The 144179-nt window shown below is 42.0% G+C and overlaps 1 protein-coding gene and 1 long non-coding RNA gene across 3 annotated transcripts; one reads left to right on the plus strand and one right to left on the minus strand.

The window, feature by feature from the left end:
• Positions 1-263: 263 nt before the first annotated feature.
• Positions 264-72546, plus strand: satb2 (SATB homeobox 2). 2 transcript variants are annotated; one of them, XM_036138823.1, is made up of 14 exons: positions 264-877; positions 18117-18332; positions 24644-24829; positions 36240-36366; positions 39242-39365; positions 39881-39983; positions 40751-40801; positions 40879-41462; positions 45348-45560; positions 45695-45781; positions 46482-46634; positions 48697-48891; positions 61113-61319; positions 70332-72546. In XM_036138823.1, exons 2-14 carry the CDS (start codon positions 18161-18163, stop codon positions 70818-70820), a joined length of 2691 nt encoding a protein of 896 aa, XP_035994716.1. In that variant the 5' UTR covers positions 264-877; positions 18117-18160; the 3' UTR covers positions 70821-72546. The 2 variants fall into 2 exon arrangements, with proteins under 2 accessions (XP_035994716.1, XP_035994717.1); XM_036138824.1 differs by having other exon boundaries at positions 265-877; positions 61134-61319.
• On the minus strand, positions 63891-65568 carry LOC118563670. The gene is made up of 3 exons (XR_004931345.1): positions 64446-65568; positions 64068-64355; positions 63891-63987 (listed from the first exon to the last, which is right to left on the minus strand). It is a non-coding gene; the product is annotated as an uncharacterized LOC118563670 (long non-coding RNA).
• Positions 72547-144179: the final 71633 nt, after the last annotated feature.

A 144179-nucleotide genomic window follows, 5' to 3' on the forward strand; every position in this document is an offset into this window, starting at 1 on the left:
CAATTTCAAGCTGATCTGACTGTGACGCCAAGTGCTCTTGAGCACCCCCTGCCGGCCTGAGGGTAAGCGGCAGCCTAGTTCGCTTGTACCTTGGGCCGAGTCTGCCCCACAGAGTGTTCCCCGGGTCACGACCCTGTCCTGATCCGGATCAGCAGAGTTCCTCTGGTCACTTCCAGCAGAGATCCGGGCCGGCCCACTGAACCCTGTCGAGGCTCCCACTGGCTCCATCCCTCCCTCTGCCCTTCTCTCCTCCCCTCTCTCCTCCCTCTATCAGTCGGTGCAGCCGTCAGCGTAGGGACGATTGAAAGTGACAGTGTGATTAGAAAGCGCTCCTCTGCGCCGCTGCACGACTGGAACTCAGACGCTGCTGTTTTTACTTTTCGCTCAGGTTTGGGTTTTGTTTTTCATCTCGGACTGCTGACCGCGTCCCGTCCCCCCTCTTTTTTTTGTGCCTCCTGTCTCCATCTCTCTTTCTTTTTTTCGAGGATGAAGACGTGAAGCCAGTCAGCAGCACCCCGCATACGCACAGAGGAACGGCAGGAGGAAAGAAAAAGTCAAGGGAAACATCCAGGACGCGGTGCGCAAAGTCCGGTCCGCAGACCACCCCAGCAGCCGCTTTTGAACGCTCATCATCCGGCCACCTCTCCACTCTGACCGCGCTTGCTTTGCGCACAATCGGCAACACGCACACACTCACGAGCTGAGAAGGCAACTCTTTTTTTTTAATTTACCCCCGGATCTGCTGCTCCGAGTTTAGATCTGGTCCGACACCAGCAGGACCCGGACCCAAACCAAGGTCCAGCCCTGGATTCACTACTGCTGATCAATGGACAGAGCCTCTTCGGCGGGCAACAGCGCTACAGACACGCCGTGAACAGTGAGTGCCCCCCCCCCCCCCCCCACACACACACACACACACACACACACACACACACACACACACACACACACACACACACACACACACACACTCAGGACCCATGGTAGTAAAAGTGACAGTAAAAAAAAAAAAAAACAGAAACGGATCAGACCTAATTCTCTATTATCTTCACCACCTTCTTCCCATTATTAACAGCTACTCTTTTTATGGCTGATAACTGTCCCACAGTAGAGACAGTTTAATTAGACCCAATGCTATTATTGTAAACCTGAGTTCTTAGTAAAACCTGCAGCTCAACCTCCTGTTATTTAGGGAAGGATTTTTGCACAATTTCAGCTCGAAACTTAAACCGACTTCATTTCTATGCAACCATATTTCTAATTTAGATAAACTTGCTGATCTAAAATAGCTAATAGCAGTTTAAGACAATTAAATGTATTATATATATATATATATATATATATATATATATATATATATATATATATATATATATATATATATATATATATATATATATATATATATATATAGTCAGTTTATGTTAAGTATTAATTATAATATTTTAACTGTGGTGACGGATTAAATCACAATCTGTCTTAAAGTGCGTCACTTTGTCACTTTTTAACTCCCGCAAGACAAACAATTAATGACCAATTAATCGCGAGAGGAGTCAATCATTACGGTGCGCAGGTTTTTGTATCATTTTGTCCCCTTTTCATTGGGTCGGCACCGGTAAAGTCAGCTGAAGAAATGAAACAATTTGCAGGTACCATATCCCATTCAGACGCAGGCCCTGTAACTCGGGCTGCTCCGAGCGCGGCGGAGCATTCAGAAAGAGAAAAAAACCCAGAAGCAGGAGGAAGGTGGGAAGAGGCGACGGAGTGTGAGGCTGGAAGGCCACAAATGAGAAGCAGCCCTGCTGCGGACCGTCCTGTCAGGAGCAATACTCTGGCCTGCTGCTCAACGCAAAACTTTATTTAAAAAAATGTACCTCTGCTCCTTTCATTTCAGAGTTTGCGTAAAGCCCAGCTGTTATTTGCGCCTGGCCAGTTTTATGCTATGATGTGGCATTTATGCTGTTTTTTATCTTTTTATTTTGTGTTTTTTAATGTTTTTTTTCTATTGTGCAGCACTTTGTGGTTTTCATTCCGCGAAAGGTGCAATATAAATAAAGTTTACTTTTTTACTTACAAAGGAAAATTTTACATGCGTGTTTCAGCTGCAGCTTTCTGTTATTATGGCTTTTGAATCCATGATATTTTCAAGCGGCGCGTCTTCGCACCTGAGCAGGTGAAGCGCGCCCGAAGCTTCACACCAAGTAGCGAATTATTGCGCGATATTTAACAGCGTGTGAGAAGCGCATTAGATTCTTCTAAAAATATCACGTCCCTTCCACGAGACAGAATTCCTCTGAACGTTTTCTTTTTCTCTTGCGTTTTATGTCTGCTGTGGTGTTAAAAGCTGAATTCCGCCGCAACCGCGTGGAGAAGCAGATTGGTCTCGGTCGGTGTGATGGGAGGCGTCGGTCCAACTTTCCTGGCCTGTGGTGGCGCATGAGAAGCGTCCAAGGGAACAGTGGCAGGCTTTGGCTTCTCCTTGGCTCCGAGTGGACTGTGCAGGCCTCCTGTGTGTGTGAGGGGTCAGATTAGTGCTGCTCACATGGAGCGCACTTTTAAAAGCCCGATCCGTCTCTTCCTGCTGTGCGATCGGGTCGTTAGGAGCCCAGATTTCTGCAGCCACGGCCAATCCCGATGATTTCATGTTATTCCTCCAAGTGACGCCAGCTGTTAATGTCGCAGCAGAACAGCGGCACCGCGTTCATTCAGGCTCCAAGTGTTTGTCCCTGGAAGTGGTGTGTGCGCGATATATCCCCCCCAAACGTGGATCAAACCGATCCACAATGAGAAAGTCCCGGTAACATCTGTTCCAGACCCGACCAGCGGTTATTCCGTGGCTGGTTGGCCCACTTTTTATTCTCACATAATGTTCATCCTTCAGCAGCTGCCTCTAAACGGGCAAGTTTGACTGCTTTACATTTCCAATTAATTTTAACATTTTGTGACCAGCAACCCACCCCTCCGTCGCTAATTACAACCACCAGAATTGCGTATTAACCGCTAAAATTTACATGGATAAATAAGTTTATTTTCATCCAAAGTCATTAATAATAATAATAATAATAATAATAATAATAATAATAATAATAATAATAATAATAATAATAATAATAATAATAATAATAATAATAAACACAACAGCCCCGTGCTCTCTGCTGGACATCAGAATAATAATCATCTTTAGTTTGATTCACATGTGAATGTTTTATTTTTTTTCCCCATCAGAATCAAATGTTCTTTATTAGCCGTTATTTAACTTGAATGTTCCCAACTAATAATCCGGATTAAAATTTAAATAATTTAAATTAGTATCAGCAATTACATTTTTACAAACATTGTCAATGGGGTTTAGTTAAAAATTAGCTTTTCTTTTTCAAAAAAAAAAAAAAAAAAAATGTTCAGACTGACACCAGTATGCTTAGTAATGATCTCAAACTAATGCAGTTTGTATCTCAAACATGATTTTAAACCTGGGACATGTTTGTGTGAATTATCTGAAGTATTTCTTTGGCGGAGCAGTGAGATGATGTGGATTCAAGGACTCTGCAGCGCTTTAATCATGCAGCTTTTATTAAGGCCACAAAACCAGTGGGGAACAAACCCCACGTTCCACGGCGGTTCTGTTCAGTTCCTTTGTAGACAAGTGACAAGCAATCCTGACTGAGCTCTTTCCAAACATTTGGAGGCATCTCTCTCATGGCTTAGGCTATTAGCTTCTAAATTTTGAAAATTTCAAATTAGAGCCGTTATGTTTTAGTGTCCGAAAAGGCTAAGATTCATGTAGCTTTTAATGCACGGACAAAAGTGTTATAAAAATGCCTTGATCGCTCTAAAAATATCTCCTCAGCTGAAGGTTTTGCATGTTTCCCAGAAAACGAGCTCGGTAAAGGAGTCGGACTCTCAGGTGGCAGAAGCAGGATTTCACAGCAAAAGGGACAGGCGACCTTCTGTGGCTCCAGTATCAGCGACAGGCCACAGATCACACAATGTTGTGATCATCATTTAAATCCTGACCCGTCCGTGTGAGACTCCCTGCTCTCAGATTATTTTTTCTGCTCCTTTCATATGAAACAGTCCATCATTAAGACCTCTGCTACCTAAATACTGAAGCTGGAAGAACTGGAAAAAAGATCATAAACCAAAGATTAGGCTTTTGACGCGTACAAAGTTATTTTTTTTTTTATCATGGTACCAAATATATTGCATAAAAGTTAACTTCTTACCTTTCCTATAGTTGAAGAGAGAGTTGAATTAAACAGCAAAGAGTACCCCCCCCCCCCCCTGACTATAATTAATCATGCGTTTATAGCTGGTAGATGAAACTGTTGGGCCATGCCTTTATTGCTAGTGAAGACCAGAGCTGCTGTAAATGCTGTTTGGTAACACATGGAGCTGCATGATGTTAGGGAAACATGGAAGTGTGATATTATCCTTGATCATATTCAATACTGAGCATCACTGATTGAAAAGGACCCACACCATCACGGCTTTAGCGATGGCGTTGCCGACCAAACATCGCATGCAGGCAGTCCTTTCTGATTGCCATGTTGTTCCTGTTGATACCGTCATTTGACATGTGGGGCCGCTCTCAGAGTATCTCGCTCTCTGTCAGCTTGCCGGGGGTCAGATCTGCTGCTGCTGTGTGTTCCCTGGCGCAGAACGGTTTGTGGAGGATGAATTATTATTTTTTTTTTATTGTTATTACTATCATACATTTCCTATAGGTGGTAAAAGAGCATGGAAATGGAACTGACTGTACAAACCACATGACGGCGATCATAAAACCTCCAAGTTGTGATCGCCGCTCTGCTTAACACAGACGTTGGGATCGGTTTTAGGTGTCACTTGGATTTTACAGCTAAGTAAGGAAGGTGCAGGGTGTGCTGCTCTCTGTCTGCACACAGATTTTCACAATGACATTATCTTATTGGGCACTTGTGGAATTTGCTAACATATAATATACTACTTCAACTGCTGCTACTAATAACAATAATCACAGAGATCTTGCTGCAGATTTAGCTGTAATAACGCATTTCAACAAAACTGTGATAATATTGATAACCGTGATGCACTTGCTCCTGGATGAGGATACAAATCCTTACAATTCAGTTGGACTTCATAGATTATTTTGTGGTTTATGCATTTTGAACTGTGGAGGAAAAAGCAACAGGAAAGACTAAGAATTTATTTTCCTGGAGCTGGGTTCACTGCCTTAAAAAAGCCGATCCCTTTGTTGTTCATATAATTTGCACCCTGTGTGTGTGTGTGTGTGTGTTTGTGTGTGTGTGTGTTTGTGGGACGCATCTGTGACCATGTGCTGATCAGCCTGTGCCTAATCACTTTTCTTTCCGCCTTATCGTATAAAATGTTTTATGAGACTTCGTCCCAGCTCTTCTCACATTCACAGTTTCACATCAGAGAGGCGAAAACAGCTGATTTCACAACAGTGCAGATCCCAATTTCACCACGCGAAACAACATCCTTCCTCAAGTCGATCCGCGTGCTCCTTCGAGTCTTTAAAGAACACCCAGACTTGTTGTAGTCCCGTCCCTTGGTGCACGTGCAGATGTCACCCAGGACCCGGAAACAAACCAGCTCTCATCTAAATTCGCTGGTCAACCAGATCTGAAGACAAGCAGCAATCTGATATCATCGCTGATGTTCAGGATTCTTCTCCTGGTGTTCAAATGAGAGGCAATAGCTCCTCATGTTGGCGCAATCCCGTCTGTTCTGTTCAACTCGTGCCTTATACAACAGCAGAAAACATCTTCCGCCCTCATCTTCTTTGAGAGCTTGGCTCCTGCCTGAATGTGTAAACTAGAGCTCTGGAGGTAAAAGGCACACTTTTCTTTCTCCTTCAGAGAAGTCAATTAACAGGAATACTTCTGTTACGGTAAAACAGCCAAAGTCTAATCAGGTAGAGTCCCACTGCATGCTGGAAGTGTGTGTGTATGTGTGTGTGTGTGTGTTCAGTTGCTTGTGCTCCTTGAATCTTTTGTCATCTCCCTGTGTACACATGCTCATTAGACAGCAAGATTCTTATTATTGCTGCCATTCTTTTATCTGTGCTGCAAAGCCACGCATTAACCAATAGCTTGATAGCCCCGCTATAAAAGCCGATGTGGAACAGGGAAGAGCCGCCGTATCTCTGGACATTTCCCTAGATCTGACGCCTCCCCCTTCCCTGCTATCAGCGCTAATAATGCACTGGCAGGTCGCTCCGTCTCTGCCTGGTTTGCATCCGGACCCAGGAGTGTCCGTTAGCGAGACGAGGAAGCGACAGGCAGCTGGAGAGGCGAGGAGGCGTTGAGCTCTACAGAGCGGGGGTCAGAGGTCAGTTCTTCCTCAAACTTTCATTAGTTTTATACCTGTAAAAGGGCTTAACTTCTCCTTAGTGTGTGTGTGTGTGTGTGCTGAATTGCGAACTGGCCTTTGCTTCCTGTATGCTCCAGAGTGGGACTGCAGTGAGGCTATCTGTGGTAGGACGTCCTCTGAATGGTCTGTTTTTAGCCGTATTTTGACGTTCTGCTCCCATCGGAGCGAGCAGAACCTAATGGACTGTTAGAGTTTAGCTGCCTCGGATTACACGCCAGCCTCCCAATGTGTGTGTGTGTGTGTGTGTGTGTGTGTGCCTCTTAGCACATACACGCTCACGCAGAACATATTGTTTAGAGGTGTATTTGTCGATGTGTCCTTTTGGGTGTGTCCACATTTTTTATTTATTTTTTTATTTTTTTGTCCTGTGATCTCGCATGGTGTATCGGTGCTTATCATGGAGGCGCGGGAGCTGAGCTGCATGGGGGTCAGCGAGGCAGATGGGCTCTAACAGCGCACGCAGTCTCCTCCTGCTGGGACGCTTCAACGAAACAAAGTCCCGGCAGCTCTACTCGGCTTTAAGCAGACTTTCATTCAGGGGTCCCACTTCCAGCTCAGTCAAGTCAAGAGCGATTATTACACAGCAGGCAAAGAGGAGGATGGGTGCAGTTGGATATTTTGTTCACTGGGAACGAGGCATGGGACAGTTACTAATATCAAACTGTACCAGGGTTTGAATACAGCTCCAAAATGGCTAAAATGAGCTGTCATAGCTGGCTCCTACCAGAAGTGCCAGTTCATTTAAAGAGATGTGAGAAAAAGTGTTGACCGGAGGAGTGCAGCGATGCCCATAACCCACATGTAGCTGTGCACTGCCAGCCAGGGTCCTAAAAATGCTTCTGCACTATTCTTGGCTTACCAGAAAGGATCGTTTATATCTTGTGAAGTGAGGTTCATGTCATGGGAGACAGGGGGACTGGAGCATTTGTAAACTTTGATTATTGCTCAGGCCAGCTTTGCCTGACAGACAGCGCCTTCAGGGACCATAAACTGGGATATGTGTTGTGACCCCTTCCCTTATCAAACCCATATTACGCTCAGTCCTGCGTCTCCATAACAGACGTGCAACAGCTCCTCTTATCGCCTGTTTATTAACTGCCCTCACTATCACACACCTTTTGAATATTATGGACCTGATAGCCATCTCAGTATCTGAGCCCTGTTGCTAAATGCACCATTTTAATGGCAGTGTGGTGCGTTTACATGTGATGCACCACATCCCCTCGGCCTGTCTTTAAAGACGGTCTCCGGAACAAAGACTCATTATTACTCAACACTCCAATAATAGATAAAAACGACGGGCATTTATCAGCCTTTAGTAGATGTTCATGTCATATTTCCTCACACCCAGTTATTAGTCAGCTGCCCTAGTTGAGTTTTCATTCTGAGCACCATGAAAATATCTCATACTTGTGAAGGAATATAAGGAACACATTCCAAACCCATGATAGACTACCTTTACTCACAGTGAAATGTTATTAGTCACTGTACATAATGTTTTAAAAGAGTTATAGTAGTTAGAAGTGTACACCTCTTCATTCTGGGCACAAATGGCATTTCAATTTGCGGTTGTTGGTATTTATTTCAATTGCTCTTGTTTCAGACCGGACTGATTAAACAGCAAACAGCTTTGTAGAATTTAAAAAACAAGATTTGGGTAAATCAGTTTGAATTCACCGATAAATTTCTCTAAACGTCACACGATCAAAGTGCTACATACAGGCTCAAACATATCAGCACACTCCCAATGATATTTGGATAGATGGCCCTTAGTAGGTTGCAGAAAAACACTCACTTCTTTGGCCATTCACAAGCCTAGTTTGTCATTCATGCTGAAAAATGTTCCACTTGTATGTGCAGAATTGTTTAAAATTCATTGAAATAGTTTATTTTCTCGGGAAAAAGCTAGCTTTTAAGTGCAGTCCGTGAATTTCAATGCAGTTCAGGTTCCACACGTTCCAGAAGGTTATTTTTTAAATGCTTAATCTATTAAAAATAACTATTAAAATGTTAGAATTTTCAGTGTTCAAGTTTCAACCTGCTAGTTATTGATTGGAGATGAAGCTGAAGAAGGAAGTCCTATTTTTAAATTATTCTATCCACTTTGTGCAATACCAGTGCTATGAAAACAACCCCATAGCATTATCCCACCACCACCATTACTTTACTGCTGAACAAGTGCTTTTTAAGTTTGAACATCTGTTAGGAAGGGAAAGCTGGCTGCCACCTTTTTGACAAAAAGTTAGTAAAACATTATAAAACCTTTATTATTCAGTCTGTGAAGAGTGTTTTTGTTTTCCAAAATAAGAGTGGAAAGGTTTCTAACTAAAAAAAAAAAAAAAAAAAAAAGGAAAATCTTAATTATTAAGATTGCAGACCATTTGACCTACTAACTTATCATTTGTAACTGGATCATTTCCAAATACAATGAAAATTGAAAAAATTCCTTTTCATAAATCTGGTGATAAGCATATATTTAATAATTATAGACCTGTATGCCTACTTTTTCAGTTTTCTAAAATACCAGAAAAAGTGTTCAATAAAAGGTTGGAAAATATGGTTTGATGCAGATGACAGAAGAAATCAGAGACGGTATGGATAAAAGGAAATTTGCAATTGGTGTATTTCTTGACCCCAAGACAGCATTTGATACCAACAATCACGACATCTTACTGAAAAACTGGAAAGGTATGGAATTAGGGGAGTTGCATTGAACTAGCTTAGCAGTTACATTGGAAATAGGAAACAATTTGTAGAAATAGGTAATCACAAATCAGAATTATTAAACATGATTTGTGGGCCCCAGATTATTTAATTTGTATATAAATTACATATTGAAAGTATCAAACCTGCTAAAATACATTATATTTGCAGATGACACTATAGCATCATCTGTATTGGATAAAACATCCAGCAACTCACAAAGGTGGTCCATACAGAAATGAAAAAAATAAATAAAACATTGGTTTAACATCTCTGATAAATTCTCATAAAATTTAGATAAAACTAAATTCATGATGTTTGGAAACCGCAATAAATTAGAAAACAATGGAACCAAAATAACTATCAACAGCGTGGATTTAGTCCATGAGACTAAAAGTCCATGAGATAAAATTTCTGGGTGTCACATTAAATGACACATTTAGCTAGAAACCTCAGATCTGCCAAGTAAAATCAAGACTAGCCAAAAGTGTTGCTGTTTTGAAGAAAATATGATTTGTTCTGGACCACAAATCTCTGCTTATTTTATATAATACTCTCATTGTATCATATTTGACCTATTATGTGGAAGTTTGGGGCAATACATACAAAACAAATTTACAACCACTGTGCGCAATACAAAAAAGAATCAACTACTACATATAGTGGGATATTGGGAACATGCAAATCCTATAAAAAAATAATAATCAAAACTGTACAATTTATGTTCAAACAAAGAAACCGGCAACATCCACACAATATTCAAAAAACTGTTTTGTGACAGAGAAGGAAGGTATTATTTAAGAGGAGAAGGACATTTAAAAAAACATTTTCTCAGGACATTCATCCAACCATCCATTTTCTTACTCGCTTTATCCCTCATGGGGTTGCGAGGGGTGCTGGTCTGCAGGGGTTCAATGGGCGAGAAGCAGGGTACACCCTGGACAGGTATTCAGTCTGTTTCTTAGGACAACCAAAAGGTTTTTTTGCATCAGAGTGTGGGCTAGATCTATGGAATGGATTAAATGATGAGCTCAAACAAAGTGTAAATATAAACCAGCTTAAAAAACTGTACAAAAAGGAGCTTATTGGAAAATATGTTAAAAAGGATCAGTATTTCAAAGTCCAACAATGCTATTGTTGATATTAGTTATATATATATATATATATATATATATATATATATATATATATATATATATATATATATATATATATATATATATATATATATAAAGTGTAAATAATTGTACATTCAATGACGAAAATGTGACGTTAATGTAATGTAACGTTTAATGTAAGGGTACTTTGGTGTGGAGAAATATAAATTTTTGTATGTTGTATATAAGAGAAGCAGGAAATCATCATCATCACGATCTTGTATCTTATACCTGTTCCTTTTCGAACTAATTGTGTAAACTTGCTCATGCAAGTTTACACAACATGACTATTTGTCCTATTATTTTCTTTTCTGTTTTTAACTTTTTATTGTCAGTCTGTCTAAATAAATTATTAAACAAAGGTGTTAGTTACAACTAGTGATGTGCTGGAGTGTTGGATTTCCCAGATAAGTAAAACTAATTAATGAACATATGACGATAAAAAAGGTTTAACCATCCAAACGCTGGATCTCCGAAGACATGTTTTTATAAACTGTATTCACGCAGCCAGTCCGTGTCACAATTTATCCCAGAAAAATACCCTCTGTTCTCATTTAGCTCAAACTAAGCCAGGCTTAGTTTGATACCATGATACCTTTCGCATGTTCCTGCTGTTCAGATGTGTTTTTCTAGTGAAGTTCTGAGCAGCTCCTTAATGAGTAAAACAAGAAGGGATCTCTTAGTCACCGCTAGTTAGTAGAAGCTAGTTATAACTGAGTCTTGACAAGCAGCATTCACTCCTCATGAGAGAGCGTAGAGCCACAGGGGACGGTCGTCGGCATTGTCTATGGCTTTGCAGCAATCCCTCGTACTGAGTATGCATGGAGCGACAGTGGAGAGTAAAACTCCCCTTTAACAGGGAGCAAAACCTCCAGCAGAACCAGAACCAGGCTCAGTGTGAACGGTCATCTGCCTTGACCGACTGGGGGTTAGAGAAGACAGAGCAGAGACTCAAAAAAGAGACAAAAAAAGCACAGAAGCACACATTGATCCAGGAATCCTTTCTATATTATAAGTTAAAAGCAGGTGATCTGTCTTCCCTGGATGATGTCACAGCTAACAGAACGCCAGACCAGGTGTACCTACTATGAAGACAGTGCAAAAAGTTAGGTTGAAATAACAACTAACAATGCAAATTGGAGAACAGAAGGAGAACTCAGCAGAGTGAGAAAATTACATCTTGATGTCCCAAGCCTTAGCAGCATAAACTACAGAGATAGCTCAGCAATTACCTAAACCGCGCTAACTATAATTTTTTATCAAAAAGCAAAGTTTTAAGCCTAGTCTTTAATTTATGAAGAACTTAGCCAAATCACTGAATATTTTCCAATTAAAAACTGCCCAGGCTTTTTTCCCCATACATGCTCGCCAACGGTTTCAATTTGCCTTTAAATATGAGTTAAAAACATTTCTGGGTAATTAATTTAAATTGACATCATATTAGCAGCAAGACAAAAAGGTCTCTCAGGTCTCAGAAATGTATTTTTGAACAAAGCTGCTATGTTGCATCATGTAGATCGATGCTGAAGTGGAAACAGAAACCCTCAGCACTAATCAGATCTGTGGTCAGTTCTGGACCTTTTTCCCTGAAACTGGTGACACTCCCAGAGAGACTGTAGTGGACTGTAACAAGCAGCCAGATGGATACACTATGCATAGGAAAACCGTAAAGACAGAAATGAATCTGTCCTCTTTAAAAATGAACTGAATCTTTACAAAGCAACGGGGACCCCTTGCCTATTCCTTCTGTGGGTTATACTGCCCCCTGCTGGAATCAATAAACGTCCTAATGTCAACAGAGAAAGACACGATGCACAACAGCCTTTGTTTTCTGTTTGCTCAGAACTACAGACTGAGACATCGTCTCTATACTGGAAGGACCGAGATGGAACAGAACATATGATTCAGTAGGCAGTTTATCGATATGTAAAAAGTGAAAATCTGCATGGATTAATCTCTCAAAAACTTCATCTCTAACTCAGGACAAAAGACTCAATGACAGGTTCAAGGTACACCTCGTAAATTCCTAAATCAGCAACACTATTAATCCTTGATACTCCTGAATTTAAACAGCTTAAAACTATGAAAAGTTTGGGTTAGAGTTTGTCTTTTTACATAAATACATCTTGATTTTTCTAGTTTAACAATAATAATACTAATAGTATTAGAACACATTGGCCTATTTTTATTATACCTAATATTATGTATATTTAGGTATAATATTTTTATTATACCTAAATATACATAGCTCGTTTCTAGGCCTTATAGAAACATAATTATGCACATTAATGTTACATGTAATGAGGCAGTGAAGGATCTTTTAATCTGCTGTGAAAAATTGACAAAGAGTAGAACATTTGTTGCCAGTGGAGAATATCAGTCAACATCATTTCAAAGTCTCTGGACATTTCCTCTGTCATTTCTCATCAACCCTTCAAGACTGTCTGAAAACATTTAATTTCTCTATTGATAAAAATCCTCAATCAGGAGCTGATGGGGCCCTGTAGTCTGGCTGGTAATTGCTTCTCTAGAAATGATCTATGCATTTGTGTGTGCAAATGGTTCGGTAAGATTTAAAGTGCAAAAGATCTTTGAGTGTTGAAATAGAATAGAACCAGCACAATTAAATTATAGCACATTCATACTTTTATTCCCCTTTGGTGGAGTCGTGGACTTGAGTGTCCCTTACGGTTCAAAAGCAAACGCTTCAGGCTTTGTTTAGAGTTGTGTTGTAAAGGCTCAAACCTTCACTTAAATCTGTGGTCCAAGACTCATGTCTTCAATGTGTTCTTTAAATCATGTAATCAGAAGGGACAGTGAGCCTCAGACAGCTGATACACTTCATATTTTGCACTTAAAGGATACGCTTCATGTTTTAGCCACTGGGGTTCTTAGACAGTGAGTTGTTAAATTCTTGACTTGGACCTATGAAAAAGGACTTGAGAACCTCTCTGCCTTGAACAAACCATCCCCAGCAAGAGGCATGGTGGTGGCAGCCTCATGCTGAAGGGAGAGGACAGCAAAGCTGCTCAGAGTGGATGGCAGAATGAAAAGAAACCAAATCCAATTATCAGTCTGTGACAAGAGTTAAAAGCTGATGTTCACAGAAGATTTCCGTCCAATTTCAATGAGCTTGAGATCTTTTGCAAAGTAAGAAAACACACGTTTATACATTTCAATAAAGGTAAAGTGTGTAATATTTCCTTCTACTTCACAATGAGGCTCTACTGTATGTCGGTCTGCCACATCAAAATCACAACAAACATCACTGACGTTTGTGGCTTACACCTGATAAGAAGTGGGAGAGTTCAAGGAATGTGGATGCCTGTAGAGCAGATGATGGCCAGATGACCGCCTGGCCTCATGCAAACATAAAATGTGACCCTTTATGAAACTCAGTCAACTGCTGGTAATGCTGCTTAATGTGACAACGAGGCGGTATCTGTGAAGGATGGAGCGCAGGAGACCAAAAAAAAAAAAAAAACACACCAAGGAGTCGAAGGCAAATGAAAGAAGTCGAAGAAAGTCAACGTTTCTGTGTTGCCAGTGATCATTGCAGTGTTCTCAGCAGGCCTGGAGTACAGCTGGGATAGTCTGTAGATTCCCTAACGCCGTATGTAAATCTAAAGCAACGACGTCTTTCTGAATTCGTTATTATGATGTTCTCTTCTCGATCTTCATAAGGTTGAAGGAAAACCCCACCAGTGTCCTCTGACCTCTCCTGACCTTGTGTCTTCGTAACATTTGCTAACATTCAGGCGGGGACATCTTATCTCTCAGATCCCCCCCCCCCCAAAAAAAAAACAACATCAACAAAAATGCAGCTTGATTCTTTATCTCTTGGATCAAATACCAGATGAAGTGTAATAGAAGCAGGACGTGCGTAGAGATGAAGCTGATGCTGGGGATCTGTGTGTGTGTGTGTGTGTGTGTGTGTGTGTGTGTGTGTGTGTGTGTGTGTGTGTGTGTGTGTGTGTGTGTGTATTCCAGGCGAGATGAGAAGATGTCAACAAAGCCTAGGTCTGATGGCTATCAACAGCAGCTCAAGCAGGACTGGACCTGCTGCTGATATTGTCGGATTCTTTGGAGGATTATTTGAAAATAAGAGACTGAATCAGGACATTAAATCAGTTTGGATGTGAGCGGGAGACTCTGGGGGCAGTAACGGTTTCCCCTAACGGGCTATCGTAGTAAGATTATCTGTTTTTTTGCCGCTACAACATTTTAAGTGGTCGGATTTATTTGCGGAGCCTCCTCTTTTTCTCAGCGAGCCTCACGCTGTGAATTAGAGCCACGTCTGTAATGACATTTAAACCCTCAGCTCTTTGAACTTCTTTTCTCTTTTATTAAACTCTGCCGCCCACATTTTTCACCCTCTTTGGCCTCCCAAACGTTTTAATCACGCCAGGGCTAATGTCTTTAATTTATTGTTCATTTTGACATTTTCCCCAGGCTCCAAGGGCCTCTATGATCCTGTGTGTTTACTTTTTGGTGGTGTTTTTCTGCTCTGTTGTTGTGGAAGAATGTGTGTGTGGAAGGTAGGGAGACAAAAGAGAAGGATAGGGACGAGAGGACAAGAGGAAAATCTAAGAGATGCACAGAGAAAGATAACTCTGTGTGTGGTGTGTGTGTGTGTGTGGTGTGTGTGTGTGTGTGTGTGTGTGTGTGTGTGGCTAACGTCTCTGTTAGTTATACAGAGAGATTCTTAGCTTAGTTATGAAAAATAATTTTACATAAAGTTGTCATTCGCTGTTAGAAAGAAAGTACACATTTCACCAAATGCCATAAATTACTCTGTCTGAAACCGACGAGTAGAAATATAAATGTCTGTTTTTGTACAAAATGTATTTTAAAACAAAAATCATCTGGGCCCTGTTTTAAGATGTTGCCGTTGTTGTCTTAGTGCTGATATTAAAATCCAGTTATTAAAACTAGCAAAGACTGAGATGCAGTGCCAGCACTGAGTTTTTTAAGTTTATTTCTGCTTGCTGCTTGATTTGTTAAAATACGTTCATGTGAATCATTTCTGGAAACCTTTTGAAAAATTTCATATTTGGTCAATTTGTATTCAATATTCAAAATGGAAGACTTGGCCCTTGAGTTGGGACTTTCACATCTTGACTCAATCTTTCAACTTATGTCTTTATATGAGGATTGACTCGACCCTTGATTGGAAAGAACTGATACTTTCTTGGGAATTGCAAATCAACGGCTTTCTCCTCCTTCTCAGATTTTTCCGAGGGGCTTTTGTTTGAACAACAGCTGCCCGTTTGGCCTGAGTGTGCTGCCATACTAGCCTGGCAGGGCTGCTAATGGCATTACACATATTAGCCATTTGGCTGACACGTCCTGATCAGGAAACACTGAGCCTGGGGAACAGTTGTGCAGGTTTCCTGGGTCTGTTTCTGATGCTAGATAAAACGCCCTGCTGTCAAACATCGTCAGAATTCTGAAAGTCCAATTCACAGCTGTGGACTACACGTGTTGGTGTATCACATACAATCCCAATGAAACACATTGGTTACAGAGTTAGTGGTTTTAACAAAATGATTTGTCCCATTTTGACAAAATGGGACAAAGTTAGAGCAGAATAAATTGTTTTGGAAGACACTATTGCTGCTACAAAAAGGCAACGTGAAAAGAAGATATATTATTTAATGGAAATAACAAAACTCTCTGCCAGTTAATCATTTTTGGGATTCATATAATATGTTCTTAGTTTTTATGAAATATTCCACATCAGTTTGCACAGTTGCTTAAGTGACTCTACCAAGGTTAGAAATGAACAAATATGAGGCTTTAGGTTCTCGTCACAAGTAAAGACTTTTAAAAGCACATTTATGTTATATAACTTAAAAGACATAAAAAACTGTGCTGATTTTATTCTGGTTGCTTTAATATTTGATATACTATTGACTATCATTATGATTTTAATGTTATTATTTATAAGTGCATTTGAACATATTTGAGTTTTTATATTTTTCATTATTGTTTAGTGGACCTAACTGGAACAATTGCACACTGAACCGATAAATGTCCCCTGCTAGTTCGGGCTCAGAACCAGGAAGGACTGGGAGCTGCTGTTCTGCGTTATTTTCTGGGTTTAGTAGATAACCGATGGTAACAGTTTCCAGTACTGAACCATGAGTGCAGAAATGTCGAAATTCTGTTAGTGGACTGTTTATTCATTTTGTTAAAGGCATGATTTTTTGGGGAGGAGGGGTACTGTAATAATGCATAAGGATGGGTCACCATGATCAGCTGCGTTTATACTAGGCGATAGGCTTGGTTTGTCTTAAATGAGCTGAATAAGCCCCGCCTCCATGTAAAAACCTCACAAATCAGCCAGTTACCTCCAAATTAAAGATGTCACTTTAATGAAATAAATATTTTGAATCCAAGATTCAACGGCCACTGTCATTACCCTTTTTTTAAAGTTCATTTTGAAAAGAGTTTTGTTAACTTGGTTAAGATTTATCAGCTTTTGTAAATTTTTTTAATAAAAAGCTGATTTACAGCATGTAACATTTTAATTAATTAAGTAATTTATTCATTCATTCATTTTACATAAACCCTTAAAAAAATGTGCAGGGTGGTGTGGGGCTGGTACTTATCTGCAGTGGCCAGTGGTTGAACGGCGGGGTACATCCTCTTAATGAATGCATGAAAACAGTCAGATGGTTTTTGTTTTGATGACTGAAGAGAAAACCTGTCATGTTTTGGGTTTTGGTTTGCTTTGTTTGGACTTTTTTGGACTTATTAGTTTCCACTCTCCTTAGCCTACAGCCATCTGTCACTATCCAATCAGCTCAGTCCACTCCTCAGTCACCAGTCACTCAGCTCCTGATCAGCTCCACCAGCAGAAATCAATTAGCATCAATGAGCATCTGCTCACCTGTTCTCCTGCCTACCTATTCCTGCCTCAATCATCCAATCACTGCCAGAATGTCTCATTTTGCATCCTTGTTCCCCGTGAAATCCTTTGCTCTGCCCGTCCTGGTGGTTCCTCAGCACGTATCGTCTGTTCTGGTCTGCTCCTGCTTTCATCTCTGGTTTTGGTCTGCCACCGCCTGCTACACCTGATCAAGTCGGGTATTGCATGCCTGCCTGTCCCGTCAGCTACTACTTATCAGTCAAGTCTGTCTCTGTCTGCCCCCATCATCAGCCACGATTCATCTATTTCAATAAACCTTTTGAAACGTTACTTTGTGTCCGGCTGAATTGCGGGTTCACCAGTACTATTCATTACAATGACTGAGGTTAAATTAAATTCTTCCTTATGAATAGAAGGAACTTTACAGTGCAACGGGGCTGCAATTAGGTTATATTGCAATAAAAATAATTTGATGGAATTTTTTGGACCGGACAGGATTACCTGAAATTGGATTGGACTCTGGCATGAAGTGTTATGAAGTGGCTCCATCTATACAAAATGAACTGAATTAATAGCCTCTCTATCAGCCTTACAAATACAAAGAGGACAAAGCATTTCTTAAAACTTTGTGAGACGTTTTTTTTGTTTGTTTTTGCCGATGTGAGTGATCCTTGATTGGTGCAGATGGATCATCTGCATAGTGTAGCATGAGAAAAAGTACTGTTATTTTTGGGTCACTGTTCTGTAGCAGTGAAGCATATGATGCATATGGTGTCTCAGAGTTGCAATGCTCCTAACACAGAACTTTTAAAGGTGTCTGAGGGTGGGCGTGATTATCTCAACATCGATTTGCATATTTTCCCATGTCATAAAAAATTATATGAAACTGTCAGATGGGAATTCCCTTTAGCCTAAGTTATATTTTTAGATTAAAGCAAGACTTCAAAAAGTCCAGAACATTCCCAATTATTGGACTGCTCACTGCTTTTTTGTTTGGACCCCTTCAGACTCTTTCTCTCTGACTGGAGCTCCATTGGGAGTGTGGAGGAGGATGGAGCGAGGAGCGGAGAGTCCTGTCGCCCAGGGGAGTCCAGAGCGGAGGGGAGGCAGCCCGGACCTAAGCGGTCTCCCACCACCAGGAAAGAAGAGCCGGCTGGAGCTCAACGGGAGCCCCACAGGACCACGGACACGCCACAATGGAGCCCCGACACGGCCCCTTGGAGGTAACAATAAAACTAACAGAGACAAGCAATCGAGGGTCTTTATTATATGTAGAGATTAAAGTAACAGTCAAAACATGCTCTTCAGTTTATCGTTTAAAATATTTGATGTTTAGCTACCAGCTAGAAATTAAATCTTAAACATGAAGAACTGTCATAAAATAACGAAAACTCTGTTTGATGAGTTTTAGATGCTTTCTTTCTGCCAGAAGGTTTTAGCAGTGTTGTACTCCAAACCCACAGACAGCCGTTGGCTGTGCTGTGAGCCACATGGGTTGAGTTTGGCTTCGCGCTCCACGCTGTAGCGCTATGAGAGCCTTGAGCTGTTAATCTATAAGTCAGGAGGGAACTGTATAACACAGGCTTACCAAATAAAGGAGATTGCTCCATATAAACAAGATTTATACAAGTCACTCTGGGTTATCGATCCCTGCATTAACTGGGAAACTTGTTTCCTCCTCATGTGTTCATGTGTGTGCCTGCGTGTCTGTGTTGCCATGTCTTTGCAGAAATGTCTTGATGTCCTCCTGTCCTTTCCGTTTATAGACAACGTTGTATTAAGAATACCATTTATTTTTATGCTTTACTAGGTATGTGGTAAATGGTCTGGCTACAGCCCAGATGAAAGCATGACTTCTTTGTGTTTTCAGTGGCCTTAAAGTTGTTAATGTCCGTGTTTAAGGAAACGTAGAACCTTGAAAAAATGTAATTTGCCTGAGGCACAGAACTATACAACAGTTCACCAGTATGTACATAGGACATAGTACATGCTAAGGTCCAGAAGCAAGGACCTTATCATGTTGCTTGGCTTTAGTCCTGTTCATAAACAAAAGACCCGCAAAGATATCTTGTTGGAGGCTTTGACAATCAGCATGTTGTGATTTGCAAAAACTTTATAATTTTCATAAGTTTTCAGAGGCATTAAAACATGGATCACAGATCCAGTCCCATGAGTTTATTGGGTCATCTTTGGATTGAAATAAGTCTAATTGTGGTCACAAGTGAGGCTCAGTGACCCTCTATTGACTTTAGGAAATCCACATACCAGGGCTATAATGGCACACACAAATATCAGTCAGGTACATAACCTGTATCTGGGGGCATGATTCAATATGGATTCTGTAAAACAATAAAAGGGAGTAAATGCTAGACGATAGCTTTATTTCCACTCTTTTTGACTGAAAAATAACCCTTAATGAGACAGTGAAGGAAAAACTAAACACCCAACATAAGTTGGTTTTTACCAGATCTCAGTATTAACATGAAAAATTGGACCAAAAATTCTAATGGTTTTATAAAAAAACAGAAAAGTAAAACACCTACAAAATACCTTTTTGCAGTTCAGTTCTTTACAGGGCAAGTCAACCTTTACAAGTTGGTGTTTTGTAAAAGCATCTTTTTAAAACCTTGTTGTAAGAAGTGATGCCACCAACCAAACAGGGTATAAAGACAGGATTCCAAATAAACTGCACCAGCTGGTGTTATACCTGTCACTTATTTAACACCATGTGATGCTTAGTGAATATCTAATGATTTAATGATTTATTTAAGATTGCGTATTAGACTCCACAAGCTATTGCAGTTAATGCACGTGTTGGCCTTCCGTATATGAAGCACTTGCTCCCCACTGCCACTTCATCGAAAACCAGTAACAATTTCCACCCTTCTGAATAAAAACAAACACATCTTCACCATTACCAGCCATTTCTGCATTTATTTGGTGTGGAATGCTTTAGATGATATCATCCATGCGTCTTCATTTATCACAAAGCTCCACTCTCATCTAGGAAATGAGAGTGCTGACTACCTGCCACTAATGTATTCTTTGCCTACTTGCTTGTACTCTGATGCTACACATGCCGTCACCCCCCCCAAGCCTACACAAATGATGTAGAGCTTAGTGCCTGTGTAAAATAATGTGCATCTATGATGGTTTTCATTTAAGGCTTTTTTTTCAGTTCTTTAACATTTTGTTGCAGAAGTTCTATGAGCACATACAAATGCTTTGGAGGTCTAATAGGAATAGAAAAATTATCAAGGGTCTATGACAGTATTCCAACCTAAGTCTGTCCATTATGATGACTTTAAAACACAGAAATATCTAATAATATCCTGGAGTATGCCCCAGTTCAAGGAAAGATTTAATATTTTAGTGTCTCTGTTGGCAGTTTTGTTACTCAGCGCTGGAAAAAAGGAGACAGAAGGGTTTCTTTTATAGCTGTGTTATTAATCCGACAGAATGGAAATTCTGACTAAAGCTTTAGTCAGAATTAGGGCAGCGCCATAATGAGAGTCGATCAGTTTATTTGACGTTATGTGGTTTCATTTTATGTAAACATATTTTCAGATTTACATTGGAATATTCCTACAACGTCAAATCTTTTTTTTTCTTGCTTGAGCAAAGCAAAATAATTTCTCTGGGTTTGAACTGTTTGTGAAGATAATCCATCTGTGGTTCAGAAGAGTTCCCAAATCAGCAGGAGGGTCAGATCATTTTTCCCACAGGCGTTATCATTCACTCGAGTGAATGATAACGCGTTAAAAAGAAGACGAAAACGTGTGGATGGAGGACGGCTTGTGAGGGAGAGGGACGGGGTTTCCTGAGCTCAGAGGAAGCCGGGCTTGTAATAATGACGGGTTGACTTTGAACACAGGAAACTCCATGTGTCGCCCCCAAACCACACGGCTGCTGCGGGGATGGGGGCCAAACGCACACATGTAGGCTGCATGACAAAGCTGCATGCAAATACCCCCGCAGACAGATTTACAAGCTCACACACCAGCTATAATACGCTAGAACACTCAGAACCTGCCCAACACACACATATCTTATTTTAATATCTCCATTCACTCATCCCCCAACATATTAGAGGGATTAGAGGTTTGAGGCAACATCACATCATCCAAACCAGATCATCCAGTCACAAGATGCTGGAGAAGACAGCCGGAGCTGGAGACAGAGAGAGACGGAGGGAGAGGAGCGCTGGTCGGAGGGAGCTACTCCGTGTTGACAGTTATATTTCCCTGTTGGGGGAAATTCACTTACTTCAATTGGCACGGTCCTCCAGTGTGTAATTCACTCCATGAGAGCCTAGAGGATTGGGAGTAGAGTGATTAATGAGGACCAAATAGAAATATCGGAATTGACTGATTAAAACAATGGAGGAGATGGATCGGGGTCTGTGGAGGAGGTGTGTGTGTGTGTGTGTGTGTGTGTGTGTGTGTGTGTGTGTGTGTGTGTGTGTGTGTGTGTGTGTGTGTGCACAGCCATGTCAGACCACGAATGTGTGCGAGTCTGTTCGGCCATACGGTAAAACACAAACCCTGTGTTATTAGAGCTGGGACGCTGCCTAATGCTCCCAGTCCATCATTTCTTCAGGGGACTTTAAATAATTGTCGGTTGACAGGTGGCCCAAAACCAAAAGCCTTTCAGGAAAAAGGTCCAGATTGGAGTAGAGGAATCAACATTAGAGCAGGGAGCCAAAAAGAGGAGCGTTTGGAGTTGCATTCTTACCAAGAGCAAACCCCGAGATGAGAACTAAGCAGGTGTCTCCATTGTTATTTCCGGTACCCCTCAAACTATTTCACCTTGAGTCCAGCTGCACCGACAACCTTAAATCTGAGGATTTTACGTGATAGACCAACACAAAATATTGCATGATTATAAAGTTGAAAGAAAATATGTGGCTTTCTAAATATTTAATAAATAAAAATGTCAAAGTACCGTATTTTTCGGACCATAAGGCACACTGGATTATAAGGCGCACTAAATATTCTTCCCAAGTGTGTAATATCACTCGGCCCCTTCACGTACACAGCTCTCTCCTGAGAGGGAGAGCTATCCGTCTCTATCAGGAGGACAGAGTAGTTGGACTTCCCTGCCCTGTTTCTAATATAAGGCCAAAAGAAACTCATCTTTCATATTTAATTCATTTACTAGGTTTATTGTTGCTAGCGCGTACTCCAGGCCTAAAGGCTCCCACATACTCGGAGCTTGTGCACTCCGCGCTGACTCTCCGCGGACGTTTTACCCTTCATAGTCGAGCGTACTATTGCCTTCATTTCTTTTGGCAAATTCCTACAATTCTCACACTTTCTGCCAGTGGGACGAAGTGGCGGAACGGATGATAAAATGTGTGATTAGTTAGCTGAGCACCTAGAGCCGTTTGTTTAGCAGCAGTCTCCCACCTGTCAGTGAGAACAGAGAGGGACTGTGATGCCACGCGTCCTTGGACCGCCTGCTCGGAGCAGCTCAGTGTATCAAGCTTGGTGTCACATACAAAACCGTTTGATGTAAAGGCTTCTTGCTGCCAAGAAGTTTATTGTGTGACCTTTATGCGTACCTTTATGCGCAGAGTCCACCTTGAGTACACATGGACCTCTACACCGAGTATGTTGGAGCCTTTATATGAATGCACTTCTAGTTTCAACATTACAGTCAGGCAGTCTTGTAGACAGTTCAGAAGTCTAATCAGGTAGTCACATAGTGTACCGTAATGCTCCAAACGTCCATTGAGCAGAGCGGCTTAGTTGCTAACCAAAGTCATACTTACACATTTTTTTGAGACCATTGTACCACATAAAATCAGTCAGTAAGCATAACTTTTATCATATATAAATTGTACCAGATTTTAAGGCGCACCATCAATTTTTGAAAAGATTTAAGGATTTTAAGTGTGCCTTATAGTCTGAAGTATGATTTCTGCCCCTTTACTCTGACAATTCAAAAATAAAATCAAGTGCAACCTTTTGTTTTCAGATAATCAGCAAATAGAGTTCCTCTGTGTGCAATTTAATGTCTGTGTAAATCCAGCTGTTCTGTTAAGGCCTCAGAGGTTTGTTAGAAAGCATTAGAGATGAAGGAGACCAGGGACCCTATCGGAGAAGTCAGCTGTGGAGAAGTTTGAAACAGGTTTGGATTTTAAAACAATATCTCAGTCCAAGCAGCCAGCAGACCTATGATAACTCTGGGGCATTGCAATGATCAAAAGCTCAGGGAAAGCTATCCACAGGCTAACTATAAGCACTTAACAAAACTGGCCTTTACAGGGCAGTGGAAAGAAGGATGCCATTGTGACAGAAAGCCAGAAGTACTGTTTGCAGGGTGAGAAAAACCATACAGCAAACGCTCGGCAGAAGAGACAACACAAAAATCCAACCTTTTAGCCATCACTCAAAATATTATATGAGGTGGTGTGGGCCAATCTAAGGACAACTAGTAACTGTGCAATTGGGGCGTCATAGAGAGAGGCAAGAAGAAAGGCTCTGTTGAAAGAACAGCATTAGACATTCTTTTTAAAGCTTTCCACAGCAAACGTGGAAGAAGGGGCTCTGGTCAAGGGAGACCATCATTGAACTCAGACATATAAAAGGTTATGTGTGAAAAAAATCACACTGCACATCACCGTTAACTGACCATTCACATGGTGACAAATGGTGGTGGTAGCATTATGCTGAGAGGGAGGCTTTCCTTCAGCAGGGAAAGAGAAACTGCTCAGAGTAGATGCGAAGAAGATCTTTCACAGGTCTTTCCATCCAGTCTGACTGAGCTTGAGGTCAATTCCAAACAGACGAAATGTAGAGAAAGTTGTGGGTGGATGGGGAGTCTGAGGTGACTGTAGCTCTGTGGCTCAGTGGGGAAGAGCAGTCATAGGACAATCGAAAGGTTCTAGGCTTAATTTAAACTTTCTTCACCGCACGTTGACCAAAACACACTGAACCCTACGGTGCCTACTGAGAAGTGACTCATAGTACAAAAGGGCATCAAGTGGTCAGTATAACATTCAGTCCATTAACACTGAACTTTTGCAAGGCACCATGTGTCTCTGGATGGTCTGATCTGGGCTTTATTTGTTACACCTTGAGACCAGTGATGGTGTGCAAGATATCTGACTTGCAGGCAGGGCATTAGAGGACATTTAGTGTTCAGTGTTGTAACTGGTATTAATGTCCTAATGAGGGCAGCTGCCGTTCTCACAGTGGCTGTTTTGTATATTGGATTTGCATATCTCTGAGAGGAGTCACTTCTATGAATCCATATCTAGCAGGCCGTTAAGCAGCTGTGCTTTATTAAATGTGCTGTAGAAAGAAGTGTGCATTGGCTGTTTGACTAAAAAGCATTTAAGGTGCTGCATTACCTAAAAAACAAAACAAAACCAAAAAGTCTTTAAGTGATCATAGGCTTCGCTGACAACCAATGTGGTCCACATGTTTCCTGTCTGAGAGGACCAATTTGTGCTGGGATGAAACACAATTAAAGCCAGGCTTTTAAAGAAAAGTCCTTGTTGTTCTCTTTGGCTTGTCTTCCTTAACAGGTCTGATGATTCCAGTCTTCTGTGTGGTGGAGCAGTCGGACGGAGGGCTCCAAGGCGACGGATGTGAGGGAAGAGAGGAGCATGCGGAGTTTGTGCTGGTCAGGAAAGATATTCTCTTCTCCCAGCTGGTGGAGACCGCGCTGCTGGCCCTCGGCTACTCTCACAGCTCAGCCGCGCAAGCCCAAGGTCAGTCAGAAAGTCTACACAATGTTCTTCACAGTCTTTCAAATACAGTCTTTTAGGTTTTTTTTTTTAAAATCAAACATATGTTTTATGATCTTCATTTGAATTTCAATTATTATTAAAAGAATTTAGCCAAGATATCAGGAAGAGAACTGTGATGCCCCCACAAGTCTGCTTCATCCTGAGGTTCAATTTCCAGATGTTTAATTGTGCCGCATTCATCTGTGGGGACAATTAGATGTTAGTACAGAAACCATGGCAACGTCCCGCCATGGTAAAGGTGTAATCCAGCCCCACAACAAAAGCAGAAGATCTGGTGAAGATGCATGTTGAAGCTGGTGAGAGTGTAGATCTCCATGGGGAATAAGTAGTGCACCATTATGGGTACAAAGGTCACTTGTGAAGAAAGAAGCCAGTAATACAAAAGCAGCGTAAAAGGATGCAAAGACAAATGCACCCAGGGAAAACCATCTCAACTGCGAAGTATGGGGGTGGCATCATCATGGTGTGTGGGTGTTTTACTGCAGGATGGATTAGTGTACTTCACAGAATATATGGCATCAGGCAGATTGGAAATCATGTGTAGATATTAAAGCAACATCTCAAAAGATCAGCCAACCAGTTAAAACCTGGGCACAAAGGGTTCTTCCAAATGAACAATGACACTGAGCATGCTGCCGAATCTGTTACTGAGGGATTTATAGAGAGAATGGGCAATGTGTTGGGATAACTATCACAAAACTTTAAACTTAGTACAAAAGAACATTTTTGGCCAGATATGAACAGTTGTGTGCGGCGAGCAAGGCAGACTACAAGACAAAAAAAGAATAATCAAAAAATATGTTTCTCCTTCCACTGGTCATTCATTATTCTGACATTTATCAAAGACAAACAGTTTTGGTAATCCTAGCTGACCTAAACCAGGTTAGGTGTCTTTTTATTAAATGTCTGGTTTCAGCTGCAGCTCAGAAAATTGATCAAACACAAAGTACTGTACCTGTGTTCACCAACAGGTTGCTCCAGTGTGTGAATGCACTAAATGCAGAGAACTGAATAGTTGCTGGCTTGCATTTCTGTTCACAGTTAGTCTGGTTAAGGAGCACAACAATAAATAAATCCTGGTTTTCCACTCCACAACTGGAGTCCCAGGTCCAGACTTCCAGGGTCAGCAGGATGCTACAATACCTCTGCCTCTAACTCATTAACATGCTTGGTGGAAGATTTCCCATATCTTGAAAATCAAAGGTGGATTTCTATGTCTGATGAAACATTTCTTTGTGGTTCGATCATACATTTTATACTTTTAGTACCTTGAAAGATCTGATGATCACCCATAATCAGTTTTCTGGCAGATTACCATTAACTGGTCTCCTGGTAATTCCAAGTGCTCATGATGCCATGGACCTCAAAGCTGTTAGGAGACTTTGGAAGAGAAACGGGACATCATAGATCCTCCACTCTATATAATAGTAGTGGCAGTCATTGCATTATTTGGTCATCTAAATTCTGGGATGGGGTCAAATGCAGTCCAGTCTCACACAAAGCAAGTCAAATATGCCCCCCCCCCCCCATCTCAGCAGCAAACAGGCAGCACAGATAGGTTCTATTTTGCTAATATGCTGCCCTGGCAAACTGCCTGTATGAAAAACAATCACTGCTTGCCAGTTAGCCTGAGGTGTTTTTTGCCGATTGACCATTGCTGGATGGCTTAGGCTTACTTAGAAGGAGTGTCGTTTGTTGTGGTTCCCGCTTCACATCAGTTTCGAAGTGAGTCCATATAAAGTATAGATGGAGAGGCTTTCTTTCGATCAGTAAAACTGGCAGTAAAATACTCAAACTAAGCTTCTTTTTTTCAGAATGTAAAGCTCTATATAAACTCTATTGTGTTTATCCTCTCAGTAGCTAGTACAGCTCAGCGTTCAAAAATGAGAATTGTCTATGACAGGACAGCGTCCCTGTCACCAACGATCTGAGGAGAGTATGTGATGTGAAGTTGTGTATACGGAGCAGACACTGTTACAGTGGCAACAAGCACAAGAATGCTTGAAAAACACGCTGGAGACACATACAGAGACTGTAAAAGTCATTAAAGACCCAACAAAGAGCTGGACAGGAATGTCCCCGCAAGACAAAAATACACTATATGTGCGGGGTGCGTGTGAGAATGTTTATGAAGCTGAGAAAAAGAAAAACTCTGTAATTTATTGTCACACACATGGTAGTCATTGCAGCAGGACAGTGTCATTTACTGCTGTCTTCTCTCAAGTATGCAGAATATTCCATCTGGAGAAGTTGCCTCACAGTGTTATAAAACGGGACAAGAATGATGGGGGGCAGTGGAGCTTTTGGAGCAGGCTGACAACGCTGGGAGATCCCCATCTGTTTGAAATCTCTCTGTAGTCTGTGTGTGTCTGTGTGTGTTAAACTTATCCCAGTTGTGTCCGGGTGCAGACTGACATGTATGCAGATATGACATGCACAGTTGTTCAGTGCGGATCTTTTGCATGTGAGCATCACTGTTTAAATCTCCCAGAGGCAACCTGTTTGTACAAAGCTTCCTTTACAAAACACACTACAGAGTTCAAAAGTTCAGGTTTATCCTTTAATTCATCACCGTTCTTTGCTGTTTCTGTTACCGCAGGTAATCCCTTTACTACCTCAAGGTCTTTAACTCTTATCATTACTCCATCCATCCTAAAACTGGCGGAGCACACACAGCCTCCACCTCTGATTTCTCTCAGAAGTCCTCAAACACCAGAGCATAACTTTAGACATCATATCGTTTGGCATCTCAATCGTTAAAGAAACCTGTTTAGTGCAATTGTGACCACGTACATCAAGGGATCATAAAAACACCATGAATGGCAGTGGTGGATGGGATGCTGTGTTATCTGTCTCAGCTAGTAGGAAGGTTACTGGCCTAAGCTTCAAACGTTAAGTCAGTGGTTCCCCAACCTTTCTTGGTGGGCCCCCCTGTCATTTAAAAGTACGTTTTTGCGCCCCCCTCTGACCAATCTTTTCGACAGTTTAACAAAGAAAAGCCAACTGCAGAAAAACATATAACAATAAACAACTGCAATCTTCTATAAATCACAAAACTACCGCTTTTAAAGTGTAATTGTTTTAGATTTAACTGTCTATTTCACTGTGTAATTGAATTCAACATTGCCATCTATATATGTATTTTAAATAATCTATCAAAATTGGTCATTTTTTCAGTCCATCCCTTCTCCCATCCTACCCCACTCCACGACGATACTGAAAAAAACTGCTCTTTAGTCTTGTTCGCTTAGTACCAACAGCAGGTTTTGCTGACAACAGCACAATGGGTATCACTTCGATAAGAAACGTGTACAGATCAGAACTTTGAGTTTCCAGTCAATGGTCATGGCCGATCCAGCAAAAAAAGAAAAAAAAAATCATCTAATTTTATGGAGCATCTCTAGCTTCAGCTGTTTGATGTGGTGATGTTTTACAATTACACATGCTAGGCAAATGCTAAACTGTTGTGTTTTTTCTCCCTAACCTGATAAAAAAAAAAAAAAAAACATTCTGGTTCTGAACGGGTTGTGCTGCAGGCTGTAAACTTCAGAGCTGCAATAAACAGCCACAAAAACAAACAGTCAGACATACTTTATCCTCCAACAGCGGCCTGGGCTGCCTGCTCAACAGTTTGGAGAAGGTCTGCTATGGTTTGCAGATGAATGCTGTTAGTCACACTTGTAACCTCTGAGTTTTTGCCAGATATCGGTGGGGGTCTCTGTCTGTCGCATCGGCAGCCCGTGTGTTGAAAACTGAGAGCCACATCCGTGCTCAACTCCCGGCCCATCAAAGACAAGACGGACGGAGACATCGGCTCTTTACATGAGCTCAAATCACAGGACTGACTCCAGAGGTGTTCCCCCTCATGTGAGCACACTTAAAAACGATTCAAACTGATACGAGGATGCAAATGGCAGCGTCTCCGAAAACACACTGTCTCAAAATTCTCCCAAGCTTCTTTCGAATGAATACATTTTGTTGTTTTTGTTTTTTCAAACAAGCGTTTATGTTAAATAAATAATTTTTGGCTTAAATTATACATTTTTTCCCCTGCGGTCTACGACCAAAATTATACAGAGTCCTAGCTATTTTCTGCCTGTTTGAATTGTGTCCTGCATTCTTGCGTCCCAGCGGTGTATTTAAAGGACCGCGGCCTTTCTTTAATTAGCTCAGCCCAGTAATTAACTGGAAGATATTGTTTATTTCAATTATAAGGGTTTGAAAGCTTTTTTAGAACGAATGAGAGCAGACCTGTACTTTACAGCTTCAATCAGCGCACAGCTAGCGGTGCCACGTCTTACAGGTCAGAAGGGGTCAAAACTGAAGCGTGGAGTAGATCAGAGAAAACTGTTTGTGAACTGCCTTTATTTGCTATCTAAAGTAGACAGAATTTCTCTGGACAAATACAAATGCTACTATGAGACACCTTAGAAGGATACATGCGGCTACAGATTCTGACAGCCATAGGCCCCCTTTGGTTGGGGACAGGTCCACCTTACTTCAGCAGGTGGCTTGTCCTGAAGCCACATTGACTTCTTCTCTTTAGTGAGCTTTGCTGGCAGCCTCCTGCACAGCACTGGAAACTCAGTCAATGTTTGCATCCCTGTGATGAAAACAAATGTGACCGAGAAAAGAAAAACCTTGATGTCATGGAAGGCAGAGAAACGCTGTCTTTATTTTTTAATGAGGGCTCAGATCAGCAGCAGCTGGAGGCTGGATGTGTTGGACACTCCGGAAAAGTTGTCTGAATGCACGGGTTGCTGAAAACCTGGACATTTTCTTTGATCTAATGAAATGAATATGTGTTTTATGTTGGATTTTGATGTAGAAAATCCTGATTTTAAGTGTACAGAAGGCTCGGGTTTGAGTGAAATTTGCGCTTTTTGACAAAACTTATCAAGGTTCAGCAGTTTCTATACAAGTTGGGTGGAAAAACTCAACTTGGAATCTTCCCCCAAGTGAAAAGATTCCAAGGTAGCAGTCTTACAGCAAGGTAGGATTTGTCTTCTGACAACTCCATCTGTGCATGTTATCATTTCTGTACCATTTCTTTACCACCTTCTATGCCATCGCCTGGGTGGAGTTGGGACCTAGGGGTTAGAGCAGAGTGCTTGCTTTCTGAGAAGACTGTAAGAACCCGAATGGATCCCTGCAGACTGCCACAATTAGTCCCCGCTTAAGACCCTCTGCCCGGGATGGCTCCCCCACCACCAATGTGGCAGCCCACTGCTCCCTAAGGGATGGGTTAAATGCAGAAATTTGGTCTTTGTGGGACTATAAAGGGAAATATAATTATTATTATTTCTGTACCATTAACTCCTAGTGACAAAAAAGTGTCTTCAGTTAGTTAAATAATACGAAATAAAACCAACACAAAACAGGCTTTTTTGGGGTAAAAAGTGTTTCCGATAAGTGGTCTGTTTTAAGCGCATTCTAAGGGTATTTTTTTAAAATAAAAAAGGATTGTGGCAGTGTGGGTGACAGGCATGAGTCAGTCACACAGGATTTCCCTCAGACAGTGCCAGGGACCTGGATCCAGTTTAAAAGCGAGCCTCTCATGCTGCTTCAACCCTGAAGTCTTACCGTGGCTTGGGACAATGAGATTACTGTTGCGTACACACGGCTCCGTGAGAGCGTGTGCATGCAGGCGTGCGTGCGTGCGTGTGGGCCCGTGTGAGCGTTGATGAGAGGAGTCAGAGACGTGAGTGTGCGTTTGTACAGATGGGCACACTCAGACATGAGCCAAGCCACCAGTCGGCCACATGAAAGCTTGTCTCTTGGAGATGGAATTTTAATGTGGAAATGAGAACAATAATTCCTACTTTTAAATGTGCACAAGAAGCACAGCCCATTGATGGGGGCAGACCAAGAATGATGGATCAATTATTAATGCATCACACAGCGAGCAGGGGTGTGTGTGTGTGTGTGTGTGTGTGTGTGTGTGTGTTTGCATGCGAGCCGGTATGTGTCCAGTGCTCTGTGCGCTGTCATGTGTCCTCTGTGAGGTTCTGTTTGTCTGTTTATTCACCCGTTTGCTTCCACCTAACTTGGCATTAGTTTCATGTTCAGATGTGCAGACACTGCGTGTTGGCAGGCAGCAGAAGCTGTCTGTGTGTGTGAAGTGGAAAGAAGATGCAAAACAATGTTCCAACGTTTTCCATTTTGCATTTAAAATTAGGTAAAGCTAGACTGAGATCCCACTAAAATATGATTTTATTTTTAAAACCCATAAATCTAACTGTGCATACTGTACTGAACAAGTTTTCTGTCTTCACCAGACCACAAGAACTGCTTTTACTCTAACAGAGTTTGTTCTGATACTTTGAGTTTGAGTTCCCGCCACGGTGGTCTGAGGTTCTTCTTGGGTTCCTCTGGGCCCTGAGGGAGAGCGCTCCATTCTGTATATGGTGTTTTAACGATGCTCCCTCTGCATGGCCAAATAATGAAGAACACAGCTTGGCTGAGTGGAAACACAGATATGACTGGGCAGTAAACACACCGAAATGAGATCAGAGGATGGAGAACAGAGAAAACGGGAGGAAGAAAAAAACCGAGGGCAACCCGGGGATGGGAGGTGGGGCTGCTAGTCTGGGGGAGCAATGGAGCGAGATGAGGGGAGACTTCTCAGGACCCGTCTGGATCTCATTTAGAGGGACAGTAATGCGATTAGCTTTGTTTAGTTTTCACAGCTCCAGCCAGTCCCATGTAGAAGCCTGTGTATATGAATCTGTTTTCTAGAGGGAAAAGGTGAAATGTCCCGGTACTTTATAGTCTTGCTTTGCTCTGACCTGCATTTAAAAAAATATAGTCTAGCAAAACTTTGCATGCCGCTTCAACTTCTTCACATTTTGTGACTTTAAAATGTATTTTACTGGGACTTGATCTGATGGATTGACACAAAGTGGAAAATACCTTTAAAATATAAGTTTTTTTCTTTATAACAAACAGCACCACGGAGAGCAACAAACAGTAGACAGGTCAGGTGGAAAGTTGTGGAGAAGTAGGGTAAGGTTATAACGCAATGTCCTGACCTTTGAATGTTGATCCATCATCTGAGAATGGAAAGAATACAGTGCAAGTGAAAACCCACCGTCACATGGATAGATACCTAAGATAACTGTACAGGAGAGCAGCAATCACAGAAGCAGACGCTCATGGTAACTCTGGAGGAACTGTAGTGGAGGAATCTTTTGGGAGGACAACTATTGTGCACTTTACACTTCATGTAAAAGTGACAGGAAGGAGTCATTGGTCAAAGAAATAAAAAAAAAATCCCATTTGCTGTTTGACTTAATGAACACAGCAAACCTGAAAGGTTTCTTGGCCTACATACAGAACAGTGCGCACACATCACCTTAAACACATGGTCAAACATGATGGCAGTATCATAATGTGGGGATGTTTTTCTTCAGCAGGGACAGGGAAGCTGGTCCAAGTTAATTGGGAAGATGGATGGGGTAAAACGCAGAACCATCCTGGAAGAATACCTGTTAGGGGCTGCAGACATGAGACTGGGGAGGTTCATCTTCCAACAGGTCAACAACCCCAAACATACAGCCAGAGCATGTTTTTTTTTTATTTTAGAATGGCCTGGTTAGGATCCAGACCTAAATCCAACTGAGAATCTATGCCAAGCACCTAAAAATAGATGTTCACAGAATGCTTTCCATCCAGTGTGACTAAACATGATCGATAGAAGGAAAATTCAGTTTTTAGATGTGTGAAGCTGGTCGAGACATATCTCAAGCAACTTGAAGCTGGAATTGCAGCTTTTGGTTTGACAAAGCATGGACTCAGAGAAGCTGAAACAAAGGCACGCAACACTTTTCAGAAATGTATTTGAGGAAAACGATTACAATGATGTGTTATTTATGTTGGTCTATCACATACAATGCCAATGATATATATGGAAGTTTGTGGCTGTGAGAAAGGGTTATGGATAGTTTTACAAAACACTGTAAGTTTTTATCGGATTAACATTAACATTTGACTTGTAGTCCAACTTTCGCCAGCCATCATTCGTTTTCTATACTTTGTAAGACCTTAAATCTGATAGTATGGAACAAAATCTGTATTCTGTTTATGGGTAGTAAATAGATATACTTTTTTATCAGATTGACTAAGAACCATGTTTTGAATGTGTCTTATTGTTGTGATAATCTCTAGGAGCAGACATCTGGAACATGTACTTCATGCTGCAGAGGTGCTCAGGCATAATGGCTCTGATGTACTTTGTGTTGGTACTTCTGACATACAAAATGTGCTCCATGGGCATTATTTAATCATACAATGGCACCAGTAATAATTTTTTTGAGGCCAAAGAAATAAAGAACAGATATGATGGTCGCCCATCAACCACAAATATTGTTCTGCTGCCTTTAAGCCTTCCATTAGCTGTTATAAATACATTTTCCCAGTGTGTAATTTCAGACAGCCTACTATAAATGTTAGGTTCTTACTACAGTTACTTCAGATCTCAGTCTGTGTAGTTTTGTGCTCTCTGAAACAAACTGTGTTCAAAAAGCAGCTCTTGCTGCTTGTCTTCTAGCAGCTTTGCAGTGCTGGAGTGCTCCAGTGTTGTACATTCTTGCAGTTTAACTACAATATAATCATAAGCACATCATAATTGGCAGATTTCAAACTGATTGCTTAAAAAGCCAACTTCTGCTTGCCTCAGTTGGAATGTCTAAGGTTCATTCAATTATTCTCTGAGAAACATGTTTTACTTGCATTTTGTCTCATCTTATTCTCTTCCTTTTTTTCTTTTCTACCTTCCCATTTTTGAGTCCTTTGAATGTTAAATAGTCCCAGAATAAAATCTAATAAAGCTTTTTGCATATAGAAATCAAGGGGAGCACTATGGCGAAAGCCGTAATGCTCCTATTGTGAAAGTAGAACCATGTTGGTCTCCCTTTAGCATTAAGACATCAATTATGTATGCTACACTGCCAGACAAGACACGGTAAAGGTATTTAGCCATGTTATATGCTTGAAAAAAGGGACTAAAAATCGTGTGATCATGATAAAATAAGGTTATATACACAAAGCCTCCATCTTGATAGTGTTTTGATGGCCCTTTTTGAGGCTAAATAGAACCCCTGACCGGGCACGATGAGCAGATATAAACAAACGTGGCAACATCTACCGACAGTATCACAGAACTATAATAAGGCCGGTTTGCTTAATTAATAAATCACTTGTAAATAATGCCGAACCGAGGCTGACCCAATGCAATGCCTCGCAGTAAAGCAGCAACTTAATTAACCAACCGTTAATTAAATACACCGCTCTACAGCAACCTTATCAGAACATTTACTCACGTCAAGCAACTCTGTGGTCACATCTGAAAGATTGGCAGGTTTAGTGTCCGCTTCAGTGAACACCACCATTCATACTGTATTCCCAGCGCTATTCCAGTCTTTTCTCTCTTGGAATCATAATTTCTTTTGTTGCATTTTTTTTTTACACTGAATCTTGGAACTCTGTTCATTGTTTCCATACTACGCTGGGAGATGCTAATAGCCATTAGCCGCTTCATTGTTTATCCCCTGCTGTTCATGTGCAGTGACGTACTTCTATTTTTATGATAAATAAACACAAAAGGCTTTATTTACTAATAAACTGAGTAAAAACAAAGTATAACATACAAATATGCAACTAATATGCAAGCAGAACGTGATAATCTTTCATAAAAACCAGAGTGAGCTGATGACGTATAAATTAAAAAAAAAGTAAAATAATGTAGCTGTGCACCTTTAAAAAGAAAAAAAAAACTGTTTCACTGATAAGGAAGCACACACAGTGTTCTGCGGGTTTTATCTGGATTAAATGTAACAGATCAACATAAAGTAGAGAGATTAAAGTAAAAAGAATATGAAAGAAAATTATGTATTGTTTCATAGATTTTTTTTACACAAAATGTGAAAAGTGTCCTTGACGTAAACTGACATGTACAACAGTCGTTGGGCAAGAGGTGGGGTCCACCCTGGGAAGATCGCATGTCCAATACAGTAAACAGACACAGACAAGCATCTATGTATTCACAGACTCTGACTTAAGGACATTCTACAGTGGCCAAAAAAAACTGACAATTTTAGGACTGTGGGAGCATCCTGGAATGTCTTGATAGAAATTACACACGGGAGAATTATGATATGGGTTGATAAGAGAGGAGAAAGGGACTCAAGAGTTTTCTCCCTACATCAGTGTCTGACCTCACAACTGCTCTCCCAGAAGAATGGTCAAAAAGCCCTAAAAACACACTCCTCATAGAGCTTCAGGAAAGCTTCTCCTAAACAGTTCAAGCTGGAATAGCTTTAAAGGGTTGGCCAACATCACATTAAACCCTGTGGATCAGGAATGGGATGGTATGTGTTTGTGAACATGGATGTTTCCTCCAGCATGTTACAATAGATCTTAGAATCATTTGCTGACTATGGTTATTATCCTTTTTATATATCCTATTTTTTAGAAGTGAAAAGCACAAATAAATACTGTTCATCTTAAAAAAGGTTCAGGTACTCCACTAAAAGATGTCATGTTCAGCAACCTGTGGTTGTCTTTGCTTGGACACCTGTTTATTGGAGATTTTTTTACACGCTGACAGTGGGAGCAGCTGTTTTTCATGAACAGTTCAGAAATGTTTTTCATTTGTTTTTCTGCTGTTTCCTCTCACAACATATTAGGCATGACTGACAATTTTTGTGGTTGTGTTCAGACTCTTGCTTCATATTGGGGAAACATCAGGGTGTTGGTCAAATATTTCAAAAATACTTACTGACTTAAGCCTGCGGGACTTATAGACCACTTAGTTGTAAAACATTTTTTTTTTACAATAATCTTTGTGTGATACAAGCTTTATTCCTAATTACTCATGAAAGACCTGTAAAAAAAACTGGGTGGTAATATTTGAGTGAGAAACGTTTTACAGACAGAAGGGTTTAATTAGCCAGACTGTCAAAGTTCTTGTTTCTAATTATTCTTTATTGTTTTGTTTTCCTCTACTTTAGGCTATTAAATTTCAGTTATTCCTGAAATTTCAAAAGAATCAAGTCATCTGCTGTGGGACATAAATTAACAACTCAGAAAACAAATCTGAGTACTCTTGTTTTTGAGTAAAAGCCTGAAAACATTAATGTCACCAAATGTTCCACAACAGAAATAATAAAAATAAATGGTCCTGTAATCCCAGAATGATTCCATCACATTCAAAGCAAGGCAAGTTTATCTATAAAGCACTTTTCAGTAACAAGACCATTCAAAGTGCTGTTGCAAGTGAATGTGTTTCAAGTATTTGTTGTTTTCTTTTTTTTGTCATATAGTTAAGGATCACATTTTAAAACGCGCCTCGATCTTTTCTGACTGTAACCAGGAATCATCAAGGTGGGAAGGTGGAACCCTCTGCCCATCCATTTTCTTACCGACGCACCTGAAGCCACCGTTGCAGACATGCTGATGGAGGTCTATCACATGGTCACGCTGCACATCCAACTACAAAGGTTAGAGTTCCCTTTAGAATCAACATCTCCTTCTAACCGTCATTAGTTTTAAAAAAGCACGTCATCCATCCTGTCTGGGCGGAGCAAAGACTAGATGTAGGAATGAAGGTGGAGCTCAGGTATTTGGTCCAGAGGGGAGCTGATATGATTGCAGTGCTTTTGAAACTCACAGCATCCGATGAACAGATAAAAAACTGATAAACTCCACACGAGACGGTTTATTTTTTTCTATTGTTGTGGCACATTCCAGCTAGGCTTGTTTATGTGTGTATCCAAAGCAAGGGCAGGGGGTTGGCATGCTATTTTTCAGAGTCTGACTCATTTATTTAAAGGTGAAATAAAAAGAAAAAAAACAACAACAACTGAAAGTCTGTGGAAAGACGGAAACCTCAATCTCCAGAAAGTTCATACTTTCAAGGGATCATAATACTGTGCAGTAAATCAATGATTTCCAATCCTTATACTTTGTTTTCATTGTCTGTATCTTTGCAGTATTTTAACAATGCTTAAGGAAACAGCTAAGCGAGGCGGCGACAGGTTCTTTTTGGACATGTTGAAAAGTTCAGCTTAGAGAAGCCATGTGCACTGCACATAGGCACCCCTGCTACAGAATCGACACATTCTTTTGCAACTCAGATGTAACGGCATTCCCCCAATGATAAAAATATCTAATCTAACGTAAATACCCTGTCTGCACTGATAGAAATTTACTCTCTTCTGGCTCCAACAGACGACAGACCGACCAACGTTTTGATTAATTTTAAATATTTTCTCTGTTTAAACCATGATATTTCTATCCCCAGAGTTGATCATTTTCCTTTATTGGCGCTAAAAGGAAAACACGTGTCAGATGTTTCACCCAGCACACAGGAGGAGACACACATTCTCCATAGACAGTAGAGGACTTCACAAAATGTAACAAAAAGTTAAACCTGGTTTAGTGATGTGATCTAATTATTTAGTGACAGTGTTATTAATTAATCTCTGTGAGTGAGTGAGTCCTTCTGGCTGCTCACTTATTCACCCGTCGCCACACCTAGCCATTAAAACAGACTGTGTTGTTATGCTGGATGCTGTTTATATTTGATAAACGGCATTCGCTTACATTTAATATTGTAGGCTTTCAATGTTGGGATGCTAAGAACACTTTTTGTCAAACACACAACTTAGTCTCACTGAAAAACAGGTGATGTCCACACTGGTCCACAAGGGGAAACGTAGTATTGCCACAATTTGACTCCTTAATATGTTTCAGTCCTGCGTTTCATTCGGTCTATTCATTTACATTGGCTTGCAACCAGGTCAAGTGGCTGTCAAGTTCCCCTAGCGGAAAAAAAATCTTTCCCTTATTTGTTTAGCACGAGATTTCAGTGCGATCTTTAATGACTTGAGGCAGTGAGGTTGATATGGTGGTTACCATGGACGCAGCCATTACTTCATCGATGTGCGCCAACTTCCGAGTTCATAAAAAACAAAGGCTGTTTCTCAATTCACAAGAATGCGAGTATGGACCATTCTTGGCAAGAACAGAGGAAGTACAGACTTGGGAAGAGCGGGAGCACGCAGAACGTATCTCTGTGTTTTGGAAAGAATGCATAATATATTTCAAATTTTCGTTCAGGGAAGGTCGACAACTTTTCCTCTATTAGTTTCGCCGAGGGGTTCAGTGTCTTCATATGTTCTACCGTGTGTAGGCTGTAACCAAAGCAGGGGTGTGTTCCATTTACTCTGTACGCATGCCCCGTATTTATTAAGGGAAATAAATATGGGACAGGCCAAATAAAACGGAAAGATATTGAAAAGCCTAATTGTGACAATACTACGTTTTCTGCCATGGACCAATGTGGATATTACAAGTTCTTTCAGTGAGACTGGGTTGTTACACAGCCATGCTCTTATTCAAGATGCTGAAAAAACAAAACAAAAAAACCTTTCTGGCCAATAAGCCAAACAATATCATGTTGTCCCCCATCACAGTTGTTCCAATGCCTCCTATGCATCTTCTTCATGGCCTGCAAACAAACGTTAAATGCACTACTGCCACCTACAGGACTGGAGTGTTCGTCAGTGTCAAGGCATAACTAAACACATGATTTGTCTTAATATATTATTTTTAATGTAATTAAATCATTGAATTTAAAGTCTTGGACTCCCTAAGTGGTAAAGGCACAGGTGTTTTTATTTTGTAATGCAACAAACTAAAGCTGCATGCTGGCCGTTTAAAACTAAGCTTATGTATTGTTATGTTTTGTGATTTTAAGCTCGGTGTGGGGGTCTCTAAAGCTACTTCACTCCTAAATGTCATTGTCTTTCAAGAAAATATTTTCACTGTGCTATTAAAATCTAAGCTAACTCGTGGTGGATCTGTGCTGGCGTCCATGCTGTTTGTTTTACACCTGGCTTATTCTGGTTTTGTTTTTTGTTTAATATTGCAAAACCAACTCTGTATTGTGACAAGTAACAGAAGGAGAGCAGAATGGACCAAAGTATTCTCCAGTTTCTGGTTCTGACTAGTCAACAGTTCTTCATATACGTTACAGACCTCTCTCACTGTTACACATGGAGCTAATTTATCTATTACAGTATCTTCTATATTCCAAAATACTAAATTAAACAAAGTTGTAGTGTCATATGCTAACCATTTCACAGCATAAGAGGATTATAAACATAATATGTTGTTTTAAGGAGCAGCGATACATTTGCTTTCCTAGAAATACTTTTAATAATCATGATGAAGCGGTTATCCTAACACACCCTGTGTAATGATGTAAAACACATCCCAAATGATTAGTGTGACTGATGTGTTTCTGTCTCAGCTCAGTGAATCTACAGAAAGCTGTGAATGATGTGTATGTGCGGTTTTGATTTCCTGTAGCTTTGCAAAGCTGGAAGATCTGCCCTGTGAGCAGTGGAACCACGCGACTGTCAGGAATGCTCTCAAGGAGCTGCTGAAGGAAATGAACCAAAGCACTCTGGCCAAAGAGTGTCCTCTGTCACAGGTAAGAACACCTCCTGATCCCTGCATCGTTTGAGGAGCTGCTTTCGTTATGAGCCTTTACACCAGCATGTCAAATGTAGAAGCTATCCAGCGTACATGATTCTGGTTGCTGCAGCATTTTTATGAAATTGTGTCCTCCATGCCAAGTGCTGTCTCCTCAGCCGGCTGGGAGTGCGGCACTTGGTCCTGCTCCCATAATGTGTGCAATGTGTTTGCATGTTGTGTTTATCGCCATCTCTGGTGGGGGTGTCGATCACTGCATTAATTGTTAGCATATGTGTGTGTGGCTTATGTGTGTGTGGCTTAAGATTCCCTCTCTGCACTTCGCTGGCTCGGCTTTCCATGGGTGGTTTCTAGTCATGATTAATGTTTGTCTATTTCTATTGCTTATGTGTGTGTGTGTGTGTGTGTGTGTGGGTATGTGTGTGTGTACATGGCATGTGGGCGTTGCGAGAGGCAGAGCATTTCATGTGTTGTTAGTTATTATTTATCTTTTTCCTCTCTCGTTCCCCTCAGAGCATGATTTCCTCCATAGTGAATAGCTCTTACTACGCCAATGTCTCCACTGCCAAATGTCAAGAGTTTGGGCGTTGGTATAAGAAGTACAAGAAAATCAAAGGTAAGGCCAGTACTCATGTAGTCTTAAAACCAATTTTCTAAACATACCATGCTGTTATGTTTCATGACAATCTTGTTTTTCTCATGAAACACTATACAGCTTAATTGATTGGCAGCATGTTCCATAATAAATGGGCAGGAATTATTTCAGGAATAAAAATAAGATATATTGAAAATATCAAATATAGTATTTGATGAAATGAATAAAATATATTTTTAAGAAAGATTTCTGATCTTCATGGTTTGCAAAATTTGTCATTAAGAAGTCTAAGAAAAAATTAAAACAGCGTGACGCTGTATGTGGTTGCTGCAAGACATGGTCTTACGATTTTAAAAATAAGGGCAAACTTTTTTATGAAGCTTACATTTGTTTTTTCCTTTTTTAATACTTGTTTCAGATTCAGGTGTAATCTATGTGAAGCGTGAACTCCCACAATGCTCCCTGTTAGAGAGGATTTGTTATGTTTATTTATCATAATCCCCATGGTTTGTTGTTTAATAATCTCTACGTAGGCAGGGGTTGTGGTTTTTTGCCACTGGTATATTTTTGTACCGATGCCGAGTTATAACGTCGTTTCCATTGTTCCAGAGTTGTACAATGGTACAAAGAAAACGATTAACTGCAGCTGTTTTCAAACTGGTTTGATATTTTATCCTGAGTGAGCTTGTTTGAAGAAAAACTGTCTTGTGTTAAATAAATTGGGTGTATAGGTGAGTCTATGAGCACTAGCAGCGTCTCACCAATTCAGTGCTTGTGTTATTGAGCAGGGGATTACCTGGAGAAGATGTGGGCTGGCCGAGACGCTGCAGACATTAAAAGTAAGACTTTCAATCACATTCGCTGATACTGGTTTTCAGTAAAGATGCTTGTTTAACATTGCTTCTCCCGTCTCCAGTTGAGAGGGACAACATGTCAGACTTCTGCGTGCTGGGACAGAGACCTCCTCCCCACCTCGCTCAGCTCAGTCACCTTAGTGCTGGCGGACCCCTACTCAAAGCTGGATCTGGCGACCCACAGGCCCCTTCACAGCCACTTCAGCAGCCTCCTCCTCCCCAGCAACAGCCCTCGCCTCATGGCCCACTCCACCACAGCCCTCCCCTCCGCACGGGGCAGGTGCCTCCCCCTCCCCCGCCACCTCCGCCTGGCGCCATGCAGCCCCTGCTGGGGCCAGGTGGGCTCCTCTCGCCACAGCTCTCCCCACAGCTGGTCCGCCAACAGCTCGCCATGGCCCACCTCATCAACCAGCAGCTGGCAGTGAGCCGCCTGCTTGCTCACCAGCACCCTCAGACCCTTAACCAACAGTTCCTCAACCACCCGCCCATCCCTCGGGGTTCATCCAAAGTTGGAGGCGACCATCCTGGGAGCAACCCATCGGCTGCCGAGGTGTCCTCTGAAATCTACCAGCAGGTCAGAGATGAGCTGAAGAGAGCCAGCGTCTCGCAGGCAGTGTTCGCCCGCGTGGCCTTCAACCGCACACAGGTAGGAGCTCTGTGGGGAACGTGGAGTAATGTGATCTCAGGACAGAAGGGGTTGATAGTATTACGACATGAAACTGTTGCATTCTCACTCACCAAAGACATCACTTTTTCCCAAGCATCCTAACTGCTATATTGGAAATTAATAAATAGACACCAACGTGAATGAAGGGCTCCTCTCCCTGCTCGATCTTATGCCTTACGCTCCCTGTGATTAGCAGAAGCGTGGAGGAGCGGCTTGCTGGGTCATTGGGTCTCCTCCCCCGCGTTCCCAGCAGCACTAACACCTGATGCTTTCAGGCTGTGCTAAACTGGTTACAGCACGCCCCATTAGAGCAGCGTAATGGGAGGAGGCTCACGGACCTACCGGTGCAGAGGCCAGGTGTGATGTCGGCAGCTTTGTATCTCTGTTTATAGAGGTGCATTTATTTGGGAAATCATCCAGTCAAGTACAGTAAACAACAGGTTTACCTTTCAGCTTTTGAAATTCAAATAAAAGCAGTGTGCTGATACCCGTCCTGAATTCAGGAAAAAAAAATTGGATCTCATTAGAAAATCTGTCTGGATTCAAGTTGTTATAAATATAAATGTTTTAAACCTACAAGCTGATTTCGGGCATCACTGGCAGCACCTAAAGGGAACCGTTGGTTCTCCTGGACTGGGAGACAAAAGTGAAGCAAAGAATCTGGGGAGCATTAATCTGCTGTGAAGCTAAAAGACCCCTTGGCACTAACAATTAAGGACCCAATTTTAAGCAAAAGCAAAATTCTACTGATAGGAATTAAAAATATGGCTCATTTTTATATAATTAAAAATAGTTAAAAGGGTGTGGAGGGTTGAGAGTCTAACTCATTTGAAGGAAGAAGAACATCTCAAATAATAATAATAATAATAATAATAAATTTTATTTAAAAGTACCTTTCAAAACAATCAAGGTCACTTTACAAATGAAGATGAAAACAACAACAATAAAACAAAGATCATCAATAAAAGTTAAAATCACAGAGAATAATCAGTCTTGAAGAGGTGTGTTTCGAGTCTGGATTTAAACAGGTGTATAGATTTAAACAGGTGTATAGAGTCAATATTACGGATGTCTGATGGTAGGGAATTCCAGAGTTTGGGAGCAGAGCGAGAGAAAGCTCTGGTCCCAAAGGTACTGAGGCGAAAAAAGGGAACAGAGAGATGGAATGAAGAGGAAATTCTGAGGGAATGGGAGGGGCATGAAGGAGATCAAATAGGTAAGGAGGGGCGAGGTTGTGGATGACCTTGAATGTAAAGAGAAGAATTTTGAATTGAATTCTGAATTTGACCGGTAGCCAGTGAAGTTGACGTAAAACATGGGTGAGGTGATGAAATGAAGATGTACCTGTAATGATTCGAGCAGCTGAGTTCTGGACCAGTTGGACCTTATGGAGAAATTTTTGCAGGAGACTGCAATTGACAATACGGGAAATGACAAGTCTGTGAACAAGTATGAAGGCAGAGTGAGGGGAAAGGGAAGGATGTAAGCCTTTAATATTTCGCAGATAGAAATATGCAGGCCGAGTGATATTATTGATTCGAGACGTGAAGGGTAGAGAGCTATCAAGGATGACACCCAGACTCTTAACCTGAGGTCAGGGGGAGAACTGTGGAGCTGTTGATGGAAAGAGAAAAACTGTGGATTTTGGATAATATCGATTTAGTTCCTACAAAGAGGAGCTCTGTTTTATCACTGTTTAATTTTAGGAAGTTGGTATTAAACCAAGATTTTATTTCAGACAAACACATATTCTTACTTCAGTGCATCAACTGGTAAAAACGCTCAACACACAACACATCTTTTTATACATCTCAAAGGGCCCGTTTGGATTAATGACCCCTGGGTGGATGCCTACTTTGTCCTTCTGGTAGATCCAGCAAAGAAATCATGCTGGAAGCCTTTTTCCCTCCACCAGACTATTCAAATAACTGATTTTATTAGTTTCTAATACACACTATACCCCCCAAACTAACTAACTAACTAGCTAGCTAGCTAGCTAGCTAGCTAGTTTTTAGGGCACTCTGCCTTCTTTCTGAAACATTTCTGAGCTCCGGCTGGTAATGGCCAACTGGCAGTGTGCAGAAGTGCAATGCGATACTCGCGAATAAATGTGCATTACTGTAAATTGTTGTATAAATAAGTATTGTTGTGTTTACACTCCTTTGGAACGACATGGGTCACATTGCAGTTATAAGATAACTTTGGCTCCGAAATGAGGTTTCCAAATTGTTTGGCATCTCGGGACGTTTTTCCTTCTTATTTGGAAAGGGGGAGTGCAGTACAAGATGTATGCTGCGAGATGACTGTTGCTTGAATTCTATTACAACCTACAATTCAAATCAGTCAGATTTTTTTTTAATTCAGAATGAATACTTAGGATAAAATGTGTAACTAGATACAGAAATAGCTCAAAAGGAAGAAAAATCATCAGTAAATGTGTTCATAACTAAAACTAATCTGACCTACTTACACCTTTAACAAGCCTATAATCCTAGCAGGAGTTAAAACTAGATCAATACCGTGTCAGATGAACAACATGCAATATTACACTATGAAAATAACCAAAAACACAGAAACAACGGGTAAAAAGCATCTGTATAAAATAAGAGGGGTTCTGTTTGCCTTAATCTAACAGCTACAGATTGAAATACGGCAATTTTGCCCTGGATTTCGTCTTAGTTTTTGTCCACTGCTTATCAATCGTAACCTAAGTTTAAAACGCCCACTTTTCCAGTCTGTGAACACTGCAAAAAAAGAACTAAAATAAGCTAAAATTGCCTTGAAATGAGTGTATTTGTACTTTATTTGAGCAGGTAAATAAGATAATCTGCCAACGGAATAAGATTTTTGCACTTAAAATAGGAACAACTCATCTCCATCAACTTATTTCAATTGCATTACATCTAATTATCTTATTTTAGGGTTAAAATTACTCTTTCCATTGGCAGATAATCTTATTTACCTGCTCAAATCAAGGACAAATACACTAATTTCAAGAAAATTTTACTTATTTTTAGTTCTGTTTTTGCAGTGAATTCATTAAAAAGGGACATATTATTTTATATCCCTATTCAAAAAACAAACAAAGAGTTGTTTTATACCCCAACTGATCAGACAGCGAGGGGAAAAAATGAAAGCAATGAGGCAAATGTTTTATAAAATATTAAAGGAATAGTTCAGGATCTTTCAGTGCAGTTTTGTTAGACGTTTTTGAGCAGTTAATATCTGTAGATAACGTGTTTACTTCATTTGGTATAAATTTGTGGCTTGGTCCTGGAGGCTGAAGCGAATAGCTAGCCTCAGAGGGGCCAAGACAAAAGTTTCAACACCAACCCCAAACTCCCAGCTGTTTGTGTTACCTTGAACATCGGGGCGTTATTTAAAGGGAATCTAATGAGAACTTGTTATTGGAGGTAGGAGGCAGTGCTCCATCAACAGCCTTCCTGTGTCAAACATGTACTGAGTGAGGAACTTGAAAAAGGTCATACATCATATAACTAAAAAATCCCAAATAATGCACCTGTTCAAGTGACGGTTATTTTACTGACTTTTACACCATGTTAACTTTTTTATCAGTGTCTCAAATTTTCTCCCAGGAAAAGTTTTTTTTGTTTGGTGCTTTTTCCAGTCTCAGTACATTTTGAACAGGAAGATCATCAGTTTCTGTGCAAACATCACCACAGTGTAAAGGGTCATAAAATACGTTTGCGTAAACCTTTGTGACGTTTCTGAGGTCGAAGTTGTTTTAAGACAAGTGCTTTTGGTCTTAGGCCCTCACTGCAGACATCCTGAACTGTTGCTTTAAATATTGCGGAGCTGGGCACTGGGTGTCAGTCGTGATGTGTTTGGGGTTGTGCCGATCAGGGCTTGCTGTCTGAGATCCTGAGGAAGGAGGAGGACCCTCGCACGGCGTCGCAGTCGCTACTGGTCAACCTGAAGGCCATGCAAAACTTCCTGAACCTGCCAGAGAGCGAGAGAGACCGCATCTACCAGGAGGAGAGAGAGCGCACCATGAACCCCTCGGTGGGACTGCCCACCTCCAACGCCACCAACCCTGGAGCCCAGCGCCTCTCCCAGGTTAGAACTCTTCTCCAACCACAATCAACAAAAAACAGACAAAAAAAAAAAATGCGAGATTCCTTAGAAAGAGTAAATGGGAAATGAGAGTGAAGCAAACATTTAATTGCGTGTGTGTGTGTTTTTGTGCATAGAAAGTGTGGGAGAGGAGCCTGGACGACCCAATAGCCCCTGATACATGGGCCTCCATCTGGAAGAACAAGACCAAGATCTCAAACTCTGTGAGTTATCTGCCATCTTTAAGCCGACTGCTGCATGCTATGATCCAAGAACTCCAACTTAAAGCAGCTTTAAAAGCCTTCATACAAGCTCACTGTAAACATTACACACATTAAAACAGCATTCAGAAATGTCCTCCCATGTGCACCTAACAGTTTGGCAGTGGCCGTGATAAGGCGCTCCCTCTGATGTCAGGGCGGATGCCCATTCATGGCTGCAGCTGAATAAGTGCCCTGTTCTTATTATGGCTATGTAAAATTATCTTAGCATCGTTTATGCTGAGGGAATGTAAGCGAGCTGGCCCATGCACGTCTCGTGGATGACTTCAAACACTGTGTATACAAGCTCTCGGAGAGCCAGCGCAAGTCCGCTCAAACAGAAACAGCCAAAAGAGACAAAAGAGGGGTTCCTAATGACTTCGATCTGTAAACAAGAGTCATGTGGAGACGTGCACTGCAGATGTGCAAAGAACACAGCATGTCTGTTCCGCGAGCAGCTCGTCTCGATCATTAGCTGATAGCCTTTTCCTCACATGTTCCCACTCAACGGAGCAATGTCAGAGTAGTTTTAGGGAGAAAATGATCATCAGTAGATCAAGAGAAATATTTCCCATTGGCTGCATAAAGTCTTCTTTTTGGTTCTCCTCAAGTCACTTTTTAAAGTTCCTCTTATAGTGATCTTGCATTATTCTTGTCACCCAAGCCAAAGCCGTCCGGCCCAGGGCCAGACCTCCCTCTGAAGCTGGAGTCACTGGTCAACATCACGTCAGGCATCTACGAGGAGATCCAGCAGGAGATGAAGAGAGCCAAGGTGTCGCAGGCTTTGTTTGCCAAGGTGGCTGCCAACAAGAGCCAGGTGAGCTGGGAGAGGAGGCTGCAAAGACGTACTGCCGTGCTCACTGGGTCAGTGGTTCTCTCTGGCCCAGAGTCCTATAAGTATAAAAATTATATTAAAAAAAATCTGCTTTGAAAAGCTCTTAAAATAACAGATGGAGAAGATCCAGAGCTGTGATAAGATGGAAGAGGAATTGTATTAGCCCGAATGTGGCTGCAGCTGTTTCCTCTCTGCCTATGGTGCTGTTGTAGCCGTTCAGAGCGTTTACCAGCCATCAGATGTAGAGACGTCCGCATTTCATTGCTTTAAAAATCTAACTGGAATACAGAGTTTGTGTTGCTCAGATGCTTCCATCCAGGGATTGTCCAGCTGTAGTATGCAGGAAGTTGACTTCTCCCTGACGACATCAAAACAAAAATGGCAAAGAGGAAGGCAATCTTGCATGGAAAAACTATTTATGAAGTATTCATAAATTCCTCCCTGACCCGTCTGCTGTAAATTCTGCTATTTCTCCGATTTTTTTTTTTTTATTGACAGCCAGAACGAATACAAGCTTAAATGTAATAAAAATAATGAGACTATCTTCAAAACGTGAGGAGTAGAAGTAAAATGTAGGCCAACTCCACTAAAGTACAAATAACCAAATTTCTACTTAACCAAGGTAATGAAATATTTTTACTTAGTTACTTGATACCTCTAAATACACTTGGGTGGACATGGAGGTAACTTTTTTTATTATATTCAGGTTTAACAGAATAAAGGTGGCTGGAAAAACTAAAGTTTACCACACATTTAGGAATATTTTTTTATTTGTAAAACCTCTTAAAAAGTCATGTCTCACTTTCCCTCCACTTCACAACTACACGCTGTCTTGTGTTGGCCTGTCACATAACCTCCTGATAAAATACACTGTAGGTGTTAAGGGGACAACATGTGATAAAGTTCAAGTCGTTCTAAATCTATGGCAAGGTGCTGCAGGGTATCTGAGCAGCGGTAGACGCAGCATCTGGTTCAAAGAGCCCTGTCCAGATGTAGATGACCAGGAAAGAAGTGTCCTTTACCGTCCCACTGTGGAGAAATTCAGGCGTACCAACAGTACAAGTGAAAGCATGCAGATACGCACACAGGTAAAAATATAAAAACAAAAAAATTACAATGAGAGACAACGTGTGCTGTCTGTATGTGTGTGTGTGTGTGTGTGTGTGTGTGTGTGTGTGTGTGTGTGTGTGTGTGTGTGTGTGTGTGTGTTGGAGTAAATCGTCCCCCTGGTTTGGGTCTGTGGGGGTGGCGGAGGGTCACGGCTCGGTGCACCCATCTGCTGCAGCTGGCCACAAGGATGGAGGGCGAGGAGGAGCGAGATGATCCGGCTATTAGCGGCACATGCTGCCCGAGGAGGCTGGCTGAACACAACAGCTGGTGTCACAAACTGAAGCAGTCTAGCAGACATAACCGAATCCTCTCTATCGCCCTTGCTCTTCATCATCCTCAATAAACACCTTGTAGATCCGCAGCTTTTCCGCTCAATTTAAAGGGTTAGTTCTGACTTTTTGAAGTGAGGTTAGCGTTAACAGTTTCCTTACCTGCAGCAGAAAGTTGCCGTGTCACCGTAAGATTGTTGGAAAAAAGAAATCCATTCTCAGTGGTGAACGCACACAGCTGGCCAGATGGAGGAGAAAAGCAGAGCGACTTTCTGTCATCTGCGTAGAGTCTCACTCTCCAAGTTTGTCAGAACTGTAGCCTCATCTCAGCCGTCATAGAACTACTGTTTCTTTTTAATTAGCTCCTGTATATCTCTGCTTCCTCTGACTGTAATTTAAAAGCCTCACTAAGGCTGAAGGTAGTTGTTGTTACCAGGATGTGGTAGTGCTTCGGTACGGTGTGTTCATGGACTGAAAAAAGCAACAGTATTTTTAAGACCTGCCACCAGTCAGAAAATTGCTGGATTTTTGGCCACCAGCTGATTTCTCTGTGCATCTCTATCGGCAGGTGAAATGCTTTGTTCCACGGCTCTGGGGATTCATCGCAGAAAGCCAGAAAAAACTGAATGCTGGTGGTCTGAGCCGACGTTTCTTATCCTCCACAGGGCTGGCTGTGTGAGCTGCTTCGATGGAAGGAGAACCCCAGCCCGGAGAACCGTACCCTGTGGGACAACCTGTGCACCATCCGGAGGTTCCTGGCGCTGCCGCAGGCCGACAGGGACCTGGCCTACGAGGAGGAGTCCCGCCACCACCACAGCGAGCGGCTGCACACTGTCCTCCACCTGCCGCAGGATGCTCAGGTGAGCAACCCTTACTGGCTGGCTTTTATTCTCTGAAAGCGGGCACCAAATTGCAAATCTATTTGGGTTTATAATTTTTAATTCTGTTTGGATTTTGAAGCGTTGAGTAAAAACGACCGTGGAATAGAAAGCTGATTCACACGCTGCTTCCACGTTGCTTGGTTTCTTTTCAACACCTCCCGGTTTTCCTAAAATATGAATCTTTTTCTTCTGGATATGCCCTCTGGATATGTCCACCGTCACCCAGCTCGTTCATCATTATTACATGCTCATATTTCTCCGCTCAGAAGTAAGCATGTGGCGGTTTGATCTTGTGGCGCTTGCACATGTGTTTGTGTGTCCCTGCGTGCCCTTCTGGAGCGAAGGATAAACAGTGTTGCTGGGTGGTGTGGCATCAGAGGAAATGCCCCATTAGTGGATGAGGAGGGCGGGTGGGTAGGGACTGGGCCGGAGGAGATCGATGCAGGAAATGTGGTGACGTGTCAGCCTCTCTCATTACTGCGACCCTCTCACTCACACGTAACATCGGGAATACTCTCTTTCTCACGTTGAAGACCCTCGCCGTCTTCAGCAAGCAGACGGGCTAAGCACTTAGAGCAGTAACCTGCGTGCATAGATTTTGAAGATAACTTTAAATGAAGTAATTCTTAAAGTTCAGTAGCGTTTCACAGAATTTCACCTGATAATCTGTTGTCAAGCGACTAATTTAAGTTCCATGAAATAATGGATCACATCGGAATCAGAGGGGAAAGTAACATCCAGGCGTTGTGCTGTACATCCTCTGGAATAACTGAGCATCGGTAAGCGTGAGCAGCTCTGGACAAGGAGGTGTTTTGTTATTTTGCTGCTCTGGAGCATGCACGTGTTGGTTAACACACGGCCAAGAGGGAACGGCATCAGGAACGACGGTAGAGAAGCAACTGCTGCCGCTGCAAACTATTTAAAGTCCATCATTTGACCGTGGGAAATATTAATCACAAGTGGAGGACATTCAAGACAGCTGCCTGTCTTCCTGAACATGATCCCGAATGTCACTTCACAGCCCTAAGCACTTCACACCTGACAAGCCTGGTGGTGTAAGGCTGATGATCTGGGCTTGTTTCGTCCCACAGGCCCTGGGCCCATTGAGTCAGGCAGCAACTTTGCTTTATTCCTGGGATCTTCAACTCCAGGCATTGAGGTCCGGCGTCCTGCAACTTTTTTATTTGTCTCTGCTTCAACACACCTCAGTTGCACAGCGTCACATTCTCTAATGACCTCAGGTCATTAGCAGGACTCTGGAAAACCTGACTGCATACTGAGGTGGTAATTCAGCCATTTGATTCTCGTGTTGAACCAGGGACACATCTAAAAGTTCCAGGACACTGAATTGAAGACCCCTGCTTTATACCAAAGTGTTCTAGAGTAAAATGTGAGGTCATTTGTCTTAACAGCTGAAGCTTGGTCCAAACAGGGTGATGGACAAGACAGTGATCCCAAACACAGCTGCAGATCCACGACATAACTGGCAAATAGCGTAGTCAGAGTGCTGCAGTAGCCTTACACATGATTGACATGCTGAAATTGGGGGGGGGGGGGGGGGGATGCATTAGCAAAGGTGCTGCAAGGAGGAGGGGTCCAGAATTCTACACGGTTGAACAGAAGAACTTCACTTCAAGTTGCTGCTGATAAAGATGGTTTTACCAGGTTAGAGTCACAGCCAAGCTACTGGATCAAATACCTTTCCAACCAGACAAAACATCGACATTTTACAGTTTAAAGAGCCCAAATCACACGGCTCACCATGCAGAACACAGTACGTTTTGTTCCGTCCAGCTACTTCATACGTTGAAAGGAAAGGTTATGCAAGAAATCTGTATTCAGCCGCTGTGATTGAGATCAGTCATCATGTTGTCAGGACGAGAAAGAACAGGCCTGCTTGGTAGCTGTATTCTGAGCAAAAAAAATAAATAAAAAGTTAGGTCTTAATCAGATTTCCTCTTATTTTCAAGTAAACTTTCCAAAATGCTACACCACTATAGATTGATAACAACAGACAAAATGGGTCTCTATATAATTTCATGGTTCTCAGTGAGGATTAAAGGTAGTAAAGGTAGTCACTGGCTGGCCCGAGCCCGGTTATAGACGTGTTTAACTGCAAGCCCTGGTGGTTCCGTCTGGACAGAAGTGTTTTTTCAGTAGTGTGAGACGCTCCTGTGCGTTAGGGGCTTTGAGAAATCACTGACTGCCAGAGAGGCGTTGTTATATCTGCACGTACCTGCTGTGTCAGTGCAAGATTCTCCAGAACTGTCTCCACAACATTCACAGTAGCTCTGTGTGCTCCACAGCTAATTCGGCAGAGGCTGCACAATTGGTTTTATTTTATTTTTACTCCAGTTCTTCAGCTGTTTATATTTGTGTGACCACTTCCCGTGGACCAGAATTCAGGAGTAGCGGACTAGACAAAGAAAAGGCAATGGCTCTCTTGTGTGACACTTCAGTGCGTAGGTGTGCTCCGACAGTGTCAGACGCGAAGGAGTTAATTCTCAAATAATTTCCATATTTATTCAGAATTCAGTACCACTAAAATGCAGATGTTTCGGACAAGAGAATACCGAGGCATTAAACCAATGGGAATAAGGACATCCATGTTGAAATTTTTTTAAGTCATGAAGCAGATGTCGTGTATTACAGCCCGATCAGTTGAGGGTTACTGTTTAGCTGTGCTGAACTATGACCACAATACGCACTCGTTATTTCTCTCTGATACTTTTACATGACAGATGATTAACAAAGCTATTAAAATGTCTGCTTTACGAGTCAGCTCTTTACAGTTTATTGTGGCAACAGCATTTGTGATGGACTTTAGCTGGGTGGAGGCTGTGAATTAAATATATTTCCTATATGTAGATAAGATGTGATAAAAAGGCTTCTAATATTGTGCTATTTCATGAAGTTATGTTCTATTCTGCAAACTGCCTCCTTGTGCTGTCCGAACATGCTAGCACACCTGCCGACATGTTTCTGGAAAAGTGGAGCTCATCGCTTCTGTTGAAAAATTACCTTTGCATCCCGTAAATAAAATCTAACTCGAGGGGCCATTTTGAAACAGAACTGATGGGTAAACTGTTTACTGTTTGATTTGTATTTGTTGAGAATCGTACATCATTGATAGAGTTCAAGACATCAACGTTGACATCATCCATAAGCGGGAGGCAAGAAAATAAACCATGATTGATGTAAAAATGCTGAATAAAAAACAATGTTAAACATTAGCTACTGACTTATCATTACAGGGTTTAAATTCCAACTAAAGCTTATTAAACGGCAGGTGGCACGTTTGACAACATTTACAAATCACCATCAAGTGTTGTAAAGTAATCAGATTACGACTCTTTTGACTTTCCATATATAATCCTCTCATTCTCAGTTGCTGTCGTAAATCACCAAACAACACAAAATCTAGTTTTAAAAACAAACAAGTGGATTTTCAAGCTTCTGTGTGTGTAACAATAAGGCTTCCTGTACTTCCGAGGTTGCATTGCTTTGGTGTGGGGTGCTTTGGGTACGCCTTTATCTACTATTATCTATTAACATCTTTATCAAACTAAAAACTCTGTTTTGGTGATTAAGCACAAAATTTGGGTCTGACACTCTTAGAGGACAGAAAAACATGTTTGATACTTGGCAATTTTTTTTTTTACAAGATCTTCTTCTTGTAAAACCTTGGTGCAATGTCTGCACACCCATTTACAGCTCCAATTTAGCATGTGATGAACTATAAATTACGTGTTTAAAAAAAATGTAAGTTCGATCTTTGAATGCTGGGCCTATCATTCATGTTTTTCATTGGAGCAAAGAGTCTTAAAGCTGCATATCTTATGTCCGTGTTTGCCTCAGTGTGTTTGCTTCAGCGCTGTTACCCTGGTGGCCTCTCGCTCATTGCTGCAGGGTGGAGTCTGGGCTTTTTGGTGAACCACAATTAAGTTAATTCTTTAATTGCAGATAAATGGAATGAATACCACACACAGCGAGAACATAAAAAGGACAATGCAGTAATGCAAGCATGCACATTGGAGTGCATATACATATACTGCAAAAAGACCCGCACAGTGAGACACACAACATAAGCATGTTGTGTGTCTCTTTGTTTTAATTAGAGAAACTCTGTCTGATCTAAATTTCAAAAAAGAACGGAATGTAATCTAGACATTGTGACTGATAGACAGACAAAAAGATAAAGACTGAAACTGTCCTAGACAGAGAGATACACAGCGATATGGAGACAGACACAGAAAAAACAAGAAAGAGACAGAGAGGCTCAGCAGGGATAGACAGACAGACAGTCAGGCTGGATCTGGGGAAAATGAAGCAAAAATTAACAGCAAAGGTGAAGTCATGCGAAAAACTAAGAGAAAAGTGATTTTTTTCCCCTCATTAAATATTTATCTCTGTGTTAATGGTGTCTCTGGTGGTCTAACACACACACACATACACACACACGGGCAGAAACACAGGGAGTGTTAGCTGCCCTGGAGGACCTGAGCTCATTAAGGAAGGGATAAATGTTTCATGTTCTATAATTCTTTCATAGTTCTGCGTCTTAATTTGCCTTGATTTACGTTTAAAAGAAAACTTTCTCATTTTACTGCAGAGCACTCAGAATCCTGTCAGGGGGAGGAGGGGGTGGAAAAAAAGGGGGTTTTGAGAATATTAAATCACACCACAAGAAAGATGGCCTCATCACAAAGTTCCAGATCTTTTTTTCTGCATCTTATAAGCAACACTTTGAAACTGCTGTCTAGTCTGGTTAGTCTGGAAGTTGATGGGTGTTATCTGTTCTGAATCTACTCTGATTGTTCCTGAGAGAAAAGTAATGTTACAAAGCAAAGCTGCAAATTAGACCACAGGAAGTAAAGCTTAATAACAACATAAACGACTCAAGTTTCTTGAAATGAATCAAGTGACCCACAGCAGGTCTCAGAAGTGATGAGCCATCTATGTGTTGGCCGTATAAAATAGCAGGCTCATGGAAATCAGTTGTCTCTAATGGAATAACGATATATTTAGTTTTTTGTGTTAACAAACTGTCTGTTAAAGAACCTGAAGGCAGGTTTGAATATTCCACATATTGCATTTTTTTTAATGCTTGACTAATTCTAAACTGGTTTTAGTATCAAAAGCCATTGAAAATTGCCCTTTTTTGTACTTACACATTTAAAGAATATGTTTCATAATTTGCAAACTTTATTTTAAAGAATCTCTGTTGAGTGCAGAATTATTCAGTTATGATGTGCTCAGTCCACTCTTTGAAGGGAGCCAGTTTCTTTGGTACCAATTCTTTGAAATGTCCCTTCAAAAGACTGGCTCATTTAAAAAAAAAAAACATTTACTTTAAAGAACACCAGCTGGTTTAACAAATTTTATCGGAATAATAACCGGAAGACAAAAATTGGATCCGCTTCAGCCTTTTTCAGATGTGTTACCAGTTATTTGTAGACCAAAACAAAATTTTGTTTTTGTTTGTTTTGTGAAATATTACACTTTGTTGTATTGTTCTGGATACAAAGAGCTTCCAGATGCTGCTACGGTAGCTTTGGTTCAGACTATTCATTTTGACTGTACAATTTGCCAGCCACTCACTTTAAATTAAGCCTGTCCCACTTTCTCTTTTAGATCACTGGTACTAGGCACCCATGCTCAGACAGAATCAGAATCAGACATACTTTAATAATCCCAGTATGTCTGATTCTGATTCTATCTGAACATGAGTGCCTAGTACCAGTGATCTAAAAGACAGAGTGGGACAGGCTTAATTTTGTTAAGGCAGTGTTGACAACTCTGAAGACAAAATGTGATATTTGCATCGCAAATAAGCATTGCTGTGCTCCTCTTCTTGTGCATGTTCTCAGTCTCACTCAATACATCAGCTAATTATCACCTTGTGTCTGCATCAGTGTGAAACAGCAAACAAAAAAAGAAAAAAAAAGAATGTTTTACAACTCTGGCTTGGTTTCTATGGTTCTTGTCAAGTAGCTTATCAGAAGATTTGGTTAATTCATAAATGTTACAAATCGAAAAAATACTTCTCTTCAGGCTGGGCAGTAATATCTCATAAAAAAATAGGTTGTGGGTCTCAACAAGGCTAGCCTGTATAATTAGAGGTAAAATGAAAACCCACCATGTTACACATCTCAGGGGCATCATTCTGGAAATTTGGTCAAAGAAAGAAAGAGGAAAACATGGTTAATTTCCTATAAAAAGTGACAAACAAGGTTAAATGCTTGTAAGCACTGTGCAAATACTACAACTAACGAACCAATTAGTTGCTAACATTTTTAAAATTAGCATCTGCTCCATGATAAACTCAATGATTACTTTAATGGGTTATTCCATAAGTCTAACTGCATTGATTGCATTGATCATCTCTGGTTTAAATTCAAACAGTGCTACTCAAGAACTATGTTCCTTTTTAGAACATTGTCATGTAAATGTGTACACAGAAGGGGGGGGGGGGTCTTGTTTTCAATGGATCTTTGATGTATAAATAGAGCATAAGGGCCTAAAAATATATCCAAAGGTTGTTTAAAGCACACACCTTCACATCTGGGACTCATAATAAAGGTTTATTATACTTCACCAAATTCATTCGTACACATTCAGCAAGTAGCTAGCACTCTGTGAGCCTGACTTGATATTGATGTGGGTGATTTTAACATCAAATTACCCCTCTAATTTACTCAATGTATAAACTGTACACTTAGCTTCACAATAATTATGCACACATTTATAAACCTTGCACTAAAGTTAACTTTAGTAAGCTTACAACTCATTTTCACAGTTTAAGAAAAACCCTCTGTGGGTCATGGATAAGGAGAGGACTATTTACTAACGCATGTTCACACATCTATAAAGGATAAAGTTTTATAAATGTGGAGAACTGATTTCCACTGAGGTATTTTTTAATAGTTTATTAACATAATTATTTTAAGCAAAGTCAGAAATGTACACACATTATTATCATACCTATAAAACAATTTGCAAAAGCCCAGATGATGGTGTCTTTGTTACCTAATTAAAGTTGATATGAGTTTATTGAAGGCACACTTCTAGAAATATTTTAAGACAACACCTCAAGACACACTGCTTCCTAATGTAACATCAAGGAAAAATCTTAAGAAATCAGCCAAAATATCAAGAAAAGTATTGTGGTTCTTCGCTAGTCTGACTAATCCTTGGGTACAATTTCCAGAGGCCTGGAGATGCCACATTACTGTTCAAAAATTATACTCAACTATAAACGGCATGCCATCATACTGTTAAAGAACAAAAAACGCTTTTTTCCCCCTAGAATTTAATGTTTTTAGTGTGAGATGTGCGTTTCAACCCCAGAACAAAAGCAAAAGACCTTGCTATGATGCTGGCTGAAGCTGATAAGAAGCTGCCATTATCCTCAGTGAAACAAGTCCTGTACTAGCATAGGTTGACAGGCCTCTCAGAGGTATTTGCTCTGTAAATATCTGGTTTTAAATGTATGCGTTGATAATTGCACACATGAGCTGACATTGCTGTAAAAGAGTTTTAGTGGGCCAAAGTTAGAGACATTTTTTTTCTAACTTAAGACCTGCATAAACAGAGAGTTATTAAATTTGACATTTTTTAAAAGAGGAAAGTTTGAGTGCTAAGGTCAAGTATCAGAAAATGAGTAGGAAAACGTCAACGGGTAGTGTCACAGGCCAGTGTGGGTTTTCCTCAACAAAATGAGCATGATACATTCTTTTAAGCTTTGACCGTGAAGCTTTTCTGACCTTTTTCCTGAAGTGATTATAGTGGACCTCTTTTAGATGTGATCTTTTTCGGCCTTCCCTGCAGAGGTTTGTAAACCAAAACCATGATCTTTACATAACAATAGTTTTCATTCCTAAACTTAGACAGAGTTTAGCCATGCGGGTGACAGGTCAGTAAACAGTCATCATATGAGTCAGTTTTCCAACTAACAAATACTGTTTTTAAAGTCTGAAACATATTTTTCTGATTTTTACGGGAAAATATTCTACAAATTAACCAGATTTGGAGTGTTCCCCAGCCAGGCTGTTCTCCTTGGCTTGGCTACACATTTAGCTAGCTGCTCCAGCAGCTCAATGACATAATAAGGGCCTCACTTTTTTCAGTTTCTAATTAAATCTACCAGAGAGAGCAGATCAGCTTAATTGTTTTCACCTGGATTTTATGTCGCCACACACCCAGAAGTTGCAGCACGGTCTCACACTGATCACCAGCAGTTGACACGCTGTGCCGGGCTCTCGGAAAAAGCATCCAGTATAAGATAGAGAGAGAAAGAAATATATCAGAGGTAATTGTATACTGCAGACTAATTTGTGATTGGATACTTTAAACCCTAAACCCTGCAGATTTTCTCTGACTCCCAACACACATATTGTGTTCTTGCCTTAAAAGGAGCTATAAGTAAGATATTTACTGTAAGATTAACCAAAATCATTCTCATTTGTCACCTGGGATGGAAGTAACATTCCATATAAACAATCCGTCCTCTCCATGAACAATGTCTTGGTAACATTTTTTTTCCTTTCAAACCTAGTGGTACGGTCCGGAACCACTTTGGTTCAGAGTGTAGCCCGTGTTTACTTCCTGGTTCCTGAGCCAATCATATGAGTGTTTCCAGGGTTCCCAAAACAAGCAGACCAGAAATAAAGCAGAATACAACATCATAGATCTATCCTGTAGAAGCACAAATTCTGTGCAACAACAGAGTAAATAGCAAGTGTCCCTGAAGAAAGGGACACTTGCGAACAACACACTTGTGTTCGTTCTGCTGTTTTTGTCATTAAGGTACGTTTGTCATGACAATTTATTTCTCTGTCAACAAATTAATCGATGAGTGCTTACACAACACAAATTGCCATATTGAGTCAGATCTGTTGATTTGACAGAAATGAGGGAGAACTGATCATGCTTCTAGAATGAAGAATGGATATTCTTAGAGGAATATCTTATGCTAAAGATGACGGGATGGGGAAGGGGTATGAGCTAATAACAGGGCTAACCCTTGGAAATGGGATTCAGAACAAACAAGTCTGGGCAAGGAGAGCATTGCACTCCAAAAATCTGGCCTTTATGAAGAGTGGCAAGAAGAAAGCTGTTCCTGTAAGAAAACTCATAAAACTTTGTTTTCTCAGTTCGCCACCAGCCATGTATGGGGCTCAGCAAACATGTAGACGAAGGTGCTCTGGTTGGATAAGACCAAAGTTTGACTTATTAGGCTAAATACAAGGCTCTATATTTGGCACAAAGCAAACATTTCCCTTCCCCTCACCTTAAATACTCCAAGTCTCAGTGTATACCCTGGTGGTGGTGGCAGTATTATGCTGTGTGGACGCTTTTCTTTGGCATGGACAGTACAACTAGGGAGGATTTATTTCAAGATAGATGGAGCTGAATAACATGAAAGTCCTGTTAGAAAAAAATGAGATGCAAAGGAGATTCACATTCAAGTAAAGGACTGACCTTAAACATCCAGTCTGAGCTACAGCGTAAAGGTTTACATCAAATGGCCTAGTCAAAGACCAGACCTAATCTGTAGTAAGACATAAATGACTGTTTACAGAAGCTCTGCATTCTGACTCAGCTTGGCCTGTTTTGCTGATTATAATGGGGAACAACATTATGAATTAAGCTTTTAGAGACAGAGCACTAGAAGACCTGACATAATTGTAGGCAATGGTTTTCTGCATAGTATTGGTTCAGAGTGTCTGAATAATTCACAATTATGCACTACTTTGTGTTGGCCTATAGCATACAGCAAATTCTCAAAAAAACACACAAATGTTTGTGATTGTAATGAGAAAATGTGAAGAAAAGGTTGGGGTTTAATCAATAAATTGCTAACATGGTATCTATGCTTTTTACACAAACTTCTCGCAGAAAAGAAACGTGGAGCAAGAACTGAGATGCAAAAAGTGCTACAAGATAAGAACAGCTTTATCTTGTAGCAGGAGGGTTTCAGGAGGTAGTGGGTAATTCTTGGTATCTTCTACAACTTCAATTATATAGTACTTTCAGGTTAGCTTAGCTCTCCGTCTATTCCAGTCTTGAAAGTCGGGGTGACAGATGAACGATGTAGTCAGGCAGGGAAGGAGCAGGAATCCCTCCAACTATAAGAAAACAAAGCTTATTGAGAAGAGGACTAAAGGAAGAGTTCTGCTTGCTCCACTCAACTCTCTAACATCATCATTAGCACATGAGGGAGACCAGACCTCACCGCAGATAGATGTTTGTGTGTGTGTGTGGCCATTGATCCAAGAATCCCTGCTGTCAGCATGAATGAGCAGAGAACTGATGAAGGACAATGGATAGGTGGGGGGGGGGGGGGGGGGGGGGGGGGGTTGTGGAGTTCTCTATCCTCTCTATGATTTACCCTCAATTTGGCTAATAAGTGTTTTGGTTAGTTTGTGTGTGTGTGTGTGTGTGTGTGTGTGTGTGTGTAGGGATGAGGGGTGGGGTGGTTGTGTGGTCTTTGCGAAAGACATCTTTCCTTGACTCGTGCCTTTAACTCTCTGTTCTACGCTTGGCTCCGTTTTTCGAGCCTTTCCCAGTTGAGTGAGTGAAAGAAAAAAATCTGGACTATGGAAGGAGAACAGGGGGAAAAAAAGAGAGTGAATTCCTGTAAACTGGTGATTCCCCGGAATATAAAGCCCCTGTGAATAAAATCAGAACAATTTCATGGTCTGGCCTTCCCACAGTATTATTTAAGTAATACCCTGTTATTATTGAGGAGAGAGGGAGAAATGTGAAGGACTATTATCTTTATGTGGGTCCTTTAATTTTAATGTGCCACAGATTTATAGCTGGGCATTCCAGTGGGGACGCTCCTCCCTGCTCTTTAAGACAGCGGGCGGGACGTGACCACAAGGCTCTCACAACAGCCACTACCTTCTGACAAACAACCAAAATCCCCACGATCCCTCCCAACACTTTGTCCTGGCCTCCTCACAGCTGTCAAACAGCCCTCAGCTGCTCCTGACAGCCAGACGATCCCCGACAGCACACCTACCCACCTCTGCGCATGGAAGCTAATGAGCTTAAAACTGCTAAATATTGAGCTGCTTGTGTCCCAACTCAGATTACTGACTAATCTAAGTTGATAAAAACCCAGAGACACCTTTGTCCAACAGGAGAAATTAGAAACCAGGTTCTGAAATCATTTTCTAAGGTTCAACAAGAATCATTTTTTTCTTTCCTTCTCTGGCAGATTAATGAAATTGATTAACTTTAAAGCCAGCACTCAGGGAGAAGACTCAACAGCTGATTTAGGGGTCTGACTTCATTGAGATAAGAAATGTGCCATTTGTGTCTTTACAATCCTTTCAACTGTAACATTTCACTTTTCAACCACTAACCCAAGATGGAAGGCTTTTCTGTTAATTCAACCAAAGATTGGTCCGAAGTTAAAATCGGCCTTTCTGTCTAGAGGTTTCAGGTTCTCCCTGCATATGGGTTTTTGTGCTGGTACTGTGGTTACCAAAAATACCCATTGTAGCTTATTTTGACTTAATTTTGACCCATGCATTCTGACCACACCTCCCTTTGGGCTCCTGGGATATGCTCAGAAAAGTATTACATGTTTAATGAAATCTTACATTTTGTTTTGAAAGGTGTACAGAGACACAAACTTGCAATATTTCATTCTGTCTGTGTTTAATGTATTTGTAGCTCAGACATCTGTGACTCTTATGTACACTGCATTATTTCACAATGTTTTCATATCATTGTCCTTGAACCACCCCCACCCTCCACCCCCCCCCCCCCCCCCCATCTCCTCCCCTAGTCCTTCCCCATAGTTTCTGAATGAGCTGGTTAAAAAGTGATGGGGCCGTAAGACACTTCCTGGCAGACAGCTGGTTGGTGTTTCACTACAGCTAATCTTACACACATTAGGTCAAAGGTTTACTGGACAGAAAGCCATTTAAATGCAGCCTTGGAGCAGGTTAATGATGTGTGACACTCTGGAGCTGTGAAACACTTGTTCTCACCCTTTTTTCACCCTGCAAATGTGACTACTGTGTACCAGCAGAGAGGCAGTTAATGGGTGTTTTGTAAGAAGAGTTGCATCATGTTGTGCTGAACATTTCTTGAAGTCATGTTTAAAACCACCTTTATTCAAGTATTTAAAAAAATATATATTTCTGGTTTTTGATCAGGGGTCACTGTGCCCCATTAATCAGCTCTACTTTCTTTCTCGCCAGGCACTTCACCGGCCACCACCGCTCCCAGTAAAAGACCACCACCTGTCTCCAATGCGTGAAGACCCTTTACCTGTCCAAGCAAATGAGGAGAGGTCACAGAATGCAGGAGTAGGAGCAGCAGGCGGATGTCCTCCCGCTGCGGCCGGCAGTACTGGCAGCAACAAGAAGCCACGGTCCCGCACTAAGGTACAATCACTAAAATTCCTCTTAAACTTTTTCCCTTGGTTCAGCTAACATCTTGTGGCTGGGGTCACACTATAAAATGAGTCATTCAATAGGCCAGGGAGTCATTCAATAGGCCAGGGAAGCAGAGCATTAATCAGAAAAGCAGCCAAGATGTCAGATGTGCTCTGGCCAGAGGAGATCAAAATTAAACTTGTTGGTCTCCATGTGGCGGTAAGATCAATCCTGGTAGAAAACCGGTTGGAGACTGAAACGCTCTTGAAACAGGAGTGGAGGTTCACCTTCCAGCTCGACAACAATCCCAAACATACAGCCAGACTACTGGTTTAGATCAAAGCTTATTCATCCGTTAGAATGGCCCATCCAAACTCAAAACCTCTGGACCTATTCAGTTGAGAGTTGGTGGCAAAGCTGAATATTAATGCTTATAAATATCTACCCAATCTGAGATTGAGGTATTTCACAAATAAAAATGGAAAAATCCTTTAGGCCCTGTTTACATAACAACAGCACAATTCAAAGGAACATTTTTATTTCTTGCACAGAGAATCCCTGGCTCATGCGCCGTGTGACAGACCGCACATGAGCACGGCATAATGGCTGCCCACAATAAAAAAAAAAAAAAAAGACAGAAAAAGAACATAGCAATAATGGTAGATATCACAATACTGTTTTTGCTGCTGACTCTTGTGAATTTAACTATGGCTCTTCAACATGGTGCTCATAAGCACAGTTGAACCATGCTATGTATCCATAGGAAAACCTTATTCCCTGCCATTCTGAATGTTTATCAGTTGTGGCAATTTTTAGATTTGGCATATATATAAAATAAAATGAGCCAGGGATTCTGTGTATAAACAATTACATTTTCCCTGTTTAAACGATAACAGAGACCAAGACATTTTCCAACCATTCCACTCTGGAACCCATTTTCAATTTGTGCCGTTGTCAGAGAAAACATTTGCCGCTGTTGTGTAAACAGCGCCTAAGAGTTTTTGCACACGTCTGCAAGGTGAGTTTTTGCAACAACTAGTGGTGTGGATGTGTCATGAAAATGGAGTTTGTACTAAGAACATTGTCATGTAAATGTATTGACAGAAACAAACAAAAAAAAAATCCCATTTTTGATGGATCATTGTCATGTGATCAGTATAGAGGACGGACTCTGACATAATTAAAAATACATACATAGATAAATAAATGCTCAATAAATAAATGAGCATACAATTAAATGCTTAAAAAACACACCAAATAAATAAATAAATGTTGGCAGTAAATAATTCGTACAATGAGACATAAATGTACATATCTATTTTAATTAGCTTCTTTATTTATTCACCTTTGTATTAATTTATTTATCCATTGTTTCTACTTTATTTATTAATTAAGTATTGTTAAATGTATTTATTGATGCATATTCTTTGATATTTTTATATGTTTTATTTTTCCTTTGTATTTTTTACCCCATTTTTTCTTCAACGCTATTTATTTCTGTCTGTCCTTTTCACATTTCTGCATGGATTTCTGCCTCATTATGCAAATAAGTAGGTGGTGGGTCTTAAGGGGACAACTTCTACCTATTGGGTGGTTAGACTGCATAGATGAATCTACATGCTGCTGCCATCATTGCTGATGCAAACGGCCACAGTCACAATGGCTACCCAGGTTATCAGTGAGCTCAGGCTTTTAGCAACTTCATTTGAAAACAACGCTGTAATTCCTGCCTTTATTATTCGTGGTATGGATGCTCTGACAGAACATGTGTTTCAGTTACCTATTACAAAGATATATATATATATATATATATATATATATATATATATATATATATATATATATATATATATATATATATATATATATACTTTAACCCCTACTTTATATATATATACTTTAACCCCTACTTTAACCCCTGCTGCTATATATATATAAGTATATATATATATATATATATATATATATATATATATATATATATATATATACACTTAATTGAATTGAATTAATGCTTACATTTATTTTTTAGGAAATTTTTCCTCAATTTTTTAGGACATATTTTTAAATATGTCAAAGTTAGTCCTCCATAAAGGTGTATATCCATGTTATTTGACATTTTTTTCCTGTAGCTCACTCTGATTGCATACAAGGTTTTTATGGAACATCATCATGTCCTGCTAGCATATTAGTTGTTATTTTGGTGTTTTATTCTTTGTTTTTACAAATTTTATTTAGTAAATATAGCCCTTCATGTATATTTATAATAACAATGGAAGTACGACTCTGCGCATGCGCAGCAGGGGTTAAAGTAAGGAAGCGGCTAATGGCCATTAGCATCTCCCAGCGAAACAATGAAGAATGGTCCAAGATTCAGTGGAATAAAAAAAAACCAAAAAGATATATAATTCCAAGAGGGAAAACACTAAAATAGCCCTGGGAATACAATATGAATGTTGGTGTTTACTGAAGCGGATGCTAAAGCTGCCGATTACTCAGGTGTGACCGTAGAGTTGTCATGATGGGTTCAGTTTTCTTTTAACAGGCCCACATGCAGAACACAAAACAGGAGAGGTAGGATCAGTGTTAAATGATTTAATAATGATCACACAATTATCGGCGAGAATCAGGATGGTCTGGTCCAGGGGGAAACGACAGTGGCAGCAACAATGATTCACTATGAGGAAAGAGCAGAGTGGTGAGTTCAGGGGTCGTGGGAAGAACGGAAATCTCACTGAGAAAACAGGCTGATCTTACTTTGAAGTAGATGAACGGAGTCTTGGAGGGGAAACAATGTTTGTCCGGTGTCTCAGTCCTTGGTGGGTCCAGAAACAACAGAGGAGTGCGGCGGGGAGCGGACAGGCAGGCTCGGGTGCAGTGGAGAAACGGAGGAGTGGTGCGGCCGCCAGCCGTGGAGTCCAGGAGATGATTGCAAACAACGGAGAGGTGAGTCTGGAAACTCGGGCAACCTGTGGGTTCTTTCCACGGCGTCACGAGGGTGGTTCAAAAACCAGGAAATCAACTAGGATCTCCTCAAGGGATCGCCTAAAGGCAACGGAAGAAACAAAGATAATTACTTGAAAGTTCAAAGACAACTAGAAAACACAGAGGCAGGCTCAGAGGGCTCAGAAATACCATGACTGGCTAACACTCAGGCGACGCTGGGCTGGCAGCCAACTCCTTAAATCTGAGCCGCTGATGAAGATGATCGCGAACAGCTGTGGATGATGATGCACCGCACTCCCACCGGAACCTGTCGCCCTCTGGTGGTAAATGGTGGTAAGGGCGCACAGGAATTCCCACCAAGCAGCCAGAATCCCGGAACATAACAGTACCCCCCCTTCAACGGTCGCCACCTGGCGGCCTAGATGAACTGGAAGGCAACGAGGAACGATAGTCAGAGATAAGGGAAGGGTCTAAGATGGAAGAACCCGAGATCCAGGATCGTTCCTCCGGACCGTAACCCTCCCAATCGACGAGGTACTGCCAGCCGCGACCTCGCCGACGGGAGTCCACGATCCGGCGGACGGTGTATGCAGGATGACCATCAATGTCACGGGGGGGTGGAGGGGGTTCGGCTGGAGGGCAGAGCATGCTGGTCTGGACAGGTTTAATCTGGGACACGTGGAAGGTGGGGTGGACGCGGAGGGAGGCGGGCAGACGGAGACGGACAGCAGACGGGTTGATTATGGATTCAATGGGGAACGGACCAATGTATCGGGGAGAGAGTTTCTTGGAAATGGATTTGAGCGGAATGTCACGTGAAGAAAGCCAAACCTGTTGACCTGGGCTGTATATGGGTGCTGGTCTCCTCTTACGGTCAGCCAGGCGCTTATTTCTGTCTGCAGTTTGGTTGAGGTTACGGATAATGGTGTTCCAAACTTTCTGACAACGGCGGATGTGATGACGGACGGAGGTGACTGAAATATCCTTTTCCTCTGATGAAAGAAGAGGGGGTTGATAACCAATGGAAGCCTCGAACGGGGACATACCGGTAGCTGCTGAGATGTGGCTGTTGTGAGCGTACTCCACCCAAGGAAGGAATTGGGCCCAATCGGAGGGGTTGGTGGAGGTAAAGCAGCGGAGGGTGGTTTCCAAGTCCTGGTTGAGCCGTTCGGTCTGACCGTTGGTCTGGGGGTGAAAGCCGGAAGAAAGTGAGACAGATGCATTGAGAGCCGAACAGAAACTTTTCCAAACCTGGGAGATGAACTGAGGACCTCGGTCAGAGAGGATGTCCTGTGGGATGCCATGGAGTCGGAAAACGTGTTTTATTCAGAAGTTGAGCGGTTTTGAAAAGCTGTAGGCAACTTACGGAGAGGAACGAAGTGGCAGGCCTTGGAGAAACGATCGACGATGGAGAGGATGGTGGTCATCCCCTTGGAAGGAGGTAGGCCGGTAACAAAATCTATAGATACATGAGACCATGGCCGTTTGGGAACGGGGAGAGGTTGCAGAAGGCCAGATGGTGGTTGGTGAGAAGCTTTATTTCTGGAACAGGTGGTGCAGGCTTGGACATACTCACTGACATCTTTATGGACAGAGGGCCACCAAAACTTGCGGTTGACAAGTGCTATGGTACGGCTGATTCCGGGGTGTGCAGAGAATTTGGAGGCATGGATCCAGTGGAGAAAACGGGCTCGGACTGAGACAGGAACGTAGAGCTTGTTGGGTGGACAGGTGTTGGGTGCAGGTTCTGTTAGCTGAGCTTGTTTAATGATGTCTTCGATCTCCCAGGTAACGGTGGCGACAGTACAACTGGGAGGGAGAATAGTGGCAGGAGCCTTCTCGTAATCATCAGGTGAGTACAGGCGGGAAAGTGCGTCAGGTTTGATGTTACGGGATCCAGGGCGATATGAGATGGAGAGATTGAATCGAGAGAAAAACAGTGACCAGCGTGACTGACGTGGGTTGAGCCTCCGGGCAGACTGAAGGTAGGACAGGTTCTTGTGATCGGTCCAGACCAGTACCGGATGCTCTGCTCCCTCCAGCCAATGTCTCCATTCTTCCAGGGCTAATTTTATAGCTAATAGCTCTCGATCTCCCACATCGTAGTTTCTCTCTGGAGGTAATAGTCTGCGGGAAAAAAAGGCACATGGGTGAGTTTTATTGTCGCGAGGAGAGATCTGGGATAAAACTGCACCAACTCCGGTGTCTGAGGCGTCGACTTCAACAATGAACTGTCGGGACGGGTCTGGCTGAATCAGGATGGGTGCGTTGGCAAAGAGGGCCTTGAGGCGTGAGAACGCCGCTTCTGCCTCCGGAGTCCAACTAAAAGGGATCTTGGAAGAGGTTAGTGCCGTTAGTGGTAAAGCTGTCTGACTGTAGTTTCTGATAAAACGACGGTAAAAGTTTGCAAATCCGAGGAAGCGTTGGAGCTGCTTGCGGGTTTCGGGTGTGGGCCACTGCAGTACTGCCTGGATCTTTTCCCTCCGTTGGCCGTACCTGTCCGTCCCCTAATATGAAACCCAAGAAGGAAATGGACGGCTTGTGGAACTCACACTTCTCAACTTTGACAAATAGTTTGTTCTCGAGTAGTCTTTGGAGAACCATGCGAACGTGGCGTTTATGTTCCTCCAGCGTCTGTGAATAAATGAGAATGTCATCCAAGTATACGAAAACGAAGATGTTCAGAAAGTCTCTTAAAACATCGTTCACTAGAGCTTGGAAAAATGCAGGCGCATTGGATAAGCCAAATGGCATCACGCAGTACTCGAAATGGCCAATAGGGGTCTTAAATGCGGTCTTCCACTCGTCACCCTTGCGTATACGCAGAAGATGGTAGGCGTTTCTCAGGTCGAGCTTGGAAAAAATTGTAGCACCATGAACTGGTTCGAAGGCCGATGATAATAATGGCAGGGGGATACTTATTCTTAACTGTAATATTGTTTAACCCTCTATAGTCTATGCAGGGTCTCAGGGATCCATCTTTCTTCCCCACAAAAAAAAATCCAGCTCCCATAGGGGAAGATGAGGTGCGGATTATACCGGCTGCCAAGGACTCTTTTATATATTTCTCCATAGTTTCTCTTTCAGGTCGAGAAATGTTGTATAAGCGACTGGTGGGTAACGGAGCACCCGGCAGGAGATCTATGGAACAATCATATGGACGGTGAGGAGGGAGAGAAAGAGCCTTGGACTTACTGAACACAGGAGCGAGGTCGTAGTAATCAGAGGGGATTGTGGAGAGATCGACCGGATCCGCCTCCTGAGGCTCAGCCGATGGAGGACCTGGGGGAACAGCTGAGCGGAGACAAGACGAGTGACATGAAGTGGACCAGGATTCCAGGTGTTTCTCGGTCCAATTTATTTGTGGGTTGTGAAGTTGTAACCAGTGGAAACCTAAAATTATGGGGGAATTGGCCGATGAAAATACAAAAAATGAAATAAACTCACTGTGGTTACCAGAAATGATAAGGTGGAGTGGTTTGGTTTTATGTGTAATGTGTGGCAGCGTTTTTCCATCTAAAGCAGTAACTCGCAGTGGAACAGGTAGTGGTTCGGTCTCTATTCTCATTTGTTTAACCAGGGAGTCGTCGATCAAATCTTGCTCGCAACCAGAGTCGACTAGGGCGGATAAAGAAAATGACTGGGTCTGAATCAATATGGTTGCTGGCAACAGTAAGCGAGGAGAGTCTCTTTCGCTGGGATGGTCCGCCAACCTCCTCGCCGCTACTGGCGGGACCGGAAGGTTTAAACGAACCGGACAATTGGCCAGAAAATGACCCGGGGAACCACAATAAATACAAAGTCGGGCTGACATGCGCCGCTGGCGCTCTTCAGGAGTCAGGCGAGTTCGACCTAACTGCATGGGCTCGGGATCCTGAGAGGCTGGGGGCGGAGAAAATGCCGAGGGGGAAGCGGAGCCACCAAAGTGTCTGAATGGTTGGCTCCTACGACCCCCATCTCTCTTTCGGGACCGGATTCTGTGATCCAATCGGATGGTTTGGCTGATTAATTCCTCTAAGGTCCTAGGTTCTTCAAAAGTAGCCAGCTCATCCTTAATATTGTCATTTAACGCGTTGTAATATGCGCTCTTAAGCGCGGCTGGTTCCCAGCCTGTCGCTGCAGCCTTGATGCGGAAATCCACGGAAAATTCCGCCACAGTTTTATTTCCTTGTTTAATATTCCAGAACTCTCTGGAATTAACTGACTGGTCAGCATCTTGACAAAAAACCTGTCTGAACTCTTTTATAAAATCATCAAATGAACAGCCATAGCGTGCTGGATCTGGGAAACGAGCTTCGGCCCATAACAAAGCTTGTCCTGACAACGAGGACAGAACGTATGCGATCTTGGAGCTGTCATAGGGGAAGCTTCTCGGGGAGTGATTAAACATTATCGAGCATTGAAGAAGAAAACCATTACATTTGCTCCGGTCACCTGAAAATCTTTCGGGCGTAGGTGGACGGATATCAGAAAACGTGGATTGGATCTCCGGAGCTGGGTTTGAAGCTAGAGCTGAGTTGGAGGCTGGAGCCGAAGCTTGAGGGGCTGAACCTCGAAGGTAACGGGTTAACTCAGATAGTTGTTGGTTAGTTTCAGTTTGGATTCTCTTTAACTCTGTTAAAGCGTTTTCATGGGTTTGTAATATAGATTGTTGTTCGGCTAAGGATCTCCGGATTGCGTCTGCTGGGCTGAGTTGTTGGCCTGAGTGTTCTGTCATGATGGGTTCAGTTTTCTTTTAACAGGCCCACATGCAGAACACAAAACAGGAGAGGTAGGATCAGTGTTAAATGATTTAATAATGATCACACAATTATCGGCGAGAATCAGGATGGTCTGGTCCAGGGGGAAACGACAGTGGCAGCAACAATGATTCACTATGAGGAAAGAGCAGAGTGGTGAGTTCAGGGGTCGTGGGAAGAACGGAAATCTCACTGAGAAAACAGGCTGATCTTACTTTGAAGTAGATGAACGGAGTCTTGGAGGGGAAACAATGTTTGTCCGGTGTCTCAGTCCTTGGTGGGTCCAGAAACAACAGAGGAGTGCGGCGGGGAGCGGACAGGCAGGCTCGGGTGCAGTGGAGAAACGGAGGAGTGGTGCGGCCGCCAGCCGTGGAGTCCAGGAGATGATTGCAAACAACGGAGAGGTGAGTCTGGAAACTCGGGCAACCTGTGGGTTCTTTCCACGGCGTCACGAGGGTGGTTCAAAAACCAGGAAATCAACTAGGATCTCCTCAAGGGATCGCCTAAAGGCAACGGAAGAAACAAAGATAATTACTTGAAAGTTCAAAGACAACTAGAAAACACAGAGGCAGGCTCAGAGGGCTCAGAAATACCATGACTGGCTAACACTCAGGCGACGCTGGGCTGGCAGCCAACTCCTTAAATCTGAGCCGCTGATGAAGATGATCGCGAACAGCTGTGGATGATGATGCACCGCACTCCCACCGGAACCTGTCGCCCTCTGGTGGTAAATGGTGGTAAGGGCGCACAGGAATTCCCACCAAGCAGCCAGAATCCCGGAACATAACAAGAGTTCATTGACATGAGTCAATTTTCTGATATGAGACTGTTAAAGTTGCTGTAGACAAATGTATTTAATTAATACATTAATGGTCTTCATCATGCCGTGCTGCTGTGTTACTCCAAGGCATTGCAGAGGGTCATGCATTATTTGCATGTGATTTATTAATTAAGCAAACCGACATTCTGATAATTCTGCGATACTGATGGTGCCACGTCTGTTTATATCTGCTCATCGAGCCCAATGCTGGGTTCTATTTAGCCATTAAAACACTATCAGGGTGGATGGTGTGTGACCTTATATTATCATGATCAAATGGTTTTTTGGTCTTTTTTTAATAAGCATATAATTTGGCTATATACCTTTAAAAACATGGTACTTAGTCTCTAGATGTGTAAGGATGGTGGAGACATACTGTACATCAAAAGGAGCAAAAATTGTAGCTCTACAAGTATTTTCTCTTTCCTTTTTCGTATAAATTGTTGAAAAAGTTTCTGCACCACTTTGTGTTGGTCTGTCACATAGCATCTCATAAAATGGTTTCTTTCCTTCTAGATTTCCTTAGAGGCCCTAGGCATCCTGCAAAGCTTCATTCAGGATGTGGGCCTGTACCCCGATCAGGAGGCAATCCACACCTTGTCTGCACAGCTAGACCTCCCCAAACACACAATCATCAAGTTCTTCCAGAACCAGCGCTATCACGTCAAGCACCATGGCCGCCTTAAGGAACTGGGCGAGGGGGCAGCTGCCAGCGGAGGGGTTGATGTGAGTGAATACAGAGACGAGGAGCTGCTCTCTGGCTCGGAGGATCCTGAGTCTAGTGAGGATGGAGCTGAGGAGATCTACCAGACAGCAGAGGGGAGCACAGGGGGCTTGAACCAGCCTCCGACCTCATCCAGCTCCACCTCCACTCAGTCGTCCTCAGGTACCAATGTTGCTCAGGAGGAGTGCAAGGATAAGGGGACCAGCCGACTTGGTGGTCCTCTGGTTCCTGGGAGCTCCTCTTCCAGTCCCCAACAGCAACAGACTGACTACCAAAGGTAGAAACTGACAAACATCATCAGATCGAGAAGAAACAGGAGAAGATTGGGAACTTGTCAGGACAGCAGCAAAACAACTGGGTGGTACATGAATGTCTGTACAGGCACACTGAGTTGAGATCTTCTATGTTGATGACTGAAACAACCAGACTGACCAGTTTATTGTGACAATCTCAGATTTGTGGAATTTGTGAATTTACCTCAGAAAAAGACTGCAGGTTTATAGGAGTGGTTGTATAACTGTGACAAATTTACCACAGAATTTTTTCAATTTCCCCCCCTTAGATTTATAAAAGGCAGGAAAGACCTTTGCTGCTCAAGCAGAAACATTCACACAATTTCTCAGCCAAAAAGACAGTGTGATAAAAAGGGAAGTTCCTCCTCCCAATTGCTGAAATCTGAGGAAGCCTCACAAGGAACATACTCACCTACGTGTTTTTTTCTCCCAAGTGGTGACAGGAACCTGAGGCTTTCACCGACTCATACATCCTCAGGAGACTATGGCAGTGCTTTTGCCTGCCTCAGAATGCACATGGACAACACTGTGCGTCATCAAGCTTTAATTCACCAAGGGGAGAGGCCGAACTATGCTTCAAACTCACTGGTATTCCTGTTTAGCACTTAAAGTCCGCAAAGACTGACACTTTTCAAGTGTGATGTTGTGTTCTCCTCTTAAGGAAAAGTGTGCCAGGAGGATCAAGAGGAAGCAGTGAAAGAAGGACACTTGGGCCTGCCCCCTTCCTGGCTCCACTCGCGAGTGTGTGGTGGAAGAAAAAAAAAAGCCCAGAAGGTTTAAAGACAGCGCCTAGATGTTCAGCAACCAAACAATCAGTCACTTTATGTGTGGTAGTCGTCCCCCCTCCCTCCCTGCCCACAGTCCCATTTCACCACACCTTCCCACACTTAAACTTCACCAAGCCTATTTATTGCTATCTTTGTCCATGATTATTATTATCATTATTTTTATTATTGTTGTTATTATGGTTAGAATTGCTGTCACTGCGTGCTATTTCTAGGTTTTATTTCCATGGTTTAAAACAGTGGTTTTCAGAAGTGGGCGGCTGTGTGGACAACAGACAGTAAAAGTTTGGTGCCCTTTCAAATGGCCGAGGGAAAAGACAGTGAGGGTGGACGAAAATAAAGAGAAGCAGTTACTGAGTGTTACTGGGTAAGATGAAATGTCCTGTCGCGTTGTATTATGCCATTTTTTTTACTAGCTCTGTTTCCCAAAAATAGAAGAATCCAGTGTGCTTCTTTTTTGCTGCAGTTGATGACAATCTACTTTTTTGAGCTCTTAAAGAAAAGTGGCAGGTTTGACTCTGTTGTTAGCTTTTAATGTGTGTAAATACCCAAAATGGGATAAATTGTTGTTGTTATACTTGTTTAGTTTTTTTTCTGAGTGTTTTTAAATGTTTGAGCCAGTTTGGAGAAACAGAGGACTCAGTGAAAAATTTCATCAAGGCTATTTAAAAAAAACATGCTCTTCTTTTTTGATGTCTGGTGCAGTTGTGTAAGCGTGCAGTATGTTTGAAATACTATCTAAGCGCGGATAACGTCTGGTTCAACGATCCTGATTGGCTGCTACACAAACAATGGGCTGCCTTTTCAATCAGTAATCTGTATGATGATATTGTGCTTTTTTTGTGTGACAGGAATCAGGGTTAGACTCAAGTAATGAAATCTTTGTCCATAAATGTTGAAGTGAATTAAAATTTGTGCATTCAAAAGTGTTTGTATGGATTATCTTGTGTGGATCCCTCCAGAAAAAGCACAAAGAAGTCCAAACTTTATATAATTTATTAAAAAAAATCATACATAGATTAATCAGCATGTAAATCAAACCTGAATAAATCAGTGGTATTGATAATTTGAAAATGAAGAAACAGAAAGCAGAGGTTTTTAGTACAAAGCTATGCAAAGGGTTTCTCCTGTTACAGATTTCTTTTTGTTTTTGCTTTTTATTTCACAATTTAATGTTTCAGATCATTATCAGAGTATAACAAAAATCAGACAAAGAAAACCCAATTAAGTTAAAAAAATTCTAATTATTTAATTCATTGAGAGAAAAAAGCTATCCAAACAAACCTTGGCCTGAGTTAAAAGGTAATTACATTGTCAACCTAATTATTGTTAGTACCTCCTTTGGCAGCAACAACCGCCATCAAATGTTTGCAACAAGAGGTAACACCTCCTTTTCCACCAAAAGTCCTGAGATCTCAGATTTTTGGGGGAAAAAATCTCGGGTAACTTGTATAGTTTCTGTTTCCACTCCTCTAAAAGGACGTGGGAAATTATTTAAAGGTACAGTGGATGATCTTTTTTGGCTTCGGGCGATCACCTTATCTATTGGTTGTCCCACTTACCAATCATTCTGACGCACTCACCTAAAGTCAGAATGCAAACCGCTTACAAGTTTATGAGAAGAAGAGGAAGGCCTCAGAAGATAAAAAATGTGACCAGAGTAGATTTGGGAGATTTTTTCACGCGATCCCACTGAGGAGCGGAAGAGCAGGTAAGATGGTCTTACGCATGTTCAGTTATTCAAAAAGGGACTTGGGCGTTTCTTACCTACATTTCCGGAAAAACTCTTTACCTTTAAATCAGCCGAATGATAAATGGGAAAGTATGAAGAAAACTGCACTACACCTCAGCGAGTGGTGGTAAGAAGAAACCAAAGTTCTCACCATTTGTTCCCATCCTTACCTCAGCATAACATCCATCACCTTTCACATCATGGTTGAAGTCATAAAAAATGGAGGCTGAACTATTGCTCCATTTTGTGTTTTGTTTACTTAATCCTCAAAGAACTCTAGCAATTGTAGTGTTGGCGCAGGCATGTGTTAAAGATGAGCAAATAATTAATTTCCAAATTTATTCTCCTGCTCTTCAGTAAGACTTTAAAGTTAAATCAGTCACAAATGAAACACTAAACCAAACATGAATGTTAGATATTATCTGACCAAATTATATCTCTGTTTAACTTCCACTCAGTGAAAGCCAGTGAGAGTTTAAAAACGGGGTGCTGGGGTGTAGTAAGCCTGAACAGCCCGATAAGCTCACAGCTGGCTGTAAGTGTAGTGGTGTAGTGTATCTCCAAAAATGTTGCACTACTTTTGCAATTAAAAGATATCTTGAAAAATACAGCAGATATTCAAGCTTTACATAGCTACAGAAAACACCATAAAAAGTTATTTTTGTGTCACAAAAAGTTTAATATATCAAACTGCCGTCATTGCATTTCCGTTTGAACAATCTACTTTGATCCCACCTTCAACTATGTCAGAGTATTGTCCTACCCCCATACGAGGACACTTTCCGGGAAAGTGTTGACCAGGGAAACTGGACACTGGACAAATTGTGTCGATATGCATGGAGTGCTTTCTAAATCCCTGGTAATGACTGTAAGTCTCTGTAATGGAAAAAGGGCTAATGAGTGTTAACATCCTGTGGAGGAATTTTGGCCTACTCTTCTTTTCACAGTTGTCTAATGTAAGCCACAACAGAGGGTTGTGGAGCGTTAACTACCAGTTTAAGTTCTCTTATTTCTCTCCATGACAACTTTATTTGAGTCTAGGCTTAAATTAGGGTAACGCAAAACCTTAATTTTGAGATATTTCTCGCCATTCAGTTGTGGCGATACCAATGCACTTTGGATCACTGTGTGTTTCAGCCTGAATGCTCATTAACTTAAGGTCAAGAACATTCTCATTTTCCAAATTCCTAACAGTTATATTAAGCAAATACCTAACTGCATTCGTTTCATTTTTTGTACCTAGCAATCATTCTACATCAATTCTGGTCAAAAGGCGCTTTGCAAAACAAACCAGTCCAATTCAGATCCAGCTACATAGAAACCAACTCATTCCATTCACATTTACAAAACAACTCAATTCCTTCCAATACACTACAAGCATAGTCATATTCTGAGCCTATTACATATTTCCTGTTCAATCGGAATTCAAAGCCTGTTGACCCTGTATGATTATGCATTTAGCACTCACTTTAATCCAAAGAATCTTACACATAAGCATATAACAGTAAGGTTGGTAACAATAATAATATGCAATATGCAAATACAAGAAAGAGGAGAAAACATCCATCCATCCATCCATCCATCCATCCATCCATCCATCCATCCATTGTCTTCCACTTATCTGAGATCAGATCACAGGGGTAACAGTTCCAAGAGAGAAACCTATACATCTCTCTCCCAAGCAAGATCCTGCAGCTCATTCTGGGGGACCCCATGTGTTCCCAGGCCTTCAAGCAACTTCTGGGTCTTCCCCAAGGGCTCCTCCCCTCGCTCCCAGAAATCCCCCATAGGGACCCACTCAGGGGGCATCCTAATCAGATGCCCAAACCACTTCAACTGTCTCCTTTCGATACAGATAAACATTAGCCCTACTTTAAGCTCCTCCAGGGTAACAGAGGTCCTCTCCTCATCTCTAAGGCTGAACCCGGCTACCCTTTGGAAGAAGCTATTTTTTCCTGCTTGTATCTTGGATCTCATGCTTTCAGTCATGATCCATGCCTCGTGACTAAAGGTGAGAGTTTGAATATACATGGATCGATTAATCAAGATATTAGCTTCTCTTTGCCCATCTCTATCTTCACAACAAACTGAGCAGCACCCATATTAGTGCAGCTGTAGCGCCAATCTGTCTGTCCATCTCTTGTTTCAACCTACCATTACTTGTGAACAAGACAACAAGATACTTAAACTCCTCCGCTTGAGACTGACCCCCAATTCAGAGGGGGTAATACACCTTTTTTATGGTTAAGGACCATGGCCTTAGACTTAGAGGAGCTAACTCTCATCCCAACCACTTCACACTCAGCAGTGAACTGTCCCAGTGAGCACTGGAGGTTGTTGATCAAACAAGCCAACAGAACCACATCATCCACAAAAAGCAAAGATGCAATCCTGAGGTTACCAGACCAGAACCCTCCTCTCTATGCCTAGGGCTTGAGATCTGGTCTATGAACATTACAAACAGGATTGGTGACAGGGGGCAGCCCTGGGAGGGTCAAACTTGCACTGGGAATAGGCCTAACTTTATGCCAAGAATGCGACACAGCTCTTGTTTTTTGCACTCAATGACTGCATGGCTTTCAAAAGCTGTCAGTTACCCCATACTCCCACAGCTCTCCCATACAAAATACCTGAGGAACATGGTTGTAAGCCTTCTTCCGATCCACAAAACACATGTAGATCAGAGAATGATTCTCTCATCACCCCCTTAGCCATTCCACGAAAGAGGTTGAACCTCCTGGATCTGAGGTTCAACAACCAGTTGGAGCCTCCTCTCCAACACCCCAAAGTAAGCGTCCCAGGGAGGCTGAGAACTGTGATCCCTTCTCACAATATTGAAGGTTTGTGTCAACAATCACAGCTCTACAATGTCCAGAGCCTTCTGAAACTCAGGTCAAATCTCATCCACAGGTTAAATCTCATCCACATTTGGCACCATGCCACTGGGGAGGTGTTTAAGTACCTTGGTAACCTCTGCCTCAGTGATGGATTTGCAATTTCCCAATTTCTTAGGCTCTGCCTGAGTAATTAAGATGGTGACCATGTGGAGGAGATCCTCAAGATGCTCCTTCCGCCACCTAACAATGTCCTCAGTCCAGGTCAACAGTTATCCAACAACCCCCCTCCCCTTGAAGCTAACTGAAAATATATTTCCATAGTCTTCCACGACCACAGAAGCTGCAGTCCTTCTGGCTGTCTGCCACCTGTTGGCTGCTTCAGGAGACCCCAAGAAGTAGTGACCCCAAAATAAATCCTTTTTCAGCTTGATGGCTTTCATCACCACTGGTGTCCACTAGCGGATCCTCTGGTTGCTACTATGATAGGCACCAACAACATTCAGGCCACAGTTCCTGGAAGCTGCATCAGCAATGAAGGACCAGATTATGGTCAATTCCAATTCCATGTGTCCAATCTACCTCAGGATTTGAGATAAATTATCCTGAAAGCGTGAATTAAAGATCACTCAGACAGGTTCCTCAGCCAGCTATTCCTAGTTGACCACCACCACTTGTTTGGATTTACCAGGTCTGTCTAACAACCTCCCCTGGTACCGTGTGCTCATCTTGGGACTTGTGAGTATCTCCACGCCTACCCGTCATCTCTGAACCTTAGCAAATCTGAAGTAGGAGAGAGTCCAATCCCTCTCCAGGTGCTGGGTTCCAGCATGCAAGATGTGTGTTGAGGTGAGTCCCACTATTTCTAGGTGGATACCTTTCAACGCACACAACAGCTCTGGCTCCTTACCTATGAGTGAGGTGACATTTCACGTCCTTAAAGCTTGTATATGCTCCCAGGGATTAGCACGCCAAGACCCCCATCCTCACCTGCCACCCAATTTGTATTGCACCCAATCCCGATGTTCCTCTCTGCAGGTGGTTGGCTCACATAGAAGGGTTCTCCTGTTGTTGTTTTTTTCTTTGGGCTGAGCCCAGCCAAGCCACAAGGGCTAAGGCTCGACCACTAGGTGCTCTTCAGCGAGCTTCCCTAAGGCCTGGCTCCCGGAGGCTGCCAAGCCTTGGGGGCTGCCCACTACCCTTAATACAAGGGTAGTGGGGCAGCAGTGAGTTTCTTCTTTTATTGTGGTCTGCCATGCCATCAAGATCTTCAAATCGCTCTTAGTCTGACCCCTTCCTTGAGGCAAATTTGCTATGGGAAACCCTACCAGGAGCTTAATCTCTGGACAACATAGCCAATACCAACAAATTATTGCAAAACATTTTGTAAACATAGTGTGCTGATCCAAGATGCAGCTGCAAATGGCTGCCTTGGTACTTCGCTCGCTTAATTGTTGTGGTTTTCTTTGTGATGTGTAGACAACCAGAAAGCTTATTAGTTTACAAACTATCACCATTTTTCTTCTGTCTACATTTTTATTTTTGGCAGATGGCAACTAACTTAATGGAGCATTACTGTTACCTACTGTTCCAGAATATGATGTTGGCCATGTTTATTTACCTTGAACTCACCTTTATTCTTGAGAGATTTTGCAAGATTTCCTGTCTGACATCTGAATGTTCCCAAGTGCAATCTATTCACGTGTGATGTGTTGCGCTCGCCGTTTGACTAGACACCACACACTGTACGCACAAACCTGTATATAGTTACGATTTTTTGGGATTATGTGTGGTGTCTCTCAGGTTTTAAAAATCAGCTGAGTTTTAAAATCTTGCTGTGTGAACCTGGGATAAGCCTGTGGCTCGGATTATTAAGAAATGGACTATTGAGTCATAGCAGATATACAGACTGCATGGACTGCACTAATAGGAATGTTTTTGAAGCTTCAGCCTCTGACCTAAACCAACTAACTCATGTAGTGACGTCATATCAGCTTAATGTGCGTGAAGACTAATACCATCTGGAGTTTCAACAATAAACCATGGTTTTCCTTACATTTGAGACAACTTTGTTGTACCAAAGAAGAAGCTTTCCACAGTGGAGATCTGCCCATGTATAAGCAGACTTGAAACAAGTTAACAAAGGAGATCACGCTAACAAAAAGAGGTTTCAATGAGAAAGTAAAATATAGTTTCTTCTTCACTGTGGAAGAGCGTGAAATCCACAACGAACTATAGGTCCCCTCCTCCACATGCTGTGACGAGGATCGAAGCAACTTCTTCTGCAGGTTTGACCGTCAGACTTTCACACCTCTCTCCCACACAAAGGGCCCCCTAACCCTCACCAACACATCTCCAACTCTCTCTTCTCCACCTCTGCCGGCACCTAAGATTAAAGAGGAAGATATCAACAGTGCCTTCTGAGAAAAAAGCTTGGCGTACTGATGGTGTTTACCACCTCTGTCTGAAAACCTGCACTGATCAACTTAGCCCCATCTTCATCAACATATTTAAAAAGTCTGTAGAACTGTTTGAAATTTCCACCTGCTCAAAACATTCAGCCATCTTCAATCAGACCTATTGCTCGGAAGTCTGTGGTCATGAAATCCTTTAAGCATCAAACCGCAGGCCCCCTTCTGGCCCCCTTCTGGCCCCCTTCTGGACCCCTGCTGGACCCCTTCTGGACTCCCTGCAGTTTGCTTGCCGGGCAAACAGGTCAGCAGAGGATGCTATCAACCTGGATCATCCTGCATCACCATTACAATCTGGGAATATATGCCAGGATCCTGCCAATGCTGAGTGGCACACAGGGAGCAATCTGTGGTCAAAAGTTAATGGACCCAGATTGATAGACTTAAGTTTTGAACCACCAACTTTTGGGGCCTCTCCAGGATGCAAACCACCCAGCTCCAACCACTAGGCCACCACTCCCATGTAAAAGGCCCCAGCCTGGATTTGAATCCTGGTCTGCCGCGTGACGGGTAAACTGTGCCACAGAGTGAGACACCTGTTGTCCTAATATCAAAGACAAACTGAACTGATTTCCACAGGACAATACCTGACAGACCGAGGGTTGATTGATTAAAAAAATAAATAAAATAAAAGCATTTAATTCCACGACAGTAGGAAGCTGAAATCAAACCAACAAATTCTCGATTCTAAGACTATTACTCTACCCACTGAGCCAGTTTCCCCACTATGAAGCAATAAAGGAATTTTTTATTCTATTTTATAGCTCAAACCATATTGATCATGACAATAGGGCCACTTTATACAATGATATCCACTGTCATCAGATCTCAGCCCAATCTAATCTCAATAAGCACTCAAACCATGGAAGAATGATTCTGACACCTTGTTGGATCTATGCCAGTCTGAAGGCTAACTTGGTACCAGCCAAATGTGCCTAATAAAGTGGTTGGTGAATCTCAGCTTCAACTACATGTAAGGTGTTCAAAAGAAAAACGGGTACTGTCAAAGATTAATTGCTTTGATCCCCCTTCACCCTAGGTATAGTAATCCATCCTGAGAAAGAGCTGGGTGATGGAGAAGATAACTCTCTTGATTCAGGAGTAAACCTCCAGCTGTCATGGTCTCGGGAAGCTTTTTGACCCACATGCAGAAATCAATCAGGACACAGAATATTGCAAAGTTTGATCATATATTCAGAGGCACAGTGCACAGTAAGACAACAACTTATCTAACAGCTAAATTATGACAATCATGCGCATCAGTGGAACAACCACACTTGAAGCTGCCTCTCTAATGAGTTCCAGGTCTGCAGAGGTGTTTAACCCACTGCCAGGGGTTGTATCGGGCATTCTGTGGCTCTGTATGCCCATTCTTGACTCCTTCAGTTAACAATAGTGCCTGAGTACAGCTGATGAGCTGCAGGGGAGAGGTTTTCCAGCAGACCCGTCCCCACTCAGTTTGTCTTCTATGACTGAAGACAATCAGCTCATACTGTGATTCTGTCTGTGGAATGATTATACTTGCAGAGAAATTGTGTTTTTTTTTTATTTTATTTACACACCCCTGTTAAGAGCTAGAGTTTTATAACTTAAAATAAGTAAAAATTCCTAAATAATTTCAGAACTTTTTACAGTTTGCATCTAAGGGAAAAACAAATGAATCTGTTAGAAGTTAAATAGAAATATAATTTTAAAAAAGCTGGGGTAACCTGCATTTTGCATATACCCTTAAATGTATGCTTTATATGAGCCTCTTTACATTCAGTACCAACATTTATTCTTCTTTAAAAACTTACATCTGACATAATTTACAGAGAAACAGATTAACCTGAAATGACGTATAGTATAAGGTATTGAATGGTAAGATTTATCACATACTTATTTATTCTTCATTCAGGTAAAGCCATAGTATGCAGAGACGCTGCAGAGAATCAAGGTGATCTCATCTCGAAACTCTCTCTAGAGACCCAATCAACTAGCGCTCTCTGCACATACCCTAGATTTCTTGTGGCACATCAAATATGTCATAACTTGTAGAAATAATAATAACATTGCAAGACAAATAATGAACACATAACTGTAATCTTTAAGGATCATGGCAATATATACTGTGGGTGTGGAAAAAGAGATGCCTTTTCTCTCCATAAAAACATTAAGGCCTGTAAAAAACCCGGATCTCACAGAACCTTGTGGGAAAATGTGTTATGGTCCAATTAAAAAACAAGGCTGACACATCTGGGCCATAATTCCAAAAGGTAGGTCTGGCACAGAACAACAGAGCACACCACTAAAGAAACACCATACCCACAGTAAAACATGGTGGTGGCAGCATCATACTCACAGGTTACTTTTCTTTGGGTTTTTTTTAGATTAAACTTGGGTTTTTTTCTGTCAAGTTGAATGAATACATTTTATTTTTTTCAAAATGCCAACAAATTTTTTTAGCATCATTGTGAGTCCAAATACACTTCCAAATCACAAACTGATTGACTCCATGAGTGGAACATGAACATTTTGGAATGGCCCGGCTAATATTCAGAACTAAACCTGTAGAATCACCTGAACGGGGCTGTGAACAAGATATGTCCTCACAACCTGAAAGATAGAGAGAATAAAAATTGTGTGCTGAATATGAAGCAAAAGGTGCTTCAACAAACAATTAGTTAAAGAGAATGCACACAACTGAGCTTTTTTTCTTATAACAGAGGTTTATTTTTCCACTTGTATAGGATATTCCTCTCATCAAAGGTGAGAAAAGTTTAGCTATGGTTCAGTAGCTTCTCATAAACCTGCTGTGTACACTTTGGAGAGTCACTATACACTGACAGCATTGCTGCTCACCTGAACATGGATAAAACCGGCTTGGAAATAAGCTGACCTGGTTACCAGGACAAAACAGCAGAAAAAGGACTCAGCTGTCATGTCTGAAGCAAAGGAGCAGTCCCACATCTCCTCTACCCTTATTTTAGTGACATTTAAAAAAAAAACAACTTCTGTCGTTGTTACTAGCATGAATCACCCGGCTCTGTGAGTTTATGTTTGGCTGTCTTAGCAAATCCCAGAATGACTTTGTTTGATGGTGTTCAAAGACTGAGCAGCGTCTTGTCTTTTGAACAATGTTGTGCATTGTGTATAAACTTGACGAAGGTTTGGCTTCGAGCAGGACAGTGGGAGGGGTTACTGGGGCTGGGGTGAGTGAGCTTCGTGGCCGCAGGAACCAAATATTGCTTCATTTGTACACAATCAAAGAAAACCAGTGATGGAAAAAAAAAAAAAAAAACAACAACCCAAGAGGCCGATGAGGGTGGAATTTACTGGAAAAGCTGCATGACAATGCAGCTTCCTGTGTTTATACAGTAAAAGAATACACTTTTAAAAGCACAATTACTGAATATGGATATTTTAAGAAATTAAAACCCAAACTTTCATGAGGCACTTTCTAGCCAAGTCTCAGTCAGGCAGCCCAAACTAATCGTTCTCCAACTAAATTTAACTAAATATTGTGCAAGATAAAGCTAATAAGTGGGCAGCAGCTCAGTCTGAATGCTGTACAAACCTGCCAGTTTCTCTGTAAGCAAACTTTACTTGAAATCATATTACCCAGAAGGCCTCTGTGGCTTTTCTGATTTATCAAACTGAGCAAAACTGATCAACAGTGAATGCACATTTTACTTCTATGCTCCAAACCCGTTGTCCTGGAATCCTCCAGCGAACAATATGCAAAGGAAGGCGTTTAGGGGGACATCAACTTAATCTGAATGTAAATATTGTTCTCAATCCTCATATGTCTCTGAAGTAAACAAAAGCAAGTATCCTGGTTAAAATCTTATTTCCTTCCAGTGATTACATTTTCTGCGGCAATAACAAACTATATTGCCACTATCTGCCTTCACACACAAATGAATTTGAGAGAAATCCCGCTCCCAACCCATTGGGTCTAATATGATGTCGGTCCAACTCTTGCAACTACAGCAGCTTTGATCTTTCTGGCAAGGCTTTCCACAACGTTTTACAGTGTGTTCATGGGTGTTTCTGACTATCCATCAGGAAACACATTTGTGAAGTCAGACACCGATGATGGCACATCATTTCCTCTCTAATTCATCTCCAAGCTTGAGTTCAAGACTGTGCAGGCTAGTCCAGTCTTCCTCCACACCAAATCAGTTTATCCATGCCTTTGTGGATCTTACAGGTTTATGACGGAACAGGAAGGAGGCATCTTCAAACTGTTAACACAAAGCTGGGGGCATTAAGTCGTGCTACATGTCTTTTTTGTTGAAGCCTTCGGAACTTAACAAGAACCTGACATCAACCCAATCGCTCGCACCCAGCATACCAAGCCTCCATGCCTAGGTGTTGTATTTTAAACACCATGGGGGTGACTGGAACACCTTAATTCAGTGATTTGGAATGATCAAAAGAATTCTTTTAGCAAATTTAACTTTAAATTTTATTTGTATTGTATTTTCTTTGGGAACACAAAATAATTTATACATCTCCCCTGTCTTTGACAAAGCTACGGTGTCTTTCTGCTCGAGAGTCCTGTGGTAAGCACCTCTGGTTTTCATTCACCACCATCCGTCCCATTCTCTTTCCACCTCGCCCCTAAATCTCCTAATTTAACTCATTATTCGCCCAATTGGTGGGCTTCAGCCCCCCCCCCCCCCCCCCCTGCCTGGGGTCTGACAGGGCTGGCAGTCATTACCAGACAGGGTTTGTGATGAGGTGGTGTGTTAGCAGACCTGAATGTACTCTCACACATATGCAGTGCCATAAAACATCCGCGCAGCCTGCAGGGTGTCGCTGCAGTTTTATCAGCTTCCTCGTCTTGCATGGCAGCTCTGTCAGAACTTGGACTGGAGTCAGCTCTGCTCCGTTGGGACAGACATGCAGACAGACAGACAGCAATGAACGCAGCAGACCACCCAGAGGTTTGTGGTTATCTGTGAAGCTAGCTGCAGCCTGGGTGTGTTCGGCTGAAGTGAGCTATGGTTCAGCCTCTTTTGGCAAACTGGGACTGATAATTAACCTTCATTGGAAAGGATCTGGTCTAACTTTAAGTGTCAGTGAAGCTTCATTAATTGTTTGTGTGATGGATGGGTCCGGGATTATTACATGTCACTGGAGAGCAGAAGGTTTACAAATGTGAGGCGGACCTCCCTTCTGACTCTTGACACTAAGGCTTGGGTTGAGGAGAGCAAAAATAATATTGATAAGTCTTCCAGTAGCTGCTGGTTAACATGCTATCATGAAGTGCTTAAAAGTATTTGTTTAATCATTTTGGTATGTTAAAACAACAAACCAGTGTATTTCATTAGGACTTTAAGTGACCCAGAGTAGGGCATATTTGTGAATAGGACCTGAATATGTTATAACAAAAGAAGAGAACACCTGCTTGCAGTCAGGTGTAAACAAACTATTCAGATATGCACTGCCATGCACAGCAGTTTTTCCAGATTGTATTGTATTTATGTATTTATTTTTCCACCTAAGCTGAATGTCACACAGTAAATATAGGCCTAACTTATAAATAAGAAATGCTAAGATATTATTTTTTCCACCAAAAAAAACACATTTGCCACTTCAGCAAGAGGGAGATAACATTAGACTCCAAAGAAAACTGAAATGGCCCAGCCTTCCAACAGCATTTAAACACACCATGTTAGCATAAATCTGAAGCGTGAAATCAGTCTCGAAACCCACAATATTTTGAGTCCATTTTCTCTCCATATTTTTGTAGTATGCTGAGGAAGAGTGTAATGAATTTTGTGGGTTAATACACCCAACAACTGCACTCTTTCCACCTCGCCCCTCACCCCTGTCATGTGACCGATAAACTACATTACATTTTTCTACATTCCGAGATTTTGTATATGTTCCCTATAAAAGCAGAGATTTCTAACTCACAGTCCAGTTTCATTTTCTGCCTGAAACAGCTCTAAACATTTCTGGAAATCCTGCCCATTTTCAGAGTGGGATGACTGAGTTTTCTTGGCCTGTGCTTGTGTTTGTCGTTGCGTGTAAATGAGGCAGAGAGAGATTGACAGGTGTCTGGATACCCAGGGCCCCTCAGACAGCTGTGAGGGCAACACTGCAGGGCATTAGGCCTGATAGAGGGATGATTAGAGAACATTAGAGGTGAAGGAGGGGGAGGGGGCACAGCTGTTGCTACTAACTATTATTACCCACAAAGCAGCATCCAATGGGAGGCCTTCTGCAGAGAGAGTTCACACCTGTGGCCCCCCACGGTGCTCAGAAGATGATCTTGTAGACAGTCAAGAACATTAACTAATGGTCTAAGTGTTTGTTGTTCCAAATCAAACGCAGAGAGCATTACTTTGTGACATAATTCAAAGATCCTACCAATGCTGCCTTTTAAACTGCAAAATTTTCATGATTCAAATATCTAGATTTTTTTCCCAGCAGTTTTCAAAACATTGGGGACATTTGACCAAAAACCTTCCTTAGGAGGATTTTAGGATCTATTTGTTACACTAATTATGAGATGAGGAGATGATGGAGTAGGATTCAGCTTTGGCAATGTGTGGTAAAGGGCTATTTCACTGCTTCATTTTTAGCATTTGGACCAATTAAGATCAGTTCTATTTCGAAATCTGCGAAACTTACAAGTTTAATCATACACAACCTTGATATACATTATTTTGTCTTATCCTGAATTAAGATTTCTGGTTCTGTTGACAGTTTTTTATGTTTCAATTTATTTTTACACATATGTCTGTGTTCATGCAAGCCTCATAGAATTTGAACATTGTTTATTGTGTAAGATCTTTTTAGTCATTATTGTTTTTTCTTTTCTTCCAGTCATTCATATAAACCCTTATCTAAATATTTTGGGCCATTAAGTTCAACACAAAATCCTGCTTTGAATTCACCACCATTGCTGCTCTATTTTATTTATTTATTTATTTGTGTTAATATTACTTCAAAATGTCATGGTTATTGTTAGTGACCAGATGACCTTGTTTCATTTTGGATCCATTGGGCAAAATATATAAGAAACATATTTTCAAATCTACAAATTTGGACACCCCCAAAGTGTGATATCAACTAATATTTTAATTATAATTAATTATTTTAATGTATACACATAGAATGGCCTAAAAATAATGTTTTCTATTTATGTCTAGAAAAAGAGAGACTCCATCTGCTATAACAGGCATCAAAGAGGTTAAATTTCTAACTAAATAAATTTATATTTGACATGTCTGCTAGGGACTGATGGTGCAAAAAAATAAAATAAAATAAAATAAAAAATGGATGCCCAATGTTTTTGTGGAAATCCTCTACAGAGTGTTTTTGTTTTCAAAGGTATCAAGTGGAGCACAAAATAAAGGGACATCAGAAGGTTAATTACAGATTCTTTAAATCTCAATGTGTAATACATTAAAACTTTTAGTTTGATTCTAAAAATGTCAACAGCAAAAAATGTGTTCCAAGGCCCATATTTGCTTTTGAACTCCAACCCAGTTTAATAACCACAAGGCTGGTTTAAAACCATGATCTTGCCAAAAACAATGAAATTAACCCTTTTTAAATTTGTGCAAAGAGCACATAGTTTTTCTGGAAGTTCTCTGTCAGTATGCCTGTGCATCGCATTGCCTGAGTCATCGCAACAGCAAACCAGACTTTCGCTTAGTTGTTTCTGAAAATGTTTAGACACCTATCCAGGGGCCTTTCTCTGTCAGTAGCTGTTTTTCTATCCAATTCTCATGCATATTTTAAGTGAACTTAAAAAAAAAGAAAATGCGTATCAGACATGTCTTCTTTTACTGGTTTGTAGCAAATTAACCAGGAGATGCACAGCGTAATGTCGTCATACGTTGACGTTGGCTGTAATAAACAAAGAGTAGATGTTGCTAACTAGCACGGACCATAGATCAGTAATGGAGCAAGGCTTTAATGAATGTGGTGAGTTTCTTTTTTTTTTTTTTTAATGATGAGACTTAGAAATGCTCACATCTCTTTGCCGGTCCACACACATACCTGTTGTTGCTTCCAGATCTGTTTTCCAGCGTTATGGGAATATCCGAGAGACGTCGGCAGCAGAAACAACTGACCACTCATGTGAGGTAAATGTTCACTACATCAGACCTGATTCGACAGTCCATCCATCTCCTCTTTAGTGCATTAGCTGTTTGTTGAAAATGTCAGTAACTACTTTAAGCAAGGGTAAAAACTTTTTTGCGAAATGTAGTGAGTTAATTCAAATTTTGCCATTTCTATCAACCACGTCTAATACGATACTTAAAAATGCGCATTAAAAAACTTTGATGGAAATGTGACTAGTCAAAAATCAAAGCCCTTAATGATTTGAACCAAGTATTATTTATAATGTGACAAATGAGCGATGAAGGATGGCATCTAACTGTTAAACAACATAAAAGCCCCCCATCGAATTTCAGATTTTACAAGGATAAGTAATTCAGTCTCGGAACATAAAGGTTTTTCTACAATTTAATTCATACGGTTTATTTAAAAAGGATAAAATCAAATTCCACGTTTCCAGACTTTCAGTATTGCATAGAAACTCCGATTAAAACGCATGTCTAAATGAAGAATGGTAACAGGGTGCAGATCAGATGGAAAAAAGCCTGGTTGGAGTTTCAATGGTTCAAAGAGGCAGCTGGTGGAGTCATTGCAGTACACCAACTCGAATTCATCGGACAATCTGAAGTCAAGAGGGACAATAACTTGAGGGGCAAAATGGAAGCAAACAGTAAACAGCAGCAGACATTCAATTAGCCAAATGTTACAAATGTTGTTAATCATTAGCCAAATGATTAACAACTGTGTTTCAGGGCTTAGCTTTTCATCAATCCGCTTTTTGAATATGGCCTCTGACATTTCAAAGTGATCAGAACAATTTCAGATGTTTACTCAGGAAATTGAGAGAGTGTGATGTGAAACCACAGACATGTTTGTCCTACTGAACATGTGAGTTTGAGAGAAGGCTGCGACATGGTTGTTTATGCCGTTAAAATGCTGCTTAAAAAGCGTGCCGGTCGCATGGGGTCAGGTTTGTCTCGTCGAATCTGCGTCTATGTCAGACGAGATCTTCGATACGAGAAGGGAAACAGCTGCTGTGATTAAAAATAAATCACACTCAGCATTTCTCTAAACCCTGGAATAACTAATCTGGACTGGGACATGAATTATGCATGAAGGCAAATGTAATAATTTCTTCCATCAAAGGATTTGCTAAAACACATTAAACCAAAGTCTTGAATCCACTCATAGAAGATTGTTTCAGCACAGCAAACCTTGCAAAGATATTAGTTTAAAAACTTGCTGGAGAATAAACTTCATTTGCAGGTATTTGGGCACAATCTGAATATATGAAAGTACCTCTAATGCTTTGGCTTGGTCTTACATTTATGAGACTAATAATGAAGATTTTCTTTAGAGAGAAGAGCTGCTTGGACTTGGCCTGGACTCGTCAAACTGCCTGCAGGATTGTAATAATAAAATCACAGATCTACAGATTTTCTGCTCAGGTTGATCAAGCAATGAACATCAAATCCATGCGAGCTAACCATCTCTCCTCCTGGCACAGCTTGGACCCCTCAGGCTGTGTTGGTGGGAGCTCTGACGTAATGACTGGTCAGAGTCAGATATCCAGGGCACCCGGAGGCCGTCCCAGGATGCCAAAGTCTGTCTAGGCTGTCGGTGATGCTTCTTGACAGAGAAAATAAAGAGAGGAACCATGAATACCTAAGCTGCTTGTTTTCTTCTTTGTCAGCGAGAAGTTGGTGCCAATTTGTATAGTTCGGTTGCAGAAGAACAATGCGTTATTGTTTATTTGCTAATGCTTATTTTTCAACCTTATGAAGGTGTCATGATTTGGGTTTTTGTTTATTTTTGCCTTTGGACTTTTCTGGACTTTTCCCATTTAGCCTGTCACCTCTCAGCCACCAGCCATTATCCAATCAGCTCAGTCTGCCTCCACCCACTACCCTGTTCTAGATCATCTCCACCTGTTTAGACTAAATAATTACTCAGCTCACCGGTTTACCAGCCTACATTTACCTTCCTCGGCCAACTCTTCCCTGCCAGAACGTCTCTCCGTACTTCTCTCTTCACTGCTCTCTTCTCGTGTTGGTTCGCCTAGTGTGATGTGCCCTTCGCTACCGGATACTTTATGATCAACCAGTTGGACTCTTCAGTTAAGTCGCATGTGTCTGCGTGCTGCAGTTCTGCCTGCTTTCCCGTGAGTTCCAGCCGTTTGCTGTGCCTGTTCTGGTGGTTTCCCGGCCTACATCGCTCAGTCTGGTCTCTCCCTACCTGCATCATACGGTCTCCTCCTCATCTTTGCCTGCCTGCACCGTCTGCCAAGATTCATTTGCCAAGTCTGGTTCTATTTGTCTGCCTCACCCGCCACTACTTATTCTCACAATAAACCTTACGGCTGAATATCGGGTTCATCTGCTGTAATCCTTACAGAAAGCGGAAAAATAAATTTAATGTATGAATTTAATTAAATTGAGGTTTCATAAATCTCAAACTGTGTTTTCAATAATCTCTGTTCAGAGAAGAATAATCCAGTTGAGTGCATCAGTGGGGGTCTGCCCCTAGTGGTCATTGGGCGGCTAAGTAATTAAGTAAGGTTTATGTATAAGTCGTTACAAAGAACTCTATTGGAAAATAGCATTTGGGATATATATAAAAACAACAACAAATATGTAAAGACTACAACAGTTATACATAGAAAGCACAATAAAATCGGGACACAAAAGCCTGGTGAAGCAAAACAATTTTCAATTTGTTTATAAAGATCTACATAGAGTTAGCAAGGTGAAGCTGCGGTGACAAACTGTTCCACAGAGTGGGAGCCACAGACCGAAAGGCCCTGTCCCCCTTAGTTTTCAGTCTACTGTGAGGAACATCCAGGAGATTTTAGGCTTGGGATCGAAGGCTTGTAGGAGAAGAGTGTTTATTTAAAAACAGACAGATATAGACAGTAGACTGGCCATTTAGAGCCTTGTAAGTGAGAACAAGTATTTTAAAACCAATTCCAAAATCCACCTGGAGCCAGTGTAAGGAATATAAGACAGGGGGCATTTTACTGGCTTTTGCAAGTGGTAGGGTCCACCATGCATGCACGCACTTACACCATAGGACAATTTAGAGAGAGAACAATTAGTAGATAGTAGAGACTGAGAGACTTCATCCAATAGAGTCTGAAGATATTGAGTAGTACTGGCACAGAGCAGCGCTCTGGGTCCACACCTTGGGTACAGCACCAACTGCTAAAAAGGTTCCACTGAAACTCATATAATGCCCTAGTTGAGGAAAGGCGGGCATTCAGGATAGTCTGCACAACAGCTTGGTCACATGATTTCAGCATGGACTCCAGCACTTCAGGGGCCACACACATATAGCTGGAGCAGGTCTGGATGAGAGTGCCAAAAGGCCCCCCCCCCAGCTGTGACAACAGGTCCATCTTTTGTGGGAGAGGCCATGGCTTCCCATTGAGGAGCATTAGAATTATCGGGAACCATGTCCTACTGGGCCAGTATGGGGCCATCAGCAACATCATATAATTGCTCTTGCAGATCCTGTGAAGTGTCAGCATGAGCAGCGGAATAGGAGGAAACGCATACAAGAGACAGTTCGGCCAAGGGTGGGCCAGAGCATCTTGCCCCAATGGACTGTTCAGTTCTGAGAGTGAGAACCACATTTGACAGTGTGTTGTTGCCCTTGAGGCCAGGAGATTGACGTCCCCAAGGCCAGACCTGTGTTGGTGCAGCTTAGGGTTGAGGCCCAGACTATTGAGCCATATTTAAAAGGGACCCAAAAATAGCAGTCCCAGAGGTACAACTGGCGACATTGAAGTTAGTTTCCCCATTAGCTGGAGGAGCAGACCGAATGTCAGTCTCATTGTCTTCCAAAGACAGGAGACCAGGTCGAGTATATTGCCCACCCTCCGTGGAGATGGGTGAGCTTTCTACATTATTGAGTCGATTGCAATGCCAGTGAAAATCACCTGTCTACTGGGAGTCAAGGAGCTCTTGGCGAGAGCCCTAACTGAGACACATGGTTTAGTAGGATGGAGGTGTTGTTGAGTGCCTTCTCCTGGCTTGGAGCACACACCCTAACCCGCTTTTCTAGGCTACACGATCTTTCAATTTGCCGGAACCAATGCAAATTAGGACATTAACGTTGTCTAGCCACGCGGAGATTACACGGTCCTCAGTGACACCTTCAAAACCGATTCATCAAAAACCGTTTCTCTGCCCCAAGTAATGCAAAAACCAGCCCTTCCAGGAAGCAAAATACACTGGAGATAAATGGAATCTCCTTACCTTGTGTGCGGCCGCAGATTGTGTGTTTTTCTTCTGGAATGACGTAGTGGCTAGAAAATGGAAGGTGGTACGTCGCCTTTTTGGTCCGAGGCAGAAACACACCCTAAGTGGACCCAGCTCTTTTTACCCTTCAGGCGACCCCCACTTACATATTACTTTGGATGCAAGACACATGAAACAGACAAGTATACTTTTCTAGTTATAATTTATCTACTTTAGACAGAGAAACAGTTACAGACACATCAGCGCTGATGGGCTCTTGTTCGGCAAGAAGCCCTGATTGCTCATCACACAAACATTATATAGGGATCTAGGTACACACCCATGCAAGGGCTGTACACATCCAAACTGTGACATCAGTAGAGAATCTGTGTCACCTCCAGGGTATCTGATAGATATGTGCCAATCTTTGGGTCGGTGCTATCTAAGTGTGCCATTCAGCTCCTACGTCAAGCTGGTCACTTCACTGACCCAGTTGATATCTTAACAGAACTGATCTGAACTCTGAACCGGTTCTATGACTCAGTTGATCACTCTTAGCCTCCAGGAGCTCCAAAATTTCCTGTCTGAGAGAAAGAGACCTCTCTGGGTCAGTAACATGAGTTATTTTCCCCCCACTGAACGGGATGATGACTGAACTGAATATAGTAGCCTTTTACCAAAGTTGAAATTACCTAAGGGTCTGAGACCATGGCCCATCAATGTTTGAGATGTTTCTGAGACAAACAACCAGGGGCCTGGGAGTGGGAGTCAAACTCGACTGCTGCTCCTCAATGGTCCTGAGGGGTGGTCATGCCGGTCCTGCCGGTCATCCCTGGGAGGTCTATCTGTAGATGCCCGAATGGTGGACTGCTGGGAGGGCTGACAGGACTGACCCTGTCCCCAGGAAGCATATCTGCTTCCAGGGGAGGATGGAACCTGGGCTTTAGAGTGAAAAGAACCTGCATGCTTATGCTATGGCTTAGGAGCTCGTTGTAGTTCAGAAAATTGCCGATGAGACTTATTTTCCTGTACAGCACATTCCAAGGTCTGCTGGGCTGCAGGTGCAAAAACCTGGCCTGGGAACCCTGGCAGAGTGCGAAGTGTTCCCTGTATGCCTCAGACAGTGGGGACTGGGCCAACCAAACTTGACATCGGGCAACAGTCAAGGTAGACATCAACCTGTCGAGCTCCCAGGACATGTAGGCAAAAGCCTGGAGTGTCACTCAGGTTCTGTGTTGCACTACCAACCCCTGCTTCCTGGAGAGACTGGGAGAGTGCAAGGGCAAGGTGAGAAAAAGAGTTCCCTAGAGGACCAGTCCAAGCCGCTATGTCATAGTTGTTGGTAAGGAGCTCATCTGTGGCCCTACATTGAGGCCACAGACAATGCGCCTCCAGTCAGGTAGCATGAGCTGGTGCTACAACAAAGCTAGCAATAGCGCTGTCAGAGATGGCATGTGGTCCAAACCGTACTGAGACACATCTGTCATGACACTAAGTGGCCTGCAATCTTGAGGCTCTTCAATGTATGGCAAAGAGGTTGGGACACCACCTTTGGGTAGGGGTGGGTAGCCTAGTGGTTAGAGCATTGTGCTTGTGTCCCAGATGTTCTGGGTTCAACTCTCACAGACTGCCCTTAATCCCTGCTTGCGCCTCACAGTGGCAGCCCACTGCTCCCCAAGGGGATGAGTTAAATGCAGAGAACAAATTTCGTTGGAGTGTAGATTTCAATGACAATAAAGATTAATATTATTATTATTAAACTTGTTTCTGAGAAACCTTAAAAAAGGCACTAAAGGGAGCTTTTGCCACAGGAGCATCAACGCCAAGTTGCAACAAAGGCAATTGAATGGCCTGCCTCGCTGAGAAAAGCCGTCTTGCAGCCCCTGGAGGATACAGCTCCAACCAAATGGTTGCAAGGCTCCAGCAAGACAGGCGAGATGCTATCCAAACACAATAATCCGACCTTCTGTCTGATGCCGTATTTAGAATTGTGGACGTCACCCAGGTCACATTCACTAATGTAACTTTGTTGGTAATAAGATCTCAGCCCTCTGGCAGTCGGAAGGAATGAAATAGAACTCCCCTTTAAAAGGAAGAAGAAACTTCCAGCAGAACCAGGCTCAGGGTAAGCGTCCATCTGCCTTGACCAAGTGGGTGTTAGAGGAGACAGAGACACAACAAGCACAGAAGCACACATTAAATCCTTTCTATGTTAAAAGGTAATGTCAGATTTATTTGAAGAGAAAAAAAAGACAAAGAGAACATAAGCTTAAAAGTTGAAATTACAGCAAATAATGCAAACTGGAGAACAGTAGGAGAACTCAGCAAAGTGAGAATAGTAGATCTTTATGTCCTCCAGTAAAGTATTAGATAGATCAAATGTTCTTTCTTCCAAAGAAGATATAACAATGCTGGCAAGCAATTTAACAGAAAAAAGTTATGTTAAATTATTCTGTGACACTGTTAAAAACCCTGAATATTTTAGACATTGCCATATATAACCAAAAAAGTCTTTTTTTTTCTTTTTTTTTAGGAGTTTACATGACAAACTAGCAGAAAGTAGAGCATCAGTTTGAAGTGGAAGAAAGGAAAGTTTTGTTGTTGGTAGGAAATGTTGGTATAAAGTGTACCTGAAAAACTGTGACCAAACTATTTGGCAATCTGGCAAGATGAAACAGTCCCACTGGTCTTCTTTTTCACCCATTCAACAGATTTCACAGGTAAGGCCTGCGCTACAAATGGTTGCCTGTTCACTCACACCCAGACATTGCCCAGGTCTTTGTATTTGTAATACAAGATACAAAGAACCTTGGAAAATGCTAATTGGTTAGACTTGACAAACAAAAGTGTTAAATACAGTTTAAACTTAGAGATGTGCTGAAGTCAAGCTACTGACCAGCTGGCAAAATTTTAACTTGATTATGTAACGTACAGGAAACCTGGACCCAAGATTCGAATCACACAGGTCAGTGACGTTTAAAGACTTTATTAAAGAAGGAGGAAACGAGGCTCGGCTTCCCGTGGTGCTACAGTTTGTGCTCGGTCTGGTAACTCCCTGAGGCAGAGACAACAGGTTAGTGGACAGTCGTTGGTTAGCGAGTAATAGTGTGGAAGACTGGACCACTAACCTGGAGTCGGGGGAACAGAGCTAGGAGAGCCGGCAGACAGGTAGGCGGACTGATCCGGGGGCTGTGGTCCGATTGCGGACGAAAGAGCAGGGGATCCGTTAGGGGCTTTCCATGGACAGTAATCCAGGGGAGGTCCAGACTCCGTTATCAAGGAGGCGGAGATCCAGCAAAAGTGCAAATGGGGAGATCCAACAGGCTTGATCCAGGTCCGGTCAGGGTTCGGTCTCAAACAGGCTCAGGGGTGGCAAAGGACAGGCAAGCTCAGTAACCAAAGGCAGGATCTGGTCAGGTCAACCGATAGGCAGGCAGAACAAAAACGCTGGAATGCTCGCACAGATGGAATGAGACAAACTAGCACTGGCAGCTGATCTGTACAGGGTTTTTATGGAGGTGAGAGCAGGTGGAACCAGTGAAAACTAATTGCAGTGAGGGTGGAGTTGAGCAGGTGTGTTGAATCGAAGATCAGACCAGAAGATCCATCGTCTATACCTTCTTATTTATTCAGGGTCAAGGGGCTGGTTCCTATCTCCTGCAGTCATTAGGTGGGAGACAGGCTTCACCCTGTGCAGGTCACCAGTCCATCACAGGGCAACACAGAGACAAACAGGAAAAACAACCCTGCACACACACGCATTTGCCACTAAGAGCAATTTGGAGAGATCAATTAACGTAACTATCATTGCTATGGACTGTGTTAGAAAGCCGGAGTACCTAAAGAGATGCCAGACATGAAGGTCAGACATAGTAAAAAAAACAACAACAACAAAACAGCTCTTTAGCATAAAATTATTAGTTACAGATCAGACATCAACCAGGTATAACAGGCAAACTCCATGCAGAAAGGCCAAGATTAAATCCAGGAACTTAGTTCTGCAGGGCAACAGTGGCTTGGAGTGAGTACAAAGTCGCACTGAGAAATCAAAAGGGTGGATTTGCTGAAAGTCCCTGACCTTGTTTAACAGTTCCACAGAATATACTGTGACATAATTGTTCAGAAAACATAATAGAAAAAATAAAAAATGAGCGGTTTGAAAAATATGACCCAAACGGTATATAAAGATATCTACACAACACTTGGAAAGACTAAATTAAACTTTTATGCATTCCTAGACTCCAAGTATACAACAAAATGTATTTAAGGGCTAAAAAGTGTATTTTCACATGACTCAGAGTGAGAAGAAAAGATGTTAAACTTTTCTGATTATATTATAGAGTTATATATGGGTCAATCTGAAAAAAAAAAAAAACTTCAACAGAAGATGAGACAGCAGCAGAAACAGGTAGGGGAGGGAGAGAGAGTTGGATAAAAATTAAACAGAAGAGAGAATTAAAAGCAATCCGCCAACACTCTGGGATCACAGCAATATTTCTATAAATCTGTTCCTCTGTAGACCTTCATCTTCTTCCTCTTCCTCTACCTCTCTTATGTTTTACCTTCATCATAAATGGTGAGAATGTGGCAGATTGCAGCGAACTGTCAGTCAGTAACTTTCAGTATATGTCAGTGTTGATGGCAAATTCTCATTAGGCATTAACTGCCTCTGTAGCCCACTGAGCAGCCTGTCCTGCTTGAATGGACACTTGTCACTTATTCTCTCTGCTTGTTTATCTTAATACACTGAAGCACACAGACTGTTGGCAGGACGTTTGGTGCCTCCACCTCTGGTCTCCAGCTATTCATGCACAGCAAAGATAAACAGGAATCATTCAAATATTTACTACAGTGAAAATAAGTAATACACACAGGATGTGTGTGTGTTTCTTTTTACACGCTAATAGATTAAAGAGAGGATGACAAACATGAGGTTCCAGCTTCACATGGATTTTCCTCCCTAATTTATCAGATCTTATCGCACACTTTGCAGAAACTCTCGCACACATCTGGAGACATTACCATTGGCACACAGTGAATTCAATATTCATCACTGCAAGCTGTCACATAATGTTTTTTTTCAGTAGAAGTAGTTAAACAGCTGACAGAGCAGCTAGCACAGTTCCTCTGCGGATGGCAAAATGAGAAAAGATCAAATAGGTGAGAATATGGGTGAGAAGAACAGAATATAACTTGAAGATCAACATTGTGTTTATTAAACACGTTCTAAGTAGTAAATGAAGCATAAAGCAGTAATCAAAAATATTCCTAAAATACAGCATATTATATTTAAATGAATAACATAGACAGTGGCATTCCTTCTAGAGGGCCTAGTTCAATTAAAATAGAATTTAGCGCACCAAAATCCCTGCATTAAGTATGTAAATAAGTGAAACTCAGATGTGGGGAGGATTTGGAGAAGGTCTAGAGAAGAACTTTTAGTCTGCCTTGAAGAAGTTTTGGCAAGCAGTTCAATCTGAAAAACTCACACGCAAAGAAAAGAAAAATAATTTTATTGATACAATATTTTAAGACTTTGGCGCTCAGACCTTGGCAGGAAACACTGACGCTGAATTATACTTTAATATGCATGAGCAGGTGTATGAGAATAGGGATGTTTCCCCCAGGCCGGAAACTAATGGTGGAGTGGAGATAGACAAAGTTTGTTCAGTTCATAGACGGTGGTTGGCGAGATGATGTGCTTGAGCTGTATTGGTGAGATCCAGTAGACAATTGAACTTCCGCTTAGCATCATTTCAATGACTCCAGAAAGGGAAAACAATGTCCATTCCAGTGTTTGGAATGGACTAGGGACATCCCAAACACTGGAATGGACATTGTTGGGTCCTAGACTAAGGACATTGTTGGGTTGGTGGATGGAGCAATTTGATGATCTTCGTAATATAGTCACCATGATTATATGCAGAGAAGGCAGAGTCTGAGAGCTTTGGCATGAATAATTTTCCAATTTAACCAAAGCAGTCAAAAAGATCCCCTGTGGCAGAGAGTGGATGAAATTAATCCTGAGATAGTGAAGGCTCTAGACACAATACTGCTCTTTAATGTTAGGTTCCCTGGTCTACGTGTGTATTTCTTTGGATTTGGAGAAGGCTAAAACTTCCCTGGTTCCCTAGGGAATTTGTAGGGCTGCTGCAGGAATTTCCTCCATAGCACATCTGGGTCATCCGTACAGACAGGGTGAGGAGTTCTATTATCCAGCCATAGGTCAGAGTTGGACTGCTGTTCCTCCAAATCAAAAACAGCCAGTTGAGGTGGTTAGGGAATCTAATTGAGGAGATGTTTGTCTGGGTTACAGCATTGACCCAGTGTTGTGTAAGTGAGATGAAAACAAATACATTAATGGCTTGTAGTGCAGTACCATGACATATCATTTAGGAAAATAAAACACAATAATACCGCTATAGAAAGACAGGAAAAATATTTCTTTACCAAATACTGACCTGTTTCTCTGCAGCCAAAATTCTCAAACATATTCAAAATAATAACACACTGGAATCATTCTTGGTAAAACATGAATTAATCAGTGAAAGTCAGTTTGATTTCAGGTCAAGAAGATCAGCGAGAAACTGATCTACAGTTTCCAAGATCCCCTCAGAAACTGTAGAGGAAATAACAGCTGGAATTGACTGCTGCAGTGTTTATGGACCTGAAAAAAGTATTTCACACATTCAATTACAATTTATTATGATTATTATGATTATTATTAATAATCATAATAATAATAATAATAATAATAATAATAATAATAATAATAATAATAATAATAATAATAATAATAATTCAATTCAATTAAATTTTATTTATATAGCGCCAAATCATGAAACATGTCATCTCAAGGCACTTTACAAAGTGAAGTTCAATCATATTATACAGATTGGGTCAGATTATACAGATTGGTCAAAAATGTCCTATATAAGGAAACCAGTTGATTGCATCAAAGTCCCGACAAGCAGCATTCACTCCTGGGGAAGCGTAGAGCCACAGGAAGAGTCATCTGCATTGTACATGGCTTTGCTGCAATCCCTCATACTGAGCAAGCATGAAGCGACAGTGGGAAGAAAAACCACCCATTAACGGGAAGGAAAAACCTCCGGCAGAACCGGGCTCAGTATGAACGGTCATCTGCCTCGACCGACTGGGGTTACAGAAGACAGAACAGAGACACAACAAGAGAAACAAAAAAGCACAGAAGCACACATTGATCTAGTAATCTGTTCTACATTAGATGGTAGTAGCGGGTGAGCCGTCTTCTCTGGATGATGTCACAGTTAACAGAACGCCAGACCAGGTGTACCTACTATGAAGAGATAAGAGAGAGAACAGAAAGTTAAAGCAGAAATGAGTCCTACGAAGGGGTTCTGGAGGACCCGCCTCTGCTCAAGTCCCGAGAGGGGGTTCTGGAGGACCTGCCTCTGCTCAAGTCCCGAGAGGGGGTTCTGAAGGACCCGCCTCTGCCTAAGTCTCGAGAGGGGACGCATGAGGGTCGGCGCGTCACAGCGCGGGTCCACCGCCCCGGCGCGGGTCCACCGCCGGTCTGTGACGCGGCGACCCAGGAGGGTCCGCCGCCGGCCCGTGACGCGTCGACCCAGGAGGGTCCGCCGTCGGCCCATGACACATCGACCCAAGGGGGCTCTGGAAACCAAGTGTTCCACCAAGACAGGAGAGGGCGCAGGTGTCTTTGGGTTCCGCGACGTCTTGGCCGTCCCTTAGCGCCTCGTAGGGGAGCCAAGCAGCAGAGGTCCCATGGTGGCTCCAAGGTCTCCAAGGTTCCCCGGAGTTTGCAACCTGTAGACTCTCTTACTGTCAGCCAGCTTTCTGAGTACCTATACTGGTTGTCACTCCCACTCATTCTGAGACTTTTTGTTTCTAAAGGACTGACACTTCCTGAGGCCTGTAGCCCAGGGCCGCCTGAAGCCTGCAGCCCGAGCCCGCTAGCAGCCTGTAGCCAGGCTTCCTCCTTAGCAGCCTGTAGCCAGGCTTCCTCTTTAGCAGCCTGTAGCCAGGCTCCCACCTTAGCAGCCTGTAGCCAGGCTCCTTCTTCAGTCGCCTGTAGCCCGGCTCCTTCCTTAGCCTTTAGTCCGGCGCCGTCCCCAGCTTTTAGTCCGGCGCCAGGTTCTGCTCTCTCCCTCTCCAGGTGTTGGGCTCCGAGGGTGCTGATCCGCCGCTGGCCTCCGAGGGTGCTGGCTCGCCGGGGCCGCCCGCCGGAGAACCTGTCACGCCGGGGCAGCCCGCCGGAGAACCTGTCACGCCGGGGCAGCCCGCCGGAGAACCTGTCACGCCGGGGCCGCCCGCCGGAGAACCTGTGTCACGCCGGGGCCGCCCGCCGGGATGTCCACCAGACTCTTATTCTTTCTTAGAGACTGTTAGTTTGGATTCGCCCGATGTGGGTTGTTTTCTGTTTGGACTTTTTTCGACTTTATTAACAGTTTTCTGTTTCAGACCCTGAAACAGAAAACAGACTGCATTATTATGGATGAAAAGTTATTTGTCGGATAGAAGACAACTACTTTATTTTAATGGCAGTTTTTCAAAGGTAAGGGCTGTGGAACACGGTGTGCCTCAAAGAAGTTGTCTTGGGCCGATCTTTTACACAATCTTTACCAATGATCTTCCATCTGTTTTAGATAAGGCAAGCATTTCAATGTTTGCAGATGAGTCCACTATATATTTAGCAGCAACTAATATTAGTGAGTTAAATACAAAACTACAAAGAGAGCTACAGTTAGTGGTGGACTGGATAAGGAGTAACAAATTGGTTCTCAATGTATCTAAAACTACCTGTTTAGTGGTTGGAACTCCTTTTTCTTAACTTTCCAAACCGAAACTTGAACTCACCATAGATAAAAATTTTGTTGATCAAAGAGAAGAGGCTAAACTTTTGGGAGTGATAATTGATAATAGATTGTGTTGGGACAGACATGTTCAGAACTTGTTAACTAAAATGGGTAATAGTTTATGGGTTATTAAAAGGTGTTCAAAATGTTTTACACCACAGATTGTTAAACAACTACTTGATGCTTTGTTTTTTTTCACACCTTGATTATTGCTCGGTGGTTTGGTTAAACACTTCATCAATTAATATAAAAAAAACTACAAGTAATTCAGAATAAAGCTGCACATGCTGCTCTCTCGTGTGGGTTTAGATCAAATGTTGACAAAATGCATGATATCCTTTTATGGTTGAAGGTTAAAATAGATGGTGTACTCATGGTACTTCTATATAATGGTATTTCTATATAATGTTATAAAAAATAAAACACCTTTCATTTTATATACAAAACTATCATTTAGTATTACTCTTAGCTTATGCTGAAGCTAATGGGGATCCAAATAAAACAAACAAACAAACAAAATTCCCTCCATCTAACCTGAGTCACAACTGTAAAAATAGAAATGATAAATGATTAACTCAAATATATATAGTCACTACAGAGTGTGTTTGAGGCATAGCTTGCTGAGTAACATTTATACAAGTAGTGGAAGTGTTTGACTACATTTATGAATCATTTTGTCCATTTATGAATTAATTTTAGGAAATAAAATTAAACTTGAGTTTTATAGAATTTTTTTCTTGCCTGTTATTTCACTCTGAGAAAAAGCTCTTTAAATACACAATTAAAAGCCCAATATTTATCACCCATGATTAATGGATAAAACATGAAAAAAATTATTATTCAGCTACACAATTATCAATCTACCTACCTTTTTTGTTTTTGGAGGGAAATTGAATCAAATCAAATGTAACTTTCTTAGGTGACGTTTTCAACTGATGGACTAACCCTCAATGAGTTTCAGCAGAACCTGAAGAAGTGTGTGTACGTGTTTTTCCACCAGGTCTTACCTCTGCATTAAAGTGCTGTATTAGCTCACCTGCTCTGCAACAATAGCTGCCATCTCCACTGTCACACTAAATTAACCCACACTGGACATGTACACACAAACACGCATCCTCATACAGGGAACACCAGTGATTGGGTGATGACAGCAGTGATATGACTCCAGCACTGTCTGCAAGGTAACGATGCTTGTCTGTAGATGCCAGCAAGGATAACATTCACAGCTCTGCTCAAAAGCCTTTCACCCCCCCCCCCCAACAAACACACACACACACACACAGAACATCATCATCTTCACCAGAGATCTGCAGAAAACAGCTGAGTGGAAGTCTGGATGATATCACATGTTGCAGTGTCTTGATGTGAATGATGTCTGCCGGAGCTCAATAAAATGCATAATTTTGTGAATAACAGCGAGGAGAATGAAGAATGAATCAAAACAAATTTGCAAAGCCTTCTTTCAACTTCAAGCAATATCCTGGACCTCATTAGAATCTGAACCATCAGCTGTATTTATTCATATGCTGCTCAGTTTTTATAAGCGTGCCTGGGCAGACTAGGACCAGGAAAACGGCACGAAACCTTTCCAACACTGTGTTCAGTATCTGACACATCGTACCCTAAAGTCACCACTCTACTCATTTTAGTTGAAACACAGGCAAAAAGCTATGCAAGATGGTTCCTGTTGTTTTAGGTCTTCTGTGACTGTGCTTGGTCGGGATACAATATTTCACAATAAAAGATAGAAAAGGATCAATCAAATTACAACAAGATTTATTTGACCGACATCATGGGAAAATCAAGTCGACCCTGATGTCAGAAGGAGAACTATGGACCTCTACAACTGTGGTTCATTGTTGGGCCGCTACAATTTGTAGATGCCTCAATGTGCCATGTCATCTGCTCAACAAATTGCATGCAAGTATAAGTACTTGCAAGTAATTTGATGCCTAGCCATCATACCATTTTGGAAGGAGATGAGTTGTGAAAAAGCATATATAGTTTTTAAATGTTCACACTACAAAAGTTTTGATTTTTGGAAACAAGTCCTGCGGCGTGGCACAACTAAAATTAAAGTGTTTGCCTCCATTAGCTAAATACAGAGGAAAAAAGGGGGGAGCTAGTAAGCCTCGGAACACCATCAGAACTGTGAAGTATGACAGTGGAATCATCATGTTATGTGGGTATTTTGTTGAGAGAAAGACTGATGTTTTTCACAAAAAAAGTTGCATTATGAGTAAAGAACATTTTTGCAACTATTGAAGCAACATCTCAAACAATTAAGCAGAAAGTTAAAACTTTACAAAATTAGTTACAAAGTGGCTTAAGGAAAACAAAGCCATTAGACCCTTTTCCACTGGCCCGTATCGATGTCGCCTGCCGTACTCTACCCAGCTTTATTTGACACATGTTTTTCAACTGGCCTAGAAATGCCTGGAAGAAGGAAACAACTCCTAGAGGTGTGGTCTTTAAACCCCGCCCCACGTCTTGTTTGCGACATTAAAGAATAACTGGTAAAGAATAAAAAATAAGTAAATCATAAATAAGTACATAAATAAAAAAAAATATACAAATAATAATGTTTTTTTTTTGTATTTTTGTGTTATTGTATATGTAAGAATGTCTTGAATACTTTTAAAGGATAAAATAACCCACTGGGATAAATATCTGGATCAAAGATCAGCATGAATTAATAAAAAAAAAAGCCCAGCTTCTCTCTATCTACACAGGTATTGTGTGTGTGTGTGCGTGCGTGCGTGCGTGTGTGTGTGAGAACGAGAGAGAGAGAGAGAGAGAGACCAGAGCGGAGAGGGGCGTTAAGACTGTCTGATCTGCTCCAAAGTTTGCCTCATGGAGTTACGAGGAAGTGTTTGCCCCAGCCATGGTAGGAATGGCAAGCAGGACTTTAAAACGCAAAACTCTGCACTTGTGATGGCAGTGAAAGTTTTCATTGGTTGGATATTCTCGTGGAATGATCCTTGGTCAAAGGAGGGGCATTCCTCCCTCCGTTGCTCTCTGCTTTTCCCCTGGGAGAAATCACAAATCTCCTGCACACATTGATTCGATCAGATACCATGAACAAATTTTTGAAAGCACCCTTGGAGACAAAAGATTACAACTTTTTGTGTGTATAAAATGAGAGAAAACCTTGGTAAATCCACAGATCTGATACAACGCATCTGTATATAGAAAGTTGTGTCCTTTTTTTGTGTTTTGTTTCCTTCAGTGGTGGTTCATGGTTTCTAAATAATAAAATTATATTTTGGTTTGACCCACTCTATTCATGGTGATCCTTAATATCAATGTCATTGGTTTTCATTTTTTCCTGGACTTTGTCACACAAAATCTTGTAATTTCTCCTTGCCCCATCACTAATAAGCAATGTGTTCACACCAAAACTCCGCTTGAGTCCGCTCGATTTTACCCTGCTCCTGTCATTGTTTTAGAGTGGCCATCACAAAGCCTTGAACCCACAGAAAGTTAGCTGAAGAGTTTGGTACAAGTAAGGCAGCTTTATACCTGAGTCAGGTTCACCAGCTCTGTCAGGAGGAATGGGCCAAAATTCCAGCACGCTGTAGTTAGAAGCTTGACGAAAGAAATCCAAAACATTTCACCCAAATCACAGTTTAAAGGGCAACTCGGTGAAATACTGAGGAAATGTATGTAAACTTCAGACTTTGACGTAGTTGAGAAATAAAATTCTGTTTTCATTTCAGCATTTAGCAAATAAGAGTAATTCTAATACTTTTGAATCTATGATTATTATTAGAAGGGGATCACAGGAAGCTGGCTCCCTGGTATAATCCAGAGCTTTATTCTTTGAAGCACAATGTTAGGAAACTGGAGAGAAAATGGCACTATCTCTGTAGTTATGCTGCTATAGGCTTAGGCTGTAGGAGGACATCAGTGTCTATATTTCTCACTCTGCTGAGTTCTACTAATGTCCTCCAATTTGCATTGTTTGTTGTAATTTCAACTTTTAACTCTTTGTAATTTTCTTCTTTATAGTAGGTACACCTGGTCTTGCGTTCTGTTAGCTGTGACATCATCAAGGGGAGACAGACCATCCCCTATTACCATATACGTAACACAAAAAGGATTCCTGGATCAATGTGTGCTTCTGTGCTTTTGTGTCTCTGCTCTGTCTTCTCCAAGCCCCAGTCAGTCGAGGCAGATGACTGTAAACAGGGAGTTTTCCTCTCCACTGTCGCTTCATGCATGCTCAATATAAAGGATTGCTGCAAAGCCATGGACAATGCAGGTAACTGTCCACTGTGGCTCTGTGCTCTTTCATGAGGAGTGAATGCTGATTATCAAGACTTGATGCAATCAGCTGGGTTTCCTTAGATAGGAAACTTTTTGACCAATCTGTGTGATTTGATTGAATTTGACTTTGTAAAGTGCCTTGAGATGACATGTATTGTGAATTGCCGCTATATAAATAAAATTTAATTGATTTGAATGATTATGTGATGCTACAGACAGAACCCAAAATACAGGCTAACACAGACTGTGTTTTAAAACTTTTATCAAAGAAAGTTTGCTAGTGAGAAACAGAACAGCATGGAGCAGACTCAGGAACTACTGTAAGGAAAAGGGAGAGGTTAGTGGATGAGGATACCTTAATGAGTAAAGGTGAATTTAAAAGTGAAGCCACTAACATTCTTAGAAACCAGAGGGGGGCGATGGTCCTGATTAGAGCACCCAGGGTCTCAGCTTGGATCCCGAGAGTAGCAATCAATGACTGACGCTTCCTTTTTATAAATGTGAAAATCTGATCATACATTGACGAAAACAAAGAACTCTGAACATCTACTCACACAATAGCTATCAAAAATCGGGCACTTGTTGACTGTGTAAGATCTGTATATATAGGAACAACATGTCAATAGGATTAAAGGGACAGTGTGCAACTAATTTGTTTTTTTATTAGCAAAAATCAATTATTTCTTTCATAAATACATATTCTGCCAAAGTCTAATAACAATCACATTAAAAATGAAAGCATCCTCGAAGCTTTGAATGAGTAGTTTATAAACACATAGGTGGTGGTAGACGGCATATTTGTATTGCCATTTTTGATTACAGTACCCAAAAGGGAGCAAACTTGTCAGCATTAAGCATTTCCTCTATCTGTCATCTATATGAAAACATGCTGGCAGAGTGGAGGAGGAGTAGAAAACAAGCAAAGACGACTGCAGATCATTCAACTTGCTTTTTTGCTTAAATGGTGGACCAGCTATACTCTTTGCACAGTGAGATGGACGAGAAAGTAACCAAGAAAAATAAAGAAGTACTATTTGGGAGAAAATGGGAGTGTACACTGGGAACCCAATATTCAAGCTGGACAAGGGGTAATATTTTCTTAAAAATTTATTGGATATTTTGAAGGTAGTGGCAGGAAAGACAAGTAATGGCAGTAAAGGCCGATGAAAGTAGATGGCAGGAGCTAACCAGGCGATGATGGCAGGAAAAGGTAGATGACCAGATAAAGTAAACTGGCTTGACCAGATGATGCAGCCAGAAATAGACTTGACCAGACGATGTGACAGAAGGAGGCAAACAAGGTGACAACAGCAGAGAAAGACTGACCAGCTCAGAAGCTGATGAGTTTTCCAGAGGAGCAGATCAAGTACTGGATCCAAACAAGAACACAATAAAGCAGGTGGTGCACACAACCTCTAGAATAAAGGTCTAGTGCAGTGGTTCTCAACCGGTGGGGCGCGCCCCCCCGGGGGGGCGCCGACACTCTCCCGGGGGGGCGCGAGTAGGCTACAGGATGGGAGTGGAAAAAAACTGGGAAAAAAAAATTTGCACTTTTTTTTATCACTAAACTACTTTCATAAAAAGTTAAAGTTTTGTATATACATAACTCCTGAATAAAAATTAAAATGTGTTTGGACTGATTTAAAAAAAAAAGTTTTGAACAAATGGCGTACCGCGAGCGAGCTATTTTTAGAAACGTAATGTCACGATGATGTCACATCACGTGGTACGCAGTAGGACAAGCTTGCATAGTCCGTCGCTGTTTCGCTGTAAAAGAGACGTGCGTTACCCTTGATTTTACTTGGTAAACGACTGCTTTTTCCAAATCTAAGACCATGGTTTTTAAACATTGTTGCTATGGAACGTGCAACAGCGACTCGAGGTATGCTGATCGGCAGCATATGAAGGATGTTTTCTTCAAGACTGCCAAGGAGAAATGTGTGCGTTGGGTACACCGGTGCGGTCGGCCTACACAACAGTTCAACCCGGAAAAAGTTACCAAATTCAAGTACATATGTAGCAAGCATTTTGTTGGAGGAAAGGGCCCAACCGAAGAACATCCTGACCCAATTCCAGCGACATCAAGTCAAGGTAAGAGTATTTTGGTGGCCGACATGTTAATATTGAAGCGCCTGCTACCATGATAGCATATAGGCTATCATGGTAGCAGGCGCTAACATGATAGCCTGCTACCAGGATAGCTTACTCAAAAACATTTCAAATAAGACAAACATTAAACATATACCGATCCCTGGACGGTGATTACAAACAAAAAAACGGCCGATGACGCCATGACCGCCGCGCAGGAAAAAAAAAACACAAAGCTTACCGTTCGATCAACTCAGCCCGTTTTCCATTTTTTTTAAGCCCTCGACACTCAAGCCATCGTTTGAGCTGAAGGTTGGTGTGTTCTTCGACAGTTCGACCAGTAATCCGTGTGCCTGGGACATCGTCTTGGGAAAGTTTAACGGCTGCAAAGTCGGTCATATCGCTGTTTCTGTTTTTATCCGCGAAAATGGTTTGGCTTGGGACCGATGCGTTGGCCTATGCACGGATGGTGCGCAGGCAATGACGGGGCGTGAGCGTGGCCTAGCTGCTCGCGTTCAGCAAGTAGTTCCACTTGTGAAATGGACACACTGCATGGTCCATCGCGAAGCACTAGCTGCTAAAAAAAATGCCGGTTCTCTTTGACTCTGTGCTGAACCAATCCGTCAAAATAATAAATCTCATAAAATCACGGCCGCTAAACTCTCGCTTGTTTGGGGTCCTCTGCCAGGAGATGGGGTCAGGGCACAAACAGCTGCTTCTGCACACTGAAGTTCGCTGGCTCTCCAGGGGGCGGGTGTTACAGCGGTTGTATGAGCTGCGAGAGGAGGTGAAGTGGTTTTTGACAGAAATCAAATCAGATCTGGCGAAGCATCTGGATGACACTATGTGGCTTGCGTCTCTGTCCTATTTGGTCGATATATTTGACCGCTTGAATGGCCTCAACCTGTCTTTGCAAGGCCGCGAAACTCATATTTTGCTCCTTGCAGACAAAGTGCAAGCCTTCACACAAAAACTAGACCTCTGGCATGGCCGCATCAGTCGAGGGAACTGCGACATGTTCCCCTGCCTTACAGACTTTATAACTGATGCAGGCGCGTCACACGATTTCTCCTCCCTATTTCAATCAGCGTCTGAGCACCTGTCAGCAATGAGAAAACAATTTGCGACGTACTTTAAAGAGGATTATTGCTCTTTTGCATGGGTTCGAGATCCGTTTGTGTGCACAGCAAACGAGCTATCAATTGATATGCAGGAACAGCTTATTGAGCTGAAGAGTGACAGTAGACTGAAGGAACTCTTTAGCTCCTGTCCTCTTTCGTCATTCTGGGCAGCATTGATGCAGGAATACCCGGAACTCTGTGACGTCGCCTTGAAGATTCTCCTTCCTTTCGCGTCGACATATTTGTGTGAGGCAGGATTCTCAAAAATGACTGCACTCAAAACAAAATACCGCAATCGTGCACAAATCGAGGATGATTTGAGGCTATGCTTATCAAACATTGAGCCAAGAATTGAGGATCTTTGCAAGGCAAAGCAGGCTCAGGTCTCACATTAACATCACCTAATTATATAGCAATAGCCTAGTAATGATAATAGGCCAACTGATGATAATAATAATAACAACAACAATAAAGCATGTAACCTCATAATTATATAGCAATAGCCTTGTAATAATGATAGGCATATACTACTCATAATAATAATAATAATAATAATAGTAATAATAATAATAATGCCTGCAAGCTCACATTAGAAGTTTGGTGCTACTGCCAATTATAGCAATAGCCTAGTAATGATGATAGGCCTACTGATGATAATAATAATAATAATAATAATAACAAAAAAAAAAGCATGTAACCTCACAATTATATAGCAATAGCCTAGTAATGGTGATAGGCCTACTGATGATAATAATAATAATAATAACAAAAAAAAAAGCATGTAACCTCACAATTATATAGCAATAGCCTAGTAATGGTGATAGGCCTATACTACTCATAATAATAATAATAATAATGCCTGCAAGCTCACATTAGAAGTCTGGTGCTACTGCCAATTATAACAATAGCCTAGAAATGATAATAGGCCTACCTACCGCTACTGATGATGGTAATAATAATAATGTGGGCCTAAAAATAATAGCCTAGGGCTATCTATCTATCTATCTATCTATCTATCTATCTATCTATCTATCTATCTATCTATCTATCTATCTATCTATCTATCTATCTATGCAAGGTAGAGCGGGGCGGGGCGGGCGGGGGGATGGGGGATCTGGGCGGGGGGCACTGGGGCCCCAACTGCAATGAACCAGCTTTGGGGGGGCCCAGCTTGCAAAAGGTTGAGAACCCCTGGTCTAGTGGATGCTGCTGAATAGGTGAAGCGGTGAGAGTGACACAGTCAGTTAGACAGAATCAAAACAGATTGACAGAGATATATTTAAAATGATCCATGAATTTCTTTAACTGTCATGTAATTATCCTAGCAGCAATTTATTTACATTTTTTCATGTCATATCATTCCACCAAGTTGTTTGTTTCTGAGGAAATGAGACAGGCATATCTCAATAGATAACAATAGACTCACCATGTCAACAAAGGTATAACTTGGGGAAAAGGACACTTTATCTGATTGCGTGTTGAAGATTATTTACGTAATTCTCATCAGTCAGTGGAAAATTATTGTTGGCATAAGAGCAAACATTTCTCATGATTGCTGAGGAGCTTTTTGGATGATTTTACTGGGATTTATACGATTTATGTTTGGTGATGATCAACAAGTTCTTGAGGCTGGTCCGCACATTATCAGATTCAGCTTTAAAATGTTTGTATCACTTCCAGCCAGAAGAAACATGCTGGAAATGCTGCAAGATTGATCTAACTCTGCCAGGGGATGGTATGAGATGCAGAACAGAGTGATAACCAGGTCTTGCTACAGGAGTCACCCCGTGAAAATGAAGTCTCTGAGCTGTTGTAAAATCAGGTGACAATTACAAACTGCGATTGGTAAATTAAGGAATTTTTAAGATAATGAAGATTTTGTTTTTAGAAAATGGCCAGAAGATGAGCACTTACGTGATTCAACACCCCACCATGTCCTCTTCCACTCAATCCCTTTTACTGGTACTGATATATTTCCTGAGGTGGTTTATTATTTCTTTGAATATCAGTGTTGGGCTATATCTAGGTCTAGAAAAATAATAATAAGCCACGGCTGTGAGCTGGGCGTAGACTTTTGAGAACTTAAACAGCATGGACATATTTTCTGAGCCTATCCATGGACATGATTCAAAAATACCTAAATTAATCACCAAGCCACGAAAGACAAAATAAATCAAATTTATTTAGATCCTGAAATATGACCATCAGTGATAATAGATTTATTATACCCCATAAAATTACAGCAAAAATGAAAGAGAGCTTTCTTAATAAACTGATGTGCTTGCAGGGTCCCTGCAGGTCAGCCATTTTGGTCTCTAATGGGTGGTTTGAAGGCCAGTAGGTAAACTGATTGAGAACCTCTAAATTACCTCCACTCTAATTTCTTTCCCCAGCCCCCTCTTTTACCTGCTAAGTTTCCTATTTGCCCTTCCAGTCTGTTCCTCTCCTCCCTCTTTCTTATTCCTTTGGCTCTCCATTTCCCCTTCGTCTGTTCCCTTTAACTCGGCAGTGCCAGTCAGGGGGATCAGGCCCGGGCCTCCGAGCCTGGCCTCCCAGACAACTGCAAACAATTAGGGAAATTAGTGGCTCCAGCATCACCATCAGGAGGCCTGCTTGTTTATAATTTAATCGAGCCGCATGTCAAAACAGTCAGGGCTTGAGAGAAACAAGATGCGTCGGCAAGATGAAATTCAAACTGCCAGCCTGCTCAAAATATTAGGAGTGTTTGCTTAATAGCGTGCGACTGAGTGGGTAAGAGCAGAACGCAGAGGAGTGCAGCAGGAGGGAACAGATTCTGGGGCAGGGAAGGAAACTAATAAAAGAAAGAAAGCGGTGTAGGGAGAAAACTTAAGATTAATCAATTTAGATTTTTGTAAAATCCATTCCATATTTGAAATAAAGTATTCTATTATCTTGGCTTCTCTATGTTCCCCCTTGCCTGGGTCTTTCACTTAGCGCCGCTCTGGGAATTTCAAACGCTTGGATCTGCGCCACCTTTCAAATTCATTATAAAAGCTTTTTGCAAACTAAATACAGAACGAGGGCGAGAAAAAAAATACTGCCACATTCATCTTTTAGCCCCCACACCCTCCCCTCTGCCCCCTGACAATATATAAATAAACTAGAGTGACCTGATTGAGATGTAAAAGGCAGGGAGTTAGCACCGGGACCCATACATTACTTCCCAACATTAACAGTAGTCCACTCAGCCTACACATGGTGGTGGGAGCACGGCCCCCGGGCAAATGTTCAGGTTAAAACTAATGCCTCCACTCGCCCGAACGGACCCCATTGAAGTCAGAGCTGCGGTGAGCAGTCCAACGATACGTTCAGAATCCCAACATAATTCATGTCAACACTCTCAGATTGTGGTATCTGTTAAGGTAAAGAGTCTTCATGTATAGACCACTTGCTCATTTTTCCAGCTCAGATTTCCTCGGCACTTAAAGCGGAGCACAAGTCAAACATTTCTGCTTTTTCCCAACAAACCAAAACATGACAAGAACAAAATAAATGTAGAGGAACCCAAAGTCCGGATTTTCCCTCTCAGCTTTTTAATACACTTTGAGGAGTAAACACAAACCAGAAAGATCGATTGTGTCAATGTTTTAACTCCAATGATCCAAACTGAGTTTATTACAGTTTTTATAAAATAAAGACACATCATTAAAAAGACATTAGACTTTAAAGGATGTTTTTTTCTGTGCTTATGTTTGGATTACTGAAACAAATTCCTATTCATCTTTTTGGTGGAAGTCCACCAAGATTGCCGCGGATGAGGTAGCTGAAATGAATTCTTATTCATAGGCTCTGACGTAACTCAACCTTAATGCTCTGAAGTTATGGTATGAAAATGTCATTTAGTGAGTTGTTCTCTCGTACACCACAGTACCAAGCCATGCAAATGAAAGAAACTAAAAGAACTAGAAAAATGCTCAATTGCTTGAACTTATTAAATAATTTTGAAAGAGCTTTTAGGCATTATTCTGCATGGTCCCAAATGAGCACTTTAAGTATTTCTATACATTAGTACTGCAGGTACTGGCCTTGTGGGCCTGCTGAAATGTCTTCAACTGTTAATTAGCTAAAGTAATGAAGAAGAAGCTAAAAAGTTATCCATCAAGATTCCATACTGATGTTTTTATTGTTTCTAGATTAGTAGGTCAAGAAGGAAAACTCAGACATTTATCTCCCCTATTTTCTTGTCTTACCTCCAGCAGGAGATCCTGAGGTGTTTATACCAGAAGGTATGTGTAGGTCCTGCATAACAGTCTACTAGCAGTAAGATGTATGTAGAACATCTCCAAACAGATGCACCCAGGACTTATCCTAATCTGATGCCCGCACATTTACCGACTGTTTTCAATACACATCAGGGAAGTACGCTACCTATGAGGGCCCTACCTACATGATCGCTAAGGCAGTTATTCCCGATGCATAGTTTTTAGAAAACTATGACTTTGGCAGATAAGCTATCACTGGTACACTGGTTGAGATCAGTAGGTCCAACACAGGGACACTAGTTAAACTAATTTTACCATAGACAACTGAAATTGAAGGCTAAATAGGACAAAAGAACATTAACCCCCACCCCACCTTGTTTTCAGAAAGAGAGTACCACAGTTCTGACACTGATGATAGACATGATGTTTGCTGTTTGTCTCTTAAACATAGAGTTTAGCTCAAACCAGCTCGGACATCTTTGTTGGTTTACTCTTGTGCATAAGAGCTGGTGATCACAGTCTTTATTGTATGGCAATCTTTTGGAATACTGAAAGATAATATTCACACTCTAAGAAGTTTTCCAATTTTTTTCAGGTTACAGCCACAAACATCATTGTCTTTTATGGCCATTGTCTGTGATAGAAAAACACCACATTGTACATACTGTACTTGTGAAGTGGAAGGAAATAACTGGTTTTCACATTTGTTTGATAAACAGAAACATGAATTGTGACACATTATTTTTTTTTTCCAACCTTTTGACCTGATACTCCAAAAACCATCTAGTGTAATCAACTAGCTTCATACGTCACCTAGTAATTAGTAAATAGAGTCTGCCTATATAAAAACCTCACATAAATCCAACTGTTGTGTTTCTGGCCTCAGAGGTTTCTTAGAGAAGATTAATAAACCATTAGCATCAAGAAGACCAAGAAACCGAGCAGACAGGTCAGGGAGAACATTGTGGAAAGTGGAAAGCAGGGTTAGGTTCTAAAATAATATCTCAAGCTTTGAAAATATCCCAGAGTTCTGTTCAATCCATCATCTGAACATGGAAGGAGGATGTACTAGCTGATGACCTACTGGACATGGACCTCCACCTAAGCTGACTGGCAGGACAAGCAGAACATCAATCAGAGAAGCAGTCACAAGGCCCAAGGCAGCGCTGGAAGACCCGCAGAGATCCAAAGCTCAGGTGCAAATATCTGTTGACAGGACAGCTATTAACTGTAAAAGCACAAATCTGGCCTTTATGGAAGAAAACTATGGTTGAAAAGACAAAGCAATAAAAGGTCCTGTTAATTTAAGGGACACTGAAGACCTGAGGAAGAATATGCTCTAGTTGGATGAAACATTTTTTCTTTTTTCTTTTCTTTTTTGCTTTTATTTGTGTAGCATGGTAAAACATGGTTGTGGCAGCATCCTACTGTGGGGATGCTTTTCTTCATCGGGGACACAGAACCTGGTCAGAGAGAGGATGGGAAGCTAGATGGAACTAAACACTGGGAGAGGGGATGCAGAAGACTTAAGACTGGGGAAGAGGTTCACCTTCACGCAGAACAAGGTTGATGAACATTCATATGTTAGAATGGCCATATTAAAGTCCAAAGTCTTTTTCAACTATCCTCTTGAACCAATCTGACGGGGCTTCAGCTATTCAGCAGATAATAATGGGTAAACATTTCAGTATCCAGATGTGTAAGGCAGGTAGAGGCACACATCAAAACACTTAGCGTAACCTTTTTAGTGTCTACTTCGCATTACTTTTTAGAATCATGCCATGCCTTTTGAAAAAAAAAAAGCCCTAGTAGAACCTGACCTGAGTGTAGATGGAGGTTGAGAGATGAGGCTCTGACGATGATCGTCTCAGTGGAGCATCATTAAGATGATGAGGATCACAACAAGGCAGTAATTGGTGATAAGATAATGCATGGTGAAAGTGATCCAGAGCCAGGGATCATGATAACAACAGTGCAGACCAACAAACACGCAGAGCACCTCAGCGACAGACAGGTCAGCAAGCAGACTGTGAGGCTGGCAGACATGCAGGGTCCTGGTCAAAGAGCATTATTTAGAGTGAATGACTGCATGCAGCATGGCACCAAGCGGCTTTCATTACACTGGCCTGCTTGTCTGCTAATGCGTGCTCCCCCTGCTACTTGAGCCAAGCAGCCACACAGACACACAGGCCCTGACCATCAGCCGCCAGCCCGTGCAATCAGCCGCCTGCTATCAGCTCTCTAATTGGATCAGTGGCACGAATGTGATTACAGCAGGCGTATTTATTTACATAATAATTATTACTGCCCTCCCTAGAGAGGCTGGGGGAGAACAGCGGGGTCCGGGCAGAGATGAAGGGTGGGATAGAAGGAGAGAGGAAGTGAGGGAGGAGGTGGACAGTAAAGAGTCTTCCTGTTGAGGAACAGAGAGATGAAGCAGAGGACAGGCGGTGAAAGAAAGTGATGAGAAGATTCATGAGCTTAAAGTTAGCTCAGATTTTCTGAAGTGATGTTCTGTGAGCGATTGTTTCCTCACCAGCAGCAGACAGATATCACAATACAGTGATTTGGTGGAAAAATTAAGTACTCAGAAGCGAGGGAAGGTAAACCATAAGTCACACAGACACTCCAGCAGTTAAAAAGACATCATCCTTGAAAATTTTAAGTCTCTGAATATTTCTTTATATGACAGTGCCATTACGCATGTTTAAAGTTATTTAATGTTTCATAAATAACTCTCGGTCTGTTAGGTGTTGTCCGGTGAATATCAGCCCAAACAGCTGATATCAGGACAATAGTAGAAAGAGTGATTGGAGCACTGGCGTTCATCTAACAGCAAACTCTGCACACATATGGAATAAATGAGTGACAACTTCTCTTCAAGTACAATAATTTATTACCAGAAATAAATAGCACATCCAGTGAACACCATTATAGAATATCGTTTATCTGAATTAATCATATGTTTCAATCAACAAATCCTCCCTACCGGGCTAGTGAAACTTAACTGAGCTACTAAGCAAAATTAAGATTAAAGAAACTAAGGAACTATGTACATACAACAGAACAAAGGACAAATAAAGGTAGGTTAAACCCATCACTGTTAGAATGATTCTGTGAATCTTGGCTTTACTGTAGTTCTAAGTTAGAGAACCAAAGTTCATGTCAAAGAATATGGAATGAATTAGCTTAAGTAATTTAAAACAACGGTATGCGTTCAACCCATTCACAATGCAACTCCCGGTCAGATAAAACATTATTTGAGGAAATAACAGTTTATAGAATGATTTGCAAAATAAAAATCAATAACCTTTAGGACACTTGATTTTATTAATGTAATAATTTCTACTGGAAATAATAGACTCAAATTGGTAACTTGGGAAGCTAAGAGGGCGCTGTAGCGGATGATAGGTCATGTGGCCTTTAGCTTGATGGGTTAATCTTAAAGTTACACAAAACACCCTTGAATCAACCTTAATATTTCCTATTAAAGATCTGTTAACTTTCGTAGCACTATTGAACGATGGTGGGGCTAAATGAAAAACAGCATTATGTTTAAATAAGTAATTAGATTTACTAGGGCTAGTAGAATGTTATTAAGGGAGGCTAATAGTAGCGAAGGCTAGCGGACATTCAGTGCTCACTTAAAAAGACTTTTAAGCTATATTTTGTTGTCAGGAGTGAACCGGAAAACGCAAACATTATTGTCTCATCGGTGTATAAAACCCTTTGGAAATAAAGTTTGTCATAACCGTAAAACACATCCAAAACACATCAGCATAGCTTTGTTTCAAAGGTTGCTGACGAGTAGCGACACATGAAGGTCTACTTTTAATGTGCTTTACACAGTAATACACATGAAAAATAAACCTTTTTGACTTTTCCTGCTCATTTCTGCCAAACCTTTGCCTCCGTGTTTGTTCGATTGACTTTGGGCAATCCGGTTGGAAGAACTTTGAGGTGGCGGGGAGGGAGCAAGCAGCTAGCTCAGGGCGAAAACCCTCATTTAGGAACCAGGACTGGGGAGCTTTACATGAGTCTACAGCAGGCTACTCTCGCCCTGTGGAGCATGGGATCTGAAGGGTTTCCTTAGGCTTCCTTTGAGGACTTTCAGATCAGCTTTTCTACTGCAAAAGTTTGCTGGGTCCAGCTTTCACATGGTTGCATGTCTCTCCATTGTAGAGGACCCACGGAAAAAAGAGAGGTTTCCTCTTTGATGCTACTGATGAACAGCGGGCAACAGAGTACGATTGTTCTGGGCAACTAGGCTTTATGCAGTGGCTACCCTGCTGTGAGCAAGTCCCTTGGGGAGGAGAGTCTGCAGCTTTTCTTGTGGGTTCAGCCATAGAGTGTTTCTGTTATTTCTTTCTCTTGTCTTATTTCACAACAAGAGGATATCAAATGCGCTGACTTTCATAGGACAGCAATAGGTCTGTCTCTGTTTTCTTAGCCAAAGACATTGCTGTTACAACTAGAGGTCATGCTGGTGGATGCTGCCACTATATCAGCCCACTTCATCAGATGATCATGAGTCTGGGATAATTTCCCATCATATACATGACCCAGGCAAGCACAGGACTGCACCATCTTGCACTGACAGCACAACATCCAAGAGCTTACTTCACTCTTGGTTTTCATTTTGTGATATTGTTTCAATTTTCTTAGGCCCTATGTCATTAAATTGTGATGAGGGCAAGAGGTCCAACCTTTAGAAGGGATGATTTAAATATTTCCATTAAGTTCTTGTCCGTTGGATTTCCCTTAGCTGCAAAAGACAATGGAAGGTGGAAGGCCAAAGGCTAGTTGGGTGGAGTCCCTATTTTAGCTGGTTTCAAATTTTGTGGTTTGTTTCATAATACATTCTTGTATTTCTCCAGGTTGTTGGGAAATAATCCTTGCAGACTGAAGATCAGCTGATTGATAGTTGGCAGCATTACACAAGATAACTTCATGTAGTGACACACGGCTACATGTTGGCTTAGTAAACAGTAACAAACTCAACCATTTTTTTGGGAACAAGTAACCCTTTTGATATCTGCTAATTCACTTTTCTTCAAACTTCCTGTGAACTACCCCTTTAAAGCGTAACTCACTTTGCCCTGATCAAAACTTAATGATGCTGTGCCTACGTAAGCCAGACAAAGACCCTAAATTGCTGTCATTTCCTTTTGGATGTGAGCAGCACAGGAATGGAAGTTTATGTTTGTTGCTTTAATGAGAAAGTCTAATAAACAGAGCGAAAAAAAGTTGGTCAGAGTCAAACTTCAAAATGTGGTTTTATCAGAAAAAGCCTCACCCCTCGCTTTGCTGGAGCCAGCTGTGTCGGTGTCTGACTGTGTGGTCTGAACCCCAGCTAACCAGATTAACATGCAGGTTAGGACAAAATGGATCCAGCTTCAGCACTGTTATGATGCATCTTGGCTGAACACCACACTTTCTTATTTCTAACATGCTGTGTGCATAATGACATTTAGCACAAACAGATAAGCAAAGATTAATTCTCTCTCATATTTTCTTTGAGTGGCTTTCTGCTACTCGCACCATAACATGGATTTCCCATTTTGCCAATGGCTATAGCGACATAATATAGCTGCAGTGTTTAGAGGAAATTTAGATAAATCCCCCCCACCCCCCCGAGAGTCCTTCCCCAAAACTCAATATAAATACAGCACTCTGTTTCAATAACAGAGGCAGAGAGACAGAGAGGGAGTCAGAGTGAGACAGGCAGAGAAGGATGGAGGGACTCTGGGGACTTGGCTACGTTTATGTTTGCTGCCATTGAAGTTGTCCACGGCCTGGCTTTGCTTGCCGCTTAATGGTGCTTAATCACGGAGCTCCTAAAATAGGCCATTATATCAGCACAGAGCTCTAGAATTACAGTGAGCCCTCAGGGCCTGAACAACAGAGCTTTTGTTAATAAGCTGCCATTAATCAGATCCATTACAGAAGCCACTGGTCCACCAGGCGGCACCGTGGCTGATAAATACCTCAAGAATAAAAAAACAATTTACTCACCTAGTCTAAACCGCAACTCGTGTGTGTGTGTGTGTGTGTGTGTGTGTGTGTGTGTGTGTGTGTGTGTGTGTGTGTGTGTGTGTGTGTGTGTGTGTGTGTGTGTGTGTGTGTATGTGTGTGTTTTAACACAGAGGGTGGGTGGGACAGGAACCATGCAGCCTAACTAAAGACACCCAGAGGACTGGTAGCCGAGCTGAAGATAGCGATTAATACCAGAAAGTCAATACTACAGAGCAGCGGCAGCAAACATGTGCTAACCTCACACTCTGAGTGTGTGTCACACAGCTGTGGTGGTGATGGACAGCCATCAGACAATGACTTTCATCACAAGGGGGGTGGGTTGTAATCAAATATCTGGCAAGCCTCCTCTCACCAGCAGCCACTTCAAGTCATTGATCTACTGCTTTCAATACGCGTAATTAACTGGCTGCTAACACAACCATAAAGCTGACACACTAAGAAAGCAGCTAACAGAAACATGTGTAGACTGCAAAGCTCTAGGACTGCTGGAGACATGACTCCGTGTTCATAGTCAAACTTCCTGCAAACATTTCCTCTCACTCTCTTTACTCATTACTGCGAGCCCTGTTAATCAGTTGTGTCTTCCTCATCAATCTCTCCCTTCTCCCCTGGGGGCTCCCCACCCCATTTGTCTCTCTTCCGTCAGCCCGAGACAGATGCAGGAGTCTTCTCAGCAGATAAAGCTGCTAATTTCATTAATTATGAACCAATATGTAGCAGTCTGTGTGAGTTTGTGTGGAGCAATGAGGAGATGCGAGGGTCCCACACACAAGCATCTGGTCCACTCTGGCATCCAGGGAAGCAGAAGAATAGAAATGAAAGGAGGAGAAGGGGTTGCAGGAAGAAACAAAATAAGAAAATGCAATTTCTATTTAAAAAGTAAAAATTTTCAAAGTAAAGCAAATTCTTCCAGTTAAGCAGCTGGGATCACTGAGTTGTTTTTTATGAGGAGTTTAAACTGTAAAAATAAACACTTATAAATCTTAGTAAAGAATACTTATATGCAAATCCATATGAACTGAGAGCATGTAGTATTGCATGAAACTGTTTAAAAACAGTTCAACATACAGGGCCGCAATTAAGGAAAAGTATTTTTTCTGTACTCAGCATACTCACTACTTTTTAACCTTACCTACACTATACACAATTGGAAGCAAAATTCTTAGGTCAGAAAAGACTAAAGTGAAATCGTTATAAGAGAGATGACTATTTAGAAAACTGTTTCCAGGTATTATTAAAACATCTCTAGCTCAGAGTGAGAAGTTACCCTTCTAAAGCATCTGTAGAGCAACATTTAATAAAGGAGTGGACAATACAAAGACAGGGATGAACAGGCATTAACTTCACAAAGAAAAAAACTGACTTTGTTTCATTTAAAAATCATTTTTTTTAAATAATTTTCAAAATAAAAAAACAAAAAAGGCATGACATCACAAGGGTGTGTAAAACACATATGTACATATTATCACGGTTTAGTTTTGGTTTGGCTTCTGTTTTCCATTAGTTTTCACTTTTTTTCATCATTTTGGTTTTTAGTTATGTTTTTTGACTTTATTTATTGTTAGTTTTCAGTTTCATCATCCCTTCTCACTCAGCCTTCTCTTCACTCCCTCTGCAGTCAGTCTCACCTGTTAGCTATTTTCCAATCAATCAGTCAGACTCTTTTCACCTGTTAGTTCCCCTATTTAAGTCTCCCTCCGTTCTCATTTCCTCACTGGTCTGTCGTCGTTCAACACCTACTCCATGCTTGTCTGTTTTTGTCTCCTGCATAACTGGTACCCTGCCACCTCTGCTTCTCCTCAAGGTTAGTCCTGCTAGCTGTCTCTGAGAAGCTGTGGACTCTGCTAGCCTTCTCTGTGAAGCTGTTGACTCTGCTAGCCGTCTCTGAGAAGCTGTTAGCGCTGCTAGCCGTTTCTGAGAAGCTGTGGACTCTGCTTGTCATCTATGTGAAGCTGTTAACTTTGCTAGCCGTCTCTGAGAAGCTGTGGACTCTGCCAGTCATCTCTGTGAAGCTGTGGAATCTGCCAGTCGTCTCTGTGAAGCTGTGGACTCTGCTAGTCGTCTCTGTGAAGCTGTGGACTCTGCTAGTCGTCTCTGTGAAGCTGTGGACTCTGCTAGTCGTCTCTGTGAAGCTGTGGACTCTGCTAGTCGTCTCTGTGAAGCTGTGGACTCTGCTACTCGTCTATGAGAAGCTATGAACTCTCACACCTGCCAGTCAGCTCCTGCATCCTTCACCTCCGCCTGGTAACAAACTCTGGTTCTCCATGTCATCACCATCCACCACCAGCAATAAACTCTTAAAACCTACTCTGTGTGTGTGTGTGTGCTGTGTCTGGGTTCATCCAAGACAAAATCATGACACATATAGATACACATGTATACAGATAATAAAAACAAAATATTGACACACACAAAAGATAAATTTAATAAAATTGTCACACTCAAAGTCTTACCATTAGTAAAGTTAGCGTTTCTTAAGAAAATCAACCGTATTACATAGGTCAGTTTTTCTGGTGTAACACATAATGCCATCTCTCTTAACCAAGAATATGCTGAAGATATTTCAGTATCTTTCTAGGACAGTGCGAACATCCTCCTGGCCCGCAACAGGCCAACATTTATCAGAGTTTCCTGTTTAGTATCAACAGCAAAATCTTCTGAATATGTCCCCAAGATACAGAGTCTGGCAACACATGGTATTTGTACACTAATAATTTTACTTAAGGTATCAACAACCATTTTCTAAAAAGCAGTCACTTTAGGACACTCCCAAACACAATGGATTGAATAACTTTTTTCTATCAAACCTTTCACATAATAGTCAGGACACAAGACATTTGTTCAGTCTTACATGTGTTATATTGTTAAAATATCACCCCTTGATGCTGGTGACCCTCCCTGAATTCCTTGGTGAGAGAGAACAAAGGCAACAGAGTCGGTGAATGCAAATCAACTGAGCGTTTAATATATGGAACCAAGTGCAAATATCTTTGGAGATCAACAGATGGAACATGATGTGAATGCACGCAATATCACTCAGAACCAGTGGGTCACCAGGGCCCCACTCTGGAGCCAGGCCTGGAGGTGGGGCAGGCTGGCAAACGCCTGGTGGTTGGGCTTTTACCCCGAAGAGGAGACATGGGTCCCCCTTCCAATGGGCTCACCACCTTTAGGAGGGGCCAAAGGGGTCAGGTGCGTTGTGTAATGGGTGGCAGTCGAGGCGGGGACCTTGGCATTCTTATCCTTGGCTGAAGAACCTGGCTCTTGGGACGTGGAATGTCACCTGTCTGGTGAGGAGGGAGTCTGAGCTAGTGTGCGAGGTTGAGAGGTTCCAGCTAGAGATAGGCAGACTTACCTCGATGCATGGCTCTGGCTCTGGAACCAGGCTCCTTGAGAGGGGTTGGACAATCTCCCACTCTGGATTTGCCCCTGGTAAGAGGCGCCAAACAGGAGTGGGCATACATGTTGCCCCTTATCTTGGTGCCTGTACGTTGGGGTTTACCCTGGTGAACGAGATGGTGGCCTACCTCCGCATACGTGTGAGGGGATGGGTTCTGACTGATGTTTGTGCTTATTCGCTAAACAGCAGTTCAGATTACGCACCCTTTTTGGAGTCCTTCGAGGGGGTACTGGAGAGTGCCCCTCCCGGGGACTCACTTGTTCTGCTGGGGGACTTCAACGCCCACGTGGGCAATGACAGTGAGATCTGGAGGGCCATAGTTGGGAGGAGCAGCTCACCTGATTTTAACTCGAGTGGTGTTCTGTTGTTGGACTTCTGTGCTTGTTATGGATTGTCCTTAACGAACACCATGTTCACGCATAAGAGTGTCCATATGTGCTCTTGGCACCAGGACACCCTAGGCCATAGTTCAATGATCGACTTTGTTGTTGTTTCATCTGACCTGTGGCCGCATGTCTTGGACATTTGGATGAGAGAGAGGCGGAGCTCTCCACCGACCACTGCCTGGTGGTGAGCTGGCTACGATGGTGGGGGAGGAAGCTGGTTAGACCTGGCAGGCCCAAACGCATTGTGAGGGATTTCTGGGAACGTCTGGCAGGGTCTCCCGTAAAACGGAGCGTTAACTCATACCTCTGGGAGAGCTTTGAACACGTCCTGAAGGAGGTGGGGGACATTGAGTCCGAGTGGACCATGTTCCGTGCTACTATTGTTGAGGTGGTTAGTTGGAGCTGTGGCCGCAAGGTTGTTGGTGCATGTTGCGGTGGCAACCCTCAAATGTGCTGGTGGACACAAGTGGTGAGGGAAGCTGTCAAGCTGAAAAAGGAGTCCTGCTTTATTGGCCTGTGGGACTCCGGAAGAAGCTGATATGTACCGGCAGTCAAAGCGGCAGGTGGCTCGGCTGGTCGCTGAGGCAAAAACTCGGGCTGGGAAGAGTTCGCAGAGGCCAAGGAGAAAGAGTTCCGTATGGCTTTGAGGTGATTCTGGTCCATTATCCGGCGTCTCAGGAGGGGGAAGCAGTGCAGTACCAACACTGTTTATAGTGGGGGTGGCGTGCTGCAGACCTCGACTCGGGACGTCGTGTGTCGGTGGGTGGAATACTTCGAAGACCTCCTTAATCCCACCAACACGTCTTCCATTGACGAAGCAGCACCTTTGAGTGGATTCAGGAAGAGCAGTGTGGTTTTCGTCCTGGCCGTGGAACACTGGATCAGCTCTATACCCCCTGCAAGATCCTGGAGGGTGCATGGGAGTTTGCCCAACCAATCTTTGTGTGCTTTGTGGATCTGGAGAAGGCATTCAACCGTGTCCCTTGGGGGATCCTGTGGGGGGTACTTCGGGAGTATATAGTACAGGGCCCTCTAATAAGAGCTGTTAGGTCGCTGTATGACCAGTGTCAGAGCTTGGTCCGCATTGCCGGCAGTAAGTCGGACTCGTTTCCAGTGAGAGTTGGACTCCACCAAGGTTGCCCTTTGTCACCGATTCAGTTCATAACTTTTATGGACAGAATTTATAGGCACAGCCAAGGTGTTGAGGGGATCCGTTTTGGTGGCCTTAGGATCGAGCAGCCGAAAAGAGTTTTCTCCGTAGTGTGTCTGGGCTCTCCCTTAGAGATAGGGTGAGTAGCTCAGTCATCCAGGGAGGACTCAGAGTAGAGCCACTGCTCCTCCACGTCGAGAGGAGCCAGTTGAGGAGGCTTGGGTATCTGGTTAGGATGCTTCCTGGATGCCTCCCTGGTGAGGAAAAATGGTTAAGCAACAACCTCACAAGGGTCTTAAACAGAAACAAGGTCAGTGCTACTGTCCTGAAGCTACCAAGGCCTTTGGGTGTGTGGTCTTTGGCACTGGTACCAAACAGGATGTCTTCTACAGCTAGAACAGAGTCCTCTAAAGTGGTAGGGTTGGGTGATAGCCGAGAGCTGAGACGTCAAATTAGGGCAAGAAAAGCAGACATCGATCAAAACAAGGGATATTGCAGCAGTGAAAACTGGGCAGGGAAGGGTGCATGTCCAATCAAACTTGTTGAAACACCTTTTACAGACCATTCGCCCAACCTACAGTATATCTCCTGCAACCTGTGGACCTTTAGGAACTGAAATTATCTTCAGGCTCTTGTAAACCCCACTAATGATCTTCTACTGCAGCTGGCCTGCCATCTTCATTTTCGCAAATATTTTTCCATCTCTGATATTGCTTCTTATTTCAATCTGCACAGCTCACACCTTCCTGATCTAAAGGCAATCTGCTTCTCCTGAACAAGAAGCTTTCAAGGTTGATCCAGGGCTTGTCTTTGGAGAAACAATTGACCTTAATGTGAGGCACAGTGTTGTGAGAGGCACAGTAATTAAGTATGTCCATGATGCAGTCACAATGCTGTCAATGTCCAGTGTAGCTGAAACAGTCCCTGAGACCTTCTTCAGTATCCCTAGACCATCTCTTCACACAGACATACCATACGTGCAGAGTTTTGTTATCTCTGGTGTGGCAGGAAACATACTGGGTGAAGGTGGGGAGAGTCAAGGATAGGGAGACATGGTTAACATCCCCAGAGATCCGACAAAGGGCCATGCAATGCAGTGATTGGAATCTGCTGGTTACAGTCTGAGGGACATTGCATGCTGCTGCAGCATTGACAGAAAGGAGAACATATCCCATTATCAAAATAATGTGTAAACCCCCATGATGACTTATGCAATCTCATGCTAACAGCTCAATGTTCTTCCTCCAAAGCATCTCTTTCTAGTATGAACAGCAGTCTTGAGTTAAGATTGAATATTGAATAAAGCTCTATGATATGTTAAATGCTTGGGATATTGTTTTAGAACCTTTCCCTGCTTTAAAAGGGCCTAATCATGTACTCACTTTAATTTCTACGGCAGTAGCTTACTCTAGATACGGTTTTGAAATGATTGCACCATGTTGGCTTATTATATTTTGTTTCTCTGTCTTACACTTTGTTTTTGTTCTATTTCTCAGGAAGCAAAGTGCTTTTGTGTATATTTACCATAATAAGACCACATGACCAAAGGTATGATATTAGGCATGAGTAAATAAGAAGAAGTAATGAAGCCGATCGAGTCAGCAGCACCCAGCAGAGATGTGAAAAGTAACCCTAACTCTGGAGATCGAGTTGGTCATCAACCATGCCGAACTGTCACTTTATTGCAAGGCATTGTGGAATGGTTTACTGACTCTTAAAAAAGCTGCATCAATTGTCGCCATATTGCAATATGTTAGTTGCACAGTACTGCTGGCAGATAGCACTACAATGTTTAAGTCTGCTGATTGTTTTATTTGAAGATGAATATATTATTTTATGTTTTTGAATAGTCATAGTACATGACTTGGCACCTTTAAACTTTCTCTTTGAAAAAATGTCTTATTTCACTTCCATTTGTGAATACTTTAGCAAGGCACTGCACGTTAAAGAGAAACTATGCATTACATGATGTACATGACAAACTCAAATAACACTGATTGAGCAAAATGTGAGCAGCTCCATTTCTTGTTGTCTTCAACTGACTAAAGGTTCAAGTAAAGTAAGAACCCCTATAGTATATTTGCATTCTCTGGACCGCTGTCATTAGTGCCCAGTCAAGCTTCACTTACAGGACTGAGGCACTCGTGTTGTGTGTTAGCCTACCCTGCTTGTGGCTCTGCCTTCTCGTGTGTCCCTAACAGGTGTGTCCCTCACGCAACGCTGCCTCCTTTCTCTCAGCTCCATCTCTCTCTCTCAAACGAATTTGAACACACACACATACACACATACACACCTAATCAGTTGAGCTTCATGACCAAGTGATGGCCCAGTATGAGCAGTGGCCCATGTGTTTGTAGTATTATTACTAATTGTGTGTGTAAACTGTTTCACATCATACTGCTCTATTACAGCAGCTGGCCTGCTAATAAGCACGGCCTGTGGCAGCTGATGACTGAGAGTGTGTGTTTTTCAGTGTGTCAGTGAAAGATGAGCACATCCCCGATGTAAGAAAGGTGTGTGAATTCATGTGACATAACTGTTTTTATTTCATGATCGGAGACCAAGTACAGGTTTATGTCCATGTCGGTGGTAGATAATTAGTTGTGTAACAGTCGGATATTGGAGAGAAGTGACAGTAGTCCATGGGTGTGTTGTGTGTAACACATTAAAGGACGACCTAGGTCGTTAAATTGTAGTCATAAGCCAGCAGTTAAATGTTGGTTAATGATGCTCCCAGATACCCTGAGGAACAGACAGCAGAGAAACCTTTGGACTCCACAAAGTGTCCTCAGGTTAATCCCTGGTCATAAATATAGCTGGATTCATTCTGCACGTACACACAACACCACATTACAAAGAACGTGCACACCTAAATACTCAGATATTTCTTTTATTTTGCCACTACCGAGAGGCGCTATAGTTCTGAAGAATCAGTGCTGGTTGTTACTGTTGCTGCACGCACACACACACACACACACACACACACACACACACACACACACACACACACACACACACACACACACACACACACACACACACACACACTCAAATACAGCATCTCCACCGCCCTGGCCACAGACGCCTCGCCATGTCTCATGATTAGCACTCCCTGCTCCACTGCCTTTGTTTTTTTGCTTTGTTTGTTTGCCACTGAGCAATGATATTTCTGTGGAATCTAGCATGATTGCACCACAGGTCAGCGACACCCATCCATTACAGCAAAGTGGAGCCTTTTATTTAGACTGCCTCAGTGGTAGCTATATTTATCAGTGCATGCCTGGCCTGGCCCAGACGTGGGCCCAGTCACTCGTCTTCGCTGCTGTGCTTTCCCACCACATTCCAACAGTCACCATGATACACTTCAGCAACAGGCCAAAGATGAGCAACTTTACAAACCATGTTTTCACGTCCTTTATAAAACCTTTTTTATTCGATAGTTATGTTGCAGATTAAATGAGAGCGAAAGGTGAAAGTGTCTTGAAATATCCAATTCTGCAGTAACCAGTGGCATTTTACCAACCAGTGAAACTGAAATTAAAAGTCGGCAGAGCCTAAAGCTGTAAAAAACAAACAAACAAACATGTCAAATCACAATTTCATATACTGATATAAAAAAGCTTTCCAAACCAACTGGGCTCTGTGCAAAAAATAAATAAATTACCCCCTGCAATGGAGAGCAGGCGTTCCATGACCATGACAAGTATGCACATTAATATTGTGTAAATTTGAGTTACATACCAAGGGGTGGGTTTGTTTCAATTCTTTATTTCTGCCACGTTTGGACATTTGAGGAAGCATTTATGAGAGGCAATAGGGATTGGCAATTCATTCCTGTAAACGGAGAATGAAGTTAAGAATGACAATGTGTGCTTCCCTGTGCATCTTTTGATTTGTACTTCTCAGGTTAACAACACAACTTTTCAATGGAATGAGTACCCACCTCTTCCTGGTTGGTGTCCTTAGCAGGGACGGCAGCAAAAGGGAGAGGCATGCTCCAGGTGCTGCTTAAAAGCTCTTGGAGTACACCAATGAGATAAGGAGTGGGGTACTTAGAAGAGCCATGTTAAATTTGATATATTGTCTTAATTTACCTTAGTTTTGATTATTTAGAATGATTTGTATCATTATACATTTGTGTAAAGACTCATTGAGTACAATTTAATGCTTTTGGTTTTGGATTTTTTTTGAGAATTGGTAGAATTGGGAAAATATGTTTTACAGCACTTTATAAACTGATAGCCGAACTCTAGACGAGTCAGCAAAAAAATACAAAAGTATATGTGATGTTTCACTATAAAGCTTGACGTCAAAGCCTGTTTAATACCTCTGAGTTTGCTCCACAGCCCCCTCGACCACAAAGCCTGTATAACATGAATCTCATATTTTGTAACTGCCCTTGAGGCTCCAGTAAGAGTCTCTGCAGTCATCCACATGCAGCCCAGAATTTTGTAAATGGGTTGTGTATGCATGCTGGCAAGGAGAACAATGATCAAAGTCAGAGGGTTGCACCAAAACACACAGCAGATTAATAAAACAGCAAGTTAGGTGGGGGACTGAATGTGAAAAACAATGACAAAGCTTATTTTAAAGAATACAGTAAGGACAGTAAGGACAATAAGGACGACCACACCCACATTGAGATCCTGTCAGTTACTGGAGACAAAACCCTCCCAGTGGTCTAAGGTCACAATCTAATAATATGAGTGTTTATGCCCACAGCTTGTTTAATTTTTTGTTGGATATATTTTGGTCACATGTGTGTGACAAGATTCTGCTATGTTAAGAAGTCTGTTATGTTTTTTTGAAATTGCCATGGCAATGCTATCACATATGCATACATAAACCACACTAACTGCCTAGAACCTTATGTTTCAGTGTGGCAGAAGATCACACTACGCTAGCATGATTAGAGCAACACGATTGGCTACATCAAACCTGTATAATGCTGTTTTGGATACTCAAAACACTTTACAAAACAATAAACAAACAAACAGAAAAAATTAATTACATACTATGGAAAAGCAAGTTTAAATAGGTGAATTTTGAGATGCGATTTAAAGTTCTGTATTTAGTGACTTCCGGATGAAGACTCTGTCCCCTAAGGTCCGGTGTTTGGTGTGGGTGATGGGTGTGAGGAGGTTCGTGTCTGCAGAGCGGATGGAGCGGGAGGCGTGATGGGGTTTCAGAAGGTCCGTCAGATATGGAGGGGTCATATTATGAAGGAACTTCTATGTGAGGAGAAGAAGCTTGTGCTGGATATGGTATTGGAAGGGTAGCCAGTGAAGCTGTTGGAGGACAGGAGTGATGTGATCTCTAGACCACATTGTTTGTGGGTGAGTAGGCGGGCAGCAGAGTTCTGTATGTATTGTCATTTTTGGAGATGACTGAAGGGAAGGCCATAGAGGAGGCTATTGCAGTAGTCGAGTCTGGATGTGATGAAGGCATGTATGAGGATTTCAACTGCAGACTGGGAAGAGGGATGAACGGAGGAGGGCAATGTTGCGGAGGTGGAAGAAAAATATGTTTTTGTGATATGGTTGATATGTGTTTGAAATGAAAGTGAAGAGTCCAGGATGATGCCGAGGTTACGAATGGAGGAGGAGGGGGAAACATTGCAACTGTCAACAATCAGGCTGAAGTTTTAAAAAGAGGGGAAGAGGGATTTGATATTGGTGATGAGGAGTTCTGTTTTGTAGCTGTTTAGTTTTGGAAAATTATTGTTCCTCCAAGTTTTAATGTCTGAGATGCAGAGGGTGATAGTGGAGAGAACGACTGGGGTAATTGATTACTTGGACAAGTAAAGCTGAATGTCATCAGCATAACAGTGAAAATGGAGTCGGTGATGGCAAATTATCTATCCAAGGGGTAACATCTAAGTAATGAAGAGGAAGGGGCCCAACACCGAACCTTGGGGAACACCATGAGTGATGAGGGAGGTATGGGACTTAACATTGTTAATGGAAACAAAATGGTAACGGTCGGAGAGGTGGGAGGTGAACCCAAGGAGTGCTGTACCCGAGATGCAGATGGACTGAAGATGGAGGAGAAGGATGGTGTGGTCTATTGTATTGAAAGTGGGGGAGAGGTCAAGGAGAAGACGAATGGATATGGAACCAGAGTCTGCGGTGAGGAGGAGATCATTAGTGACTCAGAGCAGAGCAGTTTCTGCACAGTGAGTGCGAAATCCAGATTGAAAAGTTTGAAAGAACTGGAAGGTGTGAAGATGTTGGTTGAGTTGGGAGATGACTAAGCATTCCAGGACTTTTGAGAGTAACAAAAGATTTGAGATGGGTCTGAAGTTTTAAAGGTGATCAGGATTGAGGTATTTTTTTTCAGGAGGGGCGTAATGGTGGCACATTTCAGTGGGGATGGGACGAATTGATGTGAGCCGAGCACCATTTGATCTACACGTGAAAGAACATGCTGCTGAATTTACTTCTTCCTGACAAGACAAATGCAATTTCGCTTCATCACAGAATTTTAACTTGTATGATATGACAAACAGGGATTTGATACTGCTACATTTGAATTTGTAACACTATTAAGATGGAGCTTTTTAAAATGGCAGCATTGGAAAAAAGTTTACTTTTCACCAGTTTGGAGAGGTTAAAAATGCAGCCTGGCTTCAATGCTCACACAACCCCACACACACACATTTGTTTGCCATGTTTGAAGGCGCTGATCCACTAAAAAATGCAAGAAAAGAGGAAAATGAGGAATTTAAATGGTGAGTTTTCCACATGTACAGCTGTTCACGTAGGAGGAACTACTTTAATTTCAGCACAAGCTTGTATGAGGTATTTCCAGCAGCACACAGCTAAAAGCAGGAAATTCAATCAGGGAAGGAAAAGAGCACAGGTGAATTAAGCAGATCTTCACTTTCACTTAAAAACACACTCATTATGTGCAGTCATGAATTATTTTGTACAAAAACAGTAATTTTGCATTAAATTTACAGTATACTGATCGTGCAGCTCAGGAATATTCTTACACTCGTGGGGATTTTTGATCCACCACACTGTTTTCTCCATTTTAGTGATGCTTGTCTGGCACAGAGAGCGCACGGTGAATATAGGTCACATACGCACTGGGCTCAGTGGTGCTACGGAGGATGGAACTGCAGGTCTCTAAGCGACAACACCACTACCAAGGGAATCCCCCATCTGCAATGCCTTGGCTGGTGTTTACACGCACAGACATGAACACACACTCACAGAGTGAGCACACCCTGCTGCTATTAATACAGCCACAGCCATTTTAATATTTAATTGTGTTGATGGACTGCATCTGTGCTGCTCTGTGATGCAAACATTATTATACATACTAAGTGGCTTAATTGTAATTAGAACTGAAAATTTAATTAAACTCAACAATAAAGGAGATCAGCGCATTTTTCCCTGAGCAAATGCTTTCTTCCCCTTGACTGCTTTTTAACTCCTTCAGTGCTGCAGCTCTGCTTCCGTCCAGATGCTTGGCTCTGTTGGCCTTTTATATAGTAAAAATATAATATAATAGTTTTCAAAAGTCACATTACGTAAATACTTCAAGTCATAGATAGATAGATAGATAGATAGATAGATAGATAGATAGATAGATAGATAGATAGATAGATAGATAGATAGATAGATAGATAGATAGATAGATAGATAGATAGATAGATAGATAGATAGATAGATAGATAGATAGATAGATAGATAGATAGATAGATAGATGACACCAAATTCAGAGTATCCAGTAGTGTAACATACATATCACAAAGATATATAATGAAAGCTAGGGCAAATATATATTTGGAAATTAAAGATTAAGGTGGAATCTTTGAAAGATTAAAGACTTGTCTTAATTAAGGGATTCAATAGTTTGATGGCCCAGGGGAAAAAGGACCTTCCAAGTCTGTCTGTTGAGCATGATCGTGACAAAAGCCTGATACTGAACATGTTCTTTTGTTAAATACATGAGCTGTGTAGTGGGATATGTGCATTGTCCATGATGGTAAGCATTTTATGAAGGATCCATTTCTCTGCAGCTGATGTTAAAGTCTCTAGCCTCAGGCTGACCAGAGAGGCACTTTCTCTCTGTCCGGTGGGCCAGCATCCCTCTTCTTTATACTGTCACCCCAGCACACAACAGCATAAAAGAGGATCAGAAATGTAGAGCAACTTCTTGTAGTCATTGAAGTCACCCAATCTCTGCAGGATGTAGAGATGGCTCTGCCCTTCATGTAAAGGGCCTTAGTGTTTGCTGACCAGTCCAGTCCCTCAATGGTAACTGGCCACTACTGAAGTCCAACACCATCTCCTTAGTCTTTGATCCTGATACATACCACAAGTGCTGTGTCATTGGAGAACTTCTGCATGTGGAAGTTCTTGGAGTTGTAGTGGAAATCAGATGTGTACAGGGTAAAGGCTGGACCTCCTGTGCTGCTAATCAAAGATTCTGAGAGGCAGTCCTTCAGGCGAACAAATGGCTGTCTCTCAATCAGCTAATTTGTCATTCGTAATCCAGGACAGTGTCAACCCCCATCTGCATAAGTTTGCCCCTCATTCTGTGAGGCTGGACAATATTGGAGGCAATGGAAAAATCAAAGAGCATCACTCTCACAGTGCCTCAGCCTTTGTCCAGTTGGGAGTGAGCTCTGTAACCTGACTGTCGCCAGATGGATTTCGTTCTGCAGAGCTCCACACATCCATCTGGGATTGCTCCATTGGAGATGTATTTGAGAAATAGGGGACTTATCAAAAATCCTTGCACATGATTGGATAAACTACTTGTCCATCATCTTTACTGACATGCTACTTCAACCACTCACATCGAAACCATCATTTCCACTAACAAAAGCCTTAAAAGCCGTTCTCTGGTGTTCTTTTAAATAATTTATATTCGGCAGATTGAACAACGCGGATGAAATAGAAGCATCTAAATGACCGGGTGACTGGATTTCTCTAATGAAAACCGGGAATGTCTCTGATTTTCTCAAGCAGACAGGCGCAGAGTCTCTGTCGGTGGGTAGATTTGTTTAGCCCGATCTGCAATGCCGATCTACTACTACGTCGGGACAGCGACAGGACCGGGTAAATACCTTTTGCTGCATTAAACTTTTTTACTCAATCATGATACAATGAAATCGGAGACATTGGATGTGTGGAGCCGTGTGGAGCTTGGCGGAACTACTTCCATCTGCCGAGAGTCAGCTTTATAAGCTCTGTGCAGTAGGTAAACAATGGGGTCATCAATGCCTACCTTCCCCTGATAGGGAAACTGGAAACGGGTCCAGTAACCCACCATCAATATGATAGTATTGCTTCAAAGGGGAAATAAAATAAAATCTACAGATACTGACACAGGTGCATTGTCATTTCTTGAAATACTTTCTCAAAATATACCAGGGAAAAATTTGTCTAGCCTCAAATTTAAATAAATTGCTTTGATAAAAAAAAAAGCCAGACTTTTTGTCCTGTTTTCTTATAGGTTTTCACGACATTTTACCATGAACTGATGCCTCAGGTCATGGCCAATAACTAACTGTAAATTTCAGGTGGTTTTGTCTTAATGCCAACGTAGATAATTTTCATATATATATATTTTTAACATATTTGTTAAACTGTCACTATGTCCTGACAGTAAAATATGAGACAGATAATCTGAGAAAAAAACAAGCTCCTCTGGCTCCTCCTATTTGCAGAAATACACCGCTCCCGGACAGAAACAACCAATCAGAGCCAGGAGGAATGTCATTTTAGAGGCATACTATGCAACATTTTTCAGTTAATTAATGTGTTCCATACCGTTTTGGATGATTAAATGAGTAATTTCAGGTCGAACAAAGGTTTTCTCGGCCGCCCTGGTTGTCTGTGGGGGAAATACCGCACTTGCAATTGCAGGAGCCCTCGGCCCGCACACACAGGCTCAGAAGTCTCGTGCAAGACCGCGAGAGTCGGTCTTGCTTTACGGCGAGAACTCCATGTGTTTTTGCCCTGCCATTCACTATATGCACGCGCGAAAGCAACAACAAAGAACCGCGTGTTAACGTCAAATAAACATGCAAGCATATCGAGTTTTTTATTATTATTATTATTATTATTATTTATTTTTTTGAATGTTGGCGAGACGCTACCGCGGCGGCCGCCTCGCCAAGATAGCGCTGCGGGAAACCCTGATGTTCATACTTTCACTGTGTTAGTCATTGTTTGTACTGCCGTTTTTTTTCCCACTTTTCGTTGCGTTTGCCTGTCTGCTAAGCTCAAAACAACCGCGCCTGGCTTGACTGAGAAACCAGAACAGCTGAGCATCTTTACGACAGTGCACTTTTACTTTCGCCCTCTGGGGGGAGCCTCGCTGGAAAATCAACCCCGGTTGCATAGTATACCTTTAAGGAAATCACTTTGTTCTAATGTTACCCTTGCTCTATTGCATCTCCATCCTTGTGAGACTTCTTCCTTTTACTTGCTGCAACATGTTGCATGTGGAGATCCTTTTTATAGACTCTGGGTGCGAAAATGAAAAAAACCCCGATTACCAGCTACTTTGATGTGGATGGTACTGCTTCTGGGTCCTCTGATAACTTACTGTTCTCCTCTCCAACATCTTCCTTGGTCTGGTCTTTACACCGTGTGAGGTGGATCACAAATTCCTCTGCTTTTTTCAGTAGTTTCTGTATTTTTTCGTCAGCCACATCAAAAAGGGTGTCACACACAGAAGGTCTGACAAATCAGGTGGCTGCTACAAATGATGACAACTTTTGTCTGGTTGGATCCAATATCCAAACAAAACGCTGGTTCAGATTTGCTTTCATTTTGCTTTCAAGAGTGGCATGGCCTCGATAGTTAGTGTCCTCTGAAAAGTCAGAAAGATGGCTGAGTGTTATGGGAATATTATTCTGAAGTCACTATGGCCTCACACCACTCGGACATGTGAGCACTGGCCTGCTGATTGCAAGGCCAAATGCTGCGTAGCTACTATGTGGGATGATGATTGTCTGTTTTGTCTCATGCCAAGGTCACTATCGAGTATTAGGAAGAGCCGATAGCGTGGACGGGCAGAAACAGGCAGACTGCAGCAGGACCGTGGGGTGCGATTATTTTCCATCTATGTGATTTCTGCTCTGTTTCTCAATCAAAGTGCTGGAACTTCATCACTCCACCGATTCCTTATTTAATAACTCTAGGGAGTCAGTTATTGTTTAGAATGCCGACCACACTAAGCAGATGGAAGAGTGCAGGGACCACCGGGGACATGGACATGGTGTCACTCTGAAGGACTTTTGTATGTGCTGTAAAAGGCGGCAGTAATGCAATGGCTTTGCCACTCTCTGGGGAGCAAGCTGTCCCATCCCATATTGTTTGCAATCTGGCAGACTGAGTCTTTGACTTCCAGGAGTCGTGAAATCATGTTGAACATACTTGAGTAGTGTGTGGGACAGTCATAAGAATTACAAATGTGATTTTGGTAATATCTTTTAAGCGTTGGTGTGTAGTGTATGTGGTATGTTTTAAAGGGTTTTAGAGTGGTGTAATGTGTTTGTTTTTTCTAACCTTGTTCTTGTGTCTGGCAAAAGGATTCCCCAGAGACCAGACACCTATTTAAAACCTTTCGGGCCAGACCAAGAGTGTGTGTGTGGGCAGGGGGGGCGGGGTGGCAGGAGTTGTTTACTGGTTTTAGATTATTTATTGTAATCGTGTTTGATTTAGGATTTTGTCTATTTAATTGGTGGGTTTATTTCTAAATAATTATTGGTGGATTTTTTATAGGAGGAATTTGACATTGGTTTTAAAAGAACTAATGTTTGTACACCCTTAGTGATTTTAAGTGGTTTTACCAAGCCATCTTGTTCATTCATGAGAGAGTTAAGTTGAGTGGAGTTTGGAGTGTAACCTGCTGTTCTGCTGCTACTACTGTAGGTAAAAACCTTAAAACCTTAACCTCCATGCACTTTTTCACTGCACTTGCACTTTTTGAATGCACTTCCACTTTTTGGACTTTTTTGAGTTGAAAATAAAAAGGACATGGAAACTGAGGACCTCAAAACTGCATGACCTTTAATTTTTTTGTTCATTGGTACCAACCCTGTTTATTCCACCGCTCATGCAACCCTGACCGCACTGATCCAAAAGGTGGGATAGTGTCGACATTTGGTGTCAGGAGTATCCTGCCTCAGTGAGTACCGACAAAGAAAATGATGACGAGAGGAAAGCAAGATGAGCCAGATGAAGGAAGGTGATAAGAAAATGGAGAAAGTCAGGTGATCCAAGAGCAGCAATGGAGAATGGCCCAGCAGCAGTTTAAAGACATTTAGCAGCACATACAATTGCTTCAGTCTGCGCCCGATTAGATTGATGTGCCCAGGCAAAGAAGAGTGCTGCCAAATGACAGTGGGGCAAATGGTGAAAATGACTGTGGTGATGACATGGAAGGGCCAAGCAGAGCCTTAGATCAATGATCAATGATAAGACTTACTGAAGACTTACTGAAGACGTTTCAGAGTGTTGAAGCTCAAACCCAATGAGATGCCACGAGAACTCTATGGGCGCCTCAGAGACTTGTTTTTTTGTTGGGTTCAGCCAGAGAAATTTACGAAGAAGCAAATTTGTGAGAAAATGATCCTGGAGCAGTTCATCCGCATGGTCAACCCAGAGCTGGACGTCTGGATTCGTGAGCACAACCCCTCCTCAGCAGAAGAAGCGGCCCGCATCGTAGAACTACTAACTTGCCCGGGAGTCCCACTTCAACAGGCAGCCAAGTAAGTCCTTTTGGGGTGATCAAGGTGGTGGTCCTGTTCCAGGGGGTAATAGTAAGCCATCTCCGTATCAAACAAGACCAGCTAAAAGACACTTAAATAACACACAGATGCAGGATGTTAGGTGCTATACCTGTTTGTTTACTTATTTATTGTAACTCTGTTTGATTTAGGATTTTGTCTATTTAATTGGTGGGTTTATTTCTACATAATTATTGGTGGGGGTTTTAATGGAGGAATTTTACATTGGTTTTAAAATAACTAACGTTTGTGCACCCCTAGTGGTTTTAGTTGGCTTTATCTAGTTCGGTGTAGCCCCTTTAAAAAGCCATCTTGTTCATTCATGAGAGAGTTGAGTTGAGTTGAGTGGAGTTTGGAGTGTAACCTGCTGTTCTGCTGCTACTAGGTAAAAACCTTAAAACCTTAACCTCCATGCACTTTTTGAATGCACTTGCACTTTTTGGACATTTTTGAGGACCTCAAAACTGCTTGACCTTTAATTTTTTTGTTAATTGGTACCAACCCTGTTTATTCCACCACTCATGCCAACCTTACCGCACTGATCCAAACGGTGGGATAGTGTCATTCTGTCCCCATCCAATCAGCTCAGTCCACTCGGCAGTCACCAGTCTCCAGTCAATCAGCACAGATCAGCTCCACGTGCTGCCACTAATTACTGTAAACTGTCACTGCCTGCTGCACCTGTTGAAATCTGGTTCTGCCAGTCACCCCACATGTATCCTCTGGTCTACTGCCCATTACTGCTTCCCTGTCTCATTTGCCATTATTCATGTTCTGCAATAAAAAAATAAAAAAACATAGCTCCGTGTCCGGCTAAATATCGGGTTTTCCATCAGCATTCTTAACAGTACGTTCTGGCCAACATAATGATGCCGACAGAGAGTTTATGTTTCAGACCAACTGTTATGATGAACACCTGGGTTCATCTAGTCCTCTACACAGCCAGTAGCGGATGTTGCGCTGGCGATTCGGGGTCTACTTCCCCACACCTGAGAAGGCGTCATGAGGAAGAGACTTCAGCTACTCCTGTAGCTTCCTTCCCATCTCCCATTCCTGTTGGTTACACCTCTTCGTCAGCCACCAGGGAGCCATCTAGCGCTCCACCCAACCCTATGGGATCAGCCTCTTCACCTGTTGCCTCCGTCCCATGTAGCCCTCCTCTCACCGATTCTTCTGATGCAACTTACAAGTAGTTGGAGAGCAAAATAAGATCCTGTGTAACTGTTATTAAGAGGCTTTGATCTATAATTATTGACCCTTGTTGGAAAGTAAATTAAAAGAACCGGAGGAGGATTACAGTGCAGCGTTAAAGTGTTGTCCAGTACCTATGTCCAGTAATCAAACTGTAGTGATCAGAGACGGAGCAGAGAACGTCTTTAGACAGTTTATTTCAGGCAGGCAGTGGTTCAAAAACCGGGGTGACAGGAGCAGGCAGGAAAACTGAAAAGAGAATAAGAGTCCATAAACCAATAACAAGTCCAGTGTCAATCCAGGCGATCAGATGTGCGGTAATGTCCAAAACAGTATCCCGGAGCTGAGTCAGAGCGTCTATACAGGTCCGTAACAGGCGAGCATTCAGATCTGACAAGGTCTAAGCAAACTCAGAAAAACAGGAGCCAAGGCGAGGATCAAAAAATGGGCAGGCAGGCAGGCAGGCAGACAAAAACGCTAGATATGACTCACCGGAAGGATTGTAACGATCTGGTAACCATGAATAAATTGAGACGGGTATAAATAGCTAGCAAAACAGGTGACTGGAGATGAAAACTAATGACTGGTAGCAGGTGGAGCTGATCTAAGGAAGGGTGGTGACAAGAGGTGGAACTGATTGGTTAACTGCTGGCGGCTGAATAGTGACAGGGTAAAGAGAAAAAGTCCTCATAAGTCCAAAACCAAACTAAACAGAACCATAACTGTGACACAAACTACAAAACCTGTTTACATCAGTAAGGGCACTTCTGAGCCCTTCCTCGTCTGTGAGAATGCTTCTGAGCCTGTCCCCCTCAGAGAGAAAGCTTCTGTGCCAGTCCACATCAGGATGGATGCATCTGGTCCTGTTCCTGTTGCCGAGGGTTCGATAAACACTTCTGTTCCCGTTTCCATGGGTTCGGTTGACACCTCTGGCCCTGTTCCTGTCTCTGAGGGTCTGATGGATGCCACTGGTCTTGTTCCTTCCTCTGAGGGTCCGGCTGACACTTCTGGTCCTATTCCTGTCTCAATGGGTCCAATGGACGTCTCTGTTCCTGTCTCAGAGGCTCCGGCTGACGCCTTGGCTCCTGTCTTCACTCCAGAGTTCTTCAAAGAGGGGGACCAGGTGGAATCGCCTCCAATCCGTGTACCCAAGCTCATCGATGAGGGGGGCTAGGTGGATCCACCTCCAGTAATTGCACCAGTGTTAGATGAGATGGGGGTCCAGGGGGACCTGTCTCTAGTCGGTGTACTCAATTAGGGGATTCAAGTGAATCAACCTCCAGCTTTTGCCCCTGAGATGATTCATGATGACACTCAGGCTGTCCTGCCAGCTGTAGCTGAGGTTTGCAGAGAGCTCACCCAACAACCTCAGCACCCAGGGCCTCGTCGATACGGAAAGCACCCAGGGCCTCGACGAGACGCTAAACATCCAGGAGCCCATAATTATTATAAGGTCCCCAGGTTGGGACGAGAGTTCCTGTATTAGGAGCTGCTAAATTGGGTTCCAGTTCTGGAGCTGCTGCGTGACAGACAACTTCCTGAGTTGCTGCGTCGGTTGCTGTTACCAGAGATTAGGTAGGGGCTGCTTCAGAGGTTCCTGGGCACCAAATTTCTGGGTGACCCTGAACACAAGCTTCAGGACACATCGGGTCCCAAGCTCCAGATTTCCTCTGACGCCAAGCTCCAGGTCCTTTGCAGGGGGTTCTTCAGCGGTGCTCATCTGAGTCGTCAACACCTGCCAAGAGCCCTGGACCTTCGTCCACCAAGGGCCCTGCACCGTCACCGGCCTCTAAGGGTCCCGTTCCGCCAAGAGGGTCATCTGAGTCACCCATCTGAGCCCCTGCTATGCTGGAGAAGGCCTCTAGAGACTCTGCTACACCAAGGAAGGCCTCCAGAGACTCTGCTGCGGCGGAGAAGGCCTCCAGAGACTCGGCTTCTCCAGAGAAGGCCTCCAGGGACTCTGCTACACCGAGGTCTGCCTCCAGGACACCTGCCAGAGATCCCGCCACACCGAGGTCCGCCTTCGGGACAGCCGCCACTGATCCCGCCATGCCGAGGTCTGCCTCCAGGACGGCCACCAGAGATCCCGCCTCATCAAGATCGGCCTCAGGGATACCAACCAGAGCTCTTAATCCGCCCTTTTTGAGTTGTTTTTTGTTTTGGACTTTTGCCCTCTGTCTGAGGCCCCTCCGCCTGCCCTTTCTGGTTTGTTTTTTGTTTGGATTTTGGTTGATTTTAAGAAAGAAAGCTGCCAACAGAACCCTGTTACTCAATCAAAGCCTATACAACCATTATCAACATTTAAGTTGGAAATTTCTGCCATTAAAATATTAATGTTATATCAGCACAAAATATGTTATACAGTACATGTTTTGGAATTAAGCCTAGTTCTCTGTCATATATTTCAAGAAGAGTGATGTCTCTATCTCACTCGGAGAGGCATGTTTAACGCTCAAACTTCTCTTTTGTTCATCTTTCATCAACAAATACGCATAAACTTCCTGACTGAAGCAGGCCCATGGTTTACATGATGTAAATCATCTATAATTAAAACCAAACTCATCCACTTAAAATGATACTAACCCAACTTTTTAAATAAATATTCTTTTTCTGCATTTCCCCTACATCATCAGGCTGTCAAGATGCTTTTTTTATTCTTCTTGGTTTAAAATATTGCTTTTCTTCATTGTTTATTTGCATGGGGACAAGCGTTAGGAATAAATAAATACTGAACACTTTATAGCCTTCAATAATTTTCAATGCACGTCCCAAGATGGGCCTTTAACAACATAAAACAGTTTAAAACCAGTAAAACTGTATAGCAATATACAATATCATTGAGTGCTTTACGTAAGTATTCAATCTCTTTGCTTTTGACTTATTTTATTACATTTTAACCTGTAATTTAAATGTCTTTTAATCTTATTTTATTTCATGAATCTGCACAAAACATTCTAAGTTGGTGAAGTGAAATAAGAAAAAAAATATGGAATTTTTTTTTTGTTGTTTAGAAAAAGAGGAAAATTTACATTGTCATATGTTTCCACCTCCCTTGTTATGAAGCCCCTAAAGAGATCTGATGCAACCATTTACCTTCAAAAGTTCCAAAATTAGTGACAATATCCACTGTGCTCATACCTGCCACATTTGGTCTGCTTTAAATAAACCAAATATCAATTTCCCTCCTTGGTCCCTCCTTCAGTTTACAGGACACATTTTCTGACGGGAATCCAAAATTACAAATACAGTGGTGTGAAAAAGTGTTTGCCCCCTTCCTCATTTCCTGTTCCTTTGCATGTTTGTCACACTTAAGTGTTTCGGAACATCAAACCAATTTAAACAATAGTCAAGGACAACACAAGTAAACACAAAATGCAATTTGTAAATGAAGGTGTTTATTATTAAAGGTGAAAACAAATCCAAACCATCATGGCCCTGTGTGAAAAAGTGATTGCCCCCCTTGTTAAAACATACTATAACTGTGGTTGTCCACACCTGAGTTCAATTTCTCTAGCCACACCCAGGCCTGATTATTGCCACACCTGTTCACAATCAAGGCATCACTTAAATAGGAGCTGCTTGACACAGTAAGGTCCACCAGAAGATCCTTAAAAGCTACACATCATGCCCAAAGAATTTCAGGAACAATTGAGAAAGAAAGTAATTGAGATCTATCAGTCTGGAAAGGGTTATAAAGCCATTTCCAAAGTTTTGGGAATCCAGCGAACCACAGTGAGAGCCATTATCCACAAATGGCGAAGACATGGAACAGTGGTGAACCTTCCCAGGAGTGGCCGGCCGCCCAAAATTACCCCAAGAGCGCAGCGACGACTCATCCAAGAGGTCACTAAAGACCCCACAACAACGTCCAAAGAACTGCAGGCCTCACTTGCCTCAGTTAAGGTCAGCGTTCATGCCTCCACCATCAGGAAAAGACTGGGCAAAAATGGCCCGCATGGCAGAGTTCCAAGGAGAAAACCACTGCTGAGCAAAAAGAACATGAAAGCTCGTCTCAGTTTCTCCAAAACACATCTTGATGATCCCCAAGACTTTTGGGACAACATTCTGTGGACCGATGAGACAAAAGTGGAACTCTTTGGAAGGTGTGTGTCCAAGTATATCTGGCGTAGAAGGAAGACTGCATTTCAGAAAAAGAACATTATACCAACAGTAAAATATGGTGGTGGTAGTGTGATAATCTGGGGCTGTTTTTCTGCTTCAGGACCTGGAAGACTTGCCGTGATAAAAGGAACTATGAATTCTGCTGTCTACCAATAGATCCTGAAGGAGAATGTCCGACCATCTGTTCGTGTACTCAAGCTGTACTCGTGTACTCAAGTACTCAAACAAACTTGGGTTCTGCAGCAGGACAATGATCCTAAACACACCAGCAAGTCCACCACTGAATGGCTGAAGAAAAACAAAATGAACACTTTGGAGTGGCCTAGCCAAAGTCCTGACCTGAATCCTATTGAGATGTTGTGGTATGACCTTAAAAAGGCCGTTCATGCTCGAAAACCCTCTAATGTAACTGAATTAGGACAATTCTGCAAAGATGAGTGGGCCAAAATTCCTCCAGGATGCTGTAAAAGCCTCATTGCACGTTATCGCAAACGCTTGGTTGCAGTTGTTGCTGCTAAGGGTGGCCCAACCAGTTATTAGGTTTAGGGGGCAATCCCTTTTTCACACAGGGCCATGATGGTTTGGATTTTTTTTCCCACTTTAATAATAAACACCTTCATTTACAAATTGCATTTTGTGTTTACTTGAGTTGTCCTTGACTATTGTTTAAATTGGTTTGATGTTCCGAAACACTAAGTGTGACAAACATGCAAAGGAACAGGAAATGAGGAAGGGGGCAAACACTTTTTCACACCACTGTAAAATGTCTGTCCATAGGATCACAACAAGCCAGACACTCCATAGAGCTAGACTTTATGGAAGAGTGACCAGAAAAAAGTAGTTACTTAGATTTAAAATTAAGAAGCCATTTTTTGAGTTTGTCAAAAGGCACATGCGTGACCCCCATCAGTGAATGGAGGATGGTGCTCTGGTCAGATGAGACTAAAACTAAACTTGTTGGTTACCAAGGAAAACACTATGCCTGGCCCAAACACAACACATCCCATGACACTAGGAACACCATCCCAACAGTGACACATGCTGGTGGCAGCATAATGTTTAGGGGATGTTTTTAAGCTGCATAGACTAGGAAACTGGTCTGAGTCGAGGCAAAGATAGTTGGTGCTAAATACAGATTTATTCTGGAGTGGCAGATAAATATGTATACCGAGGGTAGCTATCGTCAGGCTGCAAATCTCTCGCGTCTAGCAGGGAAAAGCCTAGCTTTTAATGGCAAGCCTTTCTTGTTATCTTTACACTCCCTGCTGGTCATTTTACTTCTTCATCTATGTGCTCTCACCTGTCAGCACTTTACTGTGATTGCCTGCTGGTATAAACTGATTGGATTCAGCAAACGACCAACACAAAATGGAGAAAAGAAGGTGGAAAAAAAATCAAGAGGAGCAGCGGCTCTGTCCACACAGCTCTGGGAGGAGAGTACAGGAGGGCTGAAAGGTAACTTAGTCCCTGGATCATGAAGCAAAGAGGCGAACTTTGAAGCATAGACCAATGCGCCTTTTTCTCTGCATGCCTTAATGCTTTTATGCACCAGCTTGGAAAGTGAAAAACGTTCCATGCAGCATTCAAAGCCATTTAAGCTATTGACATCATTATGTACATTACAAGAAAATACGTTCTCACCTCTTTTAACCACAGATCTTGAATTTTAGTTATTTCGGTAATGGAAAATTTCCTGCCAACCATATTTTACTTTTTGGACATTGTTTTTGTCTCAATGTCATGACAACAAAATCATTAACAAAAACTTTGGGAAATAATGGTCACCCTATATTTCAGCCCCCCAATGAGGAAAATGGTTTGCAGATAAAAACGTCTGGACTGTAATTTTATAACATAAATTAATGATGCACAAACATAAATAGCTAAAAACGTTCAGTGTCTCCTTATTTATATTTCCTGTCAAATCTCACAGCCAGCCCCTCCACCCCACCACCACCACATACGCGTACATATAGCAGCGGCCGTCTGGTGGCGTGTGTATTATTTATCACGAGTGAGGCGAGTTGGAGCGCAGTGTTTGTGGCCTGGTGTGTAAACAGCTGTGTGTTGCTTGACATGCTTTTGCACTCTCAGCTCAGCGTTACCGGGTCTGTTGGTGCTGATCCGACTGGAGCGGAGGCGACAGGACAGCCTGCCAAGCAACAACCACCGGCCAGGCACCACCCCGCCCTGTCCCGCCTCTGCCTCCTACACACACACACACACACACACACACACACACACACACACACACACACACACACACACACACACACACACACACAGGGCAACAGCCACTTAAATTGTCACATAAATTGACAGACCTTCGTATGGATGAATATGAAGCTGAGTCTGGGTAACAAATCAACACAGCTTTGCAGTGATACATAAATAAATAAAGAGACCTGCAATCTGTCTTGCTTTCGGCTTCAAGGTACATGACCCTTGTCAGCCTGCTCTGTTTCCTGAGTTAATGACAAACACCCCAGTTTTAGAAGATGATGTGGAAATCTGACTGAAATCAAGGGGAAGCTCTCCTTTTGCCGTATTACGGCAAGCTTCACTGGGCTTCTTTCTCTTCCATGTGTTACTACATGTTATTTTCTTTTTTTATATTATGAGAGCAGGGAATCTAAGACTGGTCCTACCCTTGAAGACAGATTGCGTTACTCTGTCTTTTGCAGAATAGGTGTCAGTGATGGGCATCCAATTCATTTTCATCACAGACTACTGCATTTGGGCTGAGGAGCAATCAGACCGAACTTCATCAAACAACCAGGACCTCTGTGTTCAAGCGCTCTCATCGGTTACTTCCTAACTTTCCAGGAATCTTTTTTTCATCAACTTCATTTAAACTGACACAGCAAGCAGTCGTTATCTTTAACGGTTTCTAAGAACAGAAAGGGACTGAGGATGACTGACACTGAGAGAACAAGAGGAGAAGATTAAAGTGCAAAGGCGGAAGTTCGGTTTGAGGAGAAGAACAAAAGCTGGAGAGGCGGTGTTTGGAAGGAAAGATTCAAATCGATGTGGGGGCTAATGTATTCAATGCCCACTCTGTTTACAGTGCATGTAGCAGGCCTGATGATATCCAGACTTTTGGCCACAATCGAATAAAAGCCTTCCACCAACTGCGGCTCATGTCTGATAAACTTTAGTCAAAAACCTCCATGAAGACAAGCTGCTTCAGCACATAAACAGGGACACATTGTTATTTACCCATTAAGGCATGGAGCATTAGAAAAACCGACAAACACATTTCAAATTTAGAACTTTACGGACATCCACTAAAACCTTTTTTTCTCAGCCTCTGAGCGGGATTAAATCATGGAATAAAAACCAGTCAACATCTTCCCGTTCATTACATGTGACAGTCTTTGTTAACGTTGTTTAGAAAGGTTTCGGGTTTGCAGCTTGAAATAAAACTGCTCATAGTCTGACACAGAGAAATGTTATGTTGACCTCCACTGTTGGCTCTTCAGATGAACTGAAATAGTAAGGTTGTTTTCCAGCAACAAGACAACATACCTCTGCATTCATGACTCATGAAGGTACTAACATTTACACTTAGTGCCAGAATTGATTACACCCCTAGCAAATTTTCATTTAACATAATAATTCA

This window comes from Fundulus heteroclitus, chromosome 7 (assembly GCF_011125445.2).
Source record: "Fundulus heteroclitus isolate FHET01 chromosome 7, MU-UCD_Fhet_4.1, whole genome shotgun sequence".
Classification (NCBI taxonomy): Eukaryota; Metazoa; Chordata; class Actinopteri; order Cyprinodontiformes; family Fundulidae; genus Fundulus; species Fundulus heteroclitus.

Coding starts and splice junctions, on each gene's coding strand:
- satb2 (XM_036138823.1), top strand. CDS start 18,161: ATGGAGCGAGGAGCGGAGAGTCCTGTCGCCCAGGGGAGTCCAGAGCGG. Junction 41,463..45,347: donor TGGCCTTCAACCGCACACAG/GTAGGAGCTCTG, acceptor TGTGCCGATCAG/GGCTTGCTGTCTGAGATCCT. Junction 45,561..45,694: donor GAGCCCAGCGCCTCTCCCAG/GTTAGAACTCTT, acceptor TTTTGTGCATAG/AAAGTGTGGGAGAGGAGCCT.